Genomic DNA, 142,027 nt, shown 5'->3' with positions numbered 1-142,027 from the left:
TTGTGCCCAAGTAGCAGGCCCATAATATTGTATGATTCTCTCAGGGGGCCATTCATTATTTTTCCAATTTTCTATAGCTATGCTTTTTTTTTTTTTTTTTTTTTTTTTTTTTGTGGGAAGCATATACAGGGAAGCCCAGGAGTTTGCCTGTCTTTATGGGCAGTAGGAAGAAAGATGGTTTAATAGTGCCAATAACACAACTACCTGCCCACTGGTCAGGTAATTTGGCATAAGCTATACTATGCCCACATATCCAGTATAATCCAGTGGGGGCTGTCCAGTCCCAGTGGGACTCTGGGTGGGTCCACACAGTTTGCAACTTTGGGAATTTACTAAATGGATTTTTCTTAGTGTGGTTTGAACTCCACTAGGTGGCTGTTTTTATAGCACTATTATACAGTTTTTGCCCAAGGCAGCTGAGTCTTCCCACAGGAAGGGTGAAGTCCTTCCCCACTTTTGCTATACAGTATTGTCTAATGATTGAGGCTTTTAGGACCCAGAAGTTATCAGGGTGAGTCTTTTGAGCTGGGAATTTATCAGGAACTGGGTCTGTAGGTACTAATTCTCGTGCTTCCCATGGCCATTGATCTCCCATTACAGTTCCTCCACATACATAACATGAAGTGACATTGAGAGACTGGGCTACATGCTCAGCTAATTGCAAAAACAAATTTCTTGTTTTTCCTGGAATTTCTAGTACTGGCACATTCAGTTCATCATAAGAAGGTTTGAAATACTGGCTCAGGGGAGCATTTATAAACTTCTCCTCAAACCACCATATTTACTCGAGGATCCAGTCCAGCCCCAACTATTTCTAGGGTTACACGATCCCCTTTTTTCCAGTGAGAATCAAGGGGGTTGGTTATTACTAGTTCTAAGGGGTTACACTGACCACTGGTACAGGAAGGGCCACTTTTCCCTTTCTGAAGGTGGACAGGATTCTTTTTATTTTTTAACCAAGTTGCCTAAATGACACAAGACCAGTATCTACATTTATTTCCACACAGTCTTAATTCATGACAAGCGTACTTATTTTCTGCCATATAGCCTCTTTCCTAATGAACAGAACCACATCCTATTTCTAACTTATTACTATTAATGACAGCACAGGCATCAAATTTCAAGGTGACTTGTTTGGGCATTCCTTTTTCTTCTGTTTTGGCTAACACTTTACTCGTATCGTTTATGAACCCCCACCAGTCCTCAGTCCTCAATCTTATTTCAAAAACTGTGGTTGTGGGAGGCTCAGATGGGTCATAACACACATCAGGTTGGTCATTTCTTGGGCTACCTACCTTGTATAGAATAGCATTATACAAACAAGTTATTTTTAGAGTCCTTGTACACTTATAATAACCATAAAATAATAAGACTGTAGCAACTTTTTGTCCTACCTCAGTGACTTGATGTATACACTGGGAACAGCCCTCAGTCTGAGGAAGGTTAGTTGAAGTCTTTACTGTGCAAGTCCAAATTTTAAGGAAAATGAGTCCCTTGATGAGTTTTCTCATGTTTCGGCCATGCATGGACCAGTCAGCTTCCGGGTGTGACTGGAGCAGGGCTTGTTGTCTTCTTCAGTCACTTTGCAGGCATTGGCGAAGCTGCCACGTACAGCTCACAGTCTACTGATGTTCAAGGATGGTCTTGGAAGTTGGGCCCACTAGAATTAACTGAGTCCAATACCTCTACTCAGTCACTTTCAACTGGGCTCTCTGATACCAGGAGCAAGGTGGCAGGTTTTAGGGTGCTGCAAACTTCAATGGTTATGCAGGGATTTTCACATAGCAAACTTTGGTACTTGGTTAATCTAGCATTTGTTAGCCAATGATGTATTTATTAAAGTCACCACAGCATGGAGGGCCTTTAAGTTTAGGTTTTGTCCAAGAGTTAGCTTATCCGCCTCTTGTGCTAGCAGGGCTGTTGCTGCCAAGGCTCTTAAGCATGGAGGTCAACCCTCAGAAACTCCATCTAGTTGTTTGGAGGCCCAGCCTCGGCCAGGGCCCCACAGTCTGGGTCAAAACTCCAACCGCCATTTTTTCTCTTTCTGACACATAGAGTGTAAAGGGTTTTGTCAGGTCAGGTAGCCCCAGGGCTGGGGCCGACGTGAGTTTTTCTTTTAACTCATGAAAAACTCATTGCTGTTGGTTGTAATAGATGTAGTTTATCCAATCTACATTTTTATTACCTGTCACCCACCAAAATATTAACTCAAATCCTGCAGCTATTTGATTTTGGGCTTTAAATTGATCTGCTATTCCCTGTGGGACTCCAGTTGCATCTAAATAGATGTGAGAGTTGAAAGACACATAAGGGTCTTCTCTTGCTTTACGATGTCTTATTTTTCCTCCCTCTGGTTGATGAAATGCCAGGGTGAAAGGGATAGCCAATTGGACTAAAGTACAAGTGCCACTCCAGTTATTTGGCAGAGTGCCCAGTAAAGGTCCACCACAATACCACCACACATCCGCTCGGGGATGAACAAGGGCTGACTGATTGAGAAGCTCCTGAAAATTCTTAAGCTCACTGCATCCCTTCAGGTCTCCAAGGAATGCTCAGTTTCCTCCCTGTCATGAGAGACAAGAAGTGAACTTAGTTTTGGGAGATGGAAGCTGGATGGCCCTCAGGGGTTGACCTGCAGGGTGCTGGACTTTGGGATATAGCAGAGAGAGCTTGGCACGACTTATTACTCCAGGCTGTAGAATCCTGCAAAACAGTTACCATGCAGCCCATGCCTGGTCAACAGGAGGACCACCTTAGTGGAAAGGGGACAATCTGGCCCTCTGGCCTGCCATGTGCACAAGCATAACAATTGGTTTTGTTTAATGTGTGGACAGAATATTTGATCCATTCCAACTGGGCGTTTGCATCTTGGTATCCTGCTTAATTATCAAAGTTTGTTTTAAGTCTTTAACTTCTATGATCCTCTAGTAAAATGAATGTATGATTTTAGGAAATTACAAAAACCGGTTGGGGCAGTCCATCCTTGCTCTTTAGTGGTCCACATAACATTCGACCAACTATGGCATAAAAGCTCTACATCGGGGGGCAAGACTCCTCGTTGACACTGGGGTCTTTATTGAAATCTCTCTGGATTAAATGGTCTCAGTTTACTAAGGCTCAGTCTGAGGAGAGTCAGGAGGGACAGAGGTACTTTTCTGAAGTACAGAGATGTCTTCGACTTGGCAAGTCCCCACAGGGTATAACAAGGCAAGCATTAAATTCAATAGTTTGAGGCAAAATTGACTTGGTTATGTTAATAACTAGATGGTCAGAAATAGAGTGAGGGAAGAAGAAAGAGTAATAGAATAGATGAAGGAGTTAAATTTTTCTTAGCTTTAGTTTGGTAGGGTTTTCCCCTGGGACTATGGCCCACGACTCTGGAGGGGGTGGCACTTTCTTGACTCGGGTGTGATGAGTCCATCCCTTTTTCACCGTATGAACAACAGTCTCGGTGGTTAGCAGCACAAGGTAGGGTCCTTCCTAGGCTGGCTCAAGTTTTCCTTCTTTCCACCCTTTGATGAGAACATGATCTTCAGGCTGGTGATGGTTTACTGAAAATTCTAGGGGTGGTACATGTGCTAAAAGACTTTTAGTTTTGAGGGAAAGGAAAGTGGAAGATAAACCAAGTATATAACTTTTAAGAAGTTGACCTTTTGTTTTAAATGTGGGGACATCAGCAGTGGACTTTATAGTCCTTGGTGCCTTCTTACTGAGAAATATCCTTTAGCACCTATTTTTATTAGTTTTTAGACCAAAGAAAGTCAAATGCCATTTTATATTTGACAACGCTTCTTGTATGTTTATACCAGATAAGCTAGATTTCACCTTTATATTGGTGTGTTATTAATGTTAAACTTAGTTTTAATAAAACTCTGTAGACATATTTATTTGATTTTTAATGTCTGACCATAAGGTAAGATTTTTATAGACTTTTCTTTAACCTTTTATAATTTTTGTTAAAGAACAGGTTAGTGCTTTAAGAAAAACCCGTTGTGTTTTTATTTTAATGTTCAGTTCACAGAAAAACTGTATGATACCCCTTAACTTTAGCCAATATGTTTAGACACAGAATTTTCATTACAATTAAGGTTTCAAAACTTGCTTAAACCTTCAAAACAATTTTTGTAACCTTTTAATGTAGGTAAAAATCCACATTCTTATGCATCCTCATAATCCTTTTACCAAAGGTATATTTTACTTTCCTTACATACCTTGCACATAAACTGTTCATTCAATAGTTTTACATTTAGAAGGAGGCCTAATTACTTTTAAATTATACAACATTTCTTGCATAAATTTATTTTTCTAACACACATTTTTTTCATGACTTTCACAGACAATTCTTCGACATGCCTCAACTTTCTGACTTATTGCAAACATCCCTTTCTTTAAACAACTAGTTAATTTATCTCAGGACAAGGATTTTCCATACAACATTCTTTTTTATATAAATTCTGCCTCCTCTTTATTTCCTTTTATTTTTTTCCCGAGGATGATAACCATTCTTTTCCAAAGCGAACTTCTTTTATGTCTGTGGACTAGACTGTCTAAGGCCACAAGATTAGAAGTTACTATAATACATGTTAAACTGTTAACTTTTAGCAAACTTTACTTTTGTTGAAAACCTTGTAAGTTTGGGATTTCAATTATCCTTTGCTATTAATAAGACCTTATTTAGTCCAAATTAACTTAGAATTGGTATAGATGGCTTTTTTTTTTTTTTAATTACCTGGGAGGAACCATCTATCCTCCTGTCCTAAAGGGAGTTCCTCCTAGGTCTGGTCAGAGCTTTGTATGGTAATTAAGATTTAGATCCCCTGTTAGGAAACCTGGCGGGTTAAGAGAATTTTCAGTGGTTAATGTTAAATCATCTTCTTTTTTCTTTTTTCCTTAGGATACTTCTGAACCGGTGAGGTGTGCTCACAATGAGGTTTCCTGTAAAAGTTATTTTTTTACTTTCTTCTGTTAGCAAAGCAATTGCCGCTACAGATTGAATGCATTTGGGCCATCCGCGGGTTACTGGGTTAAGGATTTTTGATAGGAAGGCCTTAATGCTTTTGGAATATGCCCTGACAACAAAGTGCCAGTTCCTTCCGGGTGTTCAGCCACTGCGTTGATCCTCCACGAGGGCCTGCCACGTGCTGCTCTGGTGAGGCGTTCCACCGGGGCAATTGCCTACCTGGGAGCGCTCTCCAGATCTGTGTCGCTCAAACTGGCTGGAGTTCCCCGTAGGGATGCTCCACAGGGCAGGCCTAAGTCGCCTAAGGGGCTGCCTTGACCGTCCGTTAATCACCTCCGTCTCCAAAAACCAGCTCCCTGAGTGAGCAATTCCTGTCCCTTTTAAGGGCTTACAACTCTAAGGGGGTCTGCATGAGAGGGTCGTAATTGATTGAGCAAGCAAGGGGTACGTGACTGGGGCTGCATGCACCAGTAATCAGAACAGAACAGAACAGCACAGGGATTTTCACAATGCCTTTCCATACAATGTCTGGAATCTATAGATAACATAACCTGTTAGGTCAAAGGTCGATCTTTAATCAGACCCAGGGCGCGGTGCCGGGCTGTTTGCCTGTGGATTTCATTTCTCCCTTTTAGTTTTTACTTTTTCTTTCTTTGGAGGCAGAAATTGGGCATAAGACAATATGAGGGGTGGTCTCCTCCCTTAATTTAAACAAAATATTCAAAGTCCTACCCCAAGTAAATTGGCAAATATTAATAAAGTTATGGCATAGAAAATAAAAATGATTGTAAAAGGCGTAAAGATATTTCTGTGGGGAAAACATTTGTTCATTAGTTATCAGTTAAAATTCTGTGAAAAATAACCACTAGAGACCCTAAAGTACCCAGGGGCTAATAATAAGAAGGGAGGAACACCCTCTCGCTCCCCACCGTTACCTCCCCAGAAGGGAAGAGGAAGAGGGTGACTCCAGGAGAGCTGTGGTCTCCCCTCCCCATATGTCCACATATACCTGACCTCCCCTCCCCAAAATATACACCCAATATCTCTCCCATATATACATATTTATCTGACCTCTCCACATATGTATACCTAAACTTTCTCTATATATCCACATATACCTAACCCTCTCACACACATATAGCTGACCTCCAGTGGAGGAAAATGGGGAAGAGAGAAGAAGTTATCAAAGGATAAATCTAGGTCATACTCAGAAATGTGAAAAACAAAAACCACACACAGAAAAAAAAACACACACAAAAAAAAGAAATTGATAAATTTGTTTGTGTCAAAATTAAGAATTCCGGTTCAATGAAGGATCCCATGGAAAAAGTTAAGACACTGCTGTAAGGATGGTAGAGAATTAAATGTCTGAATCAGACGAAAGGATGAGTAATTAGAATGCACAAGGCCAAGAAGAACAAAACAGAAACTCCACATAAAAAATGTATGAGGCCGGGCGCGGTGGCTCATGCCAGTAATCCCAGCGCTTTGGGAGGCCAGGGCGGGCCGATCAGGAGTTTGAGACCAGGCTGGCCAACATTGTGAAACCCCATCTCTACAAAAAATACAAAAAATTAGCCGGGCGTGGTGGTGGGTGCCTATAATCCCAGCTACTTGGGAGGCTGAGGCAGGAGAATCACTTAAACTCAGGAGGCAGAGGTTGCAGTGAGCTGAGATCACACCATTGCACTCCAGCCTGGGTGACAGTGTGAGACTCCGTCTCAAAAAAAAAAAAAAAATTATATATATATATATATATATGAAATAAATGAACAAGAAATTTAGATACAGGAAAATCCAAAGCACTTGGTAATGAAAGAAAGGTAAAGTGATGTGTCCTTTTGCATTTAAAAGAGAGCATTAACAAATTAGAGAGCTGAATAATGCTCAGTATTGGTGTGGATATGGAGACTCAGGAATCCTCATACACTGCTGATGGGAGTGCACACTGGGGCTTTAACTCCATTCCTGGGAATATTTTCCAAATATCATCTCAAACATATCCCATAAAGGTGACAGGAAGGTGTGGGCTGACTGATATCCTTCACTGAGAGAGTTGGAGGTAAAATGAAGTCACTGTACAATATAGAGTTGGAAGCAATGGATTAGATGTCCACATAGTTACGTGGAAGAATCCGTAAGATACACACACACACACACCTTTGTGTATATTGTTCCTGGCAGGTACGCATGGAGGTTTAGAGGCTTTCTACATCACACCTACTGCACACAGTAAATGGCCAGGCTGAGCACTGACTTCCATGAAGGGAGATTGAAAGTAAGAGATTGAAGATTGTTCCCTGGTCTGGGACCCTGCAACTGAATATGCAGAAAAAAGTACACCCTGCCACCCCGCTTCCCATCTTTGCTACCTGATTAGAATAGCTTTTTCAGAAAACGTTGGCCAGGGGTTGTGGCTCACACCTGTAATCCCAGCACTTTGGGAGGCTGAGGCGGGCAGATCATCTGAGGTCAGAAGTTCCAGACCAGCCTGGCCAACATGGCGAAACCCCATCTGTACTAAAAATATAAAAAATTAGCAGGGCATGGTGGCACACACCTGTCATCCCAGCTACTCGGGAGCCTGAGGCAGGAGACTCACTTGAAGCACGGTGATGGAGGTTGAAGTTAGCTGAGATCTTGCCACTGCACTCCAGCCTGGGCAACAGAGTGACACTTTGTCTCAACAACAACAACAAAACCCACCAAAACTTTAAATCTACCTATGGCCAAATGCCTGCTAAAATGAGCACCCAAGAAGCAGTGTTCAGGAAAGTCAGATGAATACCCTAAAATTAGATGCAATGTTGGCTGGTAACAGTGGCTCAGGCCCTGTAATCCCAATCCTTCTTGGGAGGCCGAGGCGACAGATCGCTTAAGCTCAGGAAATCGAGACCAGTCTGGACAACATGGTGAGACCGTGTCTCTACAAAAAAGTACAAAAATGAGCTGGGAGTGGTGGCGCGCACCTGTAGTCCCAGCTACTCAGGAAGCTGAGGTGGGAGGATCTCTTGAACCCAGAAGGCGGAGACTGCAGTGAGCAGAGATCATGCCACTACACCCCAGCCTGGATGATAGAGCCAGACCCCCATCTCCAGAAAAAAAAATAAAGAGAGAGAGAGATGCAATATTTAGGGTTTAACAAGACTGAATTTCTGACTCCTTTCCCTACCTCTCCAGCATGTTAGATTCTGGGTCCTTCATCCTAACCCCCTGTTCATGCCATAGCCACCCTGTGGTACCAACTTTGGAAGCCTGGATCTTCATCCCCTCATGATAATGAGTGTCCCATTCAGGTCTCCATGCTCAGCTTGGCAAGAGTATCTGTCTTCTCCTCATGGGACGGTCACATTCACCCAGCACTGACAGGTTCCATTCCCACTAGGGTGGCACCCTATATGGTCTGAGTCCAGGCCTTCCTGGTCCCTCAGTAAGCTCAGCATGGTAGCACAATCGAAAAGGGCTAGGCACGGCAGCACCATTTCCCACCAAGAGGTCTGATGGCTCATCACGTAGACTGAAGGAGATTCTGAAGAGCAGAGGTGGAATGAAGAATGAATCCTGGGCTCTGCTCTTCCTAGGCCTGTCTTCCTCTCTCCCGAGATGTTAGCTAACTCATGAGAGCCAGAAACCAACTGCAGGCTGGCCTCAGGCCCTTAGGTAGTGCTTCAGCCTCAGCCATCCACATTCTAGGAACCCTCATAATATGGGTTGAAGTATGCATTCCCACAAAAATAAAGTTGTTGAAGTCCTAACCGCCAGTACTGAAATGGGAAAAGTTCCCTTGTCCCGCTCGCATGGCATGTGATGGGAGTGTGGCTAATTTCTTCAGTGCCTGGCTGCTCAAACCTCTAGGGGAACATTAAGACGGGCAGGTTGTGGGTCTCCAACCCCATGACCCCACCACAGTGTCTAGGGTTGAATGTTTACAGCTCCTGAAGCCACAGTGGGTGTGTGTTACAGGGTGCTCTTTTAGTTTTGCCATTTATAGGCAGCTGGTGTTAACCAACTCAATTAGACCGTCTACCTTGTCCCAAGGACAGAAGGCTTTCTGTATCTCAGGTTCTTGCCTTGGTGTACCGGAATAAATCAGACCACACCTGGGCTTAGAGAAAGAGTGCAAGGTTTTATTAAGTGGAGGTAGCTCTCAGCAGTTGGGCAAAGCCAAAAGTGGATGGAGTGGGAAAGTTTTCCCTTGGAGTCAGCCACTCAGTGGCCCAGGCTCTCCTCCAACCACCCCAGTCAAATTCCGCCTCATTTTGCCAGGCAAACGTTTGTTGTGTGCTCTTCTGCCAGTGTGCTCCCCTGGACGTCCAGCTACTCGTGTCTTGTGGCAGGCCAGGGGAGGTCTTGGGAAATGCAACATTTGGGCAGGAAAACAAAAATGCCTGTCCTCACCGTGGTCCCTGGGCACAGGCCTGGGGGTGGAGCCCTAGCCGGGGACCACGCCCTTCCCTTCCCCACTTCCATATCATTTAAAGGGACCATGCCCTTCCCTTCCCAGCACTTTCCCCCTCCTGTATCAGTACCTGTGAATGTGGCCTTATTTGGAAATAGGGTCTTTGCACTTCATCAGTTAAGATAAGAGTGGGCTCTAACCCAACATAAAGGGTGTCCTTATAAAAAGGAGAAATGTCATACACAGAGACTGACACCTATAGAGAGAAAATGTGGTGAGTAGACACAGGGAGAATCACCATTCAAGTCAAGCAATGAGTCTGGGGATACCAGAAGCTGGGAGAGAAACCTGGAACAGATTATCCCTCATTGCCTTCAGAAGGAATCAAACCTGATGATACTTTGATTTCAGACTTCCAGCTTCCAGGACTGTGTGACGATAAATATCTGTTGTTAAGCCAACGAGTTTGAGGTACTTTGTTACTGCAGCCCCAGAAAACTAATACAGTAGGTACTATGGACTGAATTGTGACTCCCTGTCCCAAAATTCATATGTTGAAACTCTAACCCCCAGTGTGATGGTACTTGGAGCTGGGGCGTTTGGGAAGTCATTATATTTAGACAAACTCATCAGGATGTGTCTCTCATGATGAAATTCATGCCCTTATTAAAAGAGACAACAGGCCAGGTGCGGTGGCTCATGCCTGTAATCCCAGCACTTTGGGAGGCCGAGGTGGGTGGATCGCCTGAGGTCGGGAGTTTGAGACCAGCCTGGCCAACATGGTAAAACCCCATGTCTACTAAAAATACAAAAATTGGCCAGGTGTGGTGGTGCATGCTTGTACTCCCAGCTACTTGGGAGGCTGAGGCAGGAGAATCCCTTGAACCCAGGAGGTGGAAGTTGCAGTGAGATCACACCACTGTACTCTAGCCTGGGTGATAGAGACTCCATCTCAAAAAAAAAAAAAAAAAAAAAAGACAATAGAGCCAGGTGCTGCAGCTGTTGCCTGTAATTCCAACACTATGAGAGGCTGAGGCAGGAGGCTCGCTTTAGCCCAGGAGTTCAAGACCAGCTTGGACAAAATAGTGAGACCCCCAACTTCTAAAAATTTAAAAAATGAACTGGGTGTGGTGGTACACATCTGAGGCTCCAGCTACTCTGGAGGCTGAGGTGGGAGGATTGCTTGAGCCCAGGAGGACGCTGCAGTGAGCCATTGCTGTCCAGCCTGGGCTACACGAGAACCTGTCTCGGGAAAAGGAGAAAACAGAGAGACCTCTTTTTCTCTCCTCCTTCTCTCCACTGCCTAAGCCCTACAAGCACAAAAAGGACACCACATGAGCACATAGTGAGAAGGCTGCTGCCACCAACAAGTCAGGAAGAGAGCGTTCACCTAGAAACTGAATTGGCCAGCACCTGGATCTTGGACTTCTGAGCTTCCAGAACTGTGAGAAAGTTATTTTTTTTTTAGCGACTAAGTCTATAGTATTTTATTACAGCAGCTCAAGGTAACTAACATAGTAGAAGGGATGAATTATGGAGATCACAAGTCCACGCCTCCAGAAAAAGACTTCCCTAAAAATTAGTCTGAGCAAAATTCGAATGATGAATTATTTTTAAGAACTTTTAAGGGATCTGACAAGTTTGCAAGAGCTAGAGAATGCTTTACAACGTGATAATAGAATGCTCTGTGATGACAGAAATCTTTCCACACTGTTCAAAACTAGCTACTGGCCACTTGTGACTATTGTGCACTTGAAATGTGACTGGTGTCTGAGGAGCAGAATGTTTAATTTTACTTAATTTTAATTCATTACAATAGCTACATGTAGCTAGGGGCTACTGGATTGAACAGCACAGCTCGAGTCTTTTAGAGGGAGACAGGACTCACCAAGGTGGATGCTGGTGGCCAAGCAGCAATGGCAGGTAGTACACACACAAGAGGCAGATGATACAACACATTCTTCCCAAACCTGGAGATAAGCTCACCCCACAATCCCGCCACTGAAATAGAGTTGATGTTACCAATGTGCATTTTTATGTCCTTTTCCATACAGAAAGATCATTCAACAAGTACTATGGTACTTAAAAAACAACATTCAATTCATTATTATGACAAAATTAAATTAATAGCTCTTCCTTAAACTTTTAAATTCAATTTACAATGCTCACTATTGGCATTTATTAATCTACCAATTTTTTTCCCATAGAACCCATAGAACAAATAATCTACCAAATTTTTAACATTCATTTTTGGCACGGCTTTTGCAATTTGACGAACTTTAAGAAGAAAACTTATAAATTGCAATTTTTAAATCTGACATACTGGACTTTTAAAGTATCCAATTGACTAATGAACAAAACTGCTCCAAATTTTTCAATTCTTAAAAATCTTAAGACAATACTTAATATGGCAAATCTTAACTTCTTAAACTTTGTAAGAATGCTAATCAACTTAGATTGGTATAAAGTTGAGTTAAAAATCACAGGATACATCATCTCAGCTATAAGTTTTCATGAGTTGAGTTTTTACAATCACTTGAAATGCTTAGAATAGGAAATATGTATAAATTATTTAACATAAAATATTGTTACAAAACCTCTGGAGTGTCAGTTTCTCTGGCCAGACTTTATGCTGCAGCACCTTTGCCTGAGTTCTTGTCCTGCATCCAGGAAGAATTAGGTACAGAGGCAAGAGTCAAGAAGATTAGTTTTCTAATAGTTCAGCTCACCTAGTTAACTCCTGTTCACAATCTTCAAAGTTATCAGAAACCTGCAATTGAGGGTTATAATCCATTCTTTGAAGAGTTTCAAAACAAGACAACATTTGTCTATGAATGTTAAAATGTCCTAGGGTAGTCACAGTCAAAAACACAATTGACAAAGAAATTTAGTCACCTCTGTGATTTACAATAGCCTAACACAATAACTCTAATTATAACTGATGACACAAACTCAGATATCAGAACTCTAGAAATCCCGTATAATTTTGGAACACACATTCACAGTTTTCACTAAAATATAACCTGAAGATCAAATATCACCTTATTTCAACAATCCTATATAACTAAACGTGTCAAATGATCCTGTTTACCTCTCCTTTGGATACTCCAGGGGCCCTCTGTAGCATCCAAAAGTTAGGGGTTAGCAAAGACAATTTTGAAGCTGTAAAGGCTCAAAACACTTAATGAACCTCTAGTCATATCTGTTCTCTACTCACTAAATGCTAGTAGCACCTCTCAGTTGTGGCTAAGCTGGGAGGATCTCTTGAGCCTAGAAGTTTGGGGACGCAGTGAGCTATGATTATGCCACTGCACTCCAACCTGGGCAACAATGCAAAATCCTGTCTCAAAAACAAAAACAAAAAACAAATTGCCTATGCTGTGGTTATCTCACAATTAATAAAAAGGAAAAAAAAGTATGCAGTCTTTGTAGGTCCTTGGGGTTTGTTGGAACTCAGAAAACAATACCCCAAAATAAAGACCGCAGAAGCCAAAGTTTTTCTCTGATCTTCTCCTGCCCTCCTGTCTCTGAGTCCCATTCTCCCCGGAGTCTAGCCATAGAAATGAGAATTCCTCTTCCTCAAGTTAGGTCATAGAAATCAAAACACCTTTTCCCCAGAGCCCAGCCATAGAACCTAAAAATATTACTCTAACTTTCCCTCTGTTTTTCTGTGTAAAAACTGGCCATAAAGAAATTATCTGAACTACCTTATTTGATCATAGATCACCAGACCGCATTCCAGAGAGGATCCAGAAGGAAGGAATGCTGCACAGAGAGGCCAAGAAGAATCTAGACAGACAGGCCTTGCTGGGTTTCCCTACTCTGTTTATTAGCAATCCTATTTCTACACGGCGGCCCATACTTTGTTGAATCTAAAAAATAAAAATGGACAATTTCCCCTGTACATGTTAATACACATTAATAAATTGGATATAAATTGGATAATTTATTAATATACACATTAATAAATTGGATGCAGCCGGGCGCAATGGCTCACGCCTGTAATCCCAGCACTTTGGGAGCTGAGGCGGGCAGACCACGAGGTCAAGACCACCCTGGCCGAAATGGTGAAACCCCGTCTCTATTAAAAATACAAAAGTTAGCTGGGCGTGGTGGCACATGCCTGTAGTCCCAGCTACTGGGGAGGCTGAGGCAGGAGAATTGCTTGAACTCGGGAGGCGGAGGTTGCAGTGAGCCGAGATTGCGCCACTGCACTCCAGCCTGGTGACAGAGTGAGACTCCGTCTGAAAATAATAATAATAATAATAATAATAATAATAAATTGGATGCATTTTATCCTATTAATCTTCCTCTTGTCGGTGGTTTTCAGCGACTCTTCAGAGGCCAAAGAGTAAGTTTTCCCTTAGCCCCTACAGGTTCTTATGTTTAATTTGTTACTCTCATTTAAGACATAATTAAAGTGGCTTCTCCATGAAGATTATTTCTGCATCCACTATTTAGTAAGATTGGCCATTTTCTCCTTTGATCTCTACTTCACACTGACCCACATAAAACATCACTGCCTGTTTTTTTGTTGTTGTTGTTTGGAGACGGAGTCTTGCTCTGTTGTCCAGGCTGGAGTGCAGTGGTGTGATCTCCGCTCACTGCAAGCTCCGCCTCCCGGATTCACGCCATTCTCCTGCCTCAGCCTCCTGAGCAGCTGGGACTACAGGCACCCACCACCAAGCCCGGCTAATTTTTGTATTTTTAGTAGAGACGGGGTTTCACTTTGTTAACCAGGATGGTCTCGATCTCCTGACCTCGTGATCGGCCCGCCTCAGCCTCCCAAAGTGCTGGGATTACAGGAGTGAGCCACTGCGCCCGGCCCCGTTTTTTGCGTTTTTTTGCATGTCTTCTCCCTTTTACTGTAAACTATTCCCACTACCAGCGTAGTTATCATTTCTACTGCTTAATAATTGTTTTGGGGAAGTGAATGCATCAACCCACATGAATTTCTTGTCTATTTGACAATTTATTCTCTTTAGGAATAGTACTAACTCCTAAGGTCCTGGGAGCCAGTCTCTGTACTTGGCTGCTCCAGGGTCCTACTTCAGTTTCCCAGCTTCTCAGTACTGTCACTGTCAATTGTGGGTAATAATTATTTTTGTCCATCAAAAGACTCTGTATGTGAATGAGTTTTGAAATCTGCTGAGTAATACAGTGTCAACCCAGTTAATGATTTGCCGGGCGGCTTGATCAGCGGCTGTCCCACTACCGGCATTTTGATTTGGAGCGTCATCTAGTGTCTGAAAGCACAAACAACATCCTACATTGTAAATGCCTTTGGCTACAGAGATTGAAACCAAAGCAAACCTATGTTTTGAATTGTTATTCTTCAGCAGTTCTGCTAGCCTTGAAAAATCTAAAAGTTAAAAAAAAAGCTTTATATTTCATTCTCTGCCTAAACTCTTTAAAATTGCTAGTTGACAATTAGATATTTTCAATTTAATGAAATTTTTTTTTTAGTTCACAGATTAATACACAATGGGGGAGGGTTCTTATTCTGTTGGACTTTTATATAACCTCCACTTTAGTGCAGTCTGCTTTATGGGGTCTTGTTTGAGGTGTGCGTGTGTTTAAGGGAATGTGGTTTACAATCAAAATATTGGGTTGCTCTTAGGCACATTGTAAAGTCACACACCTGTATTCTTATTGATACATAATGATTAATAACATTATTATTACAGCCATGATCACCATCATTATTGATATATCTAAATAATGAATTTTATAATTTTGCTTCCTGCCAGGCAAGAGCCAATTTCAGTGCTACCATGTTTGTATAGCAGTATTTATGTCTGTCATCCTCGGTCATTTTACTTCACTTGTTCTTCGCCAAAAGGCCGAGAAGCGATGGTCATTTTACTTCAAAAATGAAAAGAATTAATATTTTTACGTTTCCCTTAAAGACCCTATGTTTAACCTCCACTCCCGGGTAAAATGGTCTAGTCCCTCCTTTTCATATCATCTCTGATATCTTTTGCACAGCCACTATTACCTACTGTTTTCTAGATCCCTATTCTTCAAACACCACCATGAAGGTAGAGCCTGTCTGAATTATTTTCTTGTCCCCTGAACTCAGTACATTGTTGGGCTTCTTGAAGATGTTGATCAGTTGTTTGTGGAGTGAATGAATTAGCTAGCATGATTTTTCTAGACCACTGAAACAAGTGTCCAAGACACTTGTTCCTTCCCATGTTCTTGCCTGCCTGTGCAATCCATGCAGTCTCATGGCTTCCCAGTGCCTCAGAATTATCCCCTGTCAAACAGGCATTATAATTTCTGTCCACTGAAAAGGACAAAAAACTAAGTGTATAGCTAGAAGTTAAAAATTACCAGCCAGTTACTGTGGCTCACTCCTGTTATTCCAACATTTTGGGAGGCTGAGGCGGGCAGATCACCTGAGGTCAGGAATTCGAGACCAGGCTGGCTAACATGGCGACCCAGTCTCTATCAAAAATGTAAAAGTTAGCCAGGTGTGGTGGCTCGCACCTGTGGCCCCAGCTACTCAGGAGGCTGAGGCAGGAGGATCGCTTGAGCCCTGGAGGTTGAGGCTGCAGAAAAATAGGAATATACTCTCTTTCAAGAGTTCCTGGTTTTGACTGCCACCTAGCGTACATCAGAAAAACTGCAAGACATAGGAAATGCCTGTGACAGAGGGGTAAGGTGAGAGAGGTTGATGAAGAATGTATTGAAGGAGTGAAAACGCTTCCATCCCTCTACTTACTAAATATATTAGTTAAGTAGTTGGGGCATATTTTAATTCATGCATTTTGTAGATAGAAAAACAAAAGTTTTATTCTGTTTGATTTAGTTGATACTTTAATATGTGTGTGTTTAGGATGCATGATTTATAATCAGTCTGCAGCACTTCTTGGAGAAGTCTGAATTCTCATTCTCCATTTCCTTATTGGCAACGTGAGAATGATTACAATGGTGGTTGTCTCATAGGATGCAGGGAGTCAGAATGAAAATAGTCCATATAATGCCTGGTGCAGAGGAAGGGTTCAGTTAACTGTCTGTATTAATATTACTGATAACAGTCATGACAAACAAAAGCTTAACAACAACACCACCAACAACAGTTGCAGAATTGAGCCACCAATTTGCACACAAGATTGTAGGTAAGATGTTTTAGAAAAGTTATTATTTAATATATGTATATATTTTTGTACTTAAAATATGTCAGAGGTTGTTCTAAGAACTATTTAAATATTAACTCCTTAATCCTCATAATGACCCATGAAACAGGTAGGCTTATTATTGTCTCTTTACAGATGAGAAAACTGAGACATGAAAAGGTTTATTAACTCACCCAAAGTCACACAGCTGGTAAAACGGCAAAATTGAATTTGAACTCAGACATTCCAGGTTCCAAGCCAGTCTAATTATTCTTTTGACTAATATACTAAGCTGCCTCTGTATTTTTCCTTGATTACTTTGTAAAAGTATGAGGAAAATATAAGTGCTTCAAGTAACCATGAAAAATATAAACAATCTATGTATCAACTGAAGCATAATTACAAATCCTTTGATAAGCAAACATAATAAAAATTTGATATCAATCAAAACTTTTATGTAATGTAAGCAGGTTGAGATGAATTCTATAGTAAAAAAGTGCAGAGTGCTGGAATACCATGCTCCTAATATATTGGCTAGGCACACCTGCCTGCTATCAAAGGTATGCACACAACTTGGATACAGAAAGTTGGGACGGGGTAGTTATATGAGTGTCATCAGAATTCTTTCCCACTTGGGAAAGAATTGTCCATCATAAGCTTGGATGATGGACAAGGAGTGAGCTCCCAGAACAGTGATGTGGGGATACATCCTCACATCACAGTGAGAATGAGTGTTCTAGACTGTTTACACACCTACCACTCCTAAATGCACACATATAATTGCTTGCACACACACACACACACACTCATCTCTTCTCTGGTGGTCCAGCTCTATCTCTTATCATTAGGCTTCTTGGGGCTAGTACCTAGGGCCTGTATCCTTTCAGAGGCAGCTAAGGGAAGCACACATAATTAGAAAGAATGAACCAGCTTGTTGGATTTGGTCTCTTCACATCCAGCCCTCCAAGTTAAGGAGAGTACCATCTTTCTTAGGGTCACCAAAGGAAAAAAAAAAAAGAAAGAAACAGAAGGATATCATACAGCAAGGATCTAATGCAAATATGCCTCAAATGAGAGGCTACTGTGTGCTGATCCCAATCCCAGGAACTGTATGCACATTATCTAATTTAATCCTCACTGTATTTCTGGGAGTATTATTCCCATTTTACAGAGAAGGAACTTGGCAGGGTAACCAAGCTCATGAATGGAGAAACTGGGATTAAATATAAAGCTTCCTTGCTCCAGAACTGCTGTCTTTCCGCTCTTCCACACTACCAGTTCAGCTGTGTTCTCTACATGCAGGCAGTTTTACAAGTTTCAGATTAGCCTGGGACTTCCAGGGTTTTGAATGGGTTAGGGAATGGGGAACTTTTGGGTTTACTTTCCATTTTTTCTTCATACATATGTAATATATAACATAAATCTATGGTATATATGATAAATATATGGCTACATATGAACTATATAATCACATATATGCATTATAAATAAATATTAATTTTATAATATTTTAAAGGTTATCAAATAAATATTAATATAAATAATTAAATACTTAATACTCAGCTTTGTTTTCCAAAGTGATAAATGCCTATATTTAGCAAAATATTTTTTGGAGGCCTGATAATTTTTAGGAGTGTAAAGAAGTCCTGATATCTAAATGTTTAAGAACCACTATTTTAGGCTGTTGTCTTCTGTCTTATTTTCCCAGCTAGACTGGTAAATACTTGAAGGCAAATGTTTAGCCAGCACATTAACATTTTATGTTTTTATTCTTTTGTGCTCTCAGTGGCTGTGCCTTTTCTATCGATTTCTCACACTGTATGATGGTTATATTTGTCTGTATCTGTCCCACCAGGTATAAGTTCTTGAGAGGACACACTGCTAGGCTGATCTTAGTTTTTATTATTTCTCCTGGTGTCCTGTGCTTAACAAGTGCTCATTAAGTGTGTAAAAACACAGCACAGTAAAAAACTAGACATTAAAAAATAATGCCAACCAATCTATTGAAATTTGCATTTCCATGTTTCTTCCAATATAGTCATTGTGTCAGGTTATGTACTTATTCTGATGAAGACTATTGCCTAATATACGTTTGCATCTTGTGCTTTATAACTGCCTTCATATAGACACAGATTGAGAAGGTGTAAAAATGTGCATATCCTCACAATTGACAAATTCTTATCCTTTGAGGGTAGGTTTGACTTTCTGAAATGCTTTGACATCATTTGAAAGAAGCTTGAAGAATAAGATAGCTGTTAATGACCCAGTTTCCTACGTCACTTATACAATTATAATGGCAATTTCAAAATGTTAGGTAAATATATTTTGCAATATATTGTTCCTTTTGTAATACTCTCTATGTATTTATTTATATTTTTAAATTTTATATTTATGTATTTATTTTTCTGGACAGAGTCTTGCTCTGTTGCCCAGGTTAGAGTGAAGTGTTGTGATCATAGCTCTCTGCAACTTCAAACTGCTGGGCAAAAGTGATCCTCCTGCCTCAGCCTCATGAGTAGAGTAGCGGGAACTACAGGCGCATTCCACTGCACCCAGCTAATCACTATTTATTATGCTCCCACTGTGTGCTTTAGTATATTTTCTGTTGTTTTCTGCAACCCATTTTGAGGGCGTGTTAGGGAATACAGACGCAGTAACTTTGGTCTCAGCCCTTGAGGTGAGGAAATATTTAGCCTCAGGTTTAATCTCCTAATTATTGGCCATTTGCCTTCAAAGATTGAAAAATGAGCAAAACTGTGGCTCTGGGTTATATGTTAAAAAAAGTTTATGAGGCTGAAGCCAGGCAACAGACAAGAGCCCCTACAATCTTATTTAGGCTGAAAATATCCTGGAGTCCCTGTATTGTTGGTCTCAAGCAGATAGCAACACTAACACTTACTCTTTGAGGCAGGCACTGCCAGTGGGGTGGCTGTTATTATTAGCTTCATTAATTGGTGAGTCAGGAAAAAACAGCTTTAAATCATTCAAAGTTCTGGCCTATACAGGATATAGTAATATTAGGTTAGCTACATCCAAAAGATGACAGAACCCTACTCTAAGGCTGGGCTTGGTGGTTCACACCTATAATCTCAAAACTTTGGTAGACTGAGGCAGGAGGATCACTTGGTGCCAAGGGTTTGAGACCAGCCTGAGCAACATAGTGAGACCCCTGTCTCTACCAAAAACAAAGAACTCTAATTGGCATAGTAGAAGGAAAAAGTGAAAGAAAAACCAGCTGTCACCCTCATTCCTTACACCTGTCCCAACAACTCCTCTCACTATCCTTTGAATATATCTTGGCTGTTTGAGTCTCTCTCTAGCCCCATTACTGCTGTTTGGACTTGACATTTTGCTCTGCATTTTTAACTTTTCTACCAGGGTTTCCAGACCCTGAAGAGTGTGGCATGAAACAAAACTAGTCAACCTATAATATTTATGATGTGTGTGTAAATAAAAGAATACACAATATATTGCATTACAATATTTTAACTGTGTCCTCAATTTGTTTGTGGCTTTCTTGAGGACATCAGTTTTGGGTGGGACGACCACATCCTTAATCTGAACTTTCCCTTGGAGGTCATTCTTTTTTTTTTTTGAAATAGAGTCTCGCTCTGTCACCCAGGCTGGAGTGCAGTGGCGCAATCTCAGCTCACTGCAACGTCCGCCTCCTGGGTTCAAGTGATTCTCCTGCCTCAGTCTTCCAAGTAGCTGGGATTACAGGTGCACGCCACCATGCCGAGCTAATTTTTGTATTTTTAGAAGAGACGGAATTTCACCATGTTGGTCAGGCTGGTCTTAAACTCCTGACCTCATGATCTGCCCACCTCGGCCTCCTAAAGTGCTGGGATTACAGGCGTGAGCCACCCCGCCCGGCCAGAGGTCATTCTAATAGACTTTTTTTTGTTGTTGCTCACAGGCTTGTTCAATCTTATTTCAAAATTTGAGAAATACAGTTTCCATGGAACACCAACCAGATATCAGGTTGCTATGGAGTTGATAGTCAAAAGCTTTGTATCTTCCAGTTTTTCAGAATGGCTTCTAAAGGTTCTGATTCAGAGCTCTTAGGTGAAATTGAACAACCAAGTGTCAAAGTACAACATTCAGGAAGTTAAAAACATGACTGACATATAGGTACTATATATAGTGAGCTTGTGTATGTGTCAAAGAATGATTTAATTCATTAATGAAGGAGGAAGCAGAATCACAATTAGGTCAAAGGAAGATACGGGAGAATAAAATATGTATTTGGTCAGGGAAAGGATGTATACTGGAAGAAGAAGGGAAAATCAGATATAAAGTTGTTTAATGACTTATTAGGCAATACAATAATAACTTTTAGGGTCATTTTTTCTATATTAAGAATTCATTTCCATCTCTATGACAAAATCCTTATTAATTTATTAAACTTCTACAAGTGAATGTTTACTTTTAGATAATCTGGACCCAATAAAATGTAAACATTAAGTCAGAGTTACTTTCACGTAGGACAGTGTTGTCCAATAAGGTACCACTAGCTACACGTGATCATTGACCATTTGGACTGTAGCTAGACTGATTTAAAATGTTCTAAAAGTGTAAAATACACACCAGGTTCTGAAGATTTATCATTTAAAAAAGAATGTCAACTGTCTTTTTTTTTAGCTTATTTATTATATGTTGAAGTGATAATAGTTTAGATATATTAAGTTAAATAAAATATCTTAAAATTAATTTTACTTGTTTCTTTTCATTCTTTCAATGTGACCACTAGAAATCTGGAAAGTATTTATGTGATTCACATTCTATTTTACTGTCTAGTATTGCCTTACATCATCAGGTACCCCATAAGTAGGCTTTTTAGATAATTCTCTAATATAGCTTGGAATGATATGGAGAAATATTTTTGCGTTGCTTTTAAGTTTTGCATAACTTTTTCAACACACTTTATAAAGGATCTAGAAAAGGGTTGGTTACATGTTTCTCTGTCTTCTGGCCTCCACCATGTTGCCAGGAGGTTGGGGACAAGATTCTGGGTGGCTGGATGTCCTAATGGCTTGAGGTCTGGACTTGAGATTTGCATATAAAGAGATGTGATTAGATTGAGTCGACTAGAAAAATCATATTAGAGAACTGAATCACAGCGATTAAATTTACATGTCGATTTATAAACCAGGACACCAATTTATAGTGAAAGAAGGTCCAGTTACCTGGTAATCAAGACGTTTCATAGCTATTTTCATGATGGATATATTTAGCTGAGTTTTAAATGAGAAGGGGGTTCATTGCACATAGAATAAGATCTAAGTGAAATGTTCTATTTTTTTTTTTTTTTTTTTTGACATGGAGTCTTGCTCTGTTGCCCAGGCTGGAGTGCAATGAGGCAATCTCGGCTTCTGGAGTGCAATGAGGCAATCTCAGCTTCTGGAGTGCAACGAGGCAATCTCGGCTCACTGCAACCTCCACCTCCCGGGTTCAAATGATTCTCCTGCCTCAGTTTCCTGAGTAGCTGGGATTAGAGTTGCCTGCCACCACGCCGGGCTAATTTTTGTATTTTTTTTTAGTAGAGATGGGGTTTCACCATGCTGGCCAGGCTGGTCTCGAACTCTTGACCTCAGGCGATCTGCCCGCCTCAGCCTCCCAAAGTGCTAGGATTACAGGCGTGAGCCACCAAGCCTGGCCTAAGTGACATGTTCTTATATTGTTTCTTTCTTTCTTTTTTTTCGACTGAGTCTCACCCTGTCGCACAGGCTGGAGTGCAGTGGCGTCATTTCGGCTTATTGCAACCTCTGCTTCCCGGGTTCAAGCGATTCCCTTGCCTCAGCCTCCTGAGTGCCACCACCCCCAGCTAATTTTTGTACTTTTAGTAGAGATGGTGTTTCACCATGTCGGCTAGGCTGATCTCAAACTCCTGGCCTCAGGTGATCCGCCCCCGAGTCTCCCAAAGTGCTAGGATTACAGGCGTGGGCCACGGGGCCCAGCCTTATATTATTTCTTTTACTACAATATATTAGTATGATGCAGGTGCTTCAATTGTTTATACACTTTCCATAATTTTGTATAATTCTTATACCCTGTCACTCTGAGGAATAGCCAGTCTAAGTGTTTTTCCACCACTGCTAATTCATCCATCACTAATCTCATTAGACTGTTAATTCCCAGAGGACATAAGCACACAAGCAGACAATGTTTACAAATGTTGGACAAATGTTATTTAATAAAACAATGGGGTCACCCTTAGTCTAAAAGATGTTTCACTTTTCATTTGTCATTGAACTCTATTTGTAGGTTCCCTTTTGACTTTCCCACAATCTAAGGCTGTTCTCTTTAACACATATTTTCATGAAAACATATATTTGAGCAGAAATTGTTGGTGAGTTGTAATATTACCTTTGTCCCTAAATATGAATCTATAATTATATCAAATATATGGGCAGACAATTTACTTTGCCTTTAATCTCAAGAAAAAAATAGCAATTACTTGGGGTCGGAGAGTAAAGTAAGTAGTGAACCTTAAAGTAGCAAACTTTAGAACAGAATAGTTTCAGAGGGGATGAGAAGAGGTGATTTTTCAGCTCATCAACAACAGATCTTATAATAAATTACATGTTCTGGTACTTTTCTTGTCTTTCTGTGTTAAATTTTGCTATTTAAAAAATAAATTTCAAATACATTGTTCATCTTAAAAGTCAAGAGTGTGTTTTATTAAAGTCAGTTGCTTTATTTGCAACTCAAAAGATATATTTGAGTTCCCAACTGGAGATTGTCCTATATGGTAACTTGCGTAAGGTATGGTTACTGAAAGTAACCTACAATTTTCATGGGCTGAAATTCATTTCTATATTGCAGCGTACAAAAGTAAATAAATAAAAAATGCTTGTTTTCTTTGAAAACATATTATCTCAGTGCCTCTAACTGCCAAATCTATTGGCTTTTTTGCAGGCTTAAGGGCTCTCCCTTGTTCCTTTATGATCTCTATCTTGAGGGCCAGACCTCCTGCCTTACACAACTCAGAGGGGGACCTCAGAGCTCTTTAAAAAGAGCCCAATTTCTCGCCTGTAGAGAAGTGAAAAGGATGCCCCGCCCCCATCTATGAAAAGAGGGATTTGATAGTTTCAATATCTTCAAATCAAAGATTTAAGTCTGTAGCCCCCCACCACCCCGGACCCTACCAAGGCTCATGAACCCCCTCCCATCCCGCCCTAATTGCTTTGGACTGGCCGTGGAATCCTTGTCCCAGTGCACAGTTCCTGTGCGACTGCACGAAGAATTCACAGAGGACCTGTGTTACTTCCCTTGTGAAGAAACAGAATTATCATGAAAATTTAGGTGGAAACCATTTCGCTTTTTTCTTCAAAAATAAGGGAAGCATGTGCCCAACCACCCCTGGGAAAAAGAACCTTCAGGGGCAAAGGAGCGAACAGGTAATTTATAAGAAAAACAGAAAGTGGTCTCTGACTGCCCCAGACTTCCTTCGGAGTTGGGGGAACTGGGGACGCCTGGACACGTTGTTTTTGTGTTTGTGGAAAAAATAAATGAAGAGCATGAAGCCCGAGGCTTCTGAGATCCTTTCCTGACCAAACCCAAGTGATTTGGTGCGGGGAATTTTAATATTTTTCCCCTTTTGTGAGGTGGAACAAACACAACTTGGGAGCAGCGCAGCGGCTCAGAGCCTGCCAGCCAGGCGGGCGACCAGAGCACCAATCAGAGCGCGCCTGCGCTCTATATATACAGCGGCCCTACCCAGGCGCTGCTTCATCGGCGTTTTGCCACTTGTACCCGAATTGTTGATTCTCAACATGTCCGAGACTGCTCCTGCCGCTCCCGCTGCCGCGCCTCCTGCGGAGAAGGCTCCTGTAAAGAAGAAGGCGGCCAAAAAGGCTGGGGGGACGCCTCGTAAGGCGTCCGGTCCCCCGGTGTCAGAGCTCATCACCAAGGCTGTGGCCGCCTCTAAAGAGCGCAGCGGAGTTTCTCTGGCTGCTCTGAAAAAAGCGTTGGCTGCCGCCGGCTATGATGTGGAGAAAAACAACAGCCGTATCAAACTTGGTCTCAAGAGCCTGGTGAGCAAGGGCACTCTGGTGCAGACGAAAGGCACCGGTGCTTCTGGCTCCTTTAAACTCAACAAGAAGGCAGCCTCCGGGGAAGCCAAGCCCAAGGTTAAAAAGGCGGGCGGAACCAAACCTAAGAAGCCAGTTGGGGCAACCAAGAAGCCCAAGAAGGCGGCTGGCGGCGCAACTCCGAAGAAGAGCGCTAAGAAAACACCGAAGAAAGCGAAGAAGCCGGCCGCGGCCACTGTGACCAAGAAAGTGGCTAAGAGCCCAAAGAAGGCCAAGGTTGCGAAGCCCAAGAAAGCTGCCAAAAGTGCTGCTAAGGCTGTGAAGCCCAAGGCCGCTAAGCCCAAGGTTGTCAAGCCTAAGAAGGCGGCGCCCAAGAAGAAATAGGCGAACGCCTACTTCTAAAACCCAAAAGGCTCTTTTCAGAGCCACCACTGATCTCAATAAAAGAGCTGGATAATTTCTTTCCTATCTGCCTTTCTTTTCTTGTTCTGCCCTGTTACTTAAGGTTAGTCGTATGGGAGTTACTGAGGTGTCAAGACGAATTGGGTGACGGGGTTGGAGAGTGGCCGTGGTGAGGTTACAGCATTTAAACCTTTATTGCGGCTTCCAGGTCCCTGACCGGAGGCTTTTCTCGCTGGCGGATGGTTTTGGGATGGCAGTCAGTCCCGCCCCAGGCCTGTGAACGGCAGAAAAGACCGCAAAACAAGAGCCAGTTTCTTAGTCTAAAGGGATGTCCGGATTGGACTAAAAAATTTTCAAAAGTCCCGCCCTGCTCCCGGGTTGGTCCGTTCTTCTAGTACATGACTTTCATTCTGTATTTAATTGGATGGTGGCAGACGTTGCTTATCTGTGTTTTGCATTACTGTGACTTAAAAGTTTTGCCTCTTTTCTCTTCATATTAATGTCTGGGATTTCGGACGCTTTCCATGTTGTTGGTAGTCAAGTTGATGTCTCCTGGAGGTAGTGGCAACATCCAGCCCTGGGAGGAGAGTGCGTGCAGGTACCTTTGTCCTACATTCCTCTGCTGTTAATTTCTCATTCCTGTGGCAACGAAGGAATGCATTTAAAAAACAGCCACAACAGCGGCAATAGCCCTTCCTCCACCCAAGGCAATCGTGGACCTAGGGAGTTTTTTGTTCCACATATCATGTAGCCTTCCGCTAAACTGACAGGTTTGAGCGTATCGATTTTGAGCGTCTCGAAAGCACAACTTTTAGCCAGCCATTTTGTCCTCGCATGACTACGGTTGCTTATCCTGTTAAGACAGACAGCAACATTTAAAAATCGAAGTTCCTTTAAACGTATTTTGTTTGGCAGTCCAAATGTTTCTACGCAGAAAACAAAGTATTTGTACTATTAACTATGAAGAGTGTATGGATAAATGGGAGACATTTCTAATAAAGGCCTTCGTTAATGGTTCCCTCTGTTTGACATCCATGGTGCTTCTGAATACAGAAAGCCTAGCGTCTTATATTCGCTTCTTTTAAAATCTGGTGGGCACATTTTGGTGAGACCTAAATTATGGGGACTGGGGCTTCTGGAGATAAGCTGCTCAATTATTCTACCATCTCCACAATGATTAATATAGTGAGTTAATTTGTTAGTGATAGTGACCACGGATTCATCCCAAGAAAGAGAGAAAGGGGAGGGAGGCAAGCAGAGAGACAGGAAGACAGAGGCAGGGAAGGAGAAAACATTCTCCCATGATTTAAGTAATTTTGTGTTGTTAATTTTACATTACAACACGGTTTAACATGGTGAACCCTCTATTTTGGTGTAAGGTTTAATATATGGACATATTTTCTCCCAAGACCATTTATGAACTTTCATTTCTGCTTCCCCCTTCTTCCTCCCGTGCCACCCGCCACGCTCCTATCAATTTTGGCTGTTTTGTCATAGGCTAATACGCTAAAATTTCAGACAGTTGGACTGTCTTAGGTTTCTCAGGTTTCTATTTTGTTCCTTTAGTCATTCCCACAATTCTTAAGGTAGAATTGTATTGTTTTAAACATTGTGTTGTGTGCTATCCTCAATGCTGAGATGATTATGTGACAAATGGCAAGTGTTCAACTAATACCTAAATCTGTAGTATCTTATCAAGCCTAATGCTACTTCACAATGCCTACTCCATTCACCTCACTTTATCTCATTACAGGCATTCTGTCATCTCACATTATCACAAGTAAAACGGTAAGCTATTTTGAGAGAGATCACAGTCATATAATTTATATTTATATTTATTTATTTATTTATGAGACGGAGTTTCCCTCTGTCACCCAGGCTGGAGTGCTATGGCACGTTCTCGGCTCACTGCAACCTCCGCCTCACGGGTTCAAGCGATTCTCCTGCCTCCGCCTCCCGAGTAGCTGAGATTACAGGGGCCTGCCACCATGCCCGGCTAATTTTTGTATTTTTAGTAGAGACGGGGTTTCACTAAGTTGGCCAGGCTGGTCTCGAACTCCTGACCTCAGATTATCCGCCCACCTCATCCTGCCAAAGTGCTTAGATTACAGGCGTGAACCACCGTTCACAGACTCAAATCATTTTTATTACAGTATATTGTTATAATTGTTGTTTTATTATCAGTTATTGCTAATCTCTTACAGTGCCTGATTTATAAATTAAATTCATCATTGCCATGTGTATATAGAAAAAAATAGTGTATATACGGTTCAGTACTATCTGTGGTTTCAGGCATCCACTGGGGGTGCAGTTTATTAAACATGCATTTACATTAGTCTCCTCTTTGGGAGACTAATTAACTGAGATGTTGTAACGTGACTTTAATAGCAGATAGAGCTAATTTTCTCTCATTACTCTTCTTTTTCAGAAGTTTCCTGGTTATTCCATTTTTTATTTTTCCATATGTATATTAAGATCTCTTCCACCTCCTCCTGTTTCTCCATCTCAACATCAAACAATTAAAAAAAAAAAAAGGCTGGGCGCGGTGGCTCACGCCTATAATCCCAGCTTTTTGGGAGGCCTAGGCGGGTGGATCACGAGGTCAGGAGTTCAAGACCAGCCTTGCCAAGATGGTGAAATCCCGTCTCTACTAAAAGTATAAAAATTAGCCAACCATGGTGGCAGGCGCCTGTAATCCCGGCTACTCGGGAGGCTGAGGCAGAGAATTGCTTGAACCCGGGAGGCGGAGGTTGCAGTGAGGCGAGACCTTGCACTCCAGCCTGGGTGACACAGCGAGACTCCGTCATAAAAAAAAAAAGCCGGAAGCAGTGGCTCACGCCTGTAATTCCAGCACTTTGGGAGGCTGAGTCAGGCAGATTACCAGAGGTCAGGAGTTCAGGACCAGCCTGGCCATGAAAATACAGCCTGGCCATGAAAACACACAATAAATTAGCTGGGCGTGGTGTCACACACCTGTAATCCTAGCTACTCGGGAGGCTGAGACAGGAGAATCACTTGAACCCAGGAGGCAGAGGTTGCAGTGAGTTAAGATGACGCCACTGCACTCCATCTGGGCGACAGAGCCAGACTCTCTCTCAAAAAACTAAATAAATAAAAATAAAGTTATGGTACATTGAACTTCTGTGTTCCTTTCTCCCTTAGATACTTTCATGGCTACCCATTTAATTGATGTTCTTATCATCTCCAAGAGTTAGTCAGGAGAGGAATCAACCCAAGCAAAAATAGCTGATTTTCTAATTTTCCTTCAATACCCTTTGGGGTCTTAATCTATTTGATTTATGTACTTTCAATTAATCCTAACCTCAAATGTCTTCTGCAAACATGTTTCCACAGATGAAACTCGTCAAATGAAACACATTCCTTTAATTTATAGAGTTAAAAATTAGAAAAATTTTCAATTCTACTTGGCCTTTAGATTCAGTCTTCCATATGTTTTCTCAATTTTGTTCATGCTCTTTAGTTTTGTTTTATTCCATCACAATTGTTCACATAGCTTACTGGCTTAGGTCTAATTAACCATTCATTTGGAAATTAAAATTGGCCATTTTAAGATGAAAAAGATTCTTGCCTCAATTTTACTTAGTTTTTGAAACTGTCAATGAGGACACATGTTTTTCTGTACTCTTAGATTCACTAAGTAGGGTCTTGCAAATTTAACTGACAAAGGACAGATTAACATGCGAAAAAAAAAAAGCATGCAATTTTATTAGTATATTACATGCACAGAGTTCCCAAAGAAAAAAAAATTGAAACCTTAAAAAAGCGGTTAGACTCACGGACTTATACACCATTCCAACAAAGGAAAGGGAGTTTGCACTTCATGGGATGACGAATTTGGGAATGTGACAAGGAAATAAATACATGGGCAATAAAAACCATGGAAGATAAAATGAAAGATAGAAATAATTGTAGTAAGGTTTGTTTTTGCAGATTCATCTCAGTGCCAACCTTCCATATCTAGTGATAAGAATTGCTCTCTTTTTCCTGGTATAGCAGTTGGGGACACTTTTACAAGGGAAATTTCTGTCACCTTCACAAAGGGAAATTTGGGTAAAGAGAAGACAGAGACCTCTTCCTACACCTGTTGATTTTCAGTTGCCTTCAGCTGAAAATAACTTTTATGCCAAAGTAGAATAATTTGGGGGTGACATCCTGATATTCTTCAAAACTTATATTTAATTTCACATTAGTAATTATATCATTTTTTATTTTTAAATTAGTTTTATAAAATAATTTTGAAAAACGGTAATAATATTCAAATAATTCCAGAAACAGTGCTGATAAGCCAAAAACATCAATGAATATTGCATAAACAACTGATAATTCAACCATGAAAATTTATGACATTGTTCTTGTGTGATAAAACTATGAGTAACATAAAAACTAGAGGCTACTTGTAATGCATTATTCCAAACTTTCTGTTTTTTATTTATTTATTTATTTATTTTGAGACATAGTTTCTCTCTGTCACCCAGGTTGGAGTGCAATGGCGTGATCTTGGTTCACTGCAGCCTCCACTTCCCCGGTTCAAGCAATTCTCCTGCCACAGCCTCCTGAGTAACTGGGATTACAGGCACCTGACACCAAACCCAGGTAATTTTTTTGTATTTTTAGTAGAGACGGGGTTTCGCCATGTTTGCCAGGCTAGTCTCGAACTCCTGACCCCAGTGATCCACCTACCTCGGCCTCCCAAAGTGCTAGGATTACAGGCGTGAGCCATCATGCCCGGCGCATTATTCCAAACTTTCATACACAGTGCTATCATGGCTACAAATTGAAGTATCATATTATACACCCCTAGGCAAAGCTCTGGATATTTTGGCTATATAAGCCTGAGGGAAATGTAGTAAGGACATTGTGGTTGAAATTCATACCGGAGATGAACAGGCCCAGTGCAAGACAGAATTACATCACTAAAGGATATCAGAAGAGAATAGGGATTTAGGGTACAGTGGCAACAACAGTTTTGGGAACTAGCATTTTTTGAGCACTTATTTACAATATGCCAAGCACTGTTGCTGATTACTCTATATTTATTTTCAAACACATTCTTGTCACAGCACTTTGAAGTAAGTGCCATTGTCATTCCCACTTCAGGGTGAAGGACTAAAGCTTGGTGTCATTAAGGATGTAGCTAGTTAGCTGTGTGTGTGTGTGTGTGCATTTTTTTTTTTAATTTAAAGTCAATAAATTTTTATTTGAAGAATTTCACATCAAGGTAAACTTTGTTCCTCTAAAGAGCTGGAGTCAAAATGTATCTTCAAAAGATTCATCTTCGAGTTAGCCCTTCTTAATAGAACTGATGCTTAATCCACAGTTGTCAGCCCACAGTTCTTTTATTTTGACTTTTTTTTTTTTTTTTTTTTTTTTGAGACGGAGTCTCTCACTGTCACCCAGGCTGCTGGGCCTGCAGCGTGACCTTGGCTTGCTGCAACCTCTGCCTCCCGGGTTCAAGTGATTCTCCTGCCTCAGCCTCCTTAGTAGCTGGGACCACAGGCGCATGCCATCGTGCTCGGCTAATTTTTGTATTTTTATTAGAGACAGGGTTTCACTATGTTGGCCAGGCTGATCTCGAACTCCTGACCTCATGATCCGCCTGCCTTGGCCTCTCAAAGTGCTGGGATTACAGGTGTGAGCCACTGCACCCGGCCTTATTTTGCCTTCTTTAATCTCCATTTGAACATGGACATACTGATGAAAACTACAACATTCTTCACCAAAAATCTTTGGGATTTAATTTCTTCAACCACTTTACTTTGGGGTCATTTTAAGATTAGGTGTATCTGCCTGGTTCTCAATTTGACACCCTTTCTCTCTAAACATGAATGAGTTCCAATCATATTTATTCCTAAGCTATCACACTCAAATATACTACAGATCTGTGGAATATGCCAAAAGTTAAGGTGAAAAATTAAATTATTAGGTATTTCATACTTTTGCTAGTTTTTGATCTGTGAGTGAATATAACTATCCTCTATGTCCTGGCACTGTTCCTCAGAAACATAGGGTCCACATATGTAATTTTAAATTTTTTAATAGGCACATTTTAAAAAGTGAAAAAAGAAATCTATTTTAATGATTTGAATCCAGTGTAACCAAAAATTGTTTCAACAAGGTATCTAATATTAAAATATTGAGTTTTTACTTTGTTATTTTACTAGGTCTTTGAAATCTGGTGTGTATTTTACACTTAAAGCACATCACAGTTTGGAGTAGCCACATTTCAATGCTTAATAGTCACATATGGTTAGTGGCAACTATCTTGGACAGGACAGCTTTTATACTCTGGGAAGACACAAGCAAATACTTGCTCTGCAGCAGAATCCAGATGTTTTCCAAGAAAACACTTTTTCTGACCTGTTCCTGAAACCCAGGTAGTGTCTCTAATACTTTATATTTTATTGGTTTGTCCTATTGTAACCACCCAACGGGCTCTCCTTGTCCACTTCCTAGACAGAGCTGATTTATCAAGACAGGGGAATTGCAATAAGGAGCCAGCGCTACAGGAGACTAGAGTTTTATTATTACTCAAATCAGTCTCCTTGAGAATTTGGGGACCAAAGTTTTTAAGGATAATTTGATTGTAGGGGACCAGTGAGTCGGGAGTGCTGCTTGGTTGGGTCAGAGATGAAATTATAGGGAGCCTAAGCTGTCCTCTTGTGCTAAATCAGTTCCTGGGAGTGGTGGGGTGGGGGACTCAAGACCAGATAATCCAGTTTATCTATATGGGTGGTGCCAGCTAATCCATTGTGTTCAGGGTCTGCAAAATAGCTCAAGCATTGATCTTAGGTTTTAAAATACTGATTTTACCCCCAGGAGCAATTTGAGGAGGTTTAGAATCTTGTAGCTTCCAGCTGCATGACTCCTAAACCATAATTTATAATCTTGTGGCTAATTTGTTAGTCCTGCAAAAGCAGTCTGGTCTCCAGGCAGGAAAGGGGTTTGTTTCTGAAAGGGCTGTTATTGTTTTTGTTTCAAAGCAAAACTATAAACTAAGCTCCTCCCAAAGTTAGTTAATCCCAAACTCAGGAATGAAAAGGACAGCTTGGAGGTTAGACGTTAGATGGAGTCGGTTAGGTAAGATCTCTTTCACTGTAATAATTTTCTCAGTTATGATTTTTGCAAAGGCAGTTTCACTGTCCACTTCACCTCACATCAGGCCTCTGACTAGAGGATTCCAACAATACTTAGGCCAGGACACCACCATGTCTCCTTATCCACCCTGAGGGAGTCCAATTTCTGAAACAAAAGAAACTATATATGATAGTATGAAACTATATATGAGAAGGAAATTATATATGATAATCAATTTTAGGGTTATCTTATTGATTAGAAGATATTAAAGTGTGACACTGCCTGGCAATGATATCTGCTGGTAGTAAGAATTTGGCGAATTTAGTGAAATTCCTGAGGCTGAACCTCCACTTCTGTAAAATGGAGACAGTGAGATAATTTGCCTTACAATGCTGAAGTAAGAATTTTACACAATAATTCAGACCAACCACTTCATGTGGTACTTGGCCCATGGAAGACTATCAATGACAGTTTATAGTTTATACTATTAATGAATCCTTTGTTTCATTGTTATTTCCTTCTACACGTTGGCCTCTCTAAAAGAAGGTAATATTCAATACAAATAAAGTTAAAACAGCTTGCAGAGTTGTCCCAGGGAACTCACTTAACCACTGAAGTGTTCAAATTGCTTAAGGTTGACTTTATATTCTCCTGACTAACCTTTCTCCTTCTGGTATTTCTTCTGAGAACAGCACCACCATCCAAAGCATCATGCAAACAGTGGTCATCCCAGACCAGTAATTCTCAACTCACAGGGTGCTCCTGCAGAGATGTATTTGAATAGAGTGGTGGGATGCTGAAGAAGGCCACGTAAAATTTGGCCAGTGATCTGAGGCAGATTTATCCTGAAGCTAATGAAACACAAGTGTAAGGGCCTGTACTTCCAAGGTGCAGAGAGGGGCCCTACAAATGTGTTAGTTTGTCTCTCTCTCTCTCTGATTTTAAAATTTGCAGTATTAAGGTACTTTAATCACGGATGGTTCAGACTGCTATTTTCACTCAATCCTCCTTTTTATTAAAATCACCATTGTCTGATTATGTTGGAATCCTGATGAAAATATTTGGAATTTGAGTAAGAGAAAGTTTAGTTGAAGATGTATCTAGTATGGGGATAATAAGTTACGTGATTTGCATATGTGTTCATGTGTACTTCATTCGTTGCCAGCCAATCTGACGTAAGAATGGCTTCAAGGAATGTTCCTACTGCTCACTGGAATAACTCACCTAAATTCCTGGCAAGATGCAGGTCTAGATAAAATGTTATGACATCTAAGTATTCAAAACACCTTCCCAGCACTGAGAGTGAGTGTCTACTGGAGAGTAGAAACGTATAGAGCCAGAAGCTAGTCTGGAAAGAATTCTTACAAAGTTTACAACTTACATGTGAAAGGAGCTTGACAGAGGATTTTCCAAATTTGAAAACAATCCTAAAAACTTACTTGACATTACCAATAATGTGTTTTGAAACTGAAATACTTCTAAGTTATGAAGAAAACATATTATCATCAGCCACCCTGGAGGAAAGATTGAATTCTATTTCCATTACCTATAGACAACATTACAAAATAATTTCGATCTGAAGATGGAATCAGAGTATTCAGTCAAAACTACAGGAAAATATACTGGGTAGTGTCATATTCAGAAGTTAATAAAATATGCTATTTTCTGAATTTTGTGATGGCTGTTGTTTTGTCAGCTTTTATAAAATTGGAATTTGATTTTATTTTCCCATTATAAATTTATATTTACAGTCTGCAGTACTTTTGCATTTTTAATTTTACATTATAGTTTTTAATAGTTAACAAGTTGTAAAAGGTTTGATCCCCAGAAAACCTTGATCTACCCCATCAGTTAAGTATACTAATATATTTAGAAAATGGATGAAATCAGTATTTGAATACATTTTTAAATATTTATTAAAAGAGGACATGGGTAAAAGAGCTTTGCAGTTGCCACCCTTCATTCTCAAATTCCCTGGATAAGGATGACCGCATAATCTTTGGATGGTCATACGCAAGTCTTGTGTATTTGTTACATAAATCTATTTAGTGGACTTTTGGCAGTGTGTACTGAGGCCAGTTTCTTCCACCTGAGCTGACTCCACCTCCAGCAGCCCAAAACCAATACTGAATTTTGGGGTCAGATATCGTTTTTGTGGACTTAGATAACTATACACACATTGTCTTTATGAAAGCTTTAATAATACTGCCATCAGACCTAAAATTGTCACGTGGATTAAAAGGAGTGACGGTGTCCCCAGGAGCCTGTTTCAATATGTAAGTATTTACACATATACATGTTAAAAAGACCCCTAGGAATTTTTTAACAAGGGCAAAACAGTAACTCAGCTTGTTTTCTCGCAGTAAAACCGGTTGAAAAGGCCTGATAGACTTGTCTGCAGTTACAAAACTTGTGTGTAGTTTTCACCTTTATATCTCCTGGAAACGAACATAGACAACCGAATTGGTTACAACTGTTTTTAAGTGAAATTGTGAGTGGCTCTGAAAAGAGCCTTTTCAATGAGGAAGAAACGGGCAGACTTATGCCCTTTCCCCACGGATGCGACGTGCCAGCTGGATATCTTTGGGCATGATGGTGACGCGTTTAGCGTGAATAGCGCACAGATTGGTGTCTTCGAAGAGTCCCACCAGGTAGGCCTCGCAAGCCTCCTGCAGCGCCATCACCGCAGAGCTCTGGAAACGCAGGTCGGTTTTGAAGTCCTGGGCGATTTCTCGCACCAGGCGCTGGAACGGCAGCTTCCGGATCAGCAGCTCGGTGGACTTCTGGTAGCGACGGATTTCGCGCAAGGCCACGGTGCCCGGCCGGTAGCGGTGAGGTTTCTTCACGCCACCCGTGGCCGGAGCGCTCTTACGGGCTGCTTTAGTAGCGAGCTGCTTGCGCGGAGCTTTGCCGCCGGTGGACTTGCGAGCTGTTTGCTTCGTACGAGCCATTTGCAATGAGAGCACACACAAAAGTGTAGTGAACTGAGAGCAAGTGGCCTTTAAATATAGTCAGAAACATTCTGATTGGTCCTGTAATATTTCAAAAGTCCCGCGCGATAAAATCATTGGCTGAAGAGTGACCAGACTGATTGGTTCATTACTAGACAATCTTATTGGATGAGTTGCCCCACCGCCCATCCTGTCCTTTTCGTTTCAGTTATCTGCAGCGACAAATTGTCTAAAATTCTAGTTCATCCAGTCCCAAAGAACAGGGTGTATAACAAGGTATCTAAGGATTTTTAAAATGTAAATTCCGATTCAGTAAGTTTGAGTGGGACTTGAAATTCTGCATTCCTGACAGTCTCGCAAGTTATCAATGCTGGTGAACATTCACTAAACCACCAGAAACGTTCACTGACTCATGTCGGGAAATAACGCTTATATTCAGAGAATGAGAATTCCATGCTATTTTGTTACTGGCGAACAGCAAGTTTCCTTGCCCTTTGTTTTCTAAGTCCAAGTCACATTCCCACCCTGCCTGTTCTCAAAACGTCTTATTTTGGTTGACCTTAAGTTTCACTTTGTATACTCTAAAATGTACTTTCTAAAGGAAGGTGTTATTTTCTCGAAACTTAACTTTTTAACACCATTAGGTTGGGGCGGTGGCTCACGCCTATAATCCCAGCATTTTGGGAGGGCGAGATGGGACGATCACTAGAGGCCAGGAGTTCAAGACAACCCTGGCTAAAATGGTGAAACCCCGTCTCGCATAAAAATACAAAAACTAGCTGGGCGCGGTAGCAGACGCCTGTAATCCCAAGTACACAGGAGGCTGAGGCATGAGAACCGCGTGAAGCGGCGGGGTGGAGGTTGCAGTGAGCCGATATCGCGCCGCTGCACTCCAGCCTGGGTGACAGAGCTAGACTGTCTCAAAATAAACCAATCCAAACGAAAAGCAAAAAATACCCTAACAAAAGCAAGTTATCATCCTTTCTTGTGTAACTATGGTCGGCTCTGAAAAATGCCGTTTCAAGTGTAAGCTACGTTTTCTGATTTGAGTGTTTACTTGACCTTGGCCTTATCGTGGCTCTGTTATTTTGGCAACAGGACGGCCTGAATATTGGACAGGACGCCTCCCTGAGCAATAGTGACGTTGCCCAGCTGCTTGTTGACCTCCTCGTCGTTGCGGATGGCCAGCTGCAGGTGGCGGGGGATGATGCTGCGGGTCTTGTCACGTATGGCGCTGCCCACCAGTTCTAAAATCTCGGCGGCCAAGTACTGTAAGTACACTGGCGCACCGGCTCCGACCGGCTCAGAATAATTACCCTTTCGAAAAAAATGACGGACTCTGCCCTATTGGGAACTGCAAGCCCGGTAGCGACAAACAAGTTTTTGCTTTAACTCCATTTTCCACGTCCGAAAATAGCGACCTATGAAAGCAGCGGAAAACTGTGAAAGACAAGCAAGCTGGAATGGCGCCTGAACAAATCCTTTTATACAAACTGCAAGGCTGCAACAGGAAGCTATCCTATTGGTCAATTCTGTTTGGTGCTTTACCCAATAGAAAAAGATAACATAAATTCCATATTTGCATAAACCCCACCCCTCAGTGAAACCGTGTTTCTTTTGTCCAATCAGAAGTGAGGAATCTTAAACCGTCATTTGAATCTCAGGACTATAAATACATGGGCTCTGAACTGTTCTCTGTACTACTCTGTAGTGGAGAGTGTTAGTAGCTTTTCTATTCTGTTTAGGAATAGCAATGCCTGAACCCTCTAAGTCTGCTCCAGCCCCTAAAAAGGGCTCTAAGAAGGCTATCACTAAGGCGCAGAAGAAGGATGGTAAGAAGCGTAAGCGCAGCCGCAAGGAGAGCTATTCTATCTATGTGTACAAGGTTCTGAAGCAGGTCCACCCCGACACCGGCATCTCATCCAAGGCCATGGGGATCATGAATTCCTTCGTCAACGACATCTTCGAGCGCATCGCGGGCGAGGCTTCTCGCCTGGCTCACTACAATAAGCGCTCGACCATCACCTCCAGGGAGATTCAGACGGCTGTGCGCCTGCTACTGCCTGGGGAGCTGGCTAAGCATGCTGTGTCCGAGGGCACTAAGGCAGTTACCAAGTACACTAGCTCTAAATAAGTGCTCATGTAAGCACCTCCAAACCCAAAGGCTCTTTTCAGAGCCACCTACTTTGTCACAAGGAGAGCTATAACCACAATTTCTTAAGGTGGTGCTGCTGCTATTCTGTTTCAGTTCTAGAGGATCAACTGGAATGTTAGCGAAGGCAAGTTTTAGAGCCAAGGTTAACTTGGACGGGGCCATGCGCGGTGCCTCTTGCCTTTAATCCTGGCAATTTGGGAGGCCGAGGCGGGCGGATCACTTGAGGTCGGGAGTTCGAGACTAGCCCGGCCAACATGGCGAAAGCCTGTCTCTACTAAAATACAAACGATAGACGGTCGTGATGACGCTCTTTCTCATCTGTCTTAGCAAACTTATTTGTTCCCCCTGGGTAAGCCTTCGGGTACTATGTATAATTCCTTTGATAAGGTCACTACTCCCTCCCTGGTCTAGTACTGGAAACGTTCCTTTCTGGATAATGAAGCAGGTAATGGAATTCAGGGCATAGTGTTCCTGTGGGGGTCATTAGCCGTTAACTTCTTGTGAGATGCGGGGGAGAGGAGCAGAAAAGTCTAAGCGACAAAAGGGCATGTAGGGATATTTGCTCCTGCAGCTTGCCTGTGCTGTAAATTCTTACTTCAAGTATTGAGGAAACAATAAGCGAAGTCTGATTTCCCGGGCGCCCTTATACGGAATATTTCCCGCTCCACAAAATGAAATCGCAGTAGTTTTGAGTTATAATTGTTTATCAATGACAACAGCTATGTAGTTTACATATTTCATGCATCCCAGAAATCCAGATTCCCATTTCCTAAGCCACTTAACGTTCTGATTTCCAGCTCTGCGAGATACAAAAGGGTTTGGATTTTGTGCCCTTCCCCATCTGGCGCCACTGCAAAGCTTACTAGGAGGGCCCCACTTGGAGAGGGAAACCTTTTTCGAGAAGTCCAGGACGCCAAAAACAATATAGCTAAAAAAAAAAAAAAAAAAAAAAAAGGCAGGAAGAGCACTAGTTGAGGAGGAGGACTCAATGGGCCAATTCTGGGTCTGGGGCTGGGGGAAGAAATGCAAGAAGAAAAGACACTTGTTGACTGCACAGTAAGTAGGAGGGGGTGGGGGAATCGGAGGGGAGTATTTTCAGCGAATTTATGGGCATTATATGTAGGTGACATTCAGCAGTGTCTTTGGATGAAGAAATAAAGTTTCTCAAACAGTTTTTGTTTTTGTTTTGAGAAAGGGCCTTTCTCTGTCGGCCAGGCGCCATCATAGCTCACTGCAACCTCGACTTCCCCAGCTCAAGCGATCCTCTTACTTCAGCCCTTTGAGTGGCTGGGACTAGAGAAATGCGCCACCATACCCAGTTAATTTTTTAATTTTTTGTGGAGGCAAAGGGTCTTACTTTGTTGCCCAGGCTGGTCAAGCGAACTCCTGGGCTCAAATGATCCTCCCGCCTTGGCCTCCCAAAGTCCTGGGATTATAGGAATGAGTCACCGCGCCCGGCCCAGATTTAATTTTTAAGAATCTTTTAAAAGAGGTTCTGGGCCGGGTGTGGTGCAGCTCACGCCTGTAATACCAGCACTTTGGGAGGCCAAGGTGGGAGGATCACTTGAGCCCAGGAGCTCAAGACCAGTCTGGGCAACTTAGTGAGACCTTTTGTCTCCACCAAAAATTTAAAAAATTAACCAGGCCTGGTGGCACATTTCTGTAGTCCCAAGTACTGGGGAGGCTGAAGTGGGAGGATCATTTGAGCCTGGAAGGTGGAGGTTGCAGTAAGCTGTGACGGCACAACTGCACTCCAGTCTGGGTGAGGACAGACCCTGTCTCAAAAATAAAAAATAAAAAAAAATCTGGATGCCACACAAAATGTCAGTGAACAACTGTAAGTGAAGCACTTCGCATCCTAGTACTGTATATGCAAACTGCCGTTGTGAAAGTGACGCTTGGCTTAAAAATCTACATTTTTTTTTTAATTATAAAACGACCACATCCCCCAAAAACATTACTAAGGAATTGAGGCTGCAGTTTAAGAAGCTGATATTTAGGATCTGTCTCCGGAGAAGTGAGACTTGGTAATATAAGCATTTTCAAAATGAACTTTTGGGCCAGGTGAGGTGCGTCATGCCTGTAATCCCAGCACTTTGGGAGACCTAGTCAGGCAGATCACTTGAGCTCACAATTCGAGACCAGCCTGAGCAACATGGCGAAATCCAGTCTCTACAAAAAATTAGCTGGGCGTGGTGGCATATGCCTATAGTTCCAGCTACTATAGAGGCTGAGGTGGGAGGATTACTTGAGCCCGGGAGGCAGAGGTTGCAGCAAGCCAAGATCGCGCCGCCACAGCCTGAGCGACAGAATGAGATATGCACCCACGCCCTAAAAAAAAGCATGACTTATTAAAAAAAAAAAATTTAGCCGGGCGCGGTGGCTCACGCCTGTAATCCCAGCACTTTGGGAGGCCAAGGCGGGCGGATCACGAGGTCAGGAGATCGAGAACATCCTGCTTAACACGATGAAACCCCGTCTCTACTAAAAATACAAAATAATTAGCTGGGCGTGATGGTGGGTGCCTGTAGTCCCAGCTACTCGGGAGGCTGAGGCAGGAGAATGGCGTGAACGCGGGAGGCGGAGCTTGCAGTGAGCCGAGATCGCGCCATGGCACTCCAGCCTGGGTGACAGAGCGAGACTCCGTCTCAAAAAAAAAAAAAAAAAAAAAAAAATTAAAAAAATACGAAGTTTTGAAGCAGAAATTATTTTGTCATATGTTCTTTCATAAATTTTTTGCCTGCCTGCCTTCTTCTTTTGTTACAGAACTCCAACACTTACCCAAAGGTAGCTGTTGGGTCAGGGTTTCTGTACTATAGTCCCTTCTGTGGTGGCCAGAAATATGTTACAGAAAAGAGGTCCCCATCCAGACCCCAAGAGAGGGTTCTTGGATCCCGCGCAAGAAAGAGTTCAGGGTGAGTCCGCAGTGCAAAGTAAAGGCAAGTTTACTAAGAAAGTAAAGTGGTGAAAGGACAACTACTCCATAGACAGAGCAGGACATTCCCGAAAGTAAGAGGAGGAAGGCATCCACCCTAGGTACAATGCTTGTATATATGGGGAGATGTTCTCTGCTACAAAAGTTTGTGATAAAGGATTAATTTTCTTAGTTACTATATTTTGCAAGAATCAACATTATTATCTTTAAACAAAATTAAGAATGCCTTTGTTCTCTAGATATAGGGATATCTGGACACTCCCAAGTCTGAGTCTGTTTAGTAAACATTATTTATTTGTTCCCTTAACCGTAAACATCTAGAAGCTAGGAATGACTGACTTTCTGGGAATGCAGCCCAGAAAGTCTCAGCCTCATTTTCCTAGCCCTCACTCAAAATGGAGTTACTCTGGTTCAAGTGACTCTGACACTTTTCTTCTCTTTTTTTCTTCTTTTTTCCTTCCTTTATTTTTTATTTTTTATTTTTGAAATAAGAAATCAAGAATACTTGATGTTTCATCTAAAACAATACCCATAATTGATAAGCCAAAACAAAAACCTAGGTCTTCTAACTCAAAACTAGGATGTTTTGCTGTCTCTGCTGATACTTGGCTGATCGTTAATAGGTAATTAACAAACAAGCCTTGCTATGTCCCCCTCAGTTTATTACCATTAGATCATATGCCTACTGTCAATCATATTAATCCACAACTATGCATTTCACAAAACTTACCATAAAAATTCACAGGTTTCCCGCTTCCCTCGAGTTTTCATTTCCGAAGGGTCCCATGTAATATAAAACTTATATTAAATACATTTGTATGCTTTTCTCTTGCTAATCTTTTTTTTTGTTTTTTGAGACTGAGCCTTGCTCTGTCACCCAGGCTGGAGTGCAATGGCGCGATCTCGGCTCACTGCAACCTCCGCTTCCCGGGTTCAAGCGATTCTACTGCCTCGCCCTCCCGAGTAGCTGGGACCACAGATACGTGCCACCATGCCCCGCTAATTTTTGTATTTTTAGTAGAGACAGGGTTTCACCGTGTTGGCCAGGATGTTCTCAATCTCCTTACCTCGTGATCCGCCCGCCTCGTCCTGCCAAAGTGCTCGGATTACAGACGTGAGCCACTGCACCCGACCAATCTGTCTTTTTGTAGAGGGGCCTCAAGCATGAACTTACTGATGGGTGACAAAAACAGAATTTTCTTTTCCCCTACAATATAAACATTAATTGTAATGTTATCATTCAGGACATTTTGGTGACCAATCTTACAGAAATTTTATCTTGTGCAAGTCTATGCAAACCAATATGTAAATGTTCTATAAGTGAAATTGTATTTCACTTTTCTAGTATCCTTTTAAATTAATAAAAGAGATTCTAATGATTATTTTCATTACTGCATTTCATTGTAGGGAAGTAGATAATTGCCCTTTATTCACTGACCTTCGCTTTTTAAAAATTATAAACCATGTTACCATGAAAATGCTTTTCAGTATTTCTCTACACACAAGATTGCTGTAAGGGCAAAAATAGAGATAGGAATCATGCATCCATTGATATACATATTTTGGTTTTTAATACATGTTACCAAGTTGCCTCCTGAAGGTCTGTTTACACTCTCACCAACAGGGTGTTTTTTCCTGACTTCCACAAATGCTCTTGAACAGTGGGTGTGTTAGTCTGTTCAAATTGCCGACATGAACAATTAAATCTCATTGTTGTTTTTATTTTTAAGACAATTATTGTTTGAGACTGCACATTTTGATAATAACATTTCTTCTATTATGGTTTGATTACTCATGATTCTTGCCCATTTTCTTCTGGGATGTTGCCTTATGTACATTATTTTAAATAGATAGCTCCATGTATTAAAAGATTATTAAGTTTGAGGGCTTATGATATGTCAGTTACATTTCTAAGATTTTTTTTTTTTTTTTTTTTTTGAGACAGAGTTTCACACTTGTTGCCCAGGCTGGAGTGCAATGGTGCGATCTCGGCTCACCGCAACCTCCGCCTCCAGGGTTCAAGCAATTCTCCTGCCTCAGCCTCCCCAGTAATTGGGACTACTGGCAAGCGCCACCACACCTGGCTAATTTTGTATTTTTATTAGAGATGAGGTTTCTCCATGTTGGTCAGACTGGTCTCGAACTCCCGACCTCAGGTGATCCACCCGCCTCAGCCTCCCAAAGTGCTGGGATTACAGGTATGAGCCACTGGGCCCGGCCACATTTCTAAATTCTTTATAAGTATAAATTCATTCAATCTTCACCAAAACTCAGTGAAGTGTGAGTACTATTATTATCATTGTTTTACAGATCAAAACAAGTAATACAGCCACTTACTGAGTTCTATACACCTGGTAATTTTTTTGTTTTGTTGTTCTATCAATTATTGGGGAAGGGGTGTTGAAATCTCTACCTTTAAATCATGTTATGTGTCTATTTCTCCTTTCGGTTCTATCAGGTTTTGCTACACATATTTTGCAGTTCTGTTATTTGGTGCATATACATTTAGAATTGCTTGTTTTTCATATTGGATTGACCCTGTTATTATGTAATATCCCTGTCTGTTCCTAGTAATTTTCTTTGCTCTGAAATATACTTATCTGATATATCATCCAAAAGACCACGAGGATGGCTAAAGAGTAGAAAGGAGAGATTTACTGGCAATACTAATTTGCAAGCCAGGAAGAGATGGTCCCAGAACCTGCCAAAATTACTCTCTCTTTGGGGAGAAGGAGCAGGTTGGTTATTTTTATGCCTCATAGGCTATATATTACACAATAGAGTCATACATATTCAGCACGTTTGGGGGGACAGCTATATATATTATGAGGGGTGCCAAGTGCATTCACAATGGATAAACACGTGTAATATACCTCCCATGTTCACTTTGAGGTTAAATTTTAGGTTAAAATGAGGTAGAATTTAGGTCTTTACATCACAAGGTGAACTATAGGAACAAAGTTTACGTGCTGCCTCTAGCAGCTGGCTGAAAATGGCTTAAGGTCTACAATTACGTGTAAGAATAGAATGTGTGTCAAGGCGGTCCTCTGTCCAATCAGAGTTGTAGTGGACTGGACTGTAAATCAGAGTTAGGAGGGCTTCTGATAGCTCCTAAAGTTAAGGAATTTAGCAAGTGTCAGTTTTTTGGTAGTCTTTGGAATTTAGGAATTTGCCATGCCAGCCAAGCCATGAATGCTCTACCAGTAGGTAACTTTGTTTGCTTAATCTTAGAGTCTGTCTTAGTTGGTATAGGGGCATCTATTTTGGTCTTTCAGATCCCAGATATTATTAATACAGATACTCTTGCAGTTTTGGGCTGATGTTTATATGGCTTATCTTTTTTGCAGCCTTTAATTTCAACCTGCATTATGTTTATATTTGAAGTGAGATTCTTGCAGACAGTGTACAGTTGTTTGTTTGTTTTTTTTTTTTTGAGATGGAATTTCACTCTTGTTGTCCAGGCTGGGGTGCAGTGGCACAGTCTCAGCTCACCGCAACCTCCGCCTCCTGGGTTCAAGGGTTTCTCCTGCCTCAGCCTCTTGAGCAGCTGGGATTGCAGCCATGCGCCACCACGCCCAGCTAATATTTGTATTTTTAGTAGAGACAGGATTCACCATGTTGCCCAGGCTGGTCTCGAACTCCTGACCTCAAGTGATCCGCCAGCCTCGGCCTACCAAAGTGCTGGGATTACAGGTGTGAGACCTCGCGCCCAGCCAAACTGTTTTTTTATGGGTGTATTTACACCACACACATTTAATGCAATTACTGATATCTTAGGGCTTAAGTTCATGAAGGGTAGTGTGGGAACCATAGTCTCTTGGCCCACTAAATGTTTCCCAGAAATCACTGACAAGGCAGATTGATTAATAGGTGAAAAGGCATTTTACCTATTGTTTAACGTGTCTATGTGGGAGCATTCAGAATTAATTACCTAACTTCCCAATGAGTTATAGATGCTTATATACCATTTTTAGATCACAGAAAGAATTGGGGCTTAGATTCTGGTAAAACAGGTTATGGGAGGCAAAAGAGGTTTGGCTTGCAAAGGTGGCCTTGTTATGTAGGTGAAGCCTCCCTCAGAAAGAATAGATGGTAAATGTTTCTTTTATGATTTTTAAGTGTCAGACTCTCAGTCTCTCCTGGATCTGGGGAAAGGTATAGAAAGGTGAGGAGGCATGGCTGCATTAATGGAGATTCTCTACAGATGTAAAATTTTTCCCATTTAAGGCAGCTTTGCAAGCCCATTTCTGCCTGCTGGCCAAGCAGCAGCCATTTCAAAATATGTCAAAGAAATATATTTTGGGGTAAAATATTTTGATTTCCTTTAGACTGGTGGCCTTATAAGAAAAGGAAGAGACACCTGAGCTGACACACATACCCTTGCTCTCTCAACATGTTATGATGCAGTAAGAAGGCCCTCACCAGATACTAATTCCATGCCCTTAGCTTCCCAGGTTCTAGAACAGTAGGAAATAAATTTCTTTTCTTTAAAAGTTAGCCAGTCTGTGGTATTCTGTTATAGTATCACAAAATGGACTAAGTAACTATATTATGATCATCTTACATGACTGATCCCTCCTATATCATACACATACACAGGCCACATTTGGAACATTGTTAGAGGTTCCTCTGTCCAGTACAAATGTACTACAAATTATATATGTATTTTTAAATTTTTGAGTATCTTCAATAGTATATTTTCATTAACTTTTGTAGTCAAAATGTCATTATAACATGTATTCAATATGCATAATTATTAGTGAGATGTTTTACATTCTTTCTTCATACTAAGTGATATGGTTTGGATATTTGTCCCCTCTAAATCTCATGTTGAAATGTAATCTCCAATGTTGGAAGTGAAGCCTGGTGAAAGGTTTTTGGATCGTGAGGGTGAACCCCTCATGAAGCGCACTCTTGAGGGTAATCAATGGATTCTCACTTTGAGTTCACAAGAGATCTGGTTCTTTAAAAGAGTGTGACACCTCCCCCATCTCTCTCGCTCAGCTCTCACCATATGATATGCCTACTCCCTCTTCACCTTCCACCATGATTGGAAGTTTCCTGAGGCCTTGCCAGTAGCAGATGCCTGCACCACACCTCCTGTACAGCCTGCACAACCGTGAGCCAAAAAAAATTACTTTTCTTTATAAATTAGTCAGTCTCAGGGATTCCCTTATAGTAATGCAAGAACGAACTAACACACTAAGTCTATTTCATATTTACAGAATAGCTCAATCTGAAGTACCCTTTTTCAACTTCACAGTAGCTACTTGTAGCTAGTGGGCACTGATTTGGAGCATGTTCAAGGGTGAATTGTATTATGCAATTAACAGATTTTTTTTATTGTTTTCGCAAACCACGAGGCATCAGATTGTCTTACTTTCTCTGCTCCTGGTGTTGGAGTTGTTATTGGGAAACAACTTATTTTCCTCTTATATTTATATGGAATAAATAACCCCCAATATTTCCCTCCCCAATATCTGCCTTTTGTATGTTTTTTGAAGGCAAGTGCCTAGAATTTACTGTTTTTGAAGCACTTACTGAAAGGATTGCCATCAAATTGTTTTGCTAATAGCACATGCCAGGCGCTTGTTGGTTTGCTTAATTCAAGGTAACTTGGATGAGAAGAAGAGTTTTTCTCATCCATGGCTCAGTGGAGTATAGATTACTGATATTGTGACTGGATGTACTCCTGCTTTCTAGTCTGAGTTTTTGAAGCTACCCTTAATCTTGGTTTCAATTTTATCTAGCCCTGTACATATCCAAGGCTCTTTCCAAAATGGTCTACGATTTGTTTAGGAAGTTAGAATAGCTGTACTTTCTGAACCACGGTTCCTGACATTTTCTGGACTTCAAACACATCCAGCATTTTATCAAAGTATTTATCCTTCCTACTTGGCTGGCTTCTTCATTGCCTTCAGGTCTGAATTCAAATGACATTCTCCTGATGAAACTTTCCATCCTTATTTCTATTCTTTTTTCTTATCCCCTTTCTTTATTTTTCTCCACAGCACTCATCACTTATCTCTACATTTTCACTATGTATTTACCTTATTGTGCACCTCCCACTACAAGACAAGTAGCACCGTAAGGAAACAGGTTGTCTGCTTTTTCACTGCTATGCTCCCTGCACCTAGAACACTCTCTGGCACTTAGCAGGTTTTCAGTAAATATATGCTGAACTAATAATGCTGGATATACATCTCCCTCATGAACTCTCTAAATCCTTCTAATTTACATTGATCAATCTTCTTTTCCATGTGCTTTTGTATGATTTATTGCTCAAAATCTTTATTTTGTATGCAGAATGTGCACTGCTATTTAATCTTCATGTATGTAAGTCCTCCCTTCTCTGAGTATAATCTCTTCAGGGCAGTATCTGAGATAACTTTTTAACATCTCCATCATGAATCTTGCACCTTTTCAAAGAAAATGAGCCAGTGGTTACTGATGTTTACGGCTATTGTTGAGGGTGAAGATCATTATAATTTTGAAAAGGGAAGTTGAATATTGTGAAGGGAAAGATAACACTAGAGTCAGAAGACTTGGGAAAAGGCAAAAAACAAACTAAAAATGAGCACTTTTAGTCTCCTGACAGTTTCTCTGAATCAAATCCATAGTTCTGTGACAGCGTTGGCTTAGAAGCAGATTTTTTTTTTTTTTTTTTTTTTGAAATGGAGTTTCGCTCTTGCCCAGGCTGGAGTGCAGTGGCACGATCTCGGCTCACTGCAACCTCCTTCTCCAGGGTTCAAGCGATTCTCCTGCTTCAGCCTATGGAGTAGCTGGGATTACAGGCTCCCACAACCACGCCCAGCTAATTTTTTGTATTTTTAGTGAAGACTGGGGTTTCACCATGTTGGCCAGGCTGGTTACGAACTCCTGTCCTCAAGTGATCTGCCCGCCTTGGCCTCCCAAACTGTTGGGATTACAGGCATCAGCCACCGTGCCCAGCCAGGAGCAGATTTTCTTACACTCATGTTTCTTTTTCCTTCTGTCATCCTGTTTCAGTATAAGTAGACCACAGATAGAAGTAGTAGATACCTCAGAAATTCCTGGAATAATTAATCCACGTTCATCTGTACTCCATCTGCTCCTATCTCATGGAATATAAAAGGAAAAACACCAAGATTTCCCTAGGCAATCTGTCTTGATTTTAGGTTCCTCAACAGGAGAGCCAGACAATGGCTGTAATAATATTGTCCCGGCCAAGGAAAAACTTCCCCTTTGCCCTCCCAAGGTTTATGGAAAATTACTGGCAAAACACAGATTAACTGGAGAAAAGGCATATATATTTATTTCATCACAATTTTACAGGAGATTTTAGAATTAAGACTGAAAGATACAGGGGAAATTGCCCATTTTTATGCTTAGGTTCAACAAGATAAACAGCTGTATAGGGTACGATCTAATGCTAACAGACTGAGTGGGGAAGCCCCGCAAGGCTTGTCTGTCAAGATTCTTCTTGACCTCTCAGTGCAGCATTTCTTCCTTCTGGTTATAGGACAAGACCATCTTTTAGAATGGGGGGGTCTTATGACCTACAGGCAAACAAGGTAGGTTAGAGTAATATTTTTAGGTTTTATGGCTGGTTCTAGGGAAAAGGAGTTCTGGTTTGTATGGCCTACCTTGAGGAGGAATTCTGGTTTCTATGGCTAGACTTTGGGGAGAATGGGACTTACAGACAGGAAGGCAGAAGGTGGTCAGTGAAACACTTTTATAATCATAATCCCATTTTGAGTATTTCTGTGTTATGGAATGTTTGTTCTCTCATTTCCTGAAAGATTCCAGAGACTCCTCATTCAGTGTTGTGAAAAAGTTCAGGAAATGCAACTCAAAAATGTGCCACTTTGTTACGCTAATTTCTTTGAACTGAGGGCACCTAGGAAACAGTAAATTCAAGGAAGGGCTTTCTCTGAACTCTAATCAAAAATTTCAAAATTAAAAAAAATTCAAAAAGGAATTTAGTTGTTAAGATTCACTTCCCTGGGGAATCTCATCAACTAGAGAAGATTAACTGTATCACAGGAGAAGAGACTGGTGGTTAACACCATCTAAACAGACTTTGTCACAGCTGTCACCTATTCTTTGAAACACCCATTTATTTTTCTCCAAAATCATATACTCTCCCCTAAGTTGCCTACATCCCCCTTCTTTCTCCCTTATGAATCAAGAGAGCTTATAAGCTTCTACAGTTCATTGGGATTTGGGGTATTCGCTTTTCTTCCCTCCCACTCCCCCTCCCCTTTTTTTGTCTTTGAGACACAGTCTTCTGGCTCTGCCGCCCACGCTGGAGTGTGGTGGCTCTATGTGAACTCACTGCAACCTCCTCCTCTCGGGTTCAAGCGATCCTCCCACCTCAGCTTCTCGAGTAACTGGAACTACAGGCGTGCACTACCAAGCCCGGCTTTTTTTTTTCTTTTTCTCCCCCGTTTCTTTTTTGGATATTTTACTGGAGACAGGGTTTCTCCATGTTGTCCACGCTGGTCTCGAACGCCTGACCCGCCGTCCTCGGCCTCCCAAAGTGCTAGTATTACGGGCATGAGCCACTGCGCCCGATTTGAAGGACCTCTTAAATATCTATTTAGAAATTGGTCGGAGTCCACTCCTTTCCAAAAACATGAGTCACAATCCCGGAAAAGCACGAGCGGCTGAAAGTCAAAATAACCAGAACAAAACCTCCACTCATGCTTAAAAAAGGTATTTTGACAAAATCCTAATTCGGCCAATTATTATTAGCATTCAGGTCGAAGGCTCGTCAAGCCAGACTGGGGATTGGGTCAAACATAAACCTTACACCAGACGGAAGGATTACATGCAAATGAAGGATGCAGATTCTGATTTCCCATTGGGTATTTGACATTAGCCAATGGGAGAATTCCCCACACCCTACCTCCAGTCAGTATAAATACTTCTCTGCCTTGCGTTTTAATGTAGTTTCATTACATTTTCTTGTGGCGATTTTTTCTTCTTATCAGAAGTAGTTATGTCTGGTCGCGGCAAACAAGGTGGTAAAGCTCGCGCCAAGGCTAAGACTCGGTCTTCTCGTGCAGGTTTGCAGTTTCCTGTGGGCCGAGTGCACCGCCTGCTCCGCAAAGGCAACTACTCCGAGCGCGTCGGGGCTGGCGCGCCGGTGTATCTCGCGGCGGTGCTTGAGTACCTGACCGCCGAGATCCTGGAGCTGGCGGGCAATGCGGCCCGCGACAACAAGAAGACCCGCATCATCCCGCGCCACCTGCAATTGGCCATCCGCAATGACGAGGAACTTAATAAACTTTTGGGGCGTGTGACCATCGCGCAGGGTGGCGTGCTGCCTAATATTCAGGCGGTGCTGCTGCCTAAGAAGACTGAGAGCCATCATAAGGCCAAGGGAAAGTGAAGAGTTAACGCTTCGTACACTGCTGTTTTTCTGTCAGCAGACGAAATCAGCCTAACAGCAAAGGCTCTTTTCAGAGCCACCTACGACTTCCATTAAATGAGCTGTTGTGCTTTGGATTATGCCGCCCATAAAGATGTTTTTGAGGTGTTTTTAATGGTTTTGAGTGTGGCACTTTTAGTAATTTGTCCTGCAGAAATTAGATCCATAGAAACCTCAGGAATTCTAGGTATGTGGGAGAAGTGCCATGCAGCACTAAACATGTTTACAGGGGTGATTCGCGTTAAGTTTCACACACAGCAGTTACTACATTTTAGAGGAAGGAAATTATACCCATGAGTGCATTCCTAACTATCTTGAATGGAAGTGTTAAAACCCGCATGCCCCACACGTTAAAAGTTTGAATATGTCATACCATTTGCTGTAGCAATTAATGGCATACACAATTGAGAGCACACACATTACCACTGAACATTTGAGTATGTATTTCCCAAAATGAGCTTTTTTCCAGTTTGGGGATGTTTTGCTTTGTTTTGGGGTGGAGTCTCCCTCTCGCCCAAGCTGGAGTGCAGCGGCGTGATAACAGCTCACTGTAACCTCGAACTCGGGCTCAAGCGATCCTCTTGACAGCCTTCCGAGTAGCTGAGATTACAGGCGAGAGCAGCCACGCCCGGCTAAGAGCATTTTTCTAATTGCCCACACTTCTTATGCGACGCCCAGAAAAATACAATTTTAAATAAAGCGCATATGCAAACTTCCCTAATCGTCTCCAATATTCTCTGATTTCTTTTTTATATTTTAACTAGAAACAATTGGAGGTTTCCGCGTCGCTTTGTGTGGTTGTAAATTTTAAGACTTCAGGAAACTTTTCCAGTACAAGACTTGTCCACAGTGGATATAGCAGCTAAGGGGTTAACAAAATGACGTCAGAGTAGCTACGGTAATGGGCAGGAGCCTCTCTTAATCTGCAACCAGGCACAGAGATGGACCAATCCAAGAAGGGCGCGGGGATTTTTGAATTTTCTTGGGTCCAATAGTTGGTGGTCTGACTCTATAAAAGAAGAGTAGCTCTTTTACTCCACAGACGTCTCTGCAGGCAAGCTTTTCTGTGGTTTTGCCATGGCTCGTACTAAACAGACAGCTCGCAAATCCACCGGCGGTAAAGCGCCACGCAAGCAGCTGGCTACCAAGGCTGCTCGCAAGAGCGCGCCGGCTACCGGCGGCGTGAAAAAGCCTCACCGTTACCGTCCGGGCACTGTGGCTCTGCGCGAGATCCGCCGCTACCAGAAGTCGACCGAGCTGCTGATTCGGAAGCTGCCGTTCCAGCGCCTGGTGCGAGAAATCGCCCAAGACTTCAAAACCGATCTTCGCTTCCAGAGCTCTGCGGTGATGGCGCTGCAGGAGGCTTGTGAGGCCTACTTGGTAGGGCTCTTTGAGGACACAAACCTTTGCGCCATCCATGCCAAGCGAGTGACCATTATGCCCAAGGACATCCAGCTCGCTCGCCGCATTCGCGGAGAGAGAGCGTAAATGTAAAGTTACTTTTTCATCAGTCTTAAAACCCAAAGGCTCTTTTCAGAGCCACCCACTTATTCCAACGAAAGTAGCTGTGATAAGTTTTTGTTGTCTTAGCAGAACAAATTTCTAAGGACCCCCCCGGAAAGCATTAGACTATGGTCTTGAAGTTCATTAACAGAAATACGGTTTGGTCAGTTTTGCAGTGTAGGTTATTTCTGACCTTATTAGTAAGGTGCTATTTGGAGAGAAGCTGTGTAAGTCCACTATCATTCAGGCCTCTAGCTTGCTATGATTAGCATTTGTTTAACCAACTTTGTAAGACTAAGAGTAAGGGAAAAATCTGGTAAGTAGTTAACTGGCGCTTACTAGGCACTTTTGCAAAGCTTTGAAAAGATTGGAAAGTTGTGTCTTGCGAGTTCCAGTGTCTTCCTCAAAATGCTTAGAAGGATTTTCTCAGCTCAATACATAATCCCCTAGGTTTTCTCATATATTTTGTGTATATATATATATATATATATATATATATATATATATGTATGTATATATTTAAATTCATTTGGCTGTTAACATTAACCTGAAATTTATTCTGGTGCAAAATGTGAGGCAGGGATCTAACTGGCTCTCATTTTATCCATAGCTAGCTACCCACTTTAAATCTGTCAGTCTGTCGACCAAGCACAATTTAATCCCTTATATATGAATTTTTATATGTGTGGCTTTGCTTGTAAATAGTCTATCTGGTTGCATTGCTTTGTCTCCTCTAGGACTATGCACCATGACATGCCACATTTTTTTTTCAGTACTTCTTGCCTGTAGTTATCTATTAAAATCTAGAATTTACAAGTTTTAACCATTTTCTTTCTGTTGATCTTGCTTTTCGGTTTTGGAGGTTGGGGATTGAGTACTGGAAGAAAATTTAGAGGGATGGGAATACTGTACGCAAACAAAAGTAATATTTACTTTAAAATTTTTATATTTTGTATTTTTTTATCATAGCTTTTACATCACATTTTACAGACTAACTTTAGAACAACCACAGAATGTCCAACATTAAAACTACTAATTCCAAAGACCTTGCCTCACATTCTTTTTTACAATAAATATTTTTTACACCTAACATTCTTTCTTGGCCTACATCTAGAATGTAAACTGATGTAACATACTAAAATCGCCTGACCAACTGTCAACAACAACAAATCACACACACAAAAGATTAAATTTGAATTGCATCGTTTACTTAAATTCATTTGTGTTCCAGCTTTTAATAAAGCAGTTTTTGGTTTATAAAGTAATATTTGCATTTTAAAAATTATGAAAATGAATATGTCAGTTTGTTTTATGATTCGTTTTTCTTGACTCATACAAGCGACTCTACCTGGCATAGACATTTGTTATCCACAGACAGTATGGGTATGTTAGAGATGCCAATGGACTTGGTCTATGCCAAGGTGACTACTCACAAGCTCTGGGCCCAGCTGAAGGTCAAGTATTTTTTTTCCAGTTATAGATGTGCTGGATCTGATGTATAGCGCTTGACTTTTTATATTTTCTTTATCTGTAGGAAACAAATGTGTTGGAGGTACTGGGTCTGACGAATAGCATAAAAGACTAAAGTGACATTACTGTCTGAGGATCAGATGGACAGGGGTTGGTAGCTCAGTCCAGCTATTCTCCACTCCCTCACTTACATTCTTTGCCCCCTCCTCAACAGAACAAGGATTCTGCTGTAACTCTTCATTGACAGTTGATATTTAAAAATTAACGAATGGATGAAATTCTCATTTGTGAAAGAAAATTTATTGAGCATTTTGTATTTGTGAGTAGTGCAAACATTTTAATATTATATTAAGAATCTATTGTTTTGTATTAGAGGAGTAATTAAGGAGAGATTGGAGACAAAAAGGGGGTGTTGTTTGCAGAATATACCATCCAAAAATAGACCACTGTGGGATCAGGATTCTTTTGAGCTAAAGGCACTTGAAAAACAGCATTCAAGAAGGGAATTCTTCTAAACTTTTCTTTCTGAAAACAAGAGATAAAAGTTCCAATGTGAAAAATGCTCTCCTTGTACCAGGTGAAAAGACATATTCTTCAGCCCAGAGGCATAGATGAGATAATTCTGCACAAACACAGCAGGGAGTCATAGCCGAGAGACTTCTATACACAAACAAACCTTGTTAAAATAATCATATTTTCCTTTAATCTCCTCATATGGTTTACTTTCCCACAATTGCCTCTCTTTAACTTAATGTGAAAGCATTTAGCTTTTGCCATTTCTTTGGGGCTTCACTTTTTTATGAGGGTTCTCCTGTCCCATAAAATTTACATTAAATACATTTGTATGCTTTCATTCTGCTAATCTGTTTTATGGCAAATGAATTATCAGGTCCAGCTGGAGACCCTAACAGAGTAGAGGTAAAATTTTGCCTCCCTACAAGATAGAGATTGTGTACATTAAATGTTGTTTGTTCCCAGTTGTTCAGTTTGTCAGGCCTCTGAGCCGAAGCTAAGCCATCATATCCCCTGTGAACTGCACGTATGCCTCTAGATGGCCTGAAGTAACTGAAGAAACACAAAAGAAGTGAAAATGCCCTGTTCCTGCCTTAACTGAAATTCCTTCTCCTGGCTCATCCTGACTCAAAAGCTCCCCCACTGAGCACCTTGTGACCCCCACCCCTGCCAGCCAGAGAACAACCCCCTTTGACTGTAATTTTCCACTATCTACCCAAATCTTATAAAACGGACCCACCCCATCTCCCTTCGCTGACTCTTTTCGGACTCAGCCCGCCTGCACCCAGGTAGAATAAACAGCCCTGTTGCTCACACAAACCCTGTTTGGTGGTCTCTTCACACGGACGCGCCTGAAACAGTTTAACAGGGTTTTTCCTGCCCAGTCACAACAAAGTGATGTTATGCTGCAGGCTGAAGTTTACAGCTAATGCTGTTGAAGTCTAAAATCAGTTTTGGTTTGCTAGATTTGGGTGAGATGGCTAAGATTCTCAGAGAAATAAGTCAAGTTTGGGGTGCATTTTTCAGACTTAAAAATTTAGCAGTAGCCCTTGCAGTTTTTCCAATAGAAGTGATTTACGAATGTTTTCAGGAAATTTAAAACAACAGTGAGAAGCGTGTATGGAGATTTGAACTACACTCCAGACTTGGCTATAGGAAAGCACGAATGTTGCTATTGTATTGCACCTTGGAAAAGAGAACAAAGGAATATTTTCGGACAATTTTAACATGTCACATATGAAAAGCTAAACGGAATCTGTCAACACCTTGTACGTTATTACAGGCTGTGATTTTAAAAAAACAATCCTTACTAATACATACATAGTTGCTGCTAGCGATATAGTGTTGGGAGTAAAAACACGAAAATGAGAGTTCAGGACAATATCCCAACTCTGAGCAGATTTTTTTAAGTAGTAACATCTAAAATTAAACCATATTATGTAATATTTATTTCTTTTCCACAGTCTCTTCTCATGCCTCGTTCACATTAGCTAATTAAAAGTCCCCTGAGTATCATCATAACCCGATTTACAGATGAAGGCACGGTTGCAATGAGCTAACAATCACCCTCTTCTGAATGAGACAGTACAGTGTGAAGGATAGCAAAACTCCACTCCCATCCTCTTAGGGCTCTGGCTGGACCAGCAAATTAAATTAATGTAAAATGGATTAACAGGAGAAAGGTATATGCATTTATTTAACACAGGTTTTACGTGACACAGGTGCTCTCATATGGTAATGAAAGCCCAAAAAAAGCAGTTAGCTACTTATACAATGAATTGGACAATTAGTAAAATGTAAAAATGCGCTAAAGCAAAGGGATTTAGGCTAGAATATATAACTGTGTAGAGAAGCGCCCAGCAAGGGCTAGTGCAAGGTTTGTACAGAATTCTCTTGGCCTCAGCCTCCTATCCTTGAGAAGAATGTTGCTTTTTTTAAACTACAGGGAGAACATCTTTCATATGAGAATTTCACCTACTGCTTCTAAGAAACAGGTCAGCTTTCAAGAAAACATAAGGCCAGAGTAATCTTTTCACGCCTGCTCTTTTAAGTACCTTTGAATAGTCAATATGTCTTCAAGCACTTGAAAGACTTAAAAAGTTTACCACTCTGGCATATTAATGAAAGCCCTTAATATAAGCCCTTATTAAAATTCTCAGTCGAGGGTATAAATTCAGATTCAAATAGTAGTGTCGTAAACGGGAGGGAAAAACTAAAGGGATTAAAAAGTGAAACTATTGTGTTCTCCCTCGCAGTCCTTAGGTCACTGCCCCTCGAGGGGCGGAGCAAAGAGTGAGGCAGCAACGCCTCCTTATCCTCGCTCCCGCTTTCAGTTCTCAATAAGGTCCGATGTTCGTGTATAAATGCTCGTGGCTTGCTTTGCTTTGGCGTACCTGGTGTTTGTTCTCAGCTGATTAGACATGTCTGGTCGCGGCAAAGGCGGTAAAGGTTTGGGTAAGGGAGGTGCCAAGCGTCATCGAAAAGTGCTGCGGGATAACATCCAAGGCATCACCAAGCCGGCCATTCGGCGCCTTGCTAGGCGTGGTGGGGTTAAGCGAATTTCCGGTTTGATTTATGAGGAGACTCGTGGCGTTCTCAAGGTGTTTCTGGAGAACGTGATCCGGGACGCCGTGACCTACACGGAGCACGCCAAGCGCAAGACTGTCACTGCCATGGATGTGGTTTACGCGCTCAAGCGTCAAGGACGCACTCTGTACGGCTTCGGCGGTTAATCTTTTCGTCAGTTTTCTTCCAATGGCCCTTTTCAGGGCCGCCCACTCCCTCTCAGAAAGAGCTGTGATTGTATTATTTCGGATGGTAACATCTTAATGGCTTTACTCGGCTACTTTGCCTAGTATGTAGAACTATTATAAACCAGTTGGGAGAGACCAGGTTGTTTGGTCTGAGTGGCTGCTAAAGCAGAAATCAGCTAAGCAAACGAGGTCTCGGAGATCAGTGAGCTATAAACTTTAATGCTATAGTTTTGACATGTCAAGCAACTTAACCTGCAGCGCGAGTCCAATAAATGAGTAGCTCAGCTTTTTAGTTTTAAAAACTAGTTGTGCGTTATTTGTACGAGAGCCTAAGATGCTAGCTGCCTGGAACTGAGTAGGTGGGTTAAAATGGGTGTCAGGTGTTTTCCCAGGCGTATCTGACTTAACGTCAGCAAAAGCTGTACTTTTAGCCTCCCTGGTAACACCTGCCGTCCTTAACCGCCCCCTGCCCATAGCGCCAGAAGCCTTTACTTCCTTTTCTAGTTGAGCTTGGCGTCCTGCTGAGTGACGTCACCTCCCCCTTCCCTGGAGTAGGACTAGCGGTTAAAGCTGCTTTGCTATTTTCAGTCCTCAGGCTGGAGGCTCCCCTAAGCAGGCTGCCTACGCAGTTCGTAAATTCCCACTTAGTAGACTAAGGGAGTCTGTTTTATAAATAAGGACTCAAATTTCTTCTGACTCCGAGGTCCGTGGCAGTAGCTATAAGATGGAAGCCCCCTCTGATATAAGATTCTTAGATGACTTGCATCTTCACTGTACCTGTCAACCCAATAGTCTTCTATTCCTGCCTTAAAGTGTAAGTTCCAAAACTGATTTAATTGTGAAAGTTTCAAACTGTACGACCTAGGAAGTGTCAAAGTTAGGTGACCAGATATTTAGAAGTCAGCCAAATATTCAGCATCTTTGATTTAGTAACAAATATATTGATGGCTACTTCAGCAAAAAAAATCAACTTTGTTTTCTGGTTACTTTGCTAACAAGCTTCTCCTGACAGGAGAATATAGTGAATAGGCAGTTGAATAAGTGAGTTCGTGTGAGAGGTCTGAGCTGGAGATAAAAATGTGGGCGTCATCAGCAGATAAATAAATGCTGAGACCAGATGAGATGGCTAAAAACTGAAACATAATGTAGGGCAGCATTGTTTGTAATAGTAAATGAGTGGAAACTGTAAAGTTTTCATCAGAAAGGACTAGAGTGTGATCTGTACATCCATAAAATAGAGTATTTCTCTACACAGCCCTACTAAAGAATGAGAAAGCTTTACTCCACTACATACTCTGGTGTACTCTGGCTCAGTTCTTGGACTCCTCTTTTCTTGGCTAACTCAACTGGCCTCACCACTTACATGCTCTGTGCTCTGTGAAATAGTTTGTTCAACAGAACACCACGGCCTAGCTGTAAGTGCCACGTTAACTTCTAGCAATGCCAAAGCCTGTGATAGTGGCAGCTTCGGGCTGTTTCTCATTCCCGGGATGCCTAACCACCTCTCCAAATTCTATCAGTTTGCTTCCACCCACTTCAAGCTTCAGAACGAAACATAGAGCTTAAGAAAAATAGGCCCGGCACGGTGGCTCACGCCTGTAATCCCGGCACTTTGGAAAGCTGAGGCTGGTGGATCACCTGGGGTCAGGGGTTCGACACCAGCCTGGCCAATATTGTGAAACCCCGTCTCTACTAAAAAAAAACAAAAACAAAAAAAAAACAAATTAGCTGGGCATGGTTGCGGGCGACTGTAATCCAAGCTACTCGGGAGGGTGAGACAGGAGAATAGCTTGAACTCGGGAGGCAGAAGTTGCAGTGAGTTGAGATCGCGCTATTACACTTAGGCCTGGGAGACAAGAGTGAAACTGTGTCTCTAAGTAAATAAGTGTTTGCAATTATAAACTATCTCCCTGACCTTAAATCTCTAGACTCATATACAACTGCATATTTGATGTATCTAATTGAATATCTAATGGGCATCTCGAACTTGTCCAAAATATGTTTATACGTAAACACCAAGTCTGTTCTTCCTCTGATATTTGTCATGTCAATCAATAGAACTCCATTCTTCAAGCAGCTTGGGCCAAGAATTGTGCAATATTGTTTGTCCTGAGCTGCTTACAACTTTCATCCAATGCAGTCAGCTCTGTTGAAAATCAATCAGAATACCTTTCATTGTTTTCTTTGCTGCTTCTCTAGGAGCAAGCTGCCATGGCGGTTTGAATGACCACAGTGACCCCAAACTGGTCTTTGTTTTCACTTTTAACCCCCCTGTCATACAGTTTTTTCTCTATCCAGCATCAACAGTGATCCTTTTTGAAGGTATTATGTCCACTGTCTGCTGAAAAGATTCCACTGGCTTTCCATCACCTTCATAATAAAAACCAGCATCCTTATCATAGCCTACAAGTAAGATGACCAACCATTACAGTTTGCCTGACTCTCAGGGGTTTCTCAGGGTGTAAGACTTACAGTGCTGAAACTTAGAAAGTTCCAAGCAAACTAGGATGAGCTGCTGAACCTACTAGATCTGTACTCTGGCTACCCTCTGACCTCATTCTCTTCGCAGTTCTTTCTCTTCACTGACCTTGCCGTTTCTGGAATGGACCAAGCATTTCCAGCATCAGCACCTTTATATCTATTCTTTCTCCCTAGAAGGGTCTTGTCCTGGATATCTGAATGGCTCTAGATCTCATTTCATTCAAGCCTCTCCTCAAATACCAACCTTAAGAAAGAGACCTCCCATAATCATCCCTTGTAAAATAAGCTTTTCTGCTCATTTAGCATATATATATATATATATATATATATATAGCTGACTATCCTCAATAGCATATATATATAACATTTCTCCACCTATAATTATATATAGGTGGTAATAATATATTTAACAAAAAATACAACTAGATATATTTTATTTTGTGTTTGTTCTCTCTCCCCCAACTGGAATATATTTTTTGAAGGTAGGGACTTTGTTTTGTCCCAGAAGTATCCCTAGCACCTTGAACAGGGCTGACGTTTAACAGGTAGTTTATGGAGGTTTGTTGAATGAATGGATGCATGAATTTTCTATGTAAGTCTCCAGGCTCCCTACTAAGCCCACTAGAATGCTAACACAATCAATTCCCCATCTCATTCCTTGACCTGCCACTGCCTGAAGCAATCAGCGTGCAGTTTCTCTTTAGAAAATCTGGGACATGTACAGGGGTTGCAAATTAAGCAACATTATCTTTGTTCTGAACAAGGACTGCATGAGTGTTAGGACTGAAGAAGGCCCAAGGTGGTGATGGGTATGCCTAAGATGAGTATGACATATCAGCAATGCTATGAACATAGCAATGCTATGAAAGGCCAGGCAAAACGTAACAGGAGCTAGTCGTGGCTTATTGTTACAGCAACTATACCTCACATATGGGTAATCGATATCCACACACCCCTCTACATTGACTCTGGAATTCAGGAAAGGGAATTAAAATTTTCTAACTTATGTACCCCAATGATTTCAACAATATCTGGCATATGAGATCAATAAATATCTTTAAAATACCAACTAAGAAAGACAATAAAATGACCCACCATCCATACCAGGCTCATTTTTGCTCCTCTGATTCCTGAAACCATCCAGGATGCAGCTATGAATTCTCCATTGTCAGTTTTAAATTAAGCCAAGCTGGGTACTTGTGTAATTCCTCAAGAAATCCTGGATGAAAACTGTCAGGTGGAAAACAGGACCTCAAAATAAAGAGACATCCATCACTGAAGCTAACATCGTGAGGCTGAAATCAGTCCTCTATAACAATGGTACCAAAAAGAGTACAATGAGAGGCATTTGTGAATATTTACTCAGATGAGAGTAAGATATTTCCCTATCAGCTAACCTGAAGTTCACATCCCTTTTCCAGCTGAGTTCTGAAGCTAGATGTACTTAACTGGAACACATAACTGCATCAGGAACATCCTTTAAAACTATGGCTACAATGGCTTGACTGGACAAACCCCAGACTTCCAGGTTTAGCACAGGTGGCCCTTCACAGACCAACATTGCCTATGCTACCAACCTCATGTCCTGCCACCCTGCTTGCATCATTTCTCTCTCTGCATATATAAAAATATATGTGTATGTATATAATCAGCTTTATTGATATTTAATGTACCACAAAATTTGCCCACTTTAGGTACAGTTCAATGAATTTTACCGTGTTTTCTTAGTTGTACAACCATCATCACAATTTAATTTCAGAATATTTCTATCACCCAAATTTCCATTTCTACGTAAAGGGGAAAAAAAGGGTTAACTGCTGAAGGCCGCGGTAACACTGAAAAAGGTGCCTTTTCTCTCTAAAACAGATTTTAATCTCCCCTGAATTTAGTGTCCTGGGTATTCCAGGAGTCTGAATAGGGTTTCAATTTTCAGGGTCTTTTTAATAGAGTAAAACTGTATTGGTGCCGATAAATTTAGTATTGCTCTCAGTACATGATTGAGGGATACTTAAATGTCTCTGTGATTTTATTTCATAATCGCTAAAAGATGTTTTTCCTAAAACAGGGTTTTTGTTTTTTCTCAATAAGCTTCTTAGCTTCCCCTCCGGCTCCCTGGCTTGCCTCAGGAAATATTAGCTCATCAGTTCTGATTGGTTGACAGCTACGAATGGCCCTCATTGATTGGGCAGCGCTTCTTTGTCCCTTGGAAACTAATACAAATTTTAAACACTACTTTTTTTCCACTCTTTCTTCAGAGTTGGAATATCGTTGCTCCCCTACCCATATGTAGTGAGTGGAGGGCAAACTTGGAGTTCCCCTAATCTTTCCTTTTTAGGATGTCAGCTCAGTATCATTCATGTTAATTACACATTGAGCTTCTTGACTTAATGGATACAGCTCTTCTTTTGTTTAGTTGGGCGGCCCTGAAAAGGGCCTTTGGTTCACAAATGCAAGCTGTGGAGAAATCAGCAACCTTAACCGCCAAAGCCATAAAGGGTGCGTCCCTGGCGCTTGAGCGCGTAGACCACGTCCATGGCAGTGACCGTCTTGCGCTTGGCGTGCTCCGTATAGGTGACAGCGTCACGGATCACGTTCTCCAAAAACACCTTGAGCACCCCGCGAGTCTCCTCGTAGATCAGACCAGAGATCCGCTTCACACCGCCACGCCGGGCCAGACGCCGGATGGCCGGCTTGGTGATGCCCTGGATGTTGTCACGCAACACCTTGCGGTGGCGCTTGGCACCCCCCTTACCCAAACCCTTCCCGCCCTTACCACGTCCAGACATGACTTCCCAAGAAGTGAACCAAGAGAGCAAGTGAGAGAATAGGGGAACCGATCTTTATATATCTACGTTACCCCTGCCCCCACCTCCAGCGGACACAGAGACTGAAAAGCGCGCAGGCGGGAAATGTGACGCCTACAGTCCCCTCCCTTAACCCCTCCTCCAAGCCCCAGGAAATGGCGGGAGCAGCGATTGGGGGAGGGTGGGGAGATGGGGGTGGGACCAAGCAGGCTTGACCAATGGCCTTTATTTTCTTAACAGAGCTACAGGCTTTGAGGAACTGGGTTAAGAATCAGATGTAAACCCATTCTGACTCCAGATTTATTTTAAGTCGAACTTTTTTTTTAAACCGAATGTCTCTGTCGCCCAGACTGGAGTACATTAGAGCCATCTCGATTCACTGAAACCTCTGCCTCTCAGGTTCAAGTGTTTCTCCTGCCTCAGCCTCCAGAGTGTAGCTGGGATTACAAGCGCTCGCCATCGCGCCCGGCGTGTTTTTGTATTTTTCGTAGAGACGGGGTTCGGCCATATTGGCCAGGCTGATCCCGAACTCCTGATTTCTGGTGATCCGCCCGCCTCAGCCTCTCAAAGTGCTTGAATAACAGGCGTGAGTCACCGCGACCGGCCGAAATCGAATGGTTTTGAAGCCTTCAGTGGCGTTAAAACGAAAAGTGCTCCCAATGCATTCCCCTTTGTCTTAAATTGGTTTCTTACAGCTACTTTACTTGAAAAGGTGGTGGCTCTGAAAAGAGCCTTTGCTTGGACCGTCAGAGACGAGAGTAATCACGCCCGCTCTCCGCGGATGCGGCGGGCGAGCTGGATGTCCTTGGGCATGATAGTGACGCGCTTGGCGTGGATGGCGCACAGGTTAGTGTCCTCAAATAGCCCTACCAAGTAGGCCTCGCACGCTTCCTGCAGAGCCATCACAGCGGAGCTCTGGAAACGCAGGTCTGTTTTAAAGTCCTGCGCAATCTCGCGCACCAGGCGCTGGAAAGGTAGTTTACGAATGAGCAGTTCAGTGGACTTCTGATAACGGCGGATCTCGCGCAGAGCCACGGTGCCGGGCCGGTAGCGGTGGGGCTTTTTCACGCCGCCGGTGGCCGGAGCGCTTTTGCGGGCTGCCTTAGTGGCCAACTGTTTGCGTGGCGCCTTGCCACCAGTAGACTTCCGAGCAGTTTGCTTAGTGCGAGCCATGACAGCAAAACAGCACAGCGGGATACCCAACACTAGCGCAAATACGCCCATCAGCTGCTCTATTTATAGTATGTAAAGTGCAGTGATTGGATGATATAAGACGCTAAATATGACGTTACACGCTCTGATTGGTCTATCTTTAAACCAGCAACAATCGTGCAGTTTCACCGGCTACTATATTCTATTCCAACTCTACAGATGATTATTTAAGTGGTATTTTATTACTATTATTATTTTATTTCACTTTTGCTTTGTTCCCCAAGCCGGGCTTAAACTTGGGCTCAAAGGATCTTCCCGCCTCAGCATCCAGAGTAGCTGGGATTACAGGGGAGCCCCACTGCGCCGGCTTGGACTTTAATTTTTTAAACTTGTTCTCTTCTACATCCGGTTTTCATAACCTGAAGGCTGTGTTTATTTTCCATAAAACAAGGCATTGATTCCAAAGGTATTATAATTCCCCAATTCCGTATAACCTTCAGCTCTTTAGGGAAAAAAAAAAAAAAAAGAGGGAATACTGCTCACCTCCTCTCCGGAAATGTACCCTTTACGGGAATTTCTGAAACCTTTCACAAGAATTGGATTCCTTTGTAATGCTTTAATTGGCTTAGGAGTGTTATTGCAATCTACAAAGCATCTCAAACATAGTAGGATTACACTATTACTCAGAAACATTTTCTATGAGACGTCTTTCTCTTGATTATGCTCTTTGAATCCTAAACTTGCAGGGTTCTGCAGCTTTTGTTTTCTAAAGCCTAGGTGTACTCTGCCAGTCACAAAATGGCGTTTCTCCAGCACTGCCGCCAGGTACCACCAGCTGGGAGTTGTTCCTCTTGCGGAGCAGGAGGTGGACTTGGCCCAAGAGAAACTGGATAGTGGTTCGCAAGGAACATAATTTAGCATTGCCAAGAGCTAATGCAATCATTTTTAAAATCTCAAAACACTGAAAAGTGGATTGTGACCTTTTTAAATTCACAGGAGACAGGCCACATTCTATCTTTTGATTGGTTTAGGCTATTTTCTTGAACAGCCATTTAGAAAGCAGATCTATCATCCTTCATTTGCATGGAGCGTTCCCATTTTATTTGAAACCAGTTTAACCCAATAGAAACAAGGGAGGCAGAACCCATTATTTAAAGTGGAAACTCCTGAATCAGATAATTCGGAGTATTTCCTTTTCAAAAGTTGCGTTTTTTCAGATACCTCGCTTATTACACTAAGAAAGGTTTATATCTTTCACAAAGGGTTTACTTACAAAAACCTTCCAATTTTGTATACCTGTGTTTCATAACTGACTAGCCGTCAAACCAAGATGTAGAGTTTCCAACCGTTATTTTCCAAATTTTTAGAAATTACGTGAAATATTTGAATGCATGCCTTCTCAATAAAATGGGACGTAGGAAGCACTGGTGCAGAAGATGGGTACAATACTTATCTGAGACCACTCCATTATTTGGTTGGCACGTTGTTTGAAGAAAAAGGGGAAAAGCTCAGGTTACTTAGCATGGTTCGGACTTATTCGAAAACTACCACAGCAGGAGCGGAAATAAGACCGCATTACCTCACTCTCTGCTGTGCTGTGCTAGGGGGTTATCCAGAATAGGATTGTAGAAGTGGATGTCGATTTAATAGTTTTTTATTCTCCCGTTAGCTGAGTCTCTGATTGGCAATGTGAGATCGTTTTAGCTTATTGATACTTTGAAATGCACTTAACAGCCACAAACAAGTTAAAGGATGTTACCATAAAATCTTATCCCCAGGGTGTGCTTGCACTTATCACCCATGTTTGCTTTCACACTAAGTGGACTTAACTCCCCAGCAGAATGCCTGTCAGGGAACCGGTTTCGTGGACCCAGCATTTAACGCCTTTCGCAGGCTTGTGAGGCCCATAAATATTTGTTGAATAAAAGAATGAGTTGACCATGTCATGGTGCGCTGATTGCGTGTGCTGACATGGAACACAGGTTGTAAACCTTAATACCCATTTGGAGCATGTTGTATGGATGAAAAGGGCATTGGAAATTCCTGAAGTGCATCCCACATTGGACTGTGGAAATAAGTTGCAAGTGCAGAAACGTTTCCACACTTGCAGTTTGAGTATTAATTGCAGCGTTTGTGAATTCTGGTGTTGTCTACGATTCATTCTTCTTTGACGTGAAAGGTATTCGCGAGACACATCGCTCTAAAACATTGCCGGAAAATGTAATAGAGTTGATGACAACTGGCCCTAACACAGCCTAAAACGCGCACTTTTCTCTCCTCCCTCCGCAACTATTCAAAACACTGTATTTTACATTTCTTGCAAATTAAAAACTAACATCTCTGGCAACGGACCTCTAAAAATTTCTAACAAAACTCCTCGGATGCTTGTGGCACTGCATTTGTAAACCGCCCCCTCTCAACCTACTCCCTAAAAAAGAGCTGCTTTTTGAGAGAGAAGCGGTACCCTCTGATGTTACTGGGCGGCAGTCGGCCTACAATTTCCTTCACAATGAGGCAACCAGAGCGGCTTTTTCTGTGTGTTTGCTTGCGTTGAGGGGAGCAGGACCATAGGCCCTAGAGGCCCCCAGCTGCCTTCTGAGACTGGGCGAAACCCTCGGCAGCGCGCAGGGGGCGCTAGGGCGCGAGGGGCGGGCACTGACGGGCACCAATCACGGCGCAGTCCCACCCTATAAGTAGGCTGCGTTGGGGCCTTTTTTTCTCATCCTGCTTCGTCAGGTTTATACCACTTTACTTGGTGTGCTGTGTTAGTCACCATGTCTGAAACGGTGCCTCCCGCTCCCGCCGCTTCTGCTGCTCCTGAGAAACCTTTAGCTGGCAAGAAGGCAAAGAAACCTGCTAAGGCTGCAGCAGCCTCCAAGAAAAAACCCGCTGGCCCTTCCGTGTCAGAGCTGATCGTGCAGGCTGCTTCCTCCTCTAAGGAGCGTGGTGGTGTGTCGTTGGCAGCTCTTAAAAAGGCGCTGGCGGCCGCAGGCTACGACGTGGAGAAGAACAACAGCCGCATTAAGCTGGGCATTAAGAGCCTGGTAAGCAAGGGAACGTTGGTGCAGACAAAGGGCACCGGAGCCTCGGGTTCCTTCAAGCTCAACAAGAAGGCGTCCTCCGTGGAAACCAAGCCCGGCGCCTCAAAGGTGGCTACAAAAACTAAGGCAACGGGTGCATCTAAAAAGCCCAAAAAGGCCACGGGGGCTAGCAAAAAGAGCGTCAAGACTCCGAAAAAGGCTAAAAAGCCTGCGGCAACAAGGAAATCCTCCAAGAATCCAAAAAAACCCAAAACTGTAAAGCCCAAGAAAGTAGCTAAAAGCCCTGCTAAAGCTAAGGCTGTAAAACCCAAGGCGGCCAAGGCTAAGGTGACGAAGCCAAAGACTGCCAAACCCAAGAAAGCGGCACCCAAGAAAAAGTAAATTCAGTTAGAAGTTTCTTCTAGTAACCCAACGGCTCTTTTAAGAGCCACCTACGCATTTCAGGAAAAGAGCTGTAGTACGCAGATGAAATCCCCCAAGCAAATGCAACACGCCCTCAATTATATTAGAATCACTTGGAGAGTCGATACAACTTTAACATAGCCTCATCTATTAAGAATTTACTACTCAATCTATCAAAGATAGCAAGGTGAATTCAAATGCACCGAGTTAAGAAAATCGAGTTTTAAAGTCACCTGGGTTTTGGTAGCCGGAAGTCCCGCGTCTCATGACCCCAAGCTAATTAGTCATAACCGTATTGAACCAAGGTTGAAGCCCAGTCCCAGGCTTGAGGCTTTTTATTATACAAGGTTAAAGTGGGGATATTGCGTTTTGGGGTCAATATTGCTAAAGTAGCCTTTTCCGAAATTGGGTGGTCCTGAGAAATGCTTCTGGGATAGTTGGCAAAATTCATGGCTTAACCACGCCCTCTCCACAGGAGTGGCTAGCGAGCTGTCTGTCCTTGGGAATGACGGTGACCCTGCTGGCGTGGCTGGCGCCCACGTTGGCGTCCTCTGAAAGCCCCGCCAGGTAGGCCTAGCTCGCTCGCTTTCTGCAGCGCCATCATGACAAAGCTTTGAAACGCAAAATGCTCTTTCTTTGTGCAGCGCCTTACCATGGGTGCACTCACGGGCTGTCGACTTGGTTTAGGCCCTCGTCAGGACAAAGGAGCTTAGTTTGTTGGAGTTTTAGAGCTGCAACCCAAAATCCGTTGCTCGGTTTTTCTGTTTTTAGAAACGGAAGCGCCCTGATTGGATAATATTTGAAAATTACTGTGCTTAACTGGATCGTGTTTCATCAATCGTGCAGGATTTTCAACCCTGGTGGAGCCCACACATTCAAAACTGAAGATCCTTTTCTCAGAACTGCCCCGTTAAGCTTTTGCAATTTTAATTCTGGGGGTCAGATTTTAATAATTGGACTTTTTTGTTTACATCTGACAAGAGTATATGATGAGCCAAGTTTACTCACTTTTACTTAGTGCAGTTCAATTCTAAAAGTTTATTTTTGCGTGTGTGCATATCAGTTAATAATCAGTTGTATTTTTCAAACGGTCTTTTTTCAATTGTTTTGCTTAGCTCCTTCCATCGTCTAAAGTCAGGGATACAGGCACATCACATCCCTGTTCCCCCTTCCTCAAACTAATATGTAGCTACCTAGGTTTATCCTTTAAAACAAAAATTCTCACCTATTTTTGTGAGAAATATACATGTTTTTCTTTGAACTAAGTATTTTACATACACCTATCTATATACATGCATACTTGTGGTTTTGTTTTTTTTTTTAAAAAAAAAAAACAAAAAAAACAAAAACACGTTATCTTTTGAGACTGGGTCTCAGTCTGTTGCCCAGACTGCACTGCAGTGGCATAATCACAGCCCACTGTAACCTCCAACTCCTGGGCTCAGGCTATCCTGCAGCCTCAGCATCCGGAGTAGCTGGGATTGCATGCACGCACCACCACGCCGGGCTTTTTGTTTTTATTTTTTGTAGAGACAGTCACACCATGTTGTCCAAGCTGGTCTAGAAATGGCCTCAAGTGATCATCGACCTCCCAAAGTGTTGGGATTACGGTCACTGTGCCTGGCCTTGTATGCATAATTGTTTTGTCTTTTGATTAGGGTTATTAATTTAAAAAAAGCCTGGACGCAGTGGCTCACACCTGTAATCCCAGCACTTTAGGAAGCCAGATGGGCAGATTACTTGAGCTCAGGAGTTCAAGACCAGCCTGGGCAACATGGTGAAATCCCATCTTGACAAAAAATACAAAAAATTAGCAAGGCCCAGTGGCACGCACTTATAGTCCCAGCTACTTGGGAGGCTGGGGTGGGAAGATGACTGGAACCTGGGAGGTAGAGGCTGCAGTGAGCAGAGATTGTGCCACTGCACTCAAGCCTAGGTGACAGAATGAGACCCAGTCTCAAAACAAAAATAATAAAAATTTTTTACAACGATGTTATATACACTTCTGCATGTTGCTTTTCTCTTAACCAAACTTTTCTAAAACCCTGTCATGAAAAAAGAAATCCTTCACATGGAGTAGCATAAGTTATTCATCCATTTCTTATTGATAAGCATTGATGTTTCCAGTTACCACTGCTGAACATGGTGCAATTGAATAGAATTCCAGGGCTGAGATTGCTAGGTTTTAGGTTGTATTTTATTATTTTATTTATGTATTTATTAATTTATTTATTTATTTAGACAGAGTCTTACTCTGTCGCCCATGGTGGAGTACAGTGCCATGACCTCAGCTGCAACCTTCGCCTCCTGAGTTCAAGCGATTCTCATGCCTCCGGTCTCCCGAGTAGCTGGGATTACAGGCACCTGCCACCACGCCTGGCTAATTTTTGTATTTTTAGGAGAGATGGGGTTTCACCATGTTGGCCAGACTGGTCTCAAACTCCTGGCCTCAAGTGATCTGGCCACCTCGGCCTCCCGAAGTGCTGGGATTACAGGTGTGAGCCATGGCGCCAGACCTGGACTTTGTCTTCTGTTTCATCAGTCCTTCTGTTGGTTCAAGCACAGTATCACACTGAAGACTGATGATTCTATATAAATATGGTAAAGACTGTACACCCTAACTGTTCTTATCTTTTAATTTTAAGGCAATTTTAGATTCCAGCTTTCCAAAGAATTGTGGAATGCTTAGAGCTAGAGAAGCCTTGGAAGTCATTCAGTTTTTGTTTTGTCAGAGAAAATTCGGTAGAGACTCTGTCCTGCTCTCACTGAATACCATCCCATAGTACCCCCCATCAGCTTTAAAGGGCAATAATACCTTATGGACAGTATGCTTTTCCTCAAATATATTCTAAGCCATGGTCAATGCAAAAGAGTGAGAAGGAAAGTAGAATAAGTTATCTAAGAATCAGTGGGTGCTCTCTTTAAACTGATTTATCACTACCCCTTCCAAACTCTCTTGAAGATCACTCTGCCTACCTTTCTACATAAGAACTCCTAACTCCAAGGGAGGAAGGTAAGTTATTCTTATTCCATGCTTAGAAAAAGAGAAAATAGGTTTGGTAAGTGTCCGCTTTCTGCTACCATTCTCTGTGTTTCTGTGTTTTTTATAGGATCATTCAATTATTGGTTGGCTCTTGAGAGGGAATGCAAGGTTCAAGGACACAAGCCTAGATCTTGCCTGTATAGAACCTCATGATGTTATGCTTCTCTAAAATGAGGCCTGGAGGAGACATGTTGAAAGTGACCCATAAATCTGCAGTATCTCATGTCTCTCGATGGGGACAAGGAGTACCATGGGAAATAGCATTAGGTCAATGACAGTAACAACTCCCAGGTGAGTTGCTTTATCCTTTTATTTATAAAGTTGTTAATATGCTACATAGTCCCTAATTTTGCCACAAATAGTCATTATTTTAATTTCATATTTCAATATTGATAAATGAAGGAAAAAATGAGTAGCAGTTAAGTAGTCCATAAACCTACATATAAAGCAAATTGGAGATTTTAAAATTGATTCTGGATGCTTAAAATCCTTCTCATTGAAAAAAAAATTTCTTATTAGAAGATTTCAACATTCTTTAAACTGAGAAGCATAACATATAAACAGAAAACCATAGCAAAACAAAAATGCAAAGCTCAATAAATGAACACAAAGTGAACACCATAATAATTGCCACACAAGTAAAAAAACAGAAAATCAGCCAACCCTCCCAGAGCCGCCTGATGCTTGCTTCCAGTCACATTATCACTCTATCTGCCCTAAACATATCCCCTATTTTGATTTCCAATGCTGTAATTTAGTATGCCTGTTTTTGAAACATATAAAATGGAAATAAAACAAATGTAATCCTATGTACCTGACATATTTCACTCCAGAACATTAGGTTTGAATAGATTCATCTGTGTTGCTGTGTATAACTTTAATTCATTTTTATTGTTATGTAATATTCCATGTTATGAGTGCAACAATTTAGGTGTCTACTGTTGATGCATATTTGCTTCCTTTTTTCAGCTAATATAAACAATACTGTGAATATTCCTGTGTATGTGTCTTGGTATATATAGGAATACATATTTTGTTTGTATACCTAGGAGAGGAATTGTTGGGTCAAATGCTAAACTCTTTTTGAAAGTGGTGATATAGGTTTACATGCGATGAAATGAAAATTAAAACCACAGTTATAAACAGCATGGATGAACCTCACAAACCTAATGTTGATGGAATCTAGCTGGAACTTCCTGTTCTTCCATATACTTCCCAATATTTTTTTTCCAATTAAAATTGTTAGTCTTTTGAAGATGTTATCCATTGTGGCAGATGTGCAGTATTATCTCATTATGGTTTTATTTTACATCTTTTGCCCATTTTTTCTTAATTGGATTGTATATCAGTCGACTTGGGCTGCCATAACAAAAATGCTAGACTAGGTAGCTTAAACAAAAGGAATTTATTATCTCACAGTTCTAAAGGCCAGGCCAGAAATCCTAAATTGAGGTGCCAAGAGATTCAGTTTCTAGTGAGGGCTCTCTTATTGACCTGAAGATAGTTGCTGTCTTAGATTGTTTGGTGCTGAACAGAATACCAGAGACCAAATAATTTATAAAGAATACAGATTTATTTCTTACAATTCTGGTGGCTATAAAGCCTATGGTCGAGGGGCCCACCTCTGGCAGGGGCCTTCTTACTGTTATGGCAGGTGTGAGATGTCATCTCATATTCAAACCACAGCAGTCGCCTTTTGTGTCCTCATGTGGCCTCTTCATATGCCCATAAAATGATCTCATGTCTCTTCCTTTTCTTATAAGGACACCAGATCTATCAGACTACTGGCCTACTCTTATGACCTCATTTAACCTTAATCATCTCCATAAAGTCCCAAAATCCCTATCTCCAAATATAGGCACATTGGGTGTTAAGAGTTTCAACATCAATTTTGGGGGAACACAATTTAGTCCAAAAAGATTGTGTTTTTTCTTGTTGGTTTAAGATAGCTGTCTTTTTGTCCTTTTTTTTTTTTTTTTTTTTTGAAGTGGACTCTTGCTGTGTCACCCGGGTTGGAGTGCAGTGGCGCTGTCTCAGCTCACTGCAACCTCCGCCTCCTGGGTTCAAGAAATTCTCCTCCTCCCAAGTAGCTGGCACTACAGGTGCATACCACCGTGCCCTGCTAATTTTTGTATTTTTGATAGAGACGGGGTTTCACCATGTTGGCCAGGCTGATCTCAAACTCCTGACCTCAGGTGATCCACCTGCCTCGGCCTCCCAAAGTGCTGAGATTACAGGCGTGAGCCACCAAACCTGGCCTGTCTTTTCTGTTTTAAGCTTTTAAATTTTGCTCACGAACCCTTTATCCATTTTATGTGTTGCAGGTATTTCCTCTGTAACTTGTCTTCACTCTGTCAGAGGCTGGAGTGCAGTGGCACAATCACAGCTCACTGCAGCCTCCACCTCCCAGGATCCAGCGATCTTCCCATCTTCTCCTCCTTAGTAGGTGGGACTACATGTGCAGGCCACCATGCCCAGCTAATCTTTGTATTTTTTTGTAGAGATGGTGCCGTTGCCCAAGTTGGTCTCAAACTCCTGGGCTCAAGCAGTCCATCGACCTTGGCCTCCCAAAGTGTTGGGACTAGAGGTGTGAGCCACCACTGCACCCAGCCAATGATATCTCATGATGCATCAAAGTCATTAATTTAGTGTACTCAAATTAAGCACACTGCCCTTTTATGCACAACCTTTTTTGTATCTTATTTAAAAAATCATTTTCTATTTCAAGGTCATGAAGATCTTATTTTATAATACCTTCTTGTGAAATTAGTTCTCAAGACTACCCTCACTTCTAACACCAATTATAAGTTGGGAGGTCTGTGGTTCCCAATCAACCTTAGGTTAGTAATTTGCTAAAAGGACTCACAGAACTTGCTGAAGCTGTTAGCCGCATGGTTACAATTTATTATAGGATATATAGCTTATTATGTCATTCCAATGCAATGTAAAATTATACAACTACTTTTAAAAAGATTTTAACATTTGACCCAACAATTCCACTCTGAGGTATACAAACAGCAGATATGTGTGCACATATATACCAAGACACATACAAAGCAAAATTCATTGTTTGTAATAGTTGAAAAGGGGAAACAACTCAAGGAATACAGATTAAAATCAGCTGAGAAAAGAAACACACAAGGCAGTATTATGGATCGAATTGTATGCAGATCTCCCTTGCCCCCAGAAGATATGTTTAAAGTCCCAACTCCCAGTACCTCAGAATTGTGGCCTTATTTGGAAATAGGATAGTTGCAGATACAATTAGTTAAGATGAGGTTATAGTACAGTATGATGGGCTGGTGACTTAGAAGAAGTAGTATATATATATTTTTTAATAGAACTAGTATTCTTCTAAGGTGGTCACGTGAAGACAGACACACACAGGCAGAGACTGCGGTTATGCAGCTACAGGTCAAGGAATGTCAAAGGTTGCCAGCAAGTACGAGAAGCTAGGAAGAGTCAAGGAAGGATTTTCCTACAGGCTTCAGTGGAAGCATAGATCTAATGATACCTTCATGTCAGATTTCTAGCTTCCAGAACTGCAAGAGAATATATTTGTTGTTTTAAGCCACCCTAGCTTCTAGCTCTTTGTTACAGCAGCCCTAGGAAACTAATATAGGCACAATCCTGGCAATTTCCAAATATGAGCTTCCAGTTGTCCTCTCCCAGTAATATGAACAGTATTACTTTCCCAGCATTAATGTGTGACAATACACATGACGTACAGAGCAGTCCCCACTTATGCACAAAAGATATGTTCCAGGACCTCCAGTGGATGTCTGAAACCATGGATAGTACTGAACTCTATATAGCTGTTTTTTCCTATACATACATAGCTATGATAAGGCTTAATTTATAAATTAGGCACAGTAAGAGATTAATAACAATAAATTAGAATAATTGTTAACAATATACTGTATAAAAGTTAGGTGAATGTTTATTTCTGAAATTTACCATTTATTATTTTTGGACTGCAGTAGACCACAGGAACTAAAACCATGTAGAAACTGTATACAAGAGAACTGTATTTCACCCGAGCCTCAGTGTGCAGTTTTAATGGCCTGCCATGGTTGACTGCTCACATGGCCGATCTTTTAGTCTACCTCCACAGGTAGAGCTGATACTGTGTGGCTCAAAGTTCCTATTATAAATCACATTGTTGACTGTGTGGTGGTCAAAACCTCCAGGTAAACAAAGACACACTTATCAGGGAGAACATTTCAAGGGTCTAAAATTCATCTCCCAGTAGCTGAGGGCAAAGGCTAGACCTCTTTTTGGGTAAGATAAATTTTTTACCATATACTTTATTTTGCTTTTCATGTTTAACTTTATTTTGCTTTTCATGTTAGTTCCCCTGGAATTGTTTTTTGTGTATAGTGTGAAGTAGGGGGTCAAGTTTCTTTTTTTTTCCTTTTTGTTCTTTTTCTGTTTAAAAGGATATACAATTGTCCCATGCCATTTATTTACAAGAGTCCTTTCACCATTGTTGTATGGTGCCACTTTAGATGTAAATCAATGTCCATATTTGTTTGAGCCTGTTCCATTCGTTTGTCTATTTTTGGACAACACTGCCCTGATTATTGTCATTTTATCAGTTTTGATATTTAATAAAGCAACAGATTTGTTTTGTTTATTTTGGGCCCTTGGATTTGTGTATTAAATTTGAACCCTGTTTGTCAATTTCTATAATAAAGCTTACTGGGAATCTGATTAGGATTACAATGGTTTTGTAGATCAGTTTGGGGACAATTAATACCTTTAAAATATTGACCGCTTCAACTGTAAATATACTCCTCCATTATTTAGTTTTCCTGTTTAAGTTATCTGAGTAATACATTATAGTTTTCTTTGTAGAAGTCAGATACGTAGAAAATTCAAAGGCCAAGTGCGGTAGCTCATGTCTGTAATACCAGCACTTTGGGGGGCCGATGTGGGTGGATCACCTGAGGTCAGGAGTTTGAGACCAGACTGGCCAACATGGTGAAACCTCATCTCTAGTAAAAATACAAAAATTAGCTGGGTGTGGTGGCGGGCACCTGTAATCCCAGCTAATCAGGAGACTGAGGCAGGAGAATCGCTTGAACCCAGGAGGCAGAGGTTGCAGTGAGCCAAGTTCCTGTCACTGCACCCCACCCTGGGCGACAGAGCGAGACTTCGTCTCAAAAAAACAAAAAAAAGAACATTCAAATAATCAATGTAGATAATTCAAATAACTAAAAAATGAACAGTTATTAAAATATCAGGATATAAAAGCAAAAAAAATCAATAACCTCCATATATACAAAATGGCCAGTTAGAGAAAAAAAAAAGAATAGGCAAGACTTAAAAAGGCTGGGAATCTCCCTGAAAATCTTTGAGAGCCTTGGCCCTGCCCTCAGGGATTTCTCTGGCTTCATGCCCAGATACGGGTACAGTTCCTTGTTTAAAAAAATTTTGCTCCATCAATCAAGAAGGGGCTCCTTCCTCAGAGCACAAGGACCTCCATAACACCGGACACTAGACGTCTAAGGAACACCTCTTAAGGAAGTTAGACTTCCAAAGAATGGTGTTTCCTCTGTCCCCAAACTCTGGAACTCACAGCACAACTGCTCCTTGGAGTTCGGTTTCAAATCTACAAGGCTGTCATGGAGGTTGCAGACCAAGTCCGTGGCCTCAGTGTCCGGATGTACGGTGGCCTTGGCACCTGAATGTGAGAACATGACCTCCCTGAAACCACCACAGATATTGTTTCATGTTATGTGTTTTTTCTTATCTGAAATTCCTTTTCTTTAAAAATTCAAATTACATATTTTTCAAGCCCCTGAACAAGCTTCATGAGCATTTATTGAACCCACAGCTTTTAAAACCTACTGAACACTTTGCTATATGTTGTCATTCACTATCCACCAATTATTTAATTATTGATCAATATTGTTTCCTTAGTGTTGGGATCATTTATACATGTATTTCTTTTATATTGCATATTTTATATTTCTGCATTACAGTTATTACATATTACTTTTGCTACAGTAATAGTTCAGAAGTGTACATCCAAAATTTAGCTGTGAAGTGGATGGACTGAGGCAGAACTGGAGGCAAGAAAATGTCACAGTAATTCTAAAAAAGATGATGTACAATTAGAGCAAGAGAGTAGCACTGAAATTGAAGAAAAATAGATGCGTTTGAGAGAAAATTAGGAGGTAGAATCAACAGATTAGATGTAGGGATGAGAAGGGTCAAAGATGACACTAGGGTTTTTAACTGGAGCAAGTAGGTAGATAGAACATTTCTTCCTGAAAGGGCAGGTCAGATCATGTGTTGTCTCAAAGGGCATGAAGAGTAGAAAGCCTGGGACAGATCCTCAGATGACCAATACCCATGGTGCAGGGAGAGGGAGGGAGATCTGCTAAAAAGACTGCAAATGTCAGGATAGTAGAAAATCATGAGTGTGTGATGTCCTGGAAGTTGAGACAGTATCACGTTTGAAAACATTTAAATGGTAACTCTGACAAAAAGCTGGAGGCCAACTGTGAACGCCCATGAGAGTGAGAAGCTCCCACACTTTTGTGGGCATCAGAAAGCCCACCAGGTTCCTGCAGTGAAGATCTGAGAAGGATCCTCTTGTGGCTTTGGCAGGGAGAGAAGAATTATTATGAAATACACCCAGAACCTTCTTCAAAACAAAGGCCTACTCTCAAGGGGAAAACATTTTGCCAGAGTCTTATCCCAGCTGGGAGAAGGTAATTCTTCCCACTGCAGCCTCATCTAGGCTTTCTGTCTCACTTAAGGGAAGAAAAATAGTCAACAGGGATCAGAGCTTCATGAGAATAAATTGGAAATGGTGCAGCCAGGAAAGGAGCAAAGGTCTGAGGAGGAGGAGAAGGAGGAAGAGGAGTTGTATCATTATAAATACTTGAGGAAGAGGAGGAGAAGGAGGAGGAGGAGGAGGAGTTGTATCATTATAAACACTTGTGACAGTCCCAGCCCCAAGATACAGGCATGCTAATAAACTGAGGCTTAACACTTTGACTACAGAATGCTGCTTCTCCCTAACACCATCAAGGCTCCAACTGAATAACAATGAATTATGAATGAAAGAGCTGTAAGGAGAGACAAAAGTTAGAATGAGACAAGTATTGATATCTAGAGATGCCAAGAAGGCAAGGAAGATAACTAAAAAGGCACTCTGGATTTAGAAATAGGAAGTCATTAGTGACCTTGTAAATAATGGAGCCAGAGGAATACCAAGGGTAGAAGCCTCACTATAGTGTGTTGCACCTGTCAGAGGTCAGGAACAGAGGCAGGAGGTGTAACTGACTCTCCCACAGTGTGGCTTTGGAAGAGAGAAGTCAGCAGCTGCATGGAGATTTGGGAGAGGGAAAGCTTTTTTTTTTTTTTTTAATTGGAAAAGACTGAGCTATGTGTAAATAGAATAAGACATTAATAGACGGGAAGAGTGTAGACACAGGAAAGAGGGCAGACAAAAACAAGTGCACAGTTATCTAAGGGAAACAATGGGATCAAGCTGCAAGTATATAAACTTGTCTTGATAGAAGAATCCTTGATCTGGTTTATTCAGTGTTTGGTCCAAACCCACATCCCTGTTCTGCCTGTCTCTGACTTGCTCTGTGCCCCAGAAGCCCAGCTTCTACAGATGGCATTAGCTGGGCAGCCCTGCCCTCTTGCACCAGCTGGATTTGGCCAGTGATCAGCCCAGCAGGAATGTAGATGGCAAAGGAGAGAGAGGTTAGTGTACTTATTCCCTGCATCACCCCCCTGCTCGGTGGGCAGCTCTTCCTCCACAGTCCCAGCTCTGGCCTAGCTCTGGTTACAGGTTCCCTCCCATTGCCTCTTCAGATTTAAAGGTGTGTCTGTCAGGGTATAACTGGGAGCTAGAAATTGCACTGAAATTGAACAAAGAATTTTATGGGAATGGTTGTTAACTAGTTATAAGAGGACTGAAAATGGAAAAGTGGAACAAAAGTATCAGAGATAGTAATGACAGAAAGCAACTACCACCTCCAGGTTTAGGAAAACGAGGAAAAGATTCTTTGAAGAGATCCCCAGAACTGGGACCTCTGAGGAGCGGAGGCTGGACCACTGATGATGATATGTCTGTAGATAGAGGCATGATGAGGCTGATTTTAGGAGCATGGAAGATCTCCAAACTGAAGCCAACTGCTGTTACTGGATTCAACTGCCACTGCCAGGTTGAAGAACCCATTCTGTGAGGATGTCAACAAACAAAGTGGGAAATCTTTTCACATCCTTCCAGCCCTCTAGTCTTCCTCCAGTGCTTCCTATTGGTAGGGTTTGGGGAGGTGGCTAGCAAAGCGGGATTGGAAAAGATAGAAGAGACTAAATCTTCATAACCAGCACAGGGTGACATTGGATCACTACTGTTGCTGATCTTGGGCTGCCTCATATACCCTGTTCTTCCCATTAGCCCTGTCACAACTTTGTAGATATCCCTTCATTATATGCCCTTCATATATTCTTTTGGTTTAACTTTTTCTGTTGGAATCCTAATATGGCACTCCTCCATCTTTCAGGACCGAAAGAGTATAAAAGATTATCTTTTACTAAAAAAAAGACAAAAAACTGATCTAATTCCTGATTTGATCATTACACAATCTATACATGTATCAAAATATCACATAGTACCCCATAAATATATACAACTGTGTCCATTAAAAATAAAAATTAAAGAAAAGATGGTAAATATAGCTCTGTCAGGCAGTGGACGTTTTACCACGATGGCTTTTATTTCCCCCATGAAGGGGGGAGTGAGGGAGCAGCTGAAAGTAGGTGCTTATAGGGGTTTAGAGGGGCTCAAAGCTTTGAGAGAGGAGAATGTCTGAAAGAGCTGCCAAATAGCATGCAGGTCCCATGGGGGCAGAGCCTCTACTCATTCACCAGTGCCTCTTCAATATCTACACTTAAGCCTAACACAAAGTGTGTGCTTAATAAGTATTTGCTGAGTATGTAAAGTGGAGACAGAACCAATCTGGCAAACTTTGTAGGACTGGTGGGCAATGAAGATCAGTCAGGTAAAATCTGTGGATATAAATTTATATTGATCAAAAAATTCAAGGTTAGGTGTTTTTCTTCAGTCATGCTCAACGATGCTTCAGCCAGGCTCAACTCTTCTGTAGCCACAGAAAAAGGTTTACCCATAATCGAGCTGTGTCTGTGTCTGAATAATGAAAAGACCATGATGCAAGGGAGTCGGAGACACAGAAACAGTGTTTGACGTAATGGGTAATGGAAGCATGCTACCAGGGAAAGGAAAGAAGTGGCAATAGGAAGGAACAGAGATCTGTGGTCCTATGTCCCCTGAGCATATTCCCATGTTAAAGCTAATTCAGTTTTCAATCATCATTAAAATTTTGTTCCTAAATATATGGCCATTATTTTCCACAACCACACTAAAACTTTATTACCTCTGGCAAGTGACTATGCAAGTAACTAAGAGCAAAAATATCCACAACTACCATTTGAGCTATCAATTTAGGGAAAGTCATCTGGATATAATCTAAGTGACCCTCCACTGAATGTCAGTATCTTTGCATATGTGATTTAAATCTGGGCCTTCGCAACACCATAAACTGTTCTTGTCTTGAATATCCAGATTGAAGGAAATAATCTGAGTAGTTACGAGTCCTGAAGCTAGAAAGATGGAAACCCCATTTGCTCATCAGAAAGCCTTAGAGCTTGGGCGCTGGCGGGTCCTGTCTCACTGGGACAGAGGGGCTCTTTCCTCCCCATCTGATAGTCTGATAACTAGAGAAGCCGGCCATCTTATTCTCCAAGAAGGAGCCATCTTAGTTCCTCCTGAAATGTTCATATTTAGAAATTATTATTTGTCAGTAATTTAACCCCTTAATGGGCTTGCCTTGTGGTCCATACCACTGAGTGCAGAGCTTGCCTGGAAGAATTGTGAGGGCCATTCCATCTTCCAGGCAGTAGAGTTCAGTACTTCTTTAAAATTGCTGCTGAACTCTGTATTTGAAAAGAAAGAATCATTTGGGTGTGGTAGCTCACACCTGTAATCCTAGCGCTTTGGGAGGCTGAGGTGGGAGGATCATTTGATGCCAGGAGGACCACTTGAGACCACCCTGGGTAACACAGCAAGACTCTGTCTTTAGAAAAAAAAAATACAATAAAATAAATACAATAAAAATAAAAGCAAAAAGAAAGAGTCCATCTTAGGGACAGGCTGTAACTACTCACTGGAGCTTACCTTTACATAGTTCAGGATCAATTATAATAAAACACTTTTGTGCAGATTCAATAGGATTATTTTAATCCCCATCATCTCTCTGAGTTTCCAGTCAGTTTCTCTCCATGTAGACACCCTTCTCCAGCCCACCATTGTCTCTCCTCCTATAGCTCCACCAACCAATCAGAGCTTTTTCTAACTGCACCTAGTGCACCTAGAGTCTACTCCAGAATGCTCATGGAGAAAGTTTCTGAAAGGTAAAACTCTGAATGATATTTGTAGCTAAAGGGAGACTTGCTAGAGACAATAAGCTAATAGTTGTAGACTTCAGTAGAAGAGGAATGACACTGCAATGTCAGGGTGCAGGACTTCAAGAGGGCAGAGTATGGAAACCCAGTGGGAAAAATGCTCACCAGGAACATGAAGAGAAGGAATTACGTGTAAGGATTTCTCAATGTGTTCCCAAATTTGCCCAGCAGAGGGAGGCCTCGGGTTGATGGCAGGCTGACCACACAATTAAAGAAGGCTGAACCTGGGGGCTTTTAACAACCATCGTGGGCTCTACTGTAAGCATTTAGAAAAAGAAAGTTATCCATTCAAAAATATATATTTTTTTAAACTTCAGAACAAACTTATGAAGAGCTATATTTACTTTTCTACATTCTAATTTTTATAAATCTGAGTATATTTTGCATATATTGTTATAGTACATATTCAATTTTGTATTTTGCTGTTTTCACTTAACCATTTTTACTAGATTACTCTGTGTTCATAATAATCACTTTTTTAAAACTTTTATTTTTATTTATTTATTTTTTTTTTGAGTCAGAGTCACACTCTGTCGCCCAGGCTGGAGTGCAGTGGCGTGATCTTGGCTTACGGCAACTTCCACCTCCTGGATTCAAGCAGTTCTCCTGCCTTAGCCTCCTGAGCAGCTGGGATTACAGGTGTGCACCACCAAGCCCGGCTAATTTTTGTATTTTTAGTAAAGATGGGGTTTCACCATGTTGGTCAGGCTGGTCTCCAACTCCTGACCTCATGATCTGCCCACCTTGGCCTCCCAAAGTGCTGGGATAATAACTTTTTATGCTGCATAATTCTTCAGATTTGTCGGTACGACTGTATTTACACTCATTTGTTTTATTAGAAGGAATTCCAGAATATTTTGGCTGCCCTAATTAATTTTACAATTAATATGATTTTGAAATTGGGTATTGGCTCCTTCTGAATTGGTTTATTAAAATATATTCTAATGTAATTTATGATGTTTTCATCATATTAGCATATTTATTCTGTTAGAATTTCATAATTTATAAAGCTACAAACTATATGTGATATAGTTTGTAACTTTATCTCATAACTTTATGCAGTTACAAGTAGAAATAAAATGTTCCCCTCAAGATTGTTTAAAATTTTATTATAAACAAGTGTAAAAAACAAAATCACTAAAACACTCCCTCTTTTTTCCCCCAAAATGCATGTTTCCATTTTAACAGAACCCGTATTTAATCAGCAGATTTCTATGGTGGCTAGATTTGTAGACTAAATATTAAAAGTCCCAAAGCAAATGCATTTTTCTCTTAAATTTTACTGACCTTTTTTTTTTTTTTCTTTTTCTGAGACGGAGTCTTGCTCTGTCGCCCAGGCTGGAATGCAGTGGCACAATCTCCGCTCACTGCAACCTCTGCCTCCCGGATTCACGCCATTCTCCTGCCTCAACCTCCCGAGTAGCTGGGACCACAGGCGCCCGCCACCACGCCCAGCTAATTTTTTGTATTTTTAGTAGAGACGGGGTTTCACCGTGTTAGCCAGGATGGTCTCGATCTCCTGACCTCATGATCTGCCCACCTCAGCCTCCCAAAGTGCTAGGATCACAGGCATGAGCCACCGCGCCCCGCCTACTGACTTTTATCCAAAGAAAATATAAGAGCTCTTCATCATAACGTATGTTTCTTGTTCTTGTTATTAAACATGACACATTTAGGCTTAAACTGATTTGAAGGTTTATGACATTGTTTAAGTTATTACATAATTAATTCATAAGGATAATGACTAGTTTGAACTACTGACAGCTCACACATCATCAGTTGAACAGCAGAAAGCTTATTAAGCTACTTTCTTATGTTTCTGTCTCCCAGCTACTAAAAGAAACGAAACCCTTCCAGGTGTTAAGGCAAAACTTTCCTCCCCTTTTCTTCTATAAATCTGATTCCATGTTAGTGAAATTTCTACTGATGGCTTTGGTTTCCTCTATAGTAGGATAGAGATCCTATGGCAAAAGTCATGTCTGACATGGTAGCAAATAGAAATGGGGAAAAGGAAGGTCTGCAAGAGCCAATGTGGGAAATGGGGAGAGGACTGACTACAAAAACCCAGCAGGAATTCCAGAAGAAAACTCCTCAGGACAGGCACATTGGCTCATGCCTGTAATCCCAGTACTTTGGGAGGCCGAGGTGGGCAGATCACTTGAGTCCAGGAGTTTGAGACCAGCCTGGTCAACATGGCGAAACCTCATCTCTACAAAAAATAAAAAAATTTGTCAGGCGTGGTGGCATGCACCTGTAGTCCCAGCTGCTCAAGAGACTTAAGTGGGAGAATCACTTGAGCCTTGGAGGTGGAGGTTGGTGAGCCGAGATCACGCCACTGCATTCCAGCCTGGGCGACAAAGCGAGATGCCATCTCAATCAATCAATCTCCTCGAAAAGCAACATTATGGAGAGACAGGATTCCGTCAAGGCCTGGGGCACACAGGAAAATATTAAGGCAGAAGAGAGTTTCCTCCCCACACCACACTGTATCCCACAGGCACTGCGGATGTGCATATGCAAGAGGGGTTGATCCTAAGAATTTAGAGTCACAGAGGAGGAGGCACCAAGCAGACTGTGGAGAAAGTCATGACCAGAAAGGGACAGAATGTAAAGCTTCAGCTGATTATCTGGCCTCAGGGATTCCAGAGGAACTGGTCCCAATGGTCTCCTGGTGATGTAGGTTCTTAGGTTTCTTTTACAGGGGTTTTCTGGGAGAACGTTGACCCAGTTAGCATTCAAGCAACTTCCACCCTGCACTTTTAATCTTTCCCCTTCACCTGCTTAGGTTTTATCTGTCCAGGCAATAATAATAAAATTATTGAGCCCTGGACATGTACCTGTAAAGCTCCTTAAAGATGATGCCTTCTAACTCCTCATTCAACAGATACAAAAACATTACAATAAAATGACTCATGCAAGACACCCAGGTAGTTTATAGCAGCTAATAAAAAAAGAATAACTATAAAATATGGTAAGTTTATAAAAGTTACATTGAGTATATTTTATAAGAACTGCTTATTGAGTTTGCCTAATAACCACACAGCACAATAATAATATGTATATATTTTTAAATATGTGTAAATATGTGTAACACAAACTTGTAGAAGGTATATCTGAGTACAACCCTATTCTGTTTGGTTACCTTTTCTAGTTCATTATGCAAGTGGCATAGCTACCTAAGGACTTATGCTTATAAATGTTTAAAAACTCAAAAAAATACAGAGGACATATGTGGATAGATAATGGAAGAGATAAGATAGGTAGGTTGAAGGGTTGGGCTGCCCCTCCACACCTGTGGGTGTTTCTCGTTAGGTGGAACGAGAGACTTGGAAAAGAAAGAGACACAGAGACAAAGTATAGAGAAAGAAAAAAAGGGGTCCAGGGGACTGGTGTTCAGCATACGGAGGATCCCACCGTCCTCTGAGTTCCCTTAGTATTTATTGATCATTATTGGGTGTTTCTCGGAGAGGGGGATGTGGCAGGGTCAAAGGATAATAGTGGAGAGAAGGTCAGCAGGTAAACACGTGAACAAAGGTCTCTGCATCATTAACAAGGTAAAGAATTAAGTGCTGTGCTTTGGATATGTATACACATAAACATCTCAATGACTTGAAGAGCAGTATTGCTGCCCGCATGTCCTACCTCCAGCCCTAAGGCAGTTTTCCCCTATCTCAGTAGATGGAATATACAATCGGGTTTTACACTGAGACATTCCATTGCCCAGGGACGAGCAGGAGACAGATGCCTTCCTCTTGTCTCAACTGCAAAAGAGGCGTTCCTTCCTCTTTTACTAATCCTCCTCAGCACAGACCCTTTACGGGTGTCGGGCTTGGGGACGGTCAGGTCTTTCCCTTCCCACGAGGCCACATTTCAGACTATCACATGGGGAGAAACCTTGGACAATACCTGGCTTTCCTAGGCAGAGGTCCCTGCGGCCTTCCGCAGTGTTTTGTGTCCCTGAGTACTTGAGATTAGGGAGTGGAGATGACTCTTAACGAGCATGCTGCCTTCAAGCATTTCTTTAACAAAGCACATCTTGCACAGCCCTTAATCCATTTAACCCTGAGTTGACACAGCATATGTCTCAGGGAGCACAGGGTTGGGGCTAGGGTTACAGATTAACAGCATCTCAAGGCAGAAGAATTTTTCTTAGTACAGAACAAAATGGAGTCTCCTATGTCTACTTCTTTCTACACAGACACAGTAACAATGTGATCTCTCTCTCTTTTCCCCACAGTAGGTGATGGCCGGAAGAACATGGCAGAGAGCAAAACAAAACAGCATTGGGAACAAGCTCTGTTTAAAAGGAGACTTGTGAATAGCAAAGAGTAGAAAGGGTTCTCTTACAACTGAAGCCCATGGAAGACAAATGTGTACTGCGTGAGTTTTAAGGCAATAGGAGTAGTGGGACCTAGGGCACACCAGAGAGCATATTAACTCTCAAACTTTTAAAAACATCATATCTGCTGGACACAGTGGCTCACACCTTAATCCTACAACTTTGGGAGGCCGAGGCGGGCGGGTGTAGCTTGAGCCCAGGAGTTCGAGACCAACCTGGGCAACATGGCAAAATCCCGTCCCTACAAAACAAACAAACAAACAAAAAACAAAATTAGCCAGGCACGGTGATGCACACCTGTGGTCCCAGCTACTCAGAGGCTGAGGTGGGAGGATCGCTTGAGCCCCGGGAGGTTAAGGCTGCAGTGAGCCATGATAATGCCACTGCATCTCAGCCTGGGCAACAGAGGGAGAACCTGTCTCAAAACAAAAACAAAAACACACCATACCCAACCACAATGTATCTATCTTAAGTACCAGTACCACACCCCTCTACTCACTACTAAATAGGTGAGTTCCCAATCCCTGGTAGCAGGTTTAAGCATGTTATATTAAAGGTCTTAGGCTAGTGACCCATTCACTCATTAAACAAATACTTATTGTGCATCTACTATAAACTAAGTACTGTGCTAGGTACAAAAGCAAATTATCTAAGCTCTATAAACTTTACTTTCTTCATCAACAAAATGGAGATGTTTTAGGCATCTACTCATCATTCTGAGCTCCATCTTTTGTGACTGTAGTTGGCAGAGCTTTTTATCAGTTTCTCTAAATAGCTCTACCAGTCCCTGGTGGATGCTGGCATGCCCAAAGGATCCATCCTGATGGCCCCGTCTGCTTACCTTACCTGCCTGCCTTTGCAGCACTGCTCTGCTCTTCTGCAGGACTTCCCTTATCCTTTGGGGTCTTGCTGCTCTTAGGCTGCTCTGCTTGTTTTGATCTGCTTTGCATCACATGTATGTAAAGGTCCTTTCCTTATTTACCCATGACCAAGGTATTATGAGATTCTGGAATTTCCCCAAACCACATTGATTGCTGGGAGAATAAAAGAAGTGGATTACAAGTGGAACTTAGAAGGGGAGTATTCGAGAAGACGTCTCTGCAAATCCATTTAGAGAGACCTTTCTCCAGTGGTGACTCAAAGATGCAGCTCCTTTCATCCTGCGGCTTGGCCATCTTCAGCACATGGCTCCCAAGGATGTCCTCAGGATGGTCTCTAATCCAAGGAGCCTGAAGAGAAAAAAAGGCATGGAGTATTGTGAGTGGTAGGTGGTTATGGACCAGTTATGGAAGAATACACATCACTTTTGCCCACCTTCTACTAACCAGAACTCACACAGCCATAGACACTGACAAGTAGGACTTAACAAGAATCTAATTTTGAGTCTAGGAATACGACTGTAGCAAATATTTAACAGCTTCAAACACAGGTGCATTGCTATCACTATGCCTGGCCCAGGCCTGTCTCCCTTTCCTGCCATGTCACAGGGGCCAGCATTTATGTCTAGATTGGGTTGGTTGGGATATTAAGACAATAATGAACCAATACAACATCTTGAGCATAAAACCAGCTGATACAATGATGTACAAGTCAGATGATTCTGATGATTATGAATTATGTCAATAAAAGAAATGTGATAACTAAGGTAATTTTTGTTTTGGCAAATTTTTGTTTGTTCATGACAGGATGAAATCCTGTCATTTGTAGCAACATGGATGGAATTGCAGGATACTACATTAAGTGAAATAAGCCAGAAACAGAAAGTTAAACACCACATGTTCTCACTTATATGCAGAAGCTAGCTAACTAAGTAAATAAGTTTATCTCATTGAAGTAAAAAGTACAACAGAGATTACTAGAGGCTGGGAATGGTAGGGGAAAGAGATGATAAAGAGAGATTCGTTAAAATAAGTTACAGCTAGATAAAAGCAATCAGTTCTAGTGTTCTATTTGTACTACAGAATGGCAATAGTTAACAGTAATAAATATTTTCAAAGAGCTAGAAAAGAGGACATTGAATGTTTCCAACACAAAGAAATGAGAAATGCTTGAAATAATGGATATTCTAATTAATTACCCTGATCTGATCACTATACACAGTATGTATAAAAATAACACTATGGGCTGGGCGCAGTGGCTCACACCTGTAATCCCAGCACTTTGGGAGGCCAAGGTAAGCAGATCACTTGAGGTCAGGAGTTAGAGACCAGTCTGGCCAACATGGTGAAACTCCATCTCTACTAAAAATACAAAAATCAGCCAGGCGTGGTGGCATGTGCCTGTAATCCCAGCTACTCAGGAGGCTGAGGCAAGAGAATTGCTTGAACCCAGGAGGCGGAGGTTGCAGTGAGCCGAAATCGTGCCACTGCACTCCAGCCTGGGTAACAGAGCAAGGCTCTGTTTCAAAAATAAATAAATACATAAATAAATATTTTTTTAAAAAAAGAACATCACTGTGCACCCCATATATACATATAATTATTATGTCAATTTGAAACATAATTTTGAAAAATGAAAAAATGAAACACAAATATAAATCAATCCTCTCCAAGTTGATATACTTAAAAGGAAAAAAGTCCGAGGGCTTAAACTATTCAATCAAAATTTTATTAAAATGCTATAGTAATCTGGAAAGTATTTCAGAATGAATTGGTATAAGGTTAGACACAAAGATCAGTGAAACAAAATAGAGAACCCAGAAATAGAGTCACACATCTATGGACAACTGGTTTTGACAAAGGTGTCAAGGCTATTTAATAAGTAAAAAAATCGTCTTTTCAGTAAATGTTTCTTGAACAAGTAGACATCCGGTGTGGGGGAGAGGAGCAGGAGCCTTACCTCAAACTTAATGCAAAAATTAACTCAAAATAGACCATAGACTTAAATGTAAAAGCTAAAATTATAAAACTTCTTTAAAAAATAGGAGAAAATCATCAATACCCTAGGATTAGCAAAGATTTCTTTAAAACAAAACAACAGGTTTATAGTTTATAAAACATAAATAACAAAATGATAAATTTCATCAAAAGTGAAAATTTGCTTTTCAAAAAACATTATAAAATGAAAAGCAGGAGGCTGAGGCATGAGAATCACTGGAACCCGGGAGGTACAGGTTGCAGTGAGCCAAGATGGTGCCACTGCACTCCAGCCTGGGTGACAAAGTGAGACTCATCCTAAAAAATAAATAAATAAATAAATAGAAAAGAAAAAGAAAAATCACAGGCTGAGAGAAAATATTTATAATACATGTATCTGACAAAGGACTCGCACCTAAAAAATATAAGGAACCTTATAACTTAGTAAGACGACAAGCCAAAACAAAGAGTAAAAGTTTTCAACAGACATTTCACAAAAGAAAACATACAAATGGCCAGTATGCACATGAAAAGATTTTAAATCATTAGTTACTAGGGAAATGCAAGTCAAAACCACAATGAGATACTTCACATTCAACAGAATAGCTAATGTTAAAAGGACTGACAATCCCCAGGGTGAGCAAGGGTGTGGAGGAAACTACTCTCATATATTGTGAATGTAAGAGGACAATGTTACAACTACTTTGAAAAAAGTTTGGCTGTTTCTAACATAAAATTAAACACTTATACAGCTCAGCAATATTTCTGGGTCATTTCTTCCAGATAAATGTACATGTCCATACTATGACATGTACAAATGTTCATACTGGCTTTGTTTCACAATGCTATAAACTGGAAACAACCCACGTGTCCATCAACAGGTGAATGGGTAAATAAATTGTAATATATCGGCCAGACGCAGTGGTTCATGCCTGTAATCCCAGAACTTTGGGAGGCCAAGATGTACGGATCACCTGAGATCAGGAGTTTGAGACCAGCCCATCCAACATGGTGAAACCCCATCTCTACTAAAAAATTAGCTGGGCATGGTCACGGGCGCCTGTAATCCCAGCTACTCGGAAGGCTGAGGCAAGAGAATCGCTTGAACCGAAGAGGCGGAGGTTGCAGTGAGCCAAGACCATGCCATTGCACTTCAGCCTGGGCAACAAGATGGAAACTCCGTCTCAAAAAAAAAAAAATTGCAATATATCTATGTCTTGGAATATTATAAAGCAATAAAAGGGAATAAACTACTGATATATACACAAAATGGATGAATCTCAAAAATGTGAAGGAAAATAAAAAATACATATGATATAAATTCCATTCATATGAAATTTTAGGAATGGGAAAACTAAGCTGTAATTATGGAAAGTACATCAGTGGCTGCCTGGGGCCAAGACGATGGAAGAGGCGGCACAGGTGATACTACAAATGGAAACTATCTAGGTTGACAGAAGTGTTCTGTAACTTGATTACAGTAGTAACTGTTTGGGTATATAAAACGCATCAAATTGTATAATTAATACAGGTGTATTTTACTGTATAAATTATTCCTCAATAAAGTTGATTTTTCATTAAATATATTATTTGCTAAAATGAGGAGAGACAACTATTATCTTAAAATAGTTAAGCACAATAAAAATACTACAATCAACTCATTATATATGGAAATTAAAGGAGAAAAATAGTGGTATGATTAATTAAAATAAAAAGAAAACCTTCTAAATTTTATCTTAGCTCATAGTTGTAAAAGCTGCCATCCCTAACCAAGGCCACCCTTGACCCTTTCTCATGTTCCATCTTTCTGTTTGTTTCATAGTTTATGTCTCACCAAAATCTATCAGATAAACGTATTCATATGAAGATTTAAATATATTACATGTTAAGCCTTAGCGAATACTTCAATATCTAAAGAAGGTACAAACAAAACAAAAATCAACACTTAGTTATAAGAGATTACATACTCTCCAGGGAAGACCTGAAGACTAGCCCCTTTCTGGATCCCACTAGCCCCTCATCCCACTCCAAGCCCTCCCCTCCAATCCCATATGCACTGGGCATTCATACAAATAAGATCATCAGCTCTGGATATCTGTACTGATTGATGCTCCTGCTAACTACCTGAATGATTGCGATGTAAGGACAGCACTGCCTGAATCCTATTTATCTCTGGCTATGCCATAGCAGCCTTCCATGCTGATGGCGTGTTTGAGGATCCAGAGGGGTCTTTGGTTGGCAGGATTGTTTTATTTCCCCAAGAGGAGAGCCTTGATGCAAAAATAGGTGAAGAAATCAGTACAACAAAACAGAAAACCTAGAAACTACTATGAACACAATAGAGTAGAAGTAGCCTTAAGGGTTGGTGGAGAAAGGATGGTCTATTCAATTACCTGGGCTGAGAAACTGGCTTTCATATGGAATAAAAATAAAATTATAGCTATACCCCATATCATACACAAAAGTTTCTACATCTAACAAAGACACAGATAGAAAATGTTTTAAAATTTTAGAAGAAAATAGTGCAGAATTTTAGTGCAGAATTTCTTAGACTAGATGCAAAAACAAAAATGATTAAAGTGGCCAGGCACGGTGGCTTATGCCTGTAATCTCAGCACTCTGGGAGGCCGAGGTAGGTGGATTAGTGGAGGTCATGATTTCAAGACCAGCCTGGACAACATAGTGAAACCCCATCTCTACTAAAATACAAAAATTGGTAGGGTGTGGTGGCTCACGCTTTTAATCCCAGCTACTTGGGAGTCTGAGGCAGGAGAATCACTTGAACCTGGGAGGCAGAGGTTGCAGTGAGGGGAGATGGCGCCACTGCACTCCAGCCTGAGCAACACAGCGAGACTCTGTCTCAAAAAAATCTAAAAATAAAAAAAAAGATTATTTTTAAAAGACTATTTTAAACAAAAAAAATCGTTTAAATGATATGATACACTACATCTAATATTTGGAAAAGTACTTCTTAATACTTTTAATAAAAAGAGGCGCTGAGAGCATACAACCTATCCTCAGAAGAGTGACCTCTAGGAGGGACGCAAGCGCGTTCTTCCTTCATTTTAACTGGTCATTTTCATTTATTTCAGGAACATCTGAAGTAAACACAGTCACACGTTAACCTTTAAAAATCTAGGAGGTGCGTACGCATAGTTCCATTACTTCAATTTTTGTACTTTTGCATTTTAAAATATCACAGGGAAGCTCGGTACAGCTTCAAGGCTAGGAGGGGTGGCTCTCTCTTAAGCCCTGTCCCCGCCAGCCCCAGACCTCTCGCCCCGCCCCCATTGCCCAGTCCCCACCCTCACTTCCCCATTTCCCCACTCCCGCGGTCTCTTAACGCACCTCGTTTATCGTCCAGTGGACTCAGACCTGTAGTCTTCCACCAGGATCGGCTCCTTTCCCGGAGCTCTCGCTCTTAGAGGAAATTGAGAGGAGCATCAGCGGAGACCCATCTGTGGCTCTCCAGAGGGCGCGGCATTCAGACCCCAGATCCAGCTGTGAGAACGGACCCCAGGCTCACACCAGGACTGCGGGAGGCGGCCCATCAGAGGCGCTAGAAAACAAGCCTCGCGGGGAGGCGCGCAGGGCGACTGCAAGCTGTAGGGGGCGCTGGCGCCCGCACAGGCCAGGGGCAGGGCCGGCGCTGCGGGCGGGGCTCCTGCGGCGTGAGGGGCGGCCCCAGGCCAGCAGCTGCGCCCTGGCTGGGAGCCGGGGAGCATTTGCTGCTCTGCTGGACCCTGAGTCTGGCGGCGGGCGGCCTCCTCCCCGCTCCCCGCCCGCCATCCCCCAACTCCCGATCTCTCTGCTGCGTCTGGCCTCAGGCTGAGACCCAACGAATCATTCCCCGCATGGGAACCTTTTATGATATAACTGAATTCAGTTTTATGTATAACTGAATTACGGATATGAGAATCGCAAATGAGGACGAATGGTTTTTACGCACAAAACATGAGACACAAATCTGTAAGAAATATAAAGTCGTGACCACGTCCTTTCAGAACTTTAACCTGTTTGCTGAAGTACGTCAGTAACAATGGCAGGGAAAGGGTATCTTAAATTTCACCACAGCCTCAAAGAGGCCATTTCGTGGATCCGCTGAGGCTTGGAGTCGGCCTTCTGACCACGAGTCCTGCGGCTATGAAAGAGGAAGCCGCGGTTCAGGGCGTCCTCGCGAGTCGCGCAGCCCGCCCTGCTCCAGCTGGGGACACCGGTGGTCACGGCGCTTTCCAGCTGCAGATCCAGGCGGCAGCCCAAGGTTTGGTCCAGCCGCCAAGGGGTGGCTCGAGTGACTGACGGGCCTTGAACGCTCCCAGGACCCACATCTGGAGAGGGAGGTGGGGGTGGGGTGCTGAAGTCATTCTTGGGGCCCCTGGGGGCGGGCATGGACCTGGGTAAGGCCAGAGAAATTGACACCTCGTGACATCCCGGGAAGAGAAGTACGTTCAGTGTCACTCCAGAGCTGAAAGATACCGCCTTCTGGCTGGTCCCTCCTCACCTACATACTTTTCTAATTTGTCTGGAGCAGGCCGGGCATCTGTATTATCTGGTTATTTAAATATCTGGTTATTTAAAAGCTCTCCATTAAATTCACATACACGAAAATAAAAATTAAAAAAAAGAAACAAAAGCTCTCTAATGACCAAGTCCTACACGATAATGAATACATTTTTTTGTGTGGTCCCTAAAATTGAGTTCATGCCTTTTCTGAAGTAATAGACGCCCAGAGAAGGGATCGACTTACCCATCATGCCACAGAGATTAATTGGCCCCAGAATTCTTTAGCAGACCGTGTATATGAACGTCCTTTGCAATCATATAAATTAACTGGGAAAACCTCATTTAGTATGTTACATGCCTAGCGTTTTGTGCCTGAACACCTTACAAGAACCAGGGACTATTGCCCCAATATTATATTTCAGGAAAGGAAGGCCCAGACAAATGGTGTCACTGGTCCACTTTCACCCAGTTGGTAAATGAAACCAGAAATTATAGCTGTACCACAGAAAGGTGAAAACGTTTCTTTTACAATTTCACATACAATCTTTAATGGACCCAGTGTCCAACACATTAAAGCAAGTGCTCAGGAGTGACATCAAGATGTAAAAAATAGTCCTGTCCTCAGGGAGTTTAGGTCTTGGAGAAAAGAGACCCAAGGAGACACAAGACAAAGGGGAAAGAGAAGGAGCGCTGAAGACTGAGGACCCTGCCTGTGGACTAAAGTGAGGATGGGGACACCCGATGCCCAGAATATGACAGTTTGGAGGGGCCTGAAGGACTCTTCTATTCTCTATCAGAAAAACAGAATTACTCTCCTAACCAGAAAAGGTATTTCAATTTATATTTTCCATCACAGCACTTTTCTGGTGATAATTTAATGTGTTTTAAAAAATGTATCACAGTGATGGCCTGGTGTGAAATAAATAATAAAATTTTAAGAATTAAAAAATATAAAAATCTTTTATATAGACATTAGGAGTTACAAGGATAACTGTGAATTATAATTAGTAAATAAATTGAAATACTGATTATTTTCATTTTTATTTAATTATTAAATAAAACCTATTTAACATTTAATATTTATCAGTAATTAAATCTAATTGTTAATATTTATTATTATAAATTATTTTAGAATTAAAAATAAGTGTAGAAGCAAGGCATGGTGGCTCAAGCCTGTAATCCCAACACTTTGGGAGGCTAAGGTGGGAGGATTGCTTGAGCCCAGTAGTTCAAGACCAGCCTGGGCAACATGGAGAAACCCTGTGTCAATACAAAAAAATGAGCCATGTGTGGTGGTGCGTGCCTGTAGTCCCAGCCATTCTGGAGGCTGAGGTGGGAGGATGACTTGAGCCTAGGCTGTCAAGGCTGCAGTGAGCCCTGATCTTGCCACTGCACTCCAGTCTGGGCAACAGAGCAAGACCCTGTGTCAATATACATATGGACAAACTTAAAATTTAAAATGAAAGCATACTACTGATACAGAATTGAGTAGAGATGCAAAGCTAGTCCTATAACCAGAACAATAAAGATAAAAAGGAGAGTGGAAGAAGGTATGTCATGAATTTCATGATAAATGGCAATTGCAAATATCCTGTAGCAGAACAAAACAACAAAGTTGTAGATAAAACATATCCAACCCTTTGGAAGGCCAAGGAGGGAGGATTGCTTGAGCCCAGAAGTTGGAGACCAGCCTGGGCAACATAGCGAGACCCTGTATCTAAAAAGGAAGAAAGAAAGAAAAAAAAAGGATGATAAAGTAGACAATATTGAAAGCCATTTTCTGCAAATACATAGTGAATTTGATCAGTAATTTTCTTCCAACAGTGCAAAAATGAATAGATATTAGTTGCCCGAAATAAAAATCAAATATCCAACAAAAAATATTGACTATCTAATAGTATCTAAGCTAGTAAATTTGGCCAGTTATAAAATGTTTTAAATTTTTATATAAAAAAAGAAAACCATATTTATAAGAAGAGGTGATAAAGAGAAATTATTTCGGTTATGAAGATTTTGTTAGAAAACTATGAGAAAAAAACTATTTTTTGTTTTCAAAAAGTGAAAGATTAAGTTACCAAACAGTTGCTAAAGAATACCAGATGGCTGAGCGTGGTGACTTATGCCTGTAATCCCAGTACTTTGGAAGGCCAAGGCAGGAGGATCATTTTAGGCCTGGAGTTCGAGACCAGCCTGGGCACTGTAGCAAGACCCGTCTCTATTAAAAAAAAAAAAAAAAAAAAGAATACAAGATCTTGCTAATAATAGCAAAGATCAATTAATTCAAAATTTGAAAAACTGTAATTTATTTAGCTTTAGAGTACTCTCGTGATATGAGATTGCCAAATTAATACTTTGGGTACATTTCTTTTCTCAAAGGACTTGCAAATTTACAAAGAAGTGTTGAAGAAAAGCCACACATTGGCAGGTAATGTTTGCAAAAGACAGATCTGATGAAGAACAATATTTTTAGAACATACAAAGAATACTTAAAACTCAACAGTAAGAAAATAACCTGATTTAAAGCAGGCCAATGACCTGAACATCTGTTCACCAAAGAAGATACACAGATGGAAGTATGCGTATGAAAAGATGCTTGACATCATGTCATTAGGGAACTGCAAATTAAAACAAGTAGATACCACTGCATACCTAGTAGAATGACCAAAATTTAGAACACTGTCAGCACCAAAGGTTGCAAAGATATGTAGCAATAGTAACTTGTTCATTACTGGTGAGAATGCAAACTGTGCAATCACTTTGGAAGACAGTTTGGTGGTTTCTTACAAAAGTAACCATACTTTTACCATAAGATTCACCAATCACGCTCCTTAGTATTTATCCAAAGGAATTGAAAACTTATCTCCACACAAAAACCTGCACATAGATGTTTATAGCAGCTTTATTCATAATTTATCCAAAACTTGGAAACAAGATGTCTTTCAGTAGGTAAGTGGATAACTGTGGTACTTCTGAATAATGGAATGTTATTTAGAGTTAAAAAGAAATGCATTCACTTTGGGAGGCCGAAGTGGGTGGATTGCTTGAGGCCAGGAGTTTGAGACCAGCCTGGTCAACATGGGAAAACCCCAATTAGCCGGGCATAGTGGCGTGAGCCTGTAATCCCAGCTACTCGGGAGGCTGAGATACGAGAATCGCTTGAACCTGGGAGATGGAGGTTGCAGGGAGCCAGTGCCACTGCACTTCAGCCTGGGCAACAGAGCAAGACTCCTCTGTCTCAAAAAAAAAAAAAGAAAAGAAAAGAAAAAAGAAAAAGAAAAAGAAAAGAAATGATCAAGCCATGAAAAGACATGAAGGAAACTTAAATGTATGTTACTAAAAAGCCAACATGAAAAGACTGCATACTATATGATTCCAACTGATGCAGGGCAAGCAAGCCAAAAATTAGGGCTTAGCCCAGGGAAGAATTCAAGGGTGAAGTGGTGGTGTTAGCAACTTTTACTGAAGCAGCAGTGTACAACAGCAGAACAGGTACTGCTCCTTGCTGAGCAGGGCTAACCCATAAGTAATGTGCCCAGAGTAGCAACTCAGGGGCAGTTCTGCAGTAATATACCTGCTTTTAGTTAAGTGCATGTTAAGGGGGATTATGCAGAAATTTCTAGAAAAACAGTGGTAACTTCGGAGTAGGTACAGAGGAAAGAAGTCGATAATGTCCCGTTGTTGCCATGGCAACGAAAAACTGACATGGCGCTGGTGGGCGTGTCTTATGGAGAAGTGCTTTAACCTCGTCCCTGTTTCGGCTAGTCTTCAATCTGGTCCGGAGTAAAGTCCCTGCCTCCGGAGTTCACTCCTGCTTCCTGCCTCACAACTATATGACACTCTAGAAAAGGCAGTAACTATGGACACAGTCAAAAGATTAGTTGATAGAAATTGGGTGACAGGAAGGGTTGAAAAGGCAGAACACAGAGGATTTTTAGGGCAGTGAAACTTCTGTGATACTATAATGGTGAATACATGACATTGTACATTTGTCAAAACCCATAGAAAGCACAACACCAAGAATAAACCCTAATGTAAATTACAGACTTTCGTTGATAATGACGTGTCAATGTAAGTTCAATTGTAATAAATGTACTACTGTGGTGCTGGATGTCTATGGTGGGGGGACATTTTTGCTTCAATAGTTACAGTTGAAGTAAATGTTTGTGTTTCCCACAATTCATATGTAGAAACTCTCACATTCAATGTGATGGTCTTTGGAGGTGGGCTCTTTGGGTGATAGTTAGGTTTAGTTGAGATCCTAGCAGATGGAGTCTTCATGATGGGCATGATGGGACTGGTCCCTTATAAGAAAAGACCAGAAAGCTAGCTCTCTCTTTGCCATGTGAAGACATAGCAGGAAGGTAGCCATCTACAAGCTAGGAAAGGGCCTTCACAAAGAATCAACTCAGACCTCAGAACAGTGAGAGATAAATTGTCGTTGTTTAAGTCACTCAGGCTGTGGTATTTTGTTTCAGCAGCCCAACCTAAGACTGTTAATTAGATTAGAAATTTCCTTTTGGGAATGGTGTGTGGGGGGGAATACCTTTGTTAAGCTTTTATATCAATGAGTTTGTAGGCTTTTCTTTTTTGGTCATTGACTAGGACAGTTTAAATAGTATGAGTGTGAAGGAGATTGTTGGTCATCTATTCGATGTCCATTCTCTGTTTTTTAATATGAGAACTCCTGATTTTCAGCCAACTACCCTGGAAAAAAAGCTAATCTTTCTGACTTCTTAAGTGTGGCCACGTACTAAATTCTGGCTAATGCAAGGCAAGCCAAAGGTTTTATGATAGGTTTTAGGACACTAGAGTAAAAGAGAGCTGTTGCACACATGCTCTTCACCCTACTTTTGTGTCCTTTTTTCCATCCTACAACTTGGGTTGTGAGTATGATGGCTGGAACTTTAGTGGCTCTCTTGGATCCCAGGGGTAATTGAGGGGTGGCTGGAAGGAATCTGTGATTTTCTGGAGTTTCCATACACAAACAAGACCTGGATTTTCTGGGCTTCCCAGACTTCCACATCTAGACTTGCTTTAAATGGGAGAGAAATAAACTTGTTTCAGCCACTGTCATTTTGGGCGATTGTATAGAACTTAATCTAATCTTCAAGGGTACATGAATTGCTTTTCCTTAAAAAAAAAAAATCAGCCATAAAATCATCTTCTTTTTTCTTTTATTCCCCACATTATTTAGTTGGAGCTCTGTAACTTTTTTTTTTTTTTTTTTTTTTTTTTTGAGACAAGGTCTTGCTCTGTCACTTAGGCTGGAATTCAGTGGCATGACCATGGCTCACTGCAGCCTTGCCCTCCTAGGCTCAAGCAATCCTCGTCTCAGCCTCCTGAGTAGCTGAAACTAAGGCACATACCACCATGCCCAGCTAATTTCTTTTCTTTTAGAGATGGGAGCCTTGCCCAGGCTAGTCTCAAACTCCTAGCCTCAAGTGATCCTCCCATCTCAGCCTCCCAGAGTGACAGGATTACAGGTGTGAGCCACCATGCCTGGCTGCTCTGTAAGTGTCTGAATTTCATTTTGTATTTATCAGTCTGTTTAGATTTTCTTTCCCTTCTTGGGTCAGTTAGGCCATTGGTTTCTTTTTAAAGGTTTTCAAATTTATTTGCATCTAATTCTTCAAATTACTCTCAAAATTATTCCAGTATATATTCTTTTGTTCCTATTTTCTTCTGTATTCTTTATTAAAATAGCTAATGATTTATCTAGCAGGACTTATATTCTTTCCATAACTTTCCTGCACCCCAATTAATCTCCAATTTTATATTTCTTCTGGCCTTCCTTATAGTTTCCACAGGTTTATTTTATTCATTTTTTAAAACTTTTATTTAATTGTTTATTTTATTATCATTCTTTCTTATTCAGCAATCTAAGTGCTTAGGGATATAGAATTTCCTCTAAGCAGCATATGCTAGGCTTTAACAATGTTAGGGAGGCCTCCCCTTTCTGGGGAAGACCACACTTAGATTAATACAGGACTGTGGGATGCCAAGAGGTAGAGAAGAGCTTATGAATATCCAGATTACATCTTCACTGATCCTGCACAAAGGTGGGGTTCCTCGGTTACCCACTGGGTCCTATTCCCCAAGTCTGGGTCAGCATACCGAGACTACAGGTATATAGAACAAGTGCAACTGGGGATAATCCTTCTGTTGGGGAGAAAAATCTTTTTTTTCTATTCATCTTAGGTTCTCCATCTGTGGCCCTATCAAGTAGACTAACAAAAGACAGATTGACAAGACAGAAACAAAGCATGTGCATTGTACAAACACAGAGGAGTACTGAGATGAATACTCAAAAGAGGATTTAGAACTTGGGCTTATATAGCATTTTAACAAAAGAATACATTTTTTAAGTGACAAGGAAGAGGAAAAGGACTTTGAGTTTCTAGTGCAGTAAATTGTGGGAAGGCAACTTTTTCTTTCCCTTTTTTTTTTTTTTTTTTTTTAAAAAGACTTCTCTGGTGCTGTGTCCAGGCTGATAAGAGTCTAAAGTCTCTGGTGACTAACTTTTGTTCTTCCCGGAGTAAGAAGACACCTTCACAATTTCATATCCTGCTTTTAGGCAAATAGGGAGAGGGCAGAGGTGTTTGTTTGTTTGTTTTTAATCTATTTTTTTTCTCAGTTGTCTTCAGCTCAAAATACTTCTTATGCCAAAGATGGCATATTCTGCTACCCTTCACTTACTACTTACAACCCAGCCTCTATCATCATAATTAGAACTTCTGACCCTGGGGAACATGGGCAATAGTTTGAACTCTTTTATATCTCCCTTAGGCAGAGATGGAGGCCCAGCCATGCCTCTGACATCTAGACATAACTGTTGCTTCATTTCTCCTATTCTCAGAGGTGATGTTGTAGGACTTCAACAAATATCAGTAAACATTAATTTTTTTTTTTTCCTTGAGGCGCAGCATGATCTTGGCTTACTGCAGCTGCTGCAGGCTCAAGCAATTCTCCTGCCTCGGCCTCACGAGTAGTTGGGTTACAGGCGCCTACCACCATGCCCGGCTAATTTTTGTATTTTTAGTAGAGACGGGGTTTCACCATGTTGGCCAGGCTGGTGTTGAACTCCTGACCTCAAGTGATCCACCTGCCTCAGCCTCCCATAGTGCTGGGATTACAGGCATGAGCCACCATGCCTGGCCATCAATTTTTATGTCAACTCTAAATTATAACATTTAGCAACTCTGTGACTTTTTATGGTCATCATTAATGTTGTTTATGTTTTAGTTGTAGTCCTGTCATTACTCACTTGGGTATGGTAATTTGGTCTTTTTCAAAATGAAGTTAAGGTCTATTTGATCTTCTCTGAATCATAATAAGAACTGCCAACAGCCATTTCAGCAATAACTATTTACTGAGATTTTAAAATATTTCAAGGTAATTGGTCCTAGCAGACTGGAAAATACCAACTTCTTTTCCAGAACTGAATCCCCCATCAAAGTTCAGTTTTACTCATAATTCCCTTTTCATTTGAAGCATCTCATTGTAAGCCAGTCTTAACCCTTCTCTCACACTTTGCTTGGCTGTTTCTCACATAGAACTCGGTAAGTCTGGTAGCCTCCAGGACTGTCGCTTAGATTATTAAACAACATGTCAGTGGTTGGAAGAGTCAATGTTATTTTGATTTTTCTGTTTTGTTTTGTTTTAAATGCAGTTGGCGGATAATTGCAGCTTTCTTTCATTCCCCACATGAGTTCAAATGGCAGCAAACAAACTAGGAGAACGCAGACCTTCTGACTTGTGGGTACCCCTACTCATCACCTGAAGACCCTTGGAAATCAAAGCCCTGACCCATTAAAGACGGATGGAGACAGCAACGTACGATCATCACTATTATCTTGCTTTGCCCCAGTCCAGGTTAACCATCTGTGGTATTTTTAGTTGCTAAGTCCATATATTCAACATAAATCAATTATATATCCAATAAAATCCCAGCACTAGTCTAAGTACTAAGGAAATGACAGCGAAGAAAACAGACCAAACGTCTGCCCTTATGGGATTTATATTATTTTCTCTGTACTGGTTAAACCAAGGAGCTTCTGCTCTTTTCCTTAGTCACCTGGGGGAGGCAGAAACAAAGGAGAATATTGATAAACCTGGAAATAGGGCCGGAGAGTATCAGAGAAGGAAGCCTTCGGGAAAGTAAAGATGTGGCAGCCAGTATTCCCGTTATAAAAGGATACAACTCCGGCCTCATAGTCCAGAAAAATTCCCACAAGCAGGGGCTGCTCATGCAGATGAAGGGAAGTTGGGGGAGAAGTAAGTGCTACATAGCCTTTCTTTTTGCACAGCCTGAGGGTCCAGAATCCAGACTGAGGCTCTTGCTTCATGCCAGTGCCCCTCTGCACATTTTCCATACAAACTCCTAAATCCCACCCGGTTCCTTCGCCAACATCCACTTCAAAGTAACATCTTCCTGAGGTGAAGCCTTCACAACCCAAGACACAGGGGAAGGCAGTAAATCTCCTGGAAGATGTGTCCTGATTCTCCTGGGTGTATCCACGAGTCACTTGTCTCCGATCCTCAGAGAGAATTAGTTCGTGATGAGCTGTATCTGGATCCAGAGTCACACTAACTGCAAAACAAAACAAAACAAACAAAAATAATTTTGTTGCTGTGAAGAACACAAGTTATTTTATTTTATTTTATTTTTAGATGGAGTGTTGCTGTCACCCAGGCTGGAGTGCACTGGCACTATCTCAACTCACTGCAACCTCCACCTCCTGGATTCAGGCAATTCTCCTGCCTCAGCCTCCGGAGTAGCTGCGACTACAGGTGCGCACCACCACAAGTGGCTAATTTTTTTAAATTTTCTGTAGAGATGGGGTTTCGCCATGTTGGCCAGGCTGGTCTCAAACTCCTGACCTCAAGTCATCCACCCACCTCGGCCTCCCAAAGTGCTGGGATTACACAGGTGTGAGCCACCATGCCCAGCCACAAGTTATTTTCAATAAAACCAGCCTGTGTTCAAACCCAACTATTGTTTCTTATAAACTGGGTGAGCTTAGGCAAATCATTTAACTCTCTGAGCCTCAGTTTGTTAATTATAAAGTGGAAATTACCGTATTTGTTGCAAAGAATGGTGGGTAGGATTGAACAAGCTTATGTTTGCTTAATGCTTGGTAAAATTCCTGGTACATGGTAACCACCTAATAAATGGTAGTTGTTGGGGTGATCAGGCCCAATACCAGCCATGGGGGCTACAAAGTCTGGCAGGGTCAAAGGAATGAGAAAAGACGAGTTAAGAGTGCATAAAGTGGGTCCAGGGGGCCAGCGCTAGATTGGAGGCTGCAAAGGCCCTAAGCTCTGGGAGCCTACACTATTTATTGGTGATCAAACAAAGAAGCAGGTGGTGAGGACATGAGGGTAAACAGGTGAGGGCATGAGGACATGGGGGTAGAAAGGTAGTGGTGCATTAAGCGTAGCTTTGACGGTTTAGCATTTTCTTTGACACATGCAGAATATACTCTGCTGCTTGAGATAGTAGAGGACATGTTTATGAGTAAAAAGCAAGGAACCAACAAGTCTGTGCACTTTCCAGAGGCTATGAGGGGTTTTATGCCCTGAGCCCTGGGTTCCATCCAAGCCACAAGGGGTTTTATGCCCTAGGCTTAGATTTGTGGTGCGGCAGGGCAGCCTTCCACCCTTTGGCACAGAGCTTGGTGTTCCAAAGGCCACGAGGGGTTTTGGACCCTAGACCCCGGACATCTTCCAAGACTCTTTTACATTATGACAGACAAGCCAGTCCTGCTTCAGCTCTTCTAACAACATGTAGTAATAATGATATCATCAACATCATCTTCGTCTTAATTATTCAAGGATGCCAAGGTACAGAACTAACCTGTTAATATGGTTACCATCCTGTCCAAAGTTCTTCTCCCATGCAGGACTTCCAGGAATCATGAGACAGTTGAGCAGAAAGATACCTTTTCCCTTCTCTACTGAATAACCACCAACATTGAGAATCAGAGAGGGAAAATGACTCAGCTAATGTCTTAGCTTGTTATTGGAAGACCCAGGTCTCATGACACATGCCTAGTCCCATGACTTTTAATTGTGAGCTCTTCTCTTTCCCCTCAGATAATGTTCCATAAGCATTAGTATGAGATAATAATACACTGAGGACCAATATACATGAAAAATATCAGACTACAATCAAACAAGACAGAAAAAAAATCTGATAACCTAAAGTGAGATACTGAACAGTATGCAGTTTTAAAAATAAAAAATGGTAATAGGATGTTCTAACAAGAGAGTTAAGAAACCACTGTGCTACTGAGTTAAATGTTGATCAGTTGGTCTGTGACAATTAAGGAATTCAAGTATTCAGAAACACTTCCTGTGCTGGATGCTCTCTGTTTGTTCTTCCAAATAATTCCCTCACTTTTCCCTGTCTTGCTCTGTGCCCAGGAAGGCTGACGTGGACACATTAACCAGGCTTTCTGCCCTCTGGCTTGGTTCAGCCAATGGGAAGCACCAGAGGAGACCATAGGGCACAAAGAAGCAACCTTGGGAGTATTCAGTACCCCAGTCCCACGCTGTGATTTGGAGGGTCTGCATTCCTCTGCCTCTGGGCACACTCTCGTATAGTTACAGCTCCCTACACCTGCCACTAGAGGCCCAGAGGAGGTGATGGCTCTCTAACTGTTCCTAGTTCTGGGCGCTTCCTGTTCCTTGTGGATTTCCCAACTCCTCACCTTTGTAAATACCCTCTTTTTTCAAACTCTATTCAGTTAGCTTTTATCAGCCTGACTCACAGAAGTTTGGGGTTTCAATTCATATTACCTGAATGACCCAGGAAAACCCATGTTGAGAAATTAAAATGTTTACGGGGTGGTAATACCACTTAAGAGAAAAAATATCAATTGGATTTTTAAAATTCCGCCTATCTATTGGTGTGACACATCAACAAAAACATATAGAAAGATTGGAAGCTAAAAGATAAATAATATAGTCATATACTGTTATAGTATTATATCTAAAGATATTAAGTCAGAGCATTATTAAGAATGGAAGAAGGGCCAGGTGTGGTGGCTCATGCCTGTAATCCCAGCACTTTGGGAGGCCAAGGCAGGTGGATCACTTGAAGCCAGGAGTTCAAGACCAGCCTGCCCAACATAGCAAAACCCTGGCTCTACCAAAAATACAACAATTAGCTGGGCATTGTGGCACATGCTTGTAATCCCAGCTACTTGGGAGGCTGAAGCACAAGAATCACTTGAACCGGGGAGGCAGAGGTTGCAGTGAGCTGAGATTTCGCCACTACACTACAGCCTGGGTGACAGAGAGAGATTCTGTCTCAAAAAAAAAAAAAAAGAAAGAATGAAAGGAGTCACCTAAAAAAGATAACACAATTTTAAACATAAATGCACTATATTATTAGTGAATTCATGTTTAGAATTGTGTTAATATACAAAGCAAAAATTGTAGAATTATAGGAGAAATGGACAAATCTACAGTCATCATGGGATATTTTAACATTCTTCTTTCCATAATTGATAGATCAGGCAGACCAAAAGAAAAAAATAAGGGAAGATATGGAAGGTCTGAACAATCTAAGAAGCGCAATCTCATAGTCAATACATAAAGCTCAGCAATTGTTTAATAATAGTAAGCAGAGAATATGCAGTTTTCTCAGGTATAGATGGAACATGCACTAACTGAGTAAATACTAGGCAGAAAACAGTCTGAACAAATTTCAATAAATCTGTATTACACAGATCATTTTCTCTAGCCTCAATATAAGATTATAAACCAATAATAAAAAGATGACTAAAAAGATTCTAAATATTAGGAAATGTAAACTACTAATAAATCATTAGAAGATGTATAGAATGGAACAATAATAAAATGTTATTTATAAAAATATACAATGAAGCTAAAGCAGAATTTTAAGGAAAATTTGTAGGCTTTAAATGCTTATCTTAGAAAAATTAAAAAGCTGAACATTAATGAGCCAAGCATCTAATTTAAATTTTAAAAAGAACATAGAAAGCCAAATATAATTTTTTAAAAAGAAAAAATAGATATTAAACAATATAACAGTGAAGTTAAAGAAAACAAGAATGTAATAAAGAGGAAAAACAAAAAAAACAAAAAAGTAGCTTCTTTTAAAAAAAATTTAATAAAATAGACATACCTCCAATGAGATTTATCAAAGTAAGACAGAAGGCACAAACGGAATGAATACAGAAACTTTTTAAATATTACAGAACTTTATAATAAATCTTATGCTACTAATAAAATTGAAAGCACTGATAAAATTATTGCTTCCTAGAAAAAATATTTCTGAGTAAAACTCACTCAAAAAACGAATAAAGCATGGGCAGACCTAACATTAAAGAAATGAAATCACTACTTTAAATTTTACCGACAGATAATAAAACATGCATCTTTATCAAGCAAAAATGGATCTTGTCAGTTTTATAGGAAATTTAGAAGTCAAGGCATGAGTAATGCCAATCTCATACCAAATCCTACAAAGAATAGAAAATTATGGCCCCGCTTATAGACATAGATATAGAACTCCTGCACAAAATAATATAAATAACAAACCAAATTTTATATTTGCAACTATACATATTATATGTGTATGTATTATATATGTTAACATATACATATATAATATGTATAGCATATGTTCTACATGTTATATATGTATAGTATATGTATTTTACAATATATAAATGAAAACCCAATCTTTAATATATTCATCTAGATTGTCATATATGACGTATATAATACATCACATCAAAAATGTGTACAATAATCAGGCCAGGCACAGTGACTCATGCTTGTAATCCCAGCACGTTGGGAAGCTGAGGCAGATGAATCACTTGAGTCCAAGAGTTTGAGACCAGCCTGGTCAATATGGCCAAATTCCATCTCTACAAAAAATATGAAAAATTATCCGGGTATTGTGGTGCACACCAATAGTCCCAGCTACTCGGGAAGCTGAGGTGAGAGGATCACTTGAGCCTGGGAGGTGGAGATGGCAGTGAGTCGAGATTGCGCCAGTGCACTCCAGCCTGGGTGGCAAAGGGAGACCCTGTCTCAAAAAAAAATTAAAAAATTAGCCAGGTATGGTGGCCTGTTCCTGTAGTCCCAGCAACTGGGGAGGCTGAGGTGAGAAGATCACTTTAGCTCAGGTGGTGGAGCCATGATCGCACCACTGTACCACTCGGCTTGGGCAACAGAGTGAGAGCCTGTCTTGAAAAAACAAATATATACACACAGTAATCAATATATATATTATATGTACCAATCAATGCTTCACTTTTATATATAATATAGATTACATCTTATTAGATATATAGTATTCCTTCTCCATAGATAGATAGATACAGATATAGACATAGTATCCTCTATCCATATTAGAGAGAGGATACTATATATATCTATAGTATATAGAGATGCTGTCTCAAAAAAATTTAAAAATCAGCCAGATGTGGTGGCCCATGCCTGTAGTCCCAGCTACTGGGGAGGCTGAAATGAGAGGATTGCCATTGATCCTCTCATTGGTTGAGCCATAATCGCACTACTGCACCACTCAGCCTGGGAGACAGTGAGACCTGAGGTGGGAGGATATAGATATAGATATATAAATAAATATGTATAGAGAGAATACAACATATGTGTGTATGTATACATATATATTATGAAGACACTGGGAGAGAATACTATATATATGTGTGTGTGTGTGTATGTATTATGAAGACACTGGTGGGATGGTTTCATTACCAATTGGACCAAGAGTCCAGGTATGGAGCCAACATGCAATGTTGTTGACTGAGCTGGCAGAGCACTGGTCATAGTCATGGGAAAAGAAGGTCTCCAATGAGACATACTTAACAAAATATATGAACTTGCCATATACGTGGAGAGTTCTGGTGTGTATATAGCCTTCTCTCACCAACCTAGCAATTGTCTTCATCATCATTATAATGCTATCAGAGCATAGATGACAGCTAAATTTTTTTGTCCTTTTCTTCTTCTTTCTCTTCCTTCCCCTCCCCTACCTCTTTCTCTTCCTCCTCCTCCTTCATCTCTCTTTTTTTTTTGAGATGGAGTCTTACTCTGTAGCTCAAGCTGGAGTGCAGTGGCCCAATCTCGGCTCACTGCAACCTCTGCCTTCTGGGTTCAAGCAATTCTGCCTAAGCCTCCAGAGTAGCTAGGACTGCAAGTGCACACCACCACGCCTGGCTAATTTTTGTATTTTTAGTAGAGATAGGGTTTCACTATGCTGGCCAGGCTGATCTCAAACTCCTGCCCTCAAGTGATCCTCCTGCCTCGGCCTCCCAATGTGCCGGGATTACAGGCGTAAGCCACTGTACCCGGCCTCCTCCTTTAAGAGACAGGGTCTAGCTCTGTTGCCCAGGCTGGGTACAGTGGCGTGATCATAGCTTACTGCAGCCTCGAACTCCTGGGCTCAGGAGATCCTCCTGCCCTAGTCTCCCCAGTAGCTGGAACTACAGGCATAGCACACGGGGCTAATAAAATTAATTAGGTGATAAAATTCACTGCCCACTGATGACTAAGCTCTTTGGAAATAAAAGACACAGACCTTGAAGGAAAATGTGTCTACTTAATTTTGAAACCCTATTCATCAAAAAACAGGATGAAAATGCAAAATGCCATCCACATGCCAGAAGATATCAGCTATAATAAGTTCCCATAAATCAATAAGGAAAAGAACCCAATAAAAATTATTAAACCACAGTAAATCATGGGTAAATCACAGAGGCCTGAAGGGCTAATGGACATACAAAAAGAATCTCAATCTCACTAGTGAAATCAGAAAAGCACAAATTAAGTACACAATTAGGTACCATTTTAAATCTGTAAGACTGTCAAAATCATAAATTATGTAAGTAAAGACTCAGGGAGTTTTGGAGGAGTGAGAGCTCTTATATTGCTTGTGGGGTAGAATTGGAACAATTTCAAGATCTGTAGTATCTGGTAAAATTATGATATGCATCCCTCACACCAGCATGTCACTCCAAGGTATCTCCCTGGAGGGAACATTCATGGGACACAAGGAAGCATGGATAAGAATGTTTACAGTAGTATTGTCTGCAACAGCAACAACAACAAAAAAACCCAACTACACACAACCTCAATGCCCAGTCCACAAGGCAATGGATTAAATAAACTTCAGGCCGGAGATGGTGGTTCATGCCTCTAATCCCAACACTTTAGAAGGCCGAGGCGAGAGGACTGCTTGAGCCCAGGAGTTCAAGACCAGCCTGAACAAAATAAAGAGATAGTGTTTCTACAAAAAATTTTTTAAAAATTAGCCAGACGTGGCGGTGCTTGCCTGTGGTCCCAGCTACTGGGGAAGCTGACATGGGAGGATTGCTTAAGCCCAGGAATTTAAGGCTGCAGGGAGCCATGATGGGGCCATTGCACTCCAGCCTGGGTGACAGAGTGAGACCCTGTCTAAAAGAGATAAGTAAATAACAACTTTGCATTTTCTGCCACATTGCAAAATGGTGAGAGTGGTTTCTAGACTCTAGACTCTTTCTATGACTACCTTCTAGTTATAAGATCCTACAACACTCACCTAACCTCTCTGTGTCATATTTCCTCCTCTATAAAGCAAAAATGCCCCATATAGAGAGGACTGTGATATAAAACAAGAACCAAGAAAAGTAAAGCTTTTCTAATCTGTCACAGACTAAAGAGTGCTCAGTATATGTGAGTCATTATTCCTGGTGCTGGTAGGAGTGTATGTTACAACTTTGAGTCAAGTAATATGGTACCATATATTAAGACTAACAACAACCTCAGCAATCCCAGTTTGGGGTATGTTCCCAAAAGAAATGAAAGCACCAGGATATAAGGATGCATGGACTAGAAAGTTATTGTAGCAACATTGTAATAACTAAGTTCTAAAAACAGCCTGAAGCTCCATCAGTAGGGATATGGTTACATATATTTATTATATTCTTATGGAATATTAGACATAAAAAGTAACGAGTAACATAGAAGAGACAGTGTATATATGTTACGTTTGTACAAACTTAGGGAAAGATATAGATCACCCTACCTAGAGAAGTCAGATTGGAGAGGGGTGGGAGAAACCTTGAACTTTCTCCTTATATCCTTTATATTGTTTGACTGATTAAAATGTATTTGTTGCATCTGCTTGAAGGCAATGTAAAATAAAATAAACATACATTTAAAAATAAAAATAAAATTTATTCCTATCACTTTTGTAATAAAGCTGGGCACAGTGACTAACACTTGTAATCCTAGCACTTTGGGAGGCAGAGACAGGCAGATCACCTGAGTTCAGGGGTTTGAGACCAGCCTGGCCAACATTGTGAAACCCCATCTCTACTAAAAATACAAAAATCAGCCAGGCATAGTGGTGCGCACCTGTAATCCCACGCTACCCGGGAGGCTGAGGCGCTGGAACCCAGGAGGCAGAGGCTGCAGTGAGCCGAGATTGCGGCACTGCAAGCCAGCCTGGATAACAGCGAGACTCCATCTCAAAAAAAAATTTGAAAAAAGAAAAATTTTAATAAACAGTGTTTAAGAGGGGAGAAATATTTAGTTAAAAGATAAGCCCATTTAAGAAATAGTTTCACTTGACCCGGAAGGCGGAGCTTGCAGTGAGCCGAGATCGCACCACTGCACTCCAGCCTGGGCGACAGAGCGAGACTCTGTCTCAAAAAAAAAAAAAAAAAAGAAAGAAAGAAAGAAAGAAAGAAATAGTTTCACTTGAACCATATTATGATTCCTTCTGTAAAAGATGAGAGTAGGCAAACTGACTCAGTGAAATCCCAGCAAAACTTACACAAAGTCTTGTTCTTCCTTCCTGTCATCTGTATAGGATGAAATACAGAGTGCTTTTGGGTTTTGTTGTTGTTTGTTGTTGTGTATTTGAGGGGAACACAGGTCTATAATTCCTTTTCTGAAATCCCTGGAACAAAATGGGCTTTGCCATTCAAATTAGTTTAGAAGTTATAAAGGCAAAAAAATGCATAGACTCTAAAGTTCAACCCCATCATGGCCTAAGGCAGAGCCCTGTAATCAAATTCATCAATATATCTGCAGCAAAACATTTATTCAGATTAAGTGGGATAAATAAAGACTTTTAAATAGTCTCATCTCAGTGCCGTTCAGGGTTGGCCACTGTGGAAGACAGACTCAAGGGTGGCCTTCTATGATTCCTGCCTCTTGGTGTTCACACCCTCGTAAAATTCCTTGTCTTTGAGTGTGAGCAGGGCTTATGAATTGCTTCTGACCAATAGGATATGGCACAGATGATGGGATATAATTTCTATGATTACGTTTCATTATGTAAGACTCCATCTTGCTGGCAGATTTTCTCTAAAGAGTCTGTCTCCTGAGCTCTCTCTGAAGAAATAACTGGCCATGTTAGAAGCCCATGTGCAAAGAGCTGAGGGGTGGCCTGTAGAAGCTGTGGGCAACCTCCAGCCAACAGCCAGAAATAACCAGGGCCAAAGTCCTGCAACCATCAGGAAAGAAATTCTGCCTGCTACCTCAGTGAGCTTGGAAGTGGATTCTTCCTTAGCCTAGCCTCCAGATAAGAACATAGCCTGACCAACACCTTAACTGCAGCCTTATCAGACCCTAAGCAGCAGGCCCAACTAAGCTGTGCCCAGATTCCTGAACCACAAAAATTGAGATAACATATCAGTGTTGTATTAAGGTTCTAAATTATGGTAATTTGTTTGTACTAATAGACAACTAATATAACCACCAAATCATTTCAGGTTAGGCCAGATTTTTGTAGCCAAATGAATCATGATAAAACTTTCCATTTTCAGGGGTTTTTTTGATTTTGTACTTACGGATACAAATTTGTGAAAGTATAGTCAGCACTGATTTAAAAAATCAAGGGAGCAGGAAACTCAGTAAATGGTTCTAACATTTTGGAATCTGTAAATTGGTTGTAACATTTGTCATCTGTGTTATCTAAGTCAAGTTCCTAAAATATGTGAATGATAGGTTATCATACTCACCTACTTTTCTTGCATTGCTCTAAGAGTTGGCTGATCTATTGATAATAAACACTATGATCAGATCTAATACCATGATGTGCTATTATGATCATGTGTCAGTCACAGGGCTAAGCACTTTGTACATGTTGATGCATTTAATTTTGATGATAACTCAATGAAGTAGGAGCTGTTAATATTTTCATTTTTCAGAGGGGGAAACCAAGTCACTTGGAGTAACATGGCTAATAAGTGAAAGAATAAGAATTTGAAAGGTTTGCGCAGATAACCAGAATGCAATGCTCATCACATTCACTGAGCAGTGAATCATACTAACTAGAGAAAGTATGAAAGCTCTACTGAAATTAACTAAACAACCTCTCTGGCTGTGAGCCTGTCAAGGGACAGGTGGTAAACTTGGTTACTGCATAAGGCCCCTTCTATCCACAGTATTCAGGAATTCTTTAGTGAACATACCTTGATGACTCCTTAACATTTTCTTCACATCAAAGTAAAGCTTGGAAACATTGCACATAGTATGAAGTTCCAAGGAGACAGCCTCTGATGTTTCCAGCTTCACAGCCCAACTCCTAGAAAAAGCAGAGGCCAGAGATTTCTTCAGAGGTGCATTCCATTCATTTCTATATACGCACACCCCTCCCCTCCTGCATTCAAACAGGACTTACCTGCTCAAAGTGTCATTCACATTCTATAAAGAAACAAAAAGAAAAGGTGAGCATGGGAACATCGGTATTTCATGGGGCTTGTCATGCAGGGCTATTCTTCTTTGCTTTACCCAAAGAAGTAAAGAGAGTTACCCCAGTCTTAGATATTGATGGATACTCAAACAAAGTAATTCCCACCAGTCTTAGGTATTGATGGATACCCAGATGGAATAATTCCTACCAGCTTCTGGGAGATTCAGCATGGCAGGATGTTTATCAACATTTGCATCTATTCTCATCCTTGCTGAAGTCTGAGGGCCAGGAGCTTTGTCCATGCTCCCTCTGTAAGGACTAGCTTTTGGTGATCGGATTTCCTTCACAGTGAGCCCAGATTAGAGAACACTTATCATAAAGGTCCTTAGTGGTGAATCTGTGCACAGCCCTGAGACTGGGCCACTGCCACTAAGATGGTGGTAGCAGGTATCACACAGTGGTAAAGCAATCATGCTATACACTCAGCCTTACAGTATAGTCACCAATCCTGTTAGTTAGAACCAGAATTAATGGCTCCAGATGTTTATCTTCCTACAGATAAAGCTGTAGATTGTACCATAACAGCTCTGGAGCCAGGGTTCTACAAGCAAATCAGGGAAAAGGTTATCACTCATTTTGGCTGCCCCACTTCATCACCCATCAGTCACCTAGTGGAGTATTTCAGGAGAGAGTCAACAACCAGGGTTCTCTGCACATGGGCCAAGGAGGCAAACAGTGGTAAATGTTATCCCATGGTTTCATTTGGCCAAGCTGTGTTCCCTCAGAAGTTTATTTTTCTAATTGACATAAAGGTACCCTATAAATCAGTGAAGGCCAGCGTGATGGCACTGATATACATCTAAAAGAAACATTACTTTATCTTCCCATGCTTCCTTACCATTCTCCTTTAATAGCGCTATAACATACCTTTTTTCCCTACTCCAAGTACACAGCCTCACCTGCAGCAATTTCTGGGCTGAGCCCTGACATTTTTCCTCCAGTTCCAGGATATGGCTCTTGAGTTCATTGCTCTTCAGCCCCAGACCAGCCTCATAGTCCCTCAGTCTATTCAGAGTCTGTTGTTCTTCTTTCTCCAGCCTCCAGAGATAAGACTTCTCTTCCTCATGTAGGAAACACTGGAGATTCTTAAAGTCAGACCGGATTTTTTGTCTCTGAATCTGTACCTTCTCCTGGAGTCAAGAAAGTATGGTCAAAAGGTGGAAGTAAACCAAATGTCCATCTATGGATGAATGGATAAACAAGAATGAAAGTCTGACACACACTACTACGTGACAAGCCTTGAAGACATTCAAGCAAAATAAGCCAGAAACAAAAGGGCAAATATTGTAAGACTTTGCTTATACAAGGCATCTGGAATAGTTAAGTTCATAGAGGCAGAAAGTAAAATAGTGGTTACAAGGTGTTGGCAAGACCAGAAAATGGACAGTTATTGTTTAATGGGTAGTGAGTTTCAGTTTAGAAGATGAAAGATGAAACTGAGTTGCAGTTTGGAAATGGGAATGGTGATGGTTGCACAACAATGTAACAATGTAAAAGCACTTAATTCTACTGAACTGTATACTTAAAAGTGGTTAAATGCTTAAGTGTTATATATATTTTCACACAAACACACACACACACAATCAGCCACTGGGATATTATTTTCTCATGAGTCACTGAAGCTGGAAGAATGTCCCCAGTTTCCTGCTGCAGAGTCATGTGTGGGAGGCAGGCACTCAGATGTGGAAGAGGTTGTTGTCCCAGATTCCTTACAGTCACCCAATTAATTTTCTTGTTCCTCAGCCAAGACACAGGAGAAAGCTGGCTTAGGAGTGCTAGATAATTTAATTGTGAAACTAGGGCCAAGTTCAAACACTTTATCAGTTACAAGGATAAAAAGAAGTTTTTACTTATGATTTAAGAAGTTAGATTTCTGAGTTGGAGCGATTTTCTTGAAGTAAAAGCTTATAATGAACATCATCCAGACTGGATTTTAAGACAACCAGGCTGGTAAGAGGGTCCATAATTCTTGGCAGGGGGAGCTTTGAATGTGGCAGGCATTTATTATGGTTAACTGAGAAATACTGTTCTACTACCCTAGGGTCATCTTAAGCATTCCTATGTGTAAGACTGACAGAAATCAAGTGAAACTCTCATCTGAGGAGATGTAAAGTTGCAATTTCCATTGGTGCTGTCTAAATTAATGCAGTGGGAGTGTGTATTCAGGGCAATTTGAATCTATGTTCTCGGATTGCAGTCTTCAAACTTGGCCCAAATAAACTCTCTACTTATCTTAGAAAAATAAAAATTAAAAAATAAAAATAAATTCATACAGTGTTTTGATGACTATGATATAGAAGAAGGGTCTTTGACTTAGGATGAGGTGGAATTTTTGTGTAGGAGACAGGTGCAGCTTTAACTCTTGTATAGACGGGTTTTCATATATGTTAGTTACAATCAAGGTCTTCCCCATTGCCCAAGATCCTAGAAATGGGGGAAGTAAGAGTGTACTCAGGAGCTTAAGAGCAACATCCACAAACAAAGATCAGGGTAGAGATTAGAGAGGACTCCTGAAAGAGAGAAAATTGGTAATCAGTTTGTGGGATTTTACTGCAAGCTAGTGAATTATATAAATATAAAGGTTGGTGCAAAAGTAATTGTGGTTTTTGCCTTTAATGGCAAAAACCGCAATTACTTTTGCACAAACCTAAATATTTCTGTAAAAGAATGTGGCTCTGATAATGTGGAGGTTAGTCAGCCACGGAAATAGTCTGAAAGTTTGTAGTTGCAAGTGTGTAGGTTGTTGCATTACTTGTGATGTACTTATAAATCAAGATAGGCCGGGTGCAGTGGCTCACGCCTGTAATCCCAGCACTTTGGGAGGCTGAGGTGGGTGAATCACGAGGTCAGGAGATCAAGACCATCCTGGCCAACATGGTGAAACCCGTCTCTACTAAAATACAAAAAATTAGCCAGGCATGGTAGCGCATGCCTGTAATCCCAGCTACTCAGGAGGCTGAGGCAGGGGAATTGCTTGAACCCGGGAGGTGGACATTGCAGTGAGCTGAGATAGCACCACTACACTCCAGCAAGACTCCATCTCAAAAAATAATAATAATTTAAAAATAAATAAATAAATAAAGTATATTTCTTTCATCAGCCTCATGAGCTTGAGTAGTATGAATTTCAATCTGGAGTGATCCTGTTTTCTAAGTGTTCACAAAGGTTGGTTTCTGTACCTGTAAAGTTGAGAGCCAGATGCTCCACTGTGGTAAAAGTGCCAGGGTAATGAGTTGAGGCCTGCAAACCAGGTTTATTTTGAGGTATTTAAAGTTTGAGACCCAGTCAATGCTTTTTCTAGGTAAATAGTCATACTAATTCTGTTTCTTCTGACTGAAGTATCAGGAATCCCAGCCAACTACAGTTTAAAGATGGAAGGGGTTGGTGCCAAATACTCATGGATGAAAACCTGGAACCAGGGGCATAAATACAAATAATGGTTTCTTCCTTGGGTTTCATTTTATCGATCTGGTTTAGTGAGAATAAATCCTCATTGTGCTTTTCCTCAATCATCCCCTATGCCTAAGCTCTAGAATGGAAGATAGCTTGAGATCAATGAAGTCAGATTCTTACTTTCCATTTAGTTATTCGCATTGCTGTGGACAGCTTCTGCTCCGTACATCTGTCTTCAAGTTGCTTCAATTTTGTCACAGCTTTCTGGAGCTTTTCCTGAAGGAAAAATTTGATAAGTGAAGCCTATTCAATTTGACTCTTCATTAGGGACCTAGGGGGAATCCCAATCTTCTAAGATATATTTGAATAATAGTGAATATTTATAGAGTCCTCATTGTTTTTTGCTAGAGAGCATGCTAAAGGCTATATGTGCAGGAATATACTGATCCCCTTGGCAACCCTGAATAGTTGGTAGGATTTTAAACTTCATTTCTGTGCTGTAGAAAATGAGACTAAGAAAGGGGTAAAATAACTTGCCCAAAGGGCTATGACTGCCAGGGGGTGGAGCAACAATTGCAATCTCATCTGCTGACCCAGAGCCTGAGCTATGTCCACCACTAGAGTCCTGCCAGGAAAAAGTTGGATATAGAACAAGGTAATCATCATCTAAAAGATTTTGTAAAACAACATGCTGAACCAAGCAAAACCAATACCAGTGTTTGGCACACATGAAATTTTGTGTCTTATGAGTCAGGAAAAATCAGGATGCCAGCTGGTTATTAGAAACAGTTCATGGAAGAGGGGAATTCTGGTATCTTTTGAACAATGGTATCATGAATCCAATTTAAAATGATTTAGTATTCATGTCAAGCTTTTAGCTTATTCTTCAAAACAGTTTCTCATATTTCTATTGAAAGTGATTTGAAGTTGACCCAAATTGCTAATTGTAGTCAATGCTGAAACAATTGTCTCCTGTCCTCTGTAAACCCAACAAGTATACTCATTAATTCTCGAGCGTTCTCAGGAAAAGGCTCTATGTAACTGTTTTAGCAAAAGATGACATTGTCCTTACTATATGCCAAGTGCTATTCTATGCATTCTATATTTTAATGTCCTCAAAGCTTATAACCACCTCCTGTGTATGTGTTTTAGGGAGGGAGGACACTGCTATTATCCCCATTTACAGATGGAGAAACCAAGGTGTGAAGACATTAAATAACATGCCCAAAATTGCCCATCTAGTAAGTGACAAAACTCAATTTCAGCATAAGCTGGCTCCTTTTCTTACTACTTGGTGGAAAAGTAATTCAAATGGGAATGTCATCATCGCAGTTATTAGCTGCTCCATGGAGTTTAAGGAAGAGCTGCCATGAGCTGAGTGGTGGTCATGATTGACATGTCCTTAGAAGGACTTAGAGCCTTCATACAAGACCACCTCTGCCTCATGGAGGACAGAATAAGGAGCCTGACACTGGGGACAACATTTTCCTCAAATTTAGGCAGGACAGAGAAGGAAAAAGGACATCAGGACTATGCCCATTCCTCCATGCTGCCAACAGCAAAGTCCCACCTTCCTTAATATGCTTTCTGGCAAGAAATCTGGATGGTACACAAAACCTCTCCCTCTGCTTCACCTTCCACAACCAAGCATTTCCAAATCTTTGACTCTTCTTCCTGAATCGTGCTTAAAATCTGCCCTCTCCTCCCTTTCTTATACAGATAGTTTGAATTTTACTCCTTGATATTCCTTTTATTATAGACATGCCAGAGTAGTCGGGCACAGTGGTTCATGCCTCTAATCCCAGCATTTTGGGAGGCTGAGATGGGAGGGAGACCAGGGGTTTGAGGCCAGTATAAGGAAGAAAGGCAGACCATGTCTCTACAAAAAATAAAAAAAAATCCAGGTATGGTGGGGCATCCCTGTAGTCCTAGCTACTTGGGAGGCTGAGGTGGGAGGATTGCTTGAGCTCCAGGAGGTTGAGGCTGCAGTGAGCCGAGATTGCACCATTGTACTTCAACCTGGGATACAGAGCAAGACCCTATCTCAAAAAAAAAAAAAAAAAAAAAAAAAGGTAGAGGTACCAGAGTGATATTTTCAATGTCACTGACCATTCCCCAAATGAAAATCCCCCAATAGGTGTTCAATTTTTATGTGTCCTTCAGGAGTTACTTCTAAGATGAACCACTCTCTACCCTAAATGTCCCTCCCCACCACCAAAACCAGGGACCTCCAGGCAGACATTTTTGATGGTTTGTTTTCTTTACTAGACTGTAGATACCTAAAAGGTGATGGGTCTTTCTCCCCTGTTTTCAGGCCCTACTGCATGGCTTTACATATTGTGGTTTTTCAGATGATATTCATGGTGTGAAACAAGAAAAAATGCGGGTGTTTGGTTTGAGAACAACCGGTTCTAAAGCAAAGAGAAATTCATCATAACACAAATGGATAGAGATAAGAGTCCAACCATCCCATTGAAGGTCAGGATGGACAGTCTAGATAATTGAGCAAGAAATCATCATAAACTATTTTTCAGAAGAATGACATGATGAAAGCTGTATTTCCAAGTCATAATGTTAGGTTTCAGGTTAAATCATCTCAGCTCCTGGGGAGCAGGATAAGACTTGGTACTTACCAAAGCCCCCGGGCCCACACACTCACCTTGTAGCCCTGGCATACGTCTTCAACAAGAGCTGTGGTGTGCCCTTTGTGCTGTGGTGCCCGCTCACACCGCCAGCAGATGAGCTGCCCCTCGTCTTCGCAGAACAGGTGGAGCTGCTCTCCGTGTTCCTCACATGACATTTCTTGGTCCATCTCTTTGAGGGCTTCAATGAGGCTTCCCAGCTGCTTGTTGGGTCGGAGGCTATCCATGTGAAATGGAGCCCGACACTGGGGACAGCAGAATGTCTCCTGCCTCAGTTGCTTTTGGCTTGGGTTTTTAAAGAAGTCTGTTATACACAAGTGGCAGTAGCTGTGCCCACAGTTGATGCTTACTGGGTTCGTCATCAGGCTCAGGCAGATGGAGCAGGTGGCTTCCTCCATCATCTTCTTGGTGCTGGTGGTTGAGGCCATAGCTTTTATTGAAAAGCTCCAATATTGGCTCTAGAGATGGAGATGAAGCAGCCAGAATTTTCCACCGTGATGAAAATACACCTCACCTGCACCTCTATGTGATGAGCTGGCTGCAACTGACTTCCATAGGTCTTGAAGGTTTTCCTTCCAACCCCTATTATCTCATTTTGTATTGAAGAAAAGAGGACCTAAAAGGAAGAAGTTGAGGCTGAGGTTGTTTGGGCCACGTTTGAGAACTGCAACCCAAGTGCAGTTTCAAGTTGCCCTCATTAGCAAGCAGTTACAAGTGGTTGTTTAAAGGAAAAAAAGCAGTTTTAAAGCAGTTTTAAAGTTGTTTGCCAAGAATTTACATTAAAATAGCATAAGCTTTTGACTGGCTATACATTGTTCTTTGTATTACAAATCTCGGGAATATGTAGGTAATAGATGAGGCAACCAGTCAGGAACAAAATGCTTTTAAACATGGGGTCTTAACTGAAGACCTATACTCCTGCCTCACTTGTCCTGATAATTTTGCATACCTCACATAGCTCAGACTGCTCTAAATTATTTCATTATTTTTCTTTTCTCAGTCTTCTAATTTTTTTTTTTTTTTTAATGAGACGGAGTCTCACTCTGTCGCCCAGGCTGGAGTGCAGTGACGCAATCTCGGCTCACTGCACCTCCGCCTCCCGGGTTCAAGCGATTCTCCTGCCTCAGCCTCCCTAGTAGTAGCTGGGTCTACAGGTGTGCGCCACTACGCCCAGCTAATTTTTCTATTTTTAGTAGAGATGGGGTTTCACCATGTTGGTTGGCCAGGATGGTCTCGATCTCTCGACCTTGTGATCCACCCGCCTCAGCCTCCCAAAGTGCCAGGATTACAGGCATGAGCCACTGTGCCCAGCCTCTTTTTCTTTTCTTATAAGACAAGTTCTCGCTCTCTTGCCCAGGCTGTAGTGGAGTGCAGTGGCATGACCACAGCTCACTGCAGCCTCGACCTCCTGGGTTCAAGCAATCCTCCTGCCTCACCCTGGCAGAGTGGCTGGGACTACAGGTATGTGCCACCATGTCCAGCTAAAGTCTTCTCTCCAGAAAGAAGAAATGCATTGGAATTTAGAGGATACACAAACGTCTAGCTGTGTAGCTAATACAGTAGCCACTATCATGAGTAGGAATTTAAATTTAACTTAATAAAAATTAAAATGAAAAAATTCAGTTTTTCTGTTCCAGTTGCCACATTTTGATTGCTTAATAGTTGCATGTGACTAGTGGCTACATAACAGCCTCAATATACAACATTCTGTTATCACAGAAAGTTACCTTGGACCAAGTGCTGGGAGAAGCAATGCAGGCTTCCTCACAAAAGCTGTAAAAGAGAGAACTCAGGGAGTGTGAAACTCTTTCCTATTCTAGTTAACTTCAAGAATAATTGTTACCAGGCCAGCACGGTGGCTCACGCCTGTAATCCCAGCACTTTGGGAAGCCGAGGCGGGCAGATCACCTGAGGTCAGGAGTTTGAGACCAGCCTGACCAACATGGCAAAACCTCATCTCTACTAAAAATACAAAAAGTTAGCTAGATGTGGTGGTGCACACCTGTAATCCCAGCTGCTCAGGAGGCTGAGGAAGGAGAATGACTTGAGCTCCGGAGGGGGAGGTTGCAGTGAGCCCAGATTACACCACTGCACTCCAGCCTGGGTGAAAGAGCGAGAATCTGTCTTAAAAAAAAAAAAAGAATAATTGGTACCAGAATTACTCTTTGTAATTAGTAGTAACACTTATGCAATTGGGTGATCTGTGACAGATTCCATTGAAGGAGTATGGGGAGCTTCACCCCAATATATGACTCCCTGGTATAATGAGTATTTTGAATTAAAGGCCCTTAGAGATCAGCAGATGCTGGAAGAGACTTTTCCCCTATCTACATAAAGACCAGTCACACTAGACAAGAAGAACAATTGTTTTTCCTTCCAACCCCTATTATCTCATTTTGTATTGAAGAAAAGAGGACTAAGAATGTAACCAGACCTAATCAGACACTTTCACAAAATAATGTCTGTCTCTCAGGCTCATTCATTTTCCAAAGAGAACCATTTACAAGTTAAACTCTGTTCCTCCATTCATTCATCCTCCCAAATATTCATTTATTCTCCCTAGTAATCATTTACTGCCCCTCAACAGAATTACCTATATTCTCCTGATATCACCCTTCCCCTCTGAAATAAATATGTATACATGTATAAATGTTATACATACATATTTATACAGTATACATACATATTTATACATACATACATATGCATACATATTTATATTTATGTATTTATACATAAGTATTTATAAATAAGGCTATATAAGTATCTACCCCCATTGGCAGAGGGGGTAATCACTCTGTGATTCTAGCCCATGTACTTGTTAATAAATTTGTATGCCTTTTCTCCAATTAGCCTGCCTTTTGTGAGTCGATTTTTCAGTGAACTTCAGAAGGCAAAGGGGAAGTGTTCCCTTGGCTCCTACACCATCATGACAATAAAATTTGACTCCACCTCGACCCCCTCCATCCCCCACAAAGAACAACAACCAACACTGGTTAACAAGGTCGGTTGTTTTTTGTTTGTGTTTTTTGTTGTTGTTGTTGTTGTTTTTGCTTTCACGAGCAGAGGTATAATAGGCAAAAGAAAGAGAAAGGAGAATAGTGAATACCTCTTCTGCAGAGAGAGGGGTGCCTAAGTGGGACTTCCCTGGCTAATAATGTCTTGCTAGAGACCCAACCAGGAGGATAATGGAAGCAATCAAGGCAACCAGAACAACCAGAAGAACCGGTTTATCCTTTTTGTGCCCTCTCCCTAAACTGAGGGAATAAGAATTGGAAAGAAGGCTGCAGAGCAGAGGGTTTGCTCCTGAGGAGCAGTTATTTCTATGGGATCAGAGCTCCTGCAGAACTGGGGAGTTTACTTTTCCTATCTCTTCTCCAGGACAGGACCTATCTCAAGAGACATGTTCAGAGTGATTGCAACATAAAGAGTTTGCAGACCCAAGGAGGTAGGGAAGGCAGAAAGAAGATGGGGGAGGCCAGGGATAGGCAACAGAGGAGTGACCAGGAGCGAAAAAGCCTGCCTCTTCTGAGAACCTAGCTGGGCTCTCCCTGTACCCCCAATCCCTCCCCCCCGCCCGCCCCCACACCCCTACTCCTGGGAGCTCCTCTAGGACAGGGGCAGAGTCAGGAGGAAGTTTGAAGAGTGCCTAGAATAAAATACAGTAATTTAACTACAATTACCGGGTAGGCCGTTTTCCTCTCACAATCTGATCAGTCTCTTGAAGCCACACAGAATTTCTTCTGAAGACGTGTATTCTTTGGCAGGCTATTTCCTCCAGTGATACACCAGGCCCCTCTCTGCTGGGGTCACTGCACTTCTAGGGAGATGGGGCTCACCTCCTTCCAAGGCTCCAGGGTTCCTGTCCTGGGCCCCACTCATCTAAGTTCTGAATCTTCTGAGATTTGGTGTAAAGTCTGGTGAAAGAAAGAGCAGGAAAGAGGTGAGAGCTGTAAAACAAAGAAAGTCCTGACCATTTTCAGAGTTGGAGGGGCCCTGCTCTCACGAAATATATTCCCCACCCCACTTGCCATCAGTACACACTCACATATCCACTGAGAAAACCTTAGCCTGGACCTTTTCCGTAACCTTCACTGTTCAGACACTTACATATTCGCTGCTAGTCCCCTCTGTTGCTGCCACTTCCTGGGTCAGGAAGTTAACTCAGACCGGATTAAACTGAGAAGTGAAACTACTGTGGGAGGCGGGGCTCATAAGATTTAGGAGAAAACTAGTGACGTTGCTCATATCATTTGCACTCCGCCTCTCCGGTAAAGGAGGGTGAAACGTAGGAAGAAAATATCCTTCTTTTACAGCAATAAAAAGAAGGAACCAATTAATAACCCTGTAAACTATCATGTGACCCCAACACAGAGTATCTAAAAACAGGAAGCCTGCAGAGGTTCAGTTCACAGACTCTGATTTGAGATCTTTCTACTTTTGCCACCAACTCCCTTGGGAGTCCTTAAGCCTTCCTAGCTGATGTTACTTTTTTTGCTATTTCTGGGTTGCTTATGGTTCTATAACTGCTCTGAAGGGTGTGGTGGAAAAAGGGATGGTAACAGCAGTAGGACTCATTGGCATCACAAAATTCATCTGAGTCAGCTTTCTATTCTTCTCTGTCTCGTTCTGTGTCTTGTTTTTCTCCTTGCTGTCCTTCTGCAGGACTCAGATCTTCTTCAATAGCGAGGGTCAGCCAGGATAGAAAATGGGAGTCACTAGTGGCCCAGCAGTGAGTGCCCCCAGCTTAGAGCTGTGTGGGATCCCTGGGACCATCACTCTGCTTTGTGCTTTGTGGAGAAAAGGCTGTGGGGTCCAGGGTCAAGTCCTTAATGACTTAGCTCCAGCTTCTCCACTTCAAAATGAAAGGAAAAGTACTATCACCACCCGTTAGAATTATTATTTCATGAGGAAAAAAGATGGATTACTATCTCACAATAAGAGCTTGTCACATTTATAAGTCTCAGGTGTAAGAGGCATTTATGATAACAACATAATAAATGCTGGCTTAAGTAGATGCAGTGGTCCAAGGGAACCAGTAAGGGGAGCTCAGGACACAGGTGGGAGGAGAAATTAAACTTGAATTCTGGGAGCCACTGGCCTGTCTGGGCCCCTGGCCTGCCTGCTGACCCTGATAGCCAATGGAACATGGAGTTTGGCCCAGCTGCAATCCCTCTGGTCCAACTACTCAAAATAAAGGCAAGATTGGGAAACATGTTCCTTTCTTCCTATACCAAGCAGAAGACTCTTCAGCACTGCACCCTCCTGGGTGCTCACAGAGCCTTCTGTTGTTTTGCCACCTACGATTCATCATGCCCTGGCATGATGGTTGCAGACCCCATGCATAGCATGGGACATTCTACTCCTGAGGCAACCAGCACACAGAGAGAGGAGAAAGAATGAGCCCCTGAATCCTTGGTCCCACGATGAGTCCTTGCAGATATCTACAACTTTCATTGTTGTGGATGTGACTCTGTACCCAGGCATGGCTCATTCCAGATCTGTCCTATTGTCAGAGGTGTTCAAACCAGAATGACTCCATTTTGAATGGGGGCTAGGTAAAATAAGGCTGAGACCTACTGGGCTGCATTCCCAGGAAGTTAGGCATTGTAAGTCACAGGATGAAATAGGCAGTTGGCACAAGACACAGGTCATAAAGATCTTGCTGATAAAACAGGTTGCAGTAAAGAAGCTGACCAAAACCCACCAAAATCAAGATGGCAACAAGAGTGGCCTCTAGTCATTCTCATTGCTCATTATACACGAATTATAATGTGTTAGCATGTTAGAAGGCATTCCCACCAGCTCCATAGTGGTTTATAAATACCATGGCGATGTCAGGAAGCTACCCTATATAGTCTAAAAATGGGAGGAACCCTTGGTTCTGGGAATTGCCCACATCTTTCCCGGAAAACATATGAATAATCCACTCCTTGTTTAGTACATAATCAAGAAATAACTGTAAGTATCTGTATTAGTCCATTTTCACACTGCTGATCCAGACATACCTGAGACTGAGTAATTTATACCAGGAAAAAATGTTTCATGCTCTTACAGTCCCACGTGTCTGGGGAGACCTCACAACCACAGCAGAAGGCAAGGAGGAGCAAGTCAGGTCTTACATGGATGGCAGCAGGCAAAGAGCTTGTGCAGGGAAACTCCTTCCTATAAAACCATCAGGTCTCATGAAACTTATTGACTATCATGAGAACAGCAGTATAAATTACTCAGGGAAAGACCTGCCCCCATGATTCAATTACCTCCCACCAGGTCCCTCCCACAATATGTGGGAATTTAAGATGAGAGTTAGGTAGGGACACAGCCAAAGCATATCAGTATCCTTAGTCCAGAAGCTGCTGCTCTGCCTGTAGAGTAGCCATTCTTTTATTCCTTTACTTTCTTGCTTTCACTTTACTGTGTAGACTTGCCCCAAATTCTTTCTCACACGAGATCTAAGAACCTTCTCTTAGGGTCTGGGTTGGGACCCCCTTTCTGGTAACACTATCAAAGGATCAGGAAAAGGAAGCTAGTGAATGCTAAAAAGGAAACAAACTACCATTACCAATAATAACAGCAAGACAAAAGCAAAACAGATTGTGACAGCTGTCCCATCTCACACCTGTTTCCCATTGCAGGAAGGAGGGGCTGGTTCATGCACAGAGTGGCAAATATTAGAAGCAGAGAGGGGGTGCAGATGAGACTTCAGGAATATGTTGACAAAGGCAGGCCTAGGGAGAAATCAACCTGAACTATCCCCAAGGAGGAATGCATTATCTCTAATATGTAAAGTTAGGCTTGATCCTGTGATTATGGGATATAGGAGTCCAAAGACTCACAATGGGAAGTAGGTCACTAGAGTCTCCTTCAGAAGCTCTGTACTGTGTGTTCCCACTGTGGGGAAGAGTCAGCACTCAGCTATTCCTAGAATGCCTTTCCTCAACTCCTTCAGATTTTGCCTCTCAACTAACCCTATCCTGACCACTTGTTAGCAAGTGTACCCCTCTCTCCCTCCCAAACCTTTTCAAATCTATTTTGTTCCCATGGCACTTATCACTGAATATTTTACTAATTTATTTTGTTTAGTGTTTGCTTCCCTCATGAGAATGCAAGTTCCATAAGGGATGGATTTTTTTCAATATTGTTCACTGATGAATCCCAGTAACTAGAATATTTCTAAGCATAGTGATGTGCATTAAATCAAAGAGTAACTTTCTGAATTGCACTAAACACACATCACAAGAGGTGTGTGCACATATGTGCATGATGCATGTAGTGTGGTGTGGGTGTTGTGTGGGGTATGTGGTACTGTGTGTGCTGTGTGTGGTATGTGATGCATAGTTTGTGTTAGTGTGATGCATGTGATGTGGTATGTGTGTGTGTGTCCATACATATTACGGGTGGCGGGGATGTTAATATGTCAAATGGTACTAGAAAGTATCAGAACTCATGGTGCTTACTGGTTTCCCAGAGAGCTGCTTCTCTACCACCTGTAGGATATACTGATGGTTTGGACAGAGAAGAAATAAAAAGAAGGCTGTGACCTACTGGGCTGAGGAAATAAAAACGAAAGTAAAAGAAGAGCTGGGAAAAGAGAGTGGAGGGGCCAAGGGAAATTTCCCCTTTGGCTTCTGGGGAAACTTTGCTGAAAAATCAACTCACAAATTTATTAACATGTACACAGGGAGAACCATAGAATGATTATCCACTTCCCAAGAGGGCTTAAAAGCTTATATATTATCCTGGCAAAACAGATTATGGGAGGGGAAGAAGAGAAATTCTGTTGATGGGATTACTGTTGCGGATTTTTGCTCCTTCGCTCAGCTAGGTCCGGGTTTTTGTCTCACAGCCAGGAAGAATTAGGCATGCAGCCATCAAAGAATGAGTGGAGTAGAATTTATTAAGTGAAAGGAAAGCTCTCAGCAAAGAGAAGGGTCCTGAAAGCAGATTTCTGGTTTGCTCTTCACAGTTGAATACTAGGGCTTAAGACTCAAATTCCTGGCAAATCCATCCTGTCCTACCAGTGCATGCAGGCCTTTAGACTGAGCTACTCCGTATTGATTAATTTCCTGAACTGCGCATGTGTTAAGGAAAGGAATCATCCACTGCAGGCATGTTTAGGCAAGCCCCCTGTGCAAGTTCCCTTATCTGCACAAAACATCCGGTGTAAGCATTTGTGGGGCAGGTCAGAGGTTCTCTGGGTACCATTCCCTTACTGTCTGCCTAAAGCAAGCTGGCCAACTCCTTTCATTACTAGGGAGAGTAAGTAGATCAGGGAACAGAGATTAACTTGAACATTATCTTGTGAAAGTCTGTTCGGGCATGGTTACATTCTTGGTCTTACAGGAAGGGTAAATAAAAATAATTGCTCTTTTTGGTGGGTCTGGATCTTAGGTAGATAAAGAAACTTTAATTCCATGATGTGTTTTGGTAGGGATAGTTGGTGGCAGGGATGTCAGAGAGACTTTGAGGCTTCTTCAGTTCAATATGACCAAGGGCCATATTTTAGGGTATCAATTTCTGAGCCCCAACAAGAGCTTAGGAGAGATGTGATAGCATCACAGTGTGAAAGCAATTTTTTGTTTGTTTTTAGAGACAGGCTCTTGCACTGTCACCCTGGCTGAAGTACAATGGTACGATCACAGCTCACTGTAATCTTGAACTGGGTTCAAATGATCCTCCCATCTAAGCATTTCAAAGTGTTGGGATTACAGGCATAAGCCAAGGTACCCAGCCTGAAACTGCACCCACTTTCTGATAAACTTTTCAAATGACTAAAGGGGAGAGAGTAAGCACTACTCAGAGGTAGGAAGAAAGGACACAGGATTATAGGATTAAAACAACAACCACCAAAAAAAACCAGACCGGTGTGGTGGCTCACACCTGTAATCACAGCACTTGGGGAGGCTGAGGTGGGGGGATTCACTGGAGGCCAGGAGTTCGAGACCAGCCTGGCCAACATAGCAAGACGCTGTCTCTATTAAAAAAAAAAAATACCTGCCTTGAGCTAATCAGAATCATGGGCCCTGACAAAGGATGTCCCAAAGTAAGTCTTAGCATTTTTTTTTTTTGAGACAGTCTCGCTGTGTTGCCCAGGCTGAAGTTCAGTGGCGTGATCTCGGCTCACTGCAACAGCTGCCTCCCAGGTTCAAGCAATTCTCCCTGCCTTCAGCCTCCCGAGTAGCTGGGATTACAGATGCCCACCACCACACCTGGCTAATTTTTGTTTTTTTTAATAGAGATGGGGTTTTGCCATGTTAACCAGGCTGGTCTTGAACTCCTGACCTCAAGTGATCTGCCCACCTTGGCCCCTCCATAGTGCTGGGATTACAGGCGTGAGTCACTGCACCCGGCAAAGTCTTAGCATTCTTTACAAACAGTTTGTACCCGTATCTCTAAAAGGGAGTAGTGAATTTCACCCCAAAATATGGCTTCCTGATATAATGAGTATTTTGAATGAAAGACTCTTAGAGATCAACAGACACTAAAGAGACTTTTCCCTAGGTACATAAAAATAGGATGGCCCCACCAGTGAGAACAATTGTTCTTTTCTCCCTCCCTCTTATCTCATTGTGCATTATAGGAAAGACCAAGAATGTAACCACACCTGAACAGACCCTTTTATAAGATAATCAGTCTCTAAGCATCATTTAAATTCCAAGGAGAACTATTTACAAATTTATCTGTTCTTTGATCCAATTAGTCTCTCCTGGTAGTTACATATTGCCCCTCAACAGAATTCCTCTTCTTCTGTTTCCCATAACCTATTTTGCAAGGATCAAGCCCCTGTTATTTCTTCAACTTCAAGTTGGCATATAAGCTTCTAAATTCCACTGGGATATTGGTACTATGTGCATGAGGAGAACCACAGAGTGATTAAATTGTAAAGCCTTTTATCTTATGAATCTGCCTTTTTTTGTGTTCATTTTTCAGCAAAACTTCCAAGGGCAAAGGTATAAAACAAAAATAAAATTCTAAAGCCCCCCAACCATCTGAATAGACTTTCTCTTCAGTCAGGCTTCTTAAAATGTAACCTGAAAGACTGGCTCAGGCCATTAAGGGAAGTGGGGGTTGAACATGCCTCATTATTCCTCTCTGGCATTAACATCAACACAGCTTTTAAGTCTGATAAGAAACATTTTACAACCTATTCTCTCTGAAGCCTCATTATTCCTCTCTGGCATTAATATCAACACAGCTTTTAAGTCTGATAAGAAACATTTTACAACCTATTCTCTCTGAAGTCTGCTAGCTAAAAACTTCATCCCATAGTACAACTTTGGTCTTCACAACCTGTTATCACAACCTAGTGCTCCTTTCTATTAATCCCAAATCTTTATACAAACTCAACCAATTGTCATCACCTCCACCCCACTCCTCCGCTGCTTCCAGTTGTCCCGTCTCTCTGGACCAAACCAATGTACATTTCTTAAACGTATTTGATTGATGTCCCATGCCTCCCTAAAATGTATAAAGCCAAGGTGCATCCCAACCACCTTGAGCGCTTGTTCTCAGGACCTCCTGAGGGCTGTGTCATGGGCCATGGTCACTCAAATTTGGCTCAGAATAAATCTCTTCAAATGTTTTACAGAGTTTGACTCTTGTCATGACACAGATGACTGCTTCACTGAAGCCTGCTCTGGAAGTGAGTGGGGGTTTTGCAAGGATAATTTTCCCTGGTTAGCCCCAGAAGCAGCTAGTAATAATACACTTAAAGGTAGCTAAAATGCATTGAACACTTGTTTTGTGCCAGACCTATGTCAACATTTGCTTTGTGCCAGGATTATGCCAGTACTCCTGATTTGTTAATACAGTCTTTCTAAATAAAAATTCTGGAGTTTCAAATATAATAACTGAAAAACAGAAAATAAATAAAAATATATAATAACTGAAATAAAAATTTACTAAGGCTGGGGATGGTGGCTCACTCACACCTGTAATCCTGTTACCGGAAAGGGGTCTGTCCAGATCCAGACCCCAAGAGAGGGTTCTTGGATCTCACACAAGAAAGAATTCGGGCGAGTCTGTAAAGTGAAAGCAAGTTTATTAAGAAAGTAGAGGAATAAAAGAACGGCTACTCCATAGGCAGAGCAGCTCTGAGGGCTGCTGGTTGCCCATTTTTATGGTTATTTCTTGATTATGTGCTAAACAAGGGGTGGATAATTCATGCCTCCATTTTTTAGACGATATAGTGTAACTTCCTGACGTTGCCATGGCATTCGTAAACTGTCGTGGCGCTGGTATGAGCATAGCAGTGAGGATGACCAGAGGTCACTCTCATCGCCATCTTGGATTTGGTGGGGAGCAGTGAGGATGACCAGAGGTCACGCTCATCGCCATCTTGGATTTGGTGGGGTTTAGCCAGCTTCTTTACTTTTTTCTTTTTTTTTTTTTTTTTGCCCAGGCTGGAGTGCAGTGGCACGATCTCAGCTCACTGAAACCTCCAATTTCTGAGTTCAAGCGATTCTCGTGCCTCAGCCTCCCAAGCAGCTGGGATTACAGGCATGTGCCACCACACCCAGCTAATTTTTTATATTTTTAATAGAGACCGGGTTTCGCCATGTTGCCTACGCTGATCTCCAACTCCTGCGCTCAAGCCATCCAGCCACCTTAGCCTCCCAAAGTGCTGGGCTTATGGGTGTGAGCCACCCCACCTGGCCTAGCCGGCTTCTTTACTGCAACCTGTTTTATCAGCAAGGTCTTTATGACCTGTATCTTGTGCCCACTGCCTGCCTCATCCTGTGGCTTACAATGCCTAACTTACAGGGAATGCAGCCCAGCAGGACTCAGCCTTATTTCACCCAGCTCCTATTCAAGATGGAGTCTTTCTGGTTCAAATACCTCTGACAAGCCCAACACTTTGGGAGGATGACACAGGAGGATTGCTTTAGCCTAGTAGCTCAAGACCAGCCTGGGCAACACAGTGAGACCCCATCTCTAAAAAAAAAAAATACAAAAAAATTAGCCAGGCATGATGGTGTGTGCCTGTAGTCCCTGCTACTCAGGAGGCTGAAGTGGGAAGATGGCTTCAGCCCAGGAATTCAAGGCTGCATTGTCAGAGGCATTTGAACCAGAATGACTCTATCTTGAATAGGGGCTAGATAAAATAAGGCTGAGACCTGCTAGGCTGCATTTCCAGTATGTTAGGCATTCTTAGTCACAGGATGAGATAGGAAGTCAGCACAAGGTACACATCACAAAGACCTTGCTGATAAAATAGGTTGTGGTAAAGAAGTTGGCCAAAACCCATCAAAACCAACATGGCCACGAAAGGGACCTCTGGTTGTCTTCACTGCTCATTATATGTTAATTATAATGTATTAACATGCTAAAAGACACTCCTACCAGCATCATGACAGCTTACAAATACTGCGGCAATATCTGGACTTTACCTTATATGGTCTAAAAGGCGGAGGAACCCTCAATTTTGGGAATTGTCCACCCCTTTTTTGGAATGCTCATGAATAATCCACTCCTTGTTTAGCACATAATCCAGAAATAACTATAAGTATGCTTATTTGAGCAGACCACGCTGCTGTTCTGCCTACAGAGTAGCCATTCTTTTATTTCCTTACTTTCTTAATAAACCTGCTTTCACTTTACTGTATGGACTTGCCCTAAATTCTTTCTTGTGTGAGATCCAAGAACCCTCTCTTGGGGTCTGGATCAAGACCCCTTTCTGGTAACATCTTTCTGGTGACCACAAAGGGACAATACTGAGGAGACTCTGAAGCCAAAGGAAACAGACTACAGCACCAACTGGCTGACTTTGGGTAAGTGGTGGAGTCCCCGGGTAAAGGATAGGATTGGGTTAGAGGTGCAACTTAGGGGAGATAGGGTCTCTCCTAAGACAGAGAGGGTTTCAGGCCGCTCTTAATAAAGGGCAAGAATGCTTGACCGAACTTGGGTTTGAGACCCAACTTAGGAAGGCTACAGTCCTTAAGATTTAAGGGGTTAGAGGCCCCTCTCAGTAAAGTCTCTCTTGGTTAAAAACAGATTTAGCATTAGGGGATGTTAACTGCTATTCTGTTTGTATTAATCTGCCCTGTGCTCTTTGCTGACAGCTATGGGTGACAGGATTAGGCATGTACAGGATCACGGGACATTGGGAACTTTTCTTCTCTCCAAAAGGGGAAGCTTGACAGCTGATAGGACTGTTGGAAAAGATCCCTTTGCTATGACAAGCAGCCGCCTGAACTTTTGATTCAGTGTTGCTGCAATGGGTGGGTCTTTCTCTGGCCTCTGTGAACTCCTCACCTTCCCCACCTCACCACAGGCAATGCTTTTCTCTGTTTCTCTCTTTTCTCTTTTCTATCTTTTCTGTTACTTGAGACAACCATCTTGCCCAGAGACCACATGTTGAAACTCCTGGTCAGAAGTTTGATTAAAGATGAAAGGGCCTATCTGGGGGCAAGTTTGAGCCTTCCCAGTTAGATATTGGGTGCTAAGTGGAGTGGCCAATGTCTATGTTTTGTCACATGTATATTGCTCTGGCTGAAATGGAAAATGTTAATTTGGTTACTTTATGTGGCCATTGGGCAGCATCTTACAAAAGTGAGAGACATTTATTTGCCTGTGTTTCCATGAAACAGAAAAAAGTTGGTTTTCCTTTGTGTCGTAGCTTGGACCCAAGGGCTTTGCAGTGAGCAAGGTTGCTAGCGCTGCTCAGTGAAAGAGAACCCAGAAACCTGGCATGCCAGCAAAAGGGTAAAGATTTCTTACCAGTCAGGCTTCTGGCCTCTCTCTCTTAGTGAAAACTGAATGAATGGTAAAAATCACTGTTTATCACCTCTGTAAAGTTTTGATTAATGGGAACAAGGATTTGTGGGGCTAGTCTTAAGCTGTAATGAATCTGGTATACTTTGTGATATCAATTTGTCTTTCTGTATTACTCTGTCATAAAGAGGAATATCGTAGGATAGAACACGGGCTTAGGACTCCATAAGCCTGCTGTTCAAGCCAGCCCAGTAAACTGGTCCATTGCAAAGTTTATTACAGGTCCCTGGAAAAAAAAAATTAAAAACTGGATGAAGTTTCCTTCTCATCTTGTTCTATGTCCTTTGGAGCTTCACGTTGTAACCACGTGGCGGTACTTTCTCTTGGTCTCTGCCATCCAGGGAACAGGAATTTAGGGGTTTATGTAATAGTTAACTCTAAAAATTATCTCAAGCCATTGCAAGCTCAAAATTGGCTGCTCTGGACCCCTTCTGGGAAGGGCAATGGAAACTAACCAGTGTTGTAGCTCGGCAGCTAAGGATTTGTCATTTTATAATGGCGGCCAAGGTTCGATCCTGGCTTAGGGAATGAGTACTTTCTGATTGATATCTGTGTGACCTTTACCATTTGTTGATTCTGTTCTCTTCCCCTCCACACACTGTCTTGAGTTTTCCTCTCTCTGAGAACCTGGGAGATTATCTTTGGTAAAGTTCAAAAGCCAGAAATAATGGCCGTGTGGGATGGCTAAAGTTGGGTAATAAGAAACTTAAAAGGACTCCTTTTTTTTTTTGCTTTAGAGTGGTATGGTTTATGGTTAAAAGCTTAATTAAAAGTGGATATTCAATCTCTAAAAGCCTGGGACTCCTTGGGAAAAGCAGAGGAGGCACCACAGACCCCATTTTGGGAAAACCTCTGTTTTCCTCATGAAACCCCAGGAACTGGAAGTGGATAGATCCTTCGCAAAATCTAAGGCTCTGTTCGGCTTTGCATTATGTTATCTGATGTTTTTGACTTTTGGGGGTATCAGAAATTACTTTGCATTATGAGGGAGATTTGGTGTGTAATAACCAGGTAGGAAATATACTTCTGGGGATAGCTAAAGGCAAATATAGGTGAATACTTGGCTATTTGCACTTTTGGATCACAAGAAGCATTCTCTTGACTACCTAGAAGGTATGGAAATGTCTCCATCCCCACCGAGAGATAAGATTCCCATGGGAGATGGCTGATCCCCCAAAAGAGGGCTGATTCCCTCTTTTGGGATCCAGGATCTGGTATAAAAATGGGACCCTGGCCAGGCACAGTGGCTCACGCCTGTAATCTCAACACTTTGGGAAGCCTCAGAGTTATGAATGTCCCTCACCATACTGACACTTTGTGACTGAGCTCCTCTCTACCCTGGACACAAGAGACCCTAATAATTAGACAGGAATATCATTGCCCCTATTTAGTCTGAAGAAGTTATAGAAGACGGATCTTCATCCCACTGCAATCCTTAGGATTAAGGGTTCCCCGGTAAAAGGGAGTGGGAAAATATGTCAGAGGCATTTGAATCAGAGTGACTCCATCTTGAATAGGGGCTGGGTAAAATAAGGCTGAGGCCTGCTGGGTTAGGTTAGGCATTCTAACCAGGAGTTTAGTCACAGGATGAGATAGAAGGTTGCACAAGGTACCCGTCACAAAGACCTTGCTGATAAAATACGTAACGGTAAAGAAGCCAGCTAAAGCCCACCAAAACCAACATGGCCACAAAAGTGACCTCTTGTCATCCTCACTGCTCATATACACTAATTATACTGCATTAGCATGCTACAAGACACTCCCACCAGTGCCACGACAGTTTACAAATACCATGACAACATCTGGACGTTACCTTATATGGTCTAAAACAGGGAAGAACCCTTAGTTCTGGGAATTGTCCACCTCTTTCCTGAAAAATTCTTGAATAATCCATTAGTTTAGCACATAATCCAGAAATAACTATACGTCTGCTTATTTGAGCAGTCCATACTGCTGCTCTGCCTATGGAGTAGCCATTCTTTTCTTTTTTTTTTATTTTTTAGATAGAGACTCGCTCTGTCACTCAGGCTGGAGTCTGGAGTGCAGTGACGTGTTTTGGCTCACTGCAACCTTCACCTCCCGGGTTCAAGCAATTCTCCTGCCTCAGCCTCCCAACTAGCTGGGACCACAGGTGGGTGCCACCACGCCTGGCTAATTTTTGTATTATTAGTAGAGATGGGGTTTCGCCATGTTGGCCAGGCTGGTCTCGAACTCCTGGCCTCAAGCGATCCACTTGCCTTGGCCTCCCAAAGTGCTAGGATTACAGGCATTACTCACTATGCATGGCCCATTCTTTTATTTCTTAACTTTTTTTTGTTTTTTTGAGACAGAGTCTCACTCTGTCACCCAGGCTAGAGGCTGGAGTGCAGTGGTGCGATCTTGGTTCACTGCAACCTCTGCCTCCTGGGTTCAAGCGATTCTTCTGCCTCAGTCTCCTGAGGAGCTGGGACTACAGACATGTGCCACTACACCCAGCTAATTTTGTATTTTTAGTAGAGACAGTGTCTTGCCATGTTTGTCAGGCTTGTCTCGAACTCCTAACCTCAAGTGGTCTGCCTGCCTCAGCCTCCCAAAGTGCTGTGATTACAGGCATAAATCACTGCGCTCGGCCCTTCTTTACTTTCTTAATAAACTTGTTTTCACTTTACTGTATGGACTAGCCCCAAATTCCTTCTTGTGTGAGATCCAATAACCCTTTTGTGTGTTAAAGAATTTATTGCTGTTGTTCAGGCTGGAGCAAGCTGGAGCTCATGCTGCTGCTCAGACTGGAGCATGTGTGATCTGTGATCCCAGTAAGAGGATCATGGTCACTCCAGCCTGAACGACAGCATGATATCTCATCTGTAAGAAAAAAAAAATTACTAGAGGGCTTTAACAGCAAATTTGAGCAGCAAAAAGAAGTAATCAGTGAACTCAAAGATAGGTCAATTGAAATGATCTACTCTGAAAAACAGAAAGAAGACAGAATGAAGAAAAAGAAATAGAGCCTTAGAGACAGGGGATACCATCAAGCATACTAATATATGCATAATGGGACTCCCAGAAGGAGAAAAGTGAGAGGACAGGGAGAGAGAATGTTTGGAGAAATAATTTCTCAAAGCTTCCCATGTTTGGCAAAAAAAACATTAACTTGCATACATATTTTAGGAGCTCAATGAATTCCAAGTAGGATACACTCAAAGAGATCCATACCTAGACACATCATAATCAGATTATCAAAAGATGAAGAAGATGAATCTTGAGAGCAGAAAGAAAGGAACAATTCATCACATACAAATAGTACTCAAAAGATGTCTGGAGTAGGTATACTAATATCAGACAAAATAAACTTTAAGATAAGCATTGTTATAGTAAATAAAGGTATTTTGTAATGATAAAAGTGTCAATTCATCAAGAAAACATAACATTATAAACATACATGCACCTAACAACAGAGCCCTAATATTCATGAAACAAAACTGACAGAATTGAAGGGAGAAATAGAAAATTCGACAATAATAGTTGGAGACATCAATACCTCACTAGTTAGACAAGATCAACAAAAAAATAGAAGACTTAACACTTGAAAACACCTAACCTGACCCTAACATAAATCTATAGGTCACTACACCCCAAAACAGCAGAATAAACATCCTTCTGAAGCTCACATGAAACATTTTTCAGGATAGACTGTATATTACTTCATGAAATAAGTCTCAATAAATGTAAAAGGACTATAATAATAGAGTATATATTCTCTGACCAAAGTGGAATGAAGATAGAAATCAATAACTAGGCTGGGCGTGATGGCTCACGCCTGTAATCCCAGCACTTTGGGAGGCCAAGGCGGACAGATCACGAGGTCAGGAGTTTGAGACCAGCCTGACCAACATGGTGAAACCCTGTCTCTACTAACAAAATACAAAAATTAGCCAGGCCTGGTGGCATCTGCCTGTAGTCCCAGCTACTCGGGACACTGAGGCAGGAGAATCACTTGAACCCAGGAGGCAGAGATTGCAGTGAGCTGAGATCACGCCACTGCATTCCAGCCTGGGAGACAGAGCGAGACTCCGTCTCAAAAGAAAAAAAAAAAAGAAACTAGAAAAATAAGAACAAATCAAACCCAAAGCAAGCAAGAGGAAAATGAAAAATTTTAAAGCAGCCAAGAACAAAAGGCACATTATGTACAGAAGAACAAGTGTATAGATCACATATTTCTCATAGACACAATATAAGCAAAAAGACAGTGGAGCAAAATTTTTTAGATTAATGAAAGACCTACAATTCTGTACCAAGCAAAAAAACTCCCCCAAAATGAGGGTGAAATAAGACAATTTAATACAGAGAAAAGAGGAAGGAATTTATCTAGTCATATGTGAGAGTTTTATGATACATTTTGTACTGTATATGTGGATGTTTTCTATTTCATTTAAAAAATCAACCGTGCAATTAAATGGTAGATTGTCTTGCTTCTTTTTGATTGACACAGTCATTAACTAAAATATTGTAGTATTTTTTTATCTCCCTGCCTAAAGGCAATAAACATCTAATCAGCAGACTAGAACAATAAAAAATATTTTTTAGAAGTCCTTTAGGCAGAATGATAAAAGTCCCTTAGGCATATTGAAATTCCTATTTCTACAAAGGAATAAACAGTACTAGAAATTGTAACTATGTGAGTAAACAGATAATATTTTTTCTCCATAAAATGTGGTTGACTATTTTCACAAAAATAGTTAACAATGTAATGTGTGATTTATAGCATTTAAAAGTAAAACAGGCCGGGCACAAAGGTTCGTGCCTGTAATCCCAGCACTTTTGGAGGCCGAGGCGTGCAGATCACTTGAGGACAGGAGTTCAAGACCAGCCTGGCTAACATGGCAAAACCCCATCTCTACTAAAAATACAAAAATTAACCAGGCGTGGTGGTGCACGCCTGTAATCCCAGCTACTCTGGAGGCTGAGGCACAAGAATCACTTGAATCCAGGAGGTGGAGGTTGCAGTGAGGCAAAATTATACCACTGTGCTCCAGCCTAGGCAACAGAGCTAGACTCTGTCACACACACACACACACAAAAGAAAAGTGTATGACAACAACAGTGCAAAAGAAGTGGAAATGAAAATAATGTTATTTTATATAAGTGGTATACTTTTAGATGAACTACGATAAATTAATGATGTATACTATAAACTCTAAGGCAACCACTGAAATAATGAAACGAAGAATTATGGCTAACAAGCTACAAAAAGAAATAAAATAGAATTAGAAAAAATATTTAAGTTGTTCAACAGATGGGAAAAAAAAGAGGAAAAAGAGAACAAAGAGCAGATGGGACAAATGGGAAAGTAATAGCAAGATGATAGACTTAACTCTACCCATATAGATTATCACACTTAAGGTAAATGATCTAAATACTCTAATACAAAAGCAGAGGTTGTCAGATTGAATTAAAAAAACAGACAACAACAACAAAAAAAAGCAAAAAAAGAGCCACAACATGCTGCCTACAAAAAATTCACTTTAATATAAAGACACAAATAGTCTAGAACACCATCACTTTTAACCTTATTTACTCAAACCTCCTAACTGATCCCTATTTATTTATTTATTTATTTATTTATTTATTTATTTATTTTTGAGACAGAATCTGGCTCTGTTGCCCAGGCTGGAGTGCAGTGGCACCATCTAGGCTCACTGCAGCCTCCACCTCTCAGGTTCAAGCGATTCTCCTGCCTCAGGCCTCCCAAGTAGCTGGGACTACAGGCACATGCCACCACGCCCAGCTAATTATTATATTTTTAGTAGAGACGGGGTTTTGCCATGTTGGCCAGGCTGGTCTCAAACTCCTGACCTCAGCCTCCCAAAGTGCTGGGATTACAGGTGTGAGCCACAGCACCCAGCTCCTCTTCATTTATTCTTGCTACGCTTCCTCCAATCCATTTTGTGCATTTGATGATTTTGCCAGTAACTTCTTTATTGTTCTGGTAAAATTACTTATGGGTCACTGAGGACTGGGATGTTCTTTCTTCTAGAGGGGGTTTGTGTCTGCTTTTGCCAGGAAGCTGGGGTACCACCAGTCAAGTATTACTTTAAACTCAATTCATGAATTGAGACTTTTTTTTTTTTTTTTTTTACACGGAGTCCTACTCTGTCACCCAGGCTGGAGTGCAGTGGTGTGAACATGGCTCACTGCAGCCTCAACCTACTGAGCTCAAGCAATCCTTCTGCCTCACCATTCTGTATAGCTAGGACTACAGGTGTGTGCCACCATGCCTGACTAATTTTTTAAATATTTTTTTTAGAGATGGGGCTCACTTTGTTGCCCAGGCCAGTCTCGAGCTCCTGGGCTCAAGTGATCCTCCCACCTTGGTCTCCCAAAGTACTGGGGTTACAGGCATGAGCCTCTGTGGCTAGCCAAGACTTTTTATTTTTTAGCCTAAATGTGTATAAAAGTTGGCTTATGGTTACAACTTATCAGGATTGATGATCTCTCTCTCTCTCTCTCTCTCTCTCTGTCTCTCCCTGCCTCTCTCACATCCCTTGCTCTGCTGAGAAGCAGAGCAAATATTCTAGCAGTTTCCAGAGAGTAGGATGGGATTACTTCTAGTTTACTTTTATCATCCTTTGGGATCTCAGTGTTACTGGGAGAACACAAGTATCTCTTATTAGACATACCACCTTTGTAGAATCTGGACTTTCATTTTAGACTTTATTTGTTTTCTACTATAAGCAATTTAAGTTACAGATCTTGCTACACACTGTTTAAGTTGCATCCCATGAATTTTGATATGCTTTATTTTCATTATTATATAGTACAATGTATTTTATAACTTTTTGTGATTTGTTTGGAGAGATTGATTAATTAGAATGATGTTGTTTAATTTCCAAATATGTGTGTTTTTTCCCTACATTTCTTATTTTTATTGATTTCAAATTTATTTCTACTGTAGTCAGATATAATAATTCATTTATTTTTATTATTTTCATTTTTTTAGAGACAGGGCCTTTCTGTGTTGCCCAGGTTTGTCCCAAACTCCTAGTCCCAAGCAGTTCTCCTGCCTCAGCCACCCAAAGTGCTGGGATTACAGGCACGAGCCACCCGTGCACAACCAACAATTTATTTAAAAAGTGGGCAAGTGAACTGAACAGACATTTCTCAAAAGAAGGCATACAATTGGCCAACAAATATATGAAAGAATGCCCAACATCACTGTATTAGTCTGTTTTCATGCTGCCAATAAAGACTTAACCTGAGACTGGGGAATTTACAAGAGAAAGAGGTTTGATGGACTTACAGTTCCACATGGCTGGAGAGATCTCACAATCATGGTGGAAGGCAAGGAGGAGCAAGTCACATCTTACGTGGATGGCAGCAGGCAAAGAGAGAGCTTGTGCAGGGAAACTCCCGTTTTTAAAACCATCAGATCTCTTGAGACTCATTCACTATCACAAGAACAGCATAGGAAAGACCCGCCCTATAATTCAGTCACCTCCCACTGGGTTCCTCCCAGGACACATGGGAATTGTGGGAGTTAAAATTCAAGATGAGATTTGGGTAGGGACACAGCTAAACCATATAAATAACTAATCATCAGGGAAATGCAAATCAAAACCACAATAAGGTATCATCTCACCCCAGTTAGAATGGCTATTGTCAAAAAAACAAAAAATAACAAATGCTGGTGAGGATGTACAGAAGAGGGGACTCTTATATCCTACTGGTGGAAATGTCAATTAGCATAGCCATTATGCAAAATAGTATGGAAGTGAGGTAGGTTACATAGGGTGGTCATAGCCTCCCTTGAAAGGAAACAAGAAACTTGTCAAATTGATGGAGAAAACAAATCTCTTGACATTACACAAACTGCATCTGGGGCTAGTGGTTAGAATATCCTCAATCAAGGAGGTAGAAGAGCAGGAGGGAAAATCCCTAAGTTGGTGCAAGTGCAGAAACCCACAAGCTGTGTTCTCAGGTTGACATATACTCATTTTAATAGTAAGAAACACACCCTTGGGTAGAGAATTAAAATGCTAACAATACATGTGATGTATGTACTAGCATGTATGGCAATATTGCATGCACATTCAAGAGACCACCCAAAACATATTTAACAACAATGCCTGTTCCCACCCCCTCATGGATAATCACGTAGGACTCCCATAACGGGAGTTTCTTCAGTGTCAATTGGTGCTGAAGTAGCCGACTCTGACTCTGCTATCAGTGTGTACTTTCACCTTGCAATAAACTCCTTTGCCTACTTTTACTTTGGACTGGCTTTCAAATTCTTTTGTGTAGGGAATTCAAGAATCTGAACCAGCCCACTGACAACAGAGGTTTCTCAGAAACCTAAAAATAGATCTACCAGATGAGGCAGAAAATCTGCTACTGGGTATTTATCCAAAGGGAAGGAAATCAGTATACAAAGAGACACCTACATCCCCATGTTTATTGCATCACTCTTCACAAGAGCTGATATATAGAGTCAACCCTAAATGTTCATTAACAGACAAATGGATAGAAAATGTGGCATATATACACAATGAAATACTATTTGGCCATGAGAAGAATGCAATCTTGTCATTTGTGGCAACGTAGATGAAACTGGAGAACATTATGTTAAGTAAGATAAGCTAGGATTGGAAAGATAAATATTACATGTTATCACTCATATGTGAAAGTTGAGAAAAATTTTTAGGTCATGGATTTAGAGAATAGAACTGTGGGTACTGGAAGCTGGGAAGGGTAGCAAGGAGGGGAGGATAGGGAGAGGTTGGTTAACGGTGACAAAATTACAGCTAGATTGTAGAAATGAGTTCCGGTGTTCTGCACCATTGTAGGGTGCATATGGTTAACTCTAATTTATTGTATATTTTCAAAAAGCTAGAAAAGAATTTTGAATACTCACAACAAAAGAAATGACAAATGTTTAAGGTGATGGATATACTAATTACCCTGATTTGATTATTACACAATGCGTACACATATAAAAATATCACTCTTTATGCCATATATATGTACAGTTATTATATGTCAACTAAAAATAAAAGAAAAAAGAATATGATCTATCATGATGTATATATCATGTGTACTTGAGCAAAATGTGCATGCAGATATTGTGTATAATGTTCTATAAATCAATTAGCTCAAGATAATAGATAGGATTGTTCAGATCTTCTGTGTCTTTACTGATATTTTGTCTAGTTATTGCATCATTACCAAAAAAAGGGTGTTAAACTCTCCAAATGTGATTGTAGAATTGTCTATTTTGTCTTTTCTTTTCCATTTTTACTTTATGTATTTTGAAACTCTGTTATGACATTTTGCTATGTATTTTAAAACTTTGTTATGTATTTTGAAACTCTGTTGTTAGAATCATACATTTATGATTATTATGTTTTCTTGATGAATTGACCCTTTTCTGTTGTTGTTGTTTTTGTTTTTTCTGAAATGGAGTCTCACTCTGTTGCCCAGGCTGGAGTACAGTGGCACAATCTTGGTTCACTGCAACCTCCACCTCCTGGGTTCAAGCGAGTCTCCTGACTCAGCCTCCAAGTAGCTGGGATTACAGGCATGTGCCAGCATGCCCAACCAATTTTGTATTTTTAGTAGAGACAGAGTTTCACCACGTTGGCCAAGCTGGTCTCGAACCTCTGACCTCAGGTGATCCACCCACCTCGGCATTTTTTTTTTTTTTTTTGAGGCAGAGTCTCACTCTGTCACCCAGGGTAGAATGCGGTGGTGTGATCTTGGCTTACTGCAACCTCCGCCTCCTGGGTTCAAGCAATTCCCATGCCTCAGCCTCCCGAGTAGCTGGGATTACAGGCACATGCCACCATGACTGGCTAATTTTTGTATTTTTAGTAGAGATGGGGTTTTTCTATGTTGGCCAGGCTGGCAATTGACTCCTTTAACAATACAAAATATCACTCTGTCTCTGGTAACACTCTCTGTCTTAAACTCTATTTTAGCTGTTATTATTATAGCCATTTTATAGTCTTTTTATGCTTTCTGTTTGCATAGTGTATATATTTTAATATGTTTATTCTCAAGTTATCTGTGTTTTTATATTTAAGATGTTTCTCTTCTAGCCAACGTGTTTAGTTCTTGCATTTTTTAAGTCGATTCTAACAATCTTTGCCTTTCAATTGAAATATTTACACCATTAACATCTAACATTAACATTTATTTTTCTTTCCACAGTACACTGGCTAGCATCTCCCATACAATATTGAACATAAAGTGTGATAACTGACATCCTTATTTCATTCCTACTCTGAGTGGAAAGGGCAGGGGTGGAGAAAGCATTCAACAATTTGCCATAATTATAATGCTTTTTGTTACACTGTTTTCTTCTGCATTAAAAAATATCATTACATTTTGCATGAATTATTAGGAGAAAATATTTTCCAATTTTCCTGGAAAATGCCATAACCACGTCTCTCAATTTTGTTTCCATCTTTCTTCCACATTTTACATAACCTACATAAGAGACACATTATCAAGTATATTTTACATGGCTTCTCAGTGTCTTCTCTGTCTGCTAACAGGTTTACCAAGAGATGGCACTCTTGTATTTCTGGTGGCTATGTCCATATCGTTTTGCCTTTAAGACAGCGTAACTACTTCTTTCACCAGTATTAAAGACATGTACATTTGATCTGGTTCTTGTGGATGATTTTAAATGACTCAAGCTAATAATCCTAATTTTACCTAAACACTCCATTATTTTAAAATGTATTCCTTTATGCCCACAATAAACATTTATTGACATTAGGCTGGATATTAGGCTTCTCTATGGCAGACATTAGGCTGGACCCTAGCCATATATCTATTGAAGGAAAAAAAAATTATTTTCTATATAAGTTTCCAGAAAGCCAAGATGTGTTTTAAAAACAAAACAACACATTACATTCTAAATGCTGTAACAAGATAAGAAAAAGTGTTGAGGCTGAGAGAAGAACAAAGCAGCAAGCAACTCCTGGAAGAACCACTGCTGCAGAGGTAATAACTGCTGAACCATGTTTTGGAGAAGGAAAAGGTCACCAAGAGAAGGAGGGGGTCCAGGGTGTCCAGAAAGATTGCATGCATAAAGATCAAGGGTAATAAAAAAAAATTCCGTATTATGTAAATGTGAAGTTCCAGGACCATGAGCTTGGAAAGCATGAAGTACAGGAGGAGGGCTGGTTTCAAATAAATCTGGGAATGAAACAGTGAAGCCTCTGGCAGAACTCACATCTCTTTCCTCCCCTCTTCCTTGCACATTCCCTTTATGGAGTAATTGCAGGGATGGGAAAAGTTCAAAACCACCACTGAGCCTAGGAAGTGCTAGGGTAAAGTGGAGAATGAACCTGCGTGGTTTGCTCATCCTAAACTAGGTTCTTCTAGGAGAGCCCTTCCCCATAAAATCTGCCCTCCTCGAAGGGGCCCAGACAGCCTAAGCTCACCTCCCAAAGACCCCTTACTTGCTGACTGAATCTGATTCCACCCAGACATGGCCTAAAACCCTTCCATAACTCTATAGCCAAATTCAATTTTAGACAGGTCTCATACCAACCTTTCTTCCTCTAAGTCTGCCACCCTAGGCAATTCTCAACATTCTCTACACACTTTGGGGCCATAGACGTGCTACCAAGTCTCCAGACCTACACCTGATGGAGCAGTGCTGTAATGAGACAACCACTGGCCTTTGAACCAGACCCTTCTCTGTGGCTCCTATGCATCTCCAACCTGTTTTGAACGCTGCTGCCAAGACATCTTTGGCACTTTGTTGTGAAGTTTTAAAACTGAACTAATCTACAAAACACCTAACCTGTACCCTTTAAAAATTCATTGTCATTTCATATCATGAAAGATAAAGAAAGGCCAGGAAACTGTTCCAGGTTTATAGAGACTAAAGAGATAGCAACCAAATGCAATTTGTGATCCTGGATTGAGGGGGAAAAAGTGTTGTCAGAGACATGATTGGGACAGATGGTAAAATTTGAATTTGAATTTAAAGATAAAGTATTGAGTAATATAGGAAGATGATTATCTGCAACTTTCAAATGTTTCAGTAAGTATATATATATAAAGAGATATAAAGACATATAAATAAATAGATGGATAGGTAGAGAAAAAGCAAATGTATAATATTAACAATCTAGGTAAAAAGTATATGAGTGTTCTTTGTACTGTTTTTCTGATTTTTCTATATGTTTGAAATCATTTTAAAATAAGAAAGTTTTTTGGGGTTTTTTTGTTTGTTTTTTGTTTTTAGAGACAGCGTCTTATTCTGTCACCCAGGCTGTAGCTCAGTGGCCCAATCATTGCTCACTGCAGCCTCAACTTCCTGGGCTCCAGTAATTCCCCCTACCTCAGTCTCATGAGTAGCTGGTACTTCAGGTGTGCACCACTGCACTCAGCTAATTTTTATTTTTTACATTTTTGTAGAGATGGCATGTTGCTATGTCACCCAGGCTAGTCTCAAACTCCTGCCCCCAAGTGATCCTCCCACTTTGGCCTTCCAAAGTGCTAGAATTATAGGCATGAGCCACTGCACCCAGCCCCAAATAAAAAAGTATTTTATTTTAATTAACTAATTAATTTTGAGTCAGAGTTTCACCCTTGTCACCCAGGCTGGAGTGCAATGGCATGATGTTGGCTCACTGCAAACTCTGCC

The 142,027-nt window shown here is 41.4% G+C and overlaps 8 protein-coding genes, 1 long non-coding RNA gene and 1 pseudogene across 10 annotated transcripts; 6 read left to right on the top strand and 4 right to left on the bottom strand.

Moving 5' to 3' along the window:
- The first annotated feature begins 24,185 nt into the window (after positions 1–24,185).
- On the top strand, positions 24,186–24,981 carry H1-2 (H1.2 linker histone, cluster member). The gene has a single exon (XM_003804547.6). The coding sequence runs from the start codon at positions 24,256–24,258 to the stop codon at positions 24,895–24,897; it is 642 nt and encodes a 213-aa protein (XP_003804595.1). The 5' UTR covers positions 24,186–24,255; the 3' UTR covers positions 24,898–24,981.
- Positions 24,982–36,033: 11,052 nt separating this feature from the next.
- Positions 36,034–36,614, bottom strand: LOC134730622 (histone H2A, sperm-like; annotated as a pseudogene).
- A 43-nt stretch (positions 36,615–36,657) lies between these two features.
- Positions 36,658–37,145, top strand: LOC100992900 (histone H2B type 1-B). The gene has a single exon (XM_003804552.6). It carries the CDS (start codon positions 36,715–36,717, stop codon positions 37,093–37,095), a length of 381 nt encoding a protein of 126 aa, XP_003804600.1. The 5' UTR covers positions 36,658–36,714; the 3' UTR covers positions 37,096–37,145.
- Positions 37,146–48,981: 11,836 nt separating this feature from the next.
- On the top strand, positions 48,982–49,861 carry LOC100992550 (histone H2A type 1-B). The gene has a single exon (XM_003804551.7). It carries the CDS (start codon positions 49,035–49,037, stop codon positions 49,425–49,427), a length of 393 nt encoding a protein of 130 aa, XP_003804599.4. The 5' UTR covers positions 48,982–49,034; the 3' UTR covers positions 49,428–49,861.
- Positions 49,862–50,504: 643 nt separating this feature from the next.
- LOC100991861 (histone H3.1) lies at positions 50,505–51,015 on the top strand. Its single transcript, XM_003804549.6, has one exon. The coding sequence runs from the start codon at positions 50,544–50,546 to the stop codon at positions 50,952–50,954; it is 411 nt and encodes a 136-aa protein (XP_003804597.1). The 5' UTR covers positions 50,505–50,543; the 3' UTR covers positions 50,955–51,015.
- Positions 51,016–55,341: 4,326 nt separating this feature from the next.
- On the top strand, positions 55,342–57,921 carry LOC100992212 (histone H4). The gene has a single exon (XM_034961596.4). The coding sequence runs from the start codon at positions 55,373–55,375 to the stop codon at positions 55,682–55,684; it is 312 nt and encodes a 103-aa protein (XP_034817487.1). The 5' UTR covers positions 55,342–55,372; the 3' UTR covers positions 55,685–57,921.
- Positions 57,922–61,200: 3,279 nt separating this feature from the next.
- Positions 61,201–62,333, bottom strand: LOC103784504 (histone H3.1-like). The gene has a single exon (XM_008961010.4). The coding sequence runs from the start codon at positions 62,212–62,214 to the stop codon at positions 61,753–61,755; it is 462 nt and encodes a 153-aa protein (XP_008959258.1). The 5' UTR covers positions 62,215–62,333; the 3' UTR covers positions 61,201–61,752.
- Positions 62,334–62,452: 119 nt separating this feature from the next.
- On the top strand, positions 62,453–68,257 carry H1-1 (H1.1 linker histone, cluster member). The gene has a single exon (XM_063605182.1). The coding sequence runs from the start codon at positions 64,917–64,919 to the stop codon at positions 65,562–65,564; it is 648 nt and encodes a 215-aa protein (XP_063461252.1). The 5' UTR covers positions 62,453–64,916; the 3' UTR covers positions 65,565–68,257.
- A 3,252-nt stretch (positions 68,258–71,509) lies between these two features.
- LOC134730578 (uncharacterized) lies at positions 71,510–89,660 on the bottom strand. The gene is made up of 2 exons (XR_010112389.1): positions 89,070–89,660; positions 71,510–84,708 (listed from the first exon to the last, which is right to left on the bottom strand). It is a non-coding gene; the product is annotated as an uncharacterized LOC134730578 (long non-coding RNA).
- Positions 89,661–98,187: 8,527 nt separating this feature from the next.
- On the bottom strand, positions 98,188–119,926 carry TRIM38 (tripartite motif containing 38). 2 transcript variants are annotated; one of them, XM_063605166.1, is made up of 8 exons: positions 119,725–119,926; positions 119,298–119,531; positions 115,632–116,230; positions 113,153–113,248; positions 110,479–110,709; positions 109,508–109,530; positions 109,299–109,411; positions 98,188–99,427 (listed from the first exon to the last, which is right to left on the bottom strand). In XM_063605166.1, exons 3-8 carry the CDS (start codon positions 116,040–116,042, stop codon positions 98,904–98,906), a joined length of 1,398 nt encoding a protein of 465 aa, XP_063461236.1. In that variant the 5' UTR covers positions 116,043–116,230; positions 119,298–119,531; positions 119,725–119,926; the 3' UTR covers positions 98,188–98,903. The 2 variants fall into 2 exon arrangements, with proteins under 2 accessions (XP_063461236.1, XP_063461237.1); XM_063605167.1 differs by having other exon boundaries at positions 119,663–119,762.
- Positions 119,927–142,027: the final 22,101 nt, after the last annotated feature.

The sequence above is a fragment of the Pan paniscus genome, chromosome 5 (genome assembly GCF_029289425.2).
Source record: "Pan paniscus chromosome 5, NHGRI_mPanPan1-v2.0_pri, whole genome shotgun sequence".
NCBI classification, from domain to species: domain Eukaryota; kingdom Metazoa; phylum Chordata; class Mammalia; order Primates; family Hominidae; genus Pan; species Pan paniscus.
This window is presented reverse-complemented; position numbering and strand designations above follow the sequence as displayed.

Bases quoted from the DNA above. Each gene is read 5' to 3' on its own strand.
- LOC100992900 (XM_003804552.6), top strand. From the start codon at position 36,715: ATGCCTGAACCCTCTAAGTCTGCTCCAGCCCCTAAAAAGGGCTCTAAG.
- LOC100992550 (XM_003804551.7), top strand. From the start codon at position 49,035: ATGTCTGGTCGCGGCAAACAAGGTGGTAAAGCTCGCGCCAAGGCTAAG.
- H1-2 (XM_003804547.6), top strand. From the start codon at position 24,256: ATGTCCGAGACTGCTCCTGCCGCTCCCGCTGCCGCGCCTCCTGCGGAG.
- LOC103784504 (XM_008961010.4), bottom strand. From the start codon at position 62,214: ATGGGCGTATTTGCGCTAGTGTTGGGTATCCCGCTGTGCTGTTTTGCT.
- LOC100992212 (XM_034961596.4), top strand. From the start codon at position 55,373: ATGTCTGGTCGCGGCAAAGGCGGTAAAGGTTTGGGTAAGGGAGGTGCC.
- LOC100991861 (XM_003804549.6), top strand. From the start codon at position 50,544: ATGGCTCGTACTAAACAGACAGCTCGCAAATCCACCGGCGGTAAAGCG.
- H1-1 (XM_063605182.1), top strand. From the start codon at position 64,917: ATGTCTGAAACGGTGCCTCCCGCTCCCGCCGCTTCTGCTGCTCCTGAG.
- TRIM38 (XM_063605166.1), bottom strand. From the start codon at position 116,042: ATGGCCTCAACCACCAGCACCAAGAAGATGATGGAGGAAGCCACCTGC. The intron at 113,249-115,631 runs GTGAGTGTGTGG...TTTTTCCTTCAG, and splicing joins ACGTATGCCAGGGCTACAAG to GAAAAGCTCCAGAAAGCTGT. The intron at 109,531-110,478 runs GTGAGGCTGTGT...GTTTCTTTATAG, and splicing joins CAGCCCAGAAATTGCTGCAG to AATGTGAATGACACTTTGAG.